Here is a 129,025-nt window from a genome sequence, read left to right on the forward strand (position 1 = left end):
CTGGGATGCTTACCCTAGCCGCAAAAGTAGCACTTCGGGCTTCCGGCGCTGGCGGCTGCTGCGTGGCATAGGCCTGCACCGCACTAAAGTCGGGTGATGGCGGCGCCCACGAGGTCCACAAGGGTGCCGCGCGGTCGTAGGTGTAGGCCTCACATGTTCTGGGAGGCCACCTCCAGTGAGTTTGAGAGCCGCACTGTCTCTGGGAGGACGAATGTAGCCCCTCCTAGCAATCGCTGGCGGATGTAGTTTCATTTCATGCCTGCGACATAAGCGTCCCTGATCAACAGCTCCGCGTTTGGGTAGCCGATATCGCCCGGCAGTCACAGTTCCTGCAGAGTACCTGCAAGGCATGCAGGAATTCTGCTAGTGATTCCCCGGGGCGTTGTCGCCTCATGGCAAGAAGGTGCCTAGCATACACTTTGTTTACAGACTTTACATAGTGTCCCTTCAGCAGCATTATCGCCTCCGTATACGAGGGGGTGTCCTTGATGAGAAGAAAGACTTGCGGGCTCGCCCGTGCGTTGAGTATCTGCTGCTTTTGGAGGTCGGTGAAGTCTCCGATGAAGGATCCGAGGTACGCTTCAAAGCAGCTAGCCAGTGCTCGAATGTTGCAGTGGCGTCGGAAGCCTATGGGTCCAGCTCCAGGTGATCAGGCTTGAGAGATGAATTCATCTTAGATGTTTAGTTTATTAAATTGATATACCATCAATGAACACACGGCGAGTGGTGAACGTAACTGAGGCTTTGGATCCCGAACTGAGGCAGCAGCAGAGACTAGCCACCTTTATACCGTGCCCGAGGGAGGCGGAGCCAGCAGGCAGTAGTTTACCACATTACATATAATATAGTGGCAGTTTACCACAATACACATATTATATACTACAGTGGTTCGGACCCAGCAGGGACAAGCCCAGGCATGTAACAGTACAACAATACAATACAATACAGTAGTTTACCACAGGATTGACAAATGGCAAGGGACATTCTTGCCACACAAGTACCAGACAATGACCATTTGCACCAAGAGAGAATCTAACCATCACTCTTGGACATTCAATAAAATTAGCACTGCTGAATCCCTCCCTGTCAACATCCTGGGAGTTACCATTGACCAGAAACTTAACTGGACTAGCCTTAGAAATACTGTGGCCAGAAAAGCAGGTCAAAGGTTAGGAATCCTGCAGCAAATAACTAACCTCCTGAAAACCTCTTCCCCATGTAGCATGTCCGCTATCAACAAGGCACAAGTCAGGAATGTGATGTGATACTTCCCACTTGCCTGGATGAGTGGAACTCCAACAACAAACAAGAAGATCAACACCATCGAGAAATAAGCAACCTTCACTCCCTCCACCAGCGACGCACAGTGGCAGCAGTGTACTATCTACAAGATGCACTGCAGGAACCCACCAAGACTCCTGAAACAGCACATTCCTGTGGTAGTCAGTATTAGAGGTATTATAGTACCCTGTAATGCTGTAAGACCATTGGTGTAGGAGGTACTGTTTTCATTGGTTAAGCCTGCCTGCTGGTTCTGCCCAGAAAGGCGGAGTATAAGAGCCCATGTCTCCCCAGCAGCTGCCATCTGTGCCTGCGCTGCTGGGGGAAACATCTAGTGTAATAAAGCCTTCAATTGTCTCCAATCTCACTTCTGGAGTTATTGATCGAGCGTCAATGTATTACACTAGATTTTAAAGAATGGAGCTCCGAATCAAGCCGGAGTGTCTGCAACTCAGCCCCCATGCGGCAAACTCAGCGGCAGCCTTCAAGCATTGGCTGGCGTGTTTCAATGGATATCTCAGGACTGCCACAATTACACCCACGGAGGACCAGAAAATGCAAGTTCTGCACTAGAGGGTGAGCCCAGAGATCTACACTCTCATCGAGGACGCGGACGATTTCGAGGCCGCAATGAATCTGCTGAAAGGACACTATATTCGCCCTGTAAACCAGGTCTATGCCCGACATCTACTAGCGACGAGGCGACAAATCCCTGGGGAATCGCTGGAGGAGTTCTACCGTGCGCTCCTGGTGTTGGGGAGGAACTGTAACTGCCCGCAAGTTTTGGCCAGCGACCACACAGAACCTTTGATCCGGGACGCATTTGTTGCAGATATGCTGTCCTCCCAAATCCGCCAGTGATTGCTGGAGAAAGAGACACTAGGCCTCAAGAAGGCATGGGCCCTTGCTAGCTCCCTGGATGTGACCTCCCAAAACGCCCGCGCTTACGTCCCCGACCACGCGGCAGCCCTTGGGCAGCGTGGAACCCCCCTCGACCGACTCCGATACATCCCCCATTCCCCCCACAAGCTTATGTTGCGAGACTGCCAGGCAACACCGGGGGGCCCCGCTGCTATTTTTGCAGACAAGCCAAGCACCCCCGTCAGTACTGTCCGGCCCTCTCATCCCTCTGCAAAAGATGCGGCAAAAAGGGTCACTTCGTGGCGGTATGCCAGGCCCGGGCGGTCGCTGCGGTCTCCGGAGGCGAATCAGGACCGCCACCACAACCCTCTCCACGTGCAGCCAGCGGGTGCCGCCATCTTCCTCCTTCAGGGCCACATGTGGCCTCAGGGTGCCGCCATCTTGTCCCTCGGACACCACGTGTGATGGATGGGCGCCGCCATCTTGTGCACCCCCAGCCATGTGCGACCAGTGGGCGCCGCCATCTTGGCTGGACTCTCAGGACCCCGACTCGGATGACCACACACCGCCCAAAGAGAATATCCAACCTCTGTCACGACTAGCCTCAGTGACCCTGGACCAGTCTCGGCCCCGAACACTCTCGACTGCAACGACGACCGTGCTCATCAATGGGCATGAAACATCCTGTCTGATTGACTCCGGGAGCACGGAGAGCTTCATACACCCCAACACGGTAAGGCGCCGTTCTCTCCCCGTTCACCCAGTTAACCAAAAAATCTCTGGGTCTCATTCAGTGGAGATCAAGGGGTTCTGCATAGCGAACCTCACGGTCCAGGGAAGGGAGTTTAAAAATTACCGGCTCTACGTCCTTCCCCACCTCTGTGCTGCCACACTCCTAGGGTTAGATTTTCAATGCAACCTCCAAAGCTTAACCTTTAAATTTGGCGGCCCTATACCCCCCTCACTGTCTGCAGCCTCGTGACCCTCAAGGGCGATCCGCCTTCCCTGTTAGCGAACCTCAACCCGTCATCACCAGAGCCGACGGTACAGTGCCCAGGACTGGACCTTTATTAGGTCGAAGGTCCAGCGATTACTGAGGGAAGGTGTCATTGAGGACAGCAACAGTCCCTGGAGAGCTCAAGTAGTGGTTGTAAAGATTGGGGAGAAGCATAGGATGGTCATCGATTATAGCCAGACCATCAACCGGTATACGCAGCTTGACGCCCTACCCTCTCCCCTGCATATCCGATCTGGTCAACAGTATCGCAAAATACAAGGCCTTTTCCACGGTGGATCTAAAGTCCGCCTACCACCAGCTCCCCATCCGCCCTAGCGACCGCAAATATACTGCTTTCGAAGCAGATGGGCGGCTCTACCACTTCCTAAGGGTTCCCTTCGGTGTCACTAATGGGGTCTCGGTCTTCCAACGAAATGGACCGAATGGTTGACCGGTACGGTTTGCAGGCCACGTTTCCGTACCTCGATAATGTCACTATCTGCAGCCGCAACCAGCAGGACCACAACACTAACCTCCGAAAATTCCTCCATACCGCAGAAACTCTTAATCTCACATATAACAAGGATAAACAAGGTTCAGCACCGACCGTCTAGCCATCCTCGGCTACGTAGTGCATGATGGAGTTATAGGCCCAGATCCCGAATGCATGCGCCCCCTCATGGAGTTCCCCCTCCCTCACTGCTCCAAGGCCCTGAAACACTGCCAGGGATTTTTCTCTTATTATGCCCAGTGGGTCCCCAGCTATGCGGACAAGGCCCGCCCACTAATCCAATCCACGTTTTTTTCCCTGTCGACAGAGGCCCGCCAGGCCTTCAGCCGCATCAAAGCGGACATCGCAAAGGCCACGATGCACGCCATTGACGAGTCCCTCCCGTTCCAAGTCGAGAGTGAAGCGTCCGACAGAGCTCTGACGGCCACCCTCAACCAAGCGGGCAGACCCGTGGACTTCTTCTCACGCACCCTCAACGCTTCAGAGATCCGCCGTTCCTCAGTTGAAAAGGAGGCCCAGGCCATAGTAGAAGCTGTGCGGCATTGGAGGCATTACCTGGCCGGCAGGAGATTAACTCTCCTCACTGACCAACAGTCGGTGGCCTTCATGTTCGATAATGCACAGCGGGGCAAGATAAAGAACAACAAAATCTTATGGTGGAGGATCAAACTCTCCACCTACAACTATGAGATCTTAATCGTCCCGGGAAGCTAAACAAGCCTCCTGATGCCCTATCCCGCGGCACATGTGCCAACGCACAAGTGGACCGCCTCCGAGCCCTCCATGAGGACCTCTGCCACCCGGGGGTCGCTTGATTCTTCTATTTCATTAAAACCCGCAACTTGCCCTACTCCATCGAGGAGGTCAGGACAGCCACCAGGAATTGCCGGATCTGCGCGGAGTGTAAGCCGCACTTCTACAGGCCAGATAAAGCGCACCTGATAAAGGCTTCCCGTCCCTTTGAACGCCTCAGTATGGACTTCAAAGGGCCCCTCCCCTCCATCGACTGCAACACGTACTTCCTGAACGTGATTGACGAGTACTCCCGGTTCCCAATCGCCATTCCCTGCCCTGACATGACCACAGCCACCGTCATAAAAGCCCTCCACAGTATCTTTACGCTATTCGGTTTCCCCGCCTACATACACAGCGATAGGGGGTCCTCCTTTATGAGCGACGAACTGCGTCAATTCCTGTTCAGCGAGGACATTGCCTCGAGCAGGGCGACCAGTTACAACTCCGGGGAAACGGACAGGTAGAGAGGGAGAACGGAACGGTCTGGAAGACTGTCCTACTGGCCCTACGGTCCAGGAATCTCCCAGTCTCCCGCTGAAAGGAGGTCCTCCCAGATGCCCTCCACTCCATCCGGTCACTGCTCTGTACCACACCAACCAAACATCTCACAAATGTCTCCTTGTCTTCCCTAGGAAGTCCTCCTCCGGGACCTCACTCCCAACCTGGCTGGCAGCTCCCGGACGCATCCTGCTCCCCAAACACGTGCGGGCGCACAAGTCAGACCCATTGGTTGAGAGGGTCCATCTCCTCCATGCTAACCCTCAGTACGCCTACGTGGCTTACCCCGACGGCCGACAGGATACGGTCTATCTACGGGACCTGGCGCCCACTAGATCCCCACACACACCCCCGCCACCAATCCCACCCTCCCTCCCACCGGCGCACCCCACAGCCGCCCCCTTCCCAGGTGGATCGGTCCTCCCACCGGTCCCGTCTAGAGGTGATGAAGCTGCCGAAGAAGCCGAAGCCATGTTCCCGGAGCCACAGATGCCCGAGCCGGCGCCTGCATCACCACCGAAGTAACATCGATCGCAGAGGACGACCAGGGCCCCCGATCGACTAATTGCTTAATTTGGAACTGTAAATACATTTTGTAAATAGTTGAGACGTAACGAGCCAAACCACTGTACTGATGTATACTGGATACCTCCATAACCTTAACCACTACCATTGTGTAATGCGAGGCCACCACCCCCGCCGGACTCTTTTTTAAATAGGGGAGGTGAATGTGGTAGTCGGTATTAGAGGTATTACGGTACCCTGTAATGCTGTAAGACCATTGGTGTAGGAGATACTGTTTTCATTGGTTAAGCCTGCCTGCTGGTTCTGCCCAGTAAGGCGGAGTATAAGAGTCCGTGTCTCCCCAGCAGCTGCCTTCTGTACCTGCGCTGCTGGGGGAAACATCTAGTGTAATAAAGCCTTCAATTGTCTCCAATCTCACTTCTGGAGTTATTGATCGAGCATCAATTCCAAACCCACAACCTTCTAACAAGGACAAGGGGAGCAGATACAGGGGAATACTGCCACCTGCAAGTTCCCTTCCCAGCCATATACCATTCTGACATGGAATATATCGCCATTTCTTCACTGTCACTGGGTCAAAATGCTGGAACTCCCTCCCTAACAGCACCTTGGATGTACCTACACCACTTGCACTGCAGAGGTTCAAGAAGGCAACTGACCACCACCTTCTTAAGGACAATTAGGGATGGGCAATAATTGTGGCCTAGCCAGTGATGCTCACATCTCATGACAAATATAAATAAGAGGGAAAGAATGTAGCATCTGGTTGAGCAGTTTCAATAGAGTTCTTTGTTGAAATTTCCCCAAGGGCTATTGTTATATCATTAAGAATGCTTGACTGAGCTTCAAAGGCCACAATTATCTCAATAATTATCTCAATAGAGGTTTGGAAAACTCCAAATTGAAGAGATGGGGAAAATACTCCATCGCTTATAAAGGGAGAAATCAGAATTACAAACACCTTTTTCTTCACACATGGCAAAGATAGGAGAAATCAGGGTATTTAAATTAATCTTCCTTCTGTGTGTAACAGAAGGGTTCTGAGTCCAGAGTTTTATCAACAGTTTAAAAGCTTAGCTGTCTTTGATGTGGGGTTTGACCAGAAGTTGGGTTATTTTTGTAAGAAATTAACCACTTCACGAGATTTAAAAGCTTTGAATAGGTTCTATGAATCAGTCTTTTTTCACTGTCAAGTGTGCAAGTGTTTAGGAGTGAGAGCTGTATTAGATTAGGTTTTTTTTTCATGTCCACATGGCTCCTGAGGTCTGTCTCTGGTGGATACTGGGTGAGTGGCAATGGATCTGGCATGGAGGGTATGAGGGGCCATGGGGGCTGGGTGTGAAGCATGAGCTAGCATTAAGTGTGAGGGTATGAGAAGCTATGGATGTTTTGGTGGCATGAATTTGCATTGAGTTGACATGGTGGTAAGAGGGGTTGATGGAGTGTGAGGGTTGAGGGCTATATGGCCTAACAACTTATAAAACAACTGGGAAGAAATCCCAGAGAACCAAGGCAGGCTTTCTAACCAGCCCGCTTTGCACTCACCTGCCCCTCTGGATGCCGATGCTCTGGAGTCAACAAGCCAGTGTCCAACACGCCCCATCCCCAGAACAGAAATAGTACATTTGGGACACTTTTTACCAAGACGGGAAACTTCCCAAGTCAAACTACCCATCTCGGTGACCAAAAGCCAGACCTTTAAATAATCCCATTTTCCGAACTACATATGTGCTATTCCCACCACAGATCACAATGGTGATAGACAAAGAACAGCTTGGTGAGAACATGTATGAGTGAATCATTAAACAGCCCGAGTGGCCTAATAAAGCAAAGACACAAACCTTTGCAATGTTGTACTTTATTTATGCTTTGCTCTTGATTTTAAGCCTTTTGAATATTTGCAAAGTCACTTTGTAAGCCTTAATTTAAAATTAAGTGTTGTTGTGCTTTGTTTAAATCAAATAATTAATCAATAGTAATCAGTTACAATATTATTTACTGTAGATGTATTTTCCCAAGACCTTCTTTCATACTGGCCATTCACAGCTGATATTTTGTCGACATCATTGTTTTCAATTTTTCAAGCTGGACTTACTGAAATAAAAGTTGTCTTTGTTTTGCAAAAGTCATTTTTCTTACTGTATTCAATGACACTTGAGCCACAAGTGAGGGGAATGAATAACCTGGAATGTGGGGTGGTGTGGAATCAGGAGATGGAGTTTATTTGATGGGTACATAATCTGATTGATGACAGGTGAGAGATATCATCAAAAAATGCTTAAACAACATGAGTATTGTCAAGTCTGCAAATCGTTGCAGTGCTTGTGAGGAGAATTTGATGAGATCTCAGGAGTGTTGTAAGATGTTTTGTGTGGTTCTATATGTCTCTTGAAGAGGTTCTGAGTTTTGTATAGTTTAATAGTAAATATTTATTAACTGGTAGTAACTGTGTACAGTAAAATGTCTAACCAAGGAGATGGCTCCATGCTTGCATCTACATATATCTCTGTCCAGACAAGACTGCCCTCTAAACTTGGGTCATGTGTTCCTTAACATCACACTGTGGGCGGTACTGTACCCAGTCCCACATTAACTCTTTCTATGCTGCATCCTTATATAGCACTTCCACCCAAATCCTTATCCAATGTGTTTACAATGCATTCCTGTTGACCCAACATATTTACATTACTTCTACTACCCTTCTCCCTTCCCCCTAGTCTCTGTGTTTGCAGGTTCAGGCAGTCTGGAGGCTTTAGAATTCTTCCAGATCTTGTCTTTGAAGCAGTTGGAAGAGTCGTAGACTCTGTTACACTTGGCAAACCTTGACGACAGGTGGTTGCTTTGAATGTGGCTATGCTGCTGCTTGCTTAGTTGGCCGTAACTCTCTTATTTCATTCTTTGGAGTTGAATTACTCCTTCTCAAGTCCTCATCGGTTGTTACCAATTTATTCCATTCCTTATGGGGAGAATGAACTCACTGCTTGCTTATAATGCTCATTCTGTTCTTCTTCCACATGCGGTTCGCCAAGATGTACATTGGGATGGAAGATGTCTCTTCCTATTGTGTGAATGTGACTTATCGATGGGCTCATCTTGCAATTTAACTTTCTGTGCAATGACATTTTCTGCCTCATGGAGGCTTCACTACCTGCAGGAGATGTACTGTGGTTTTTTGATGGCTGCTTCACTGTTCCAGCATCACCTGACTAATGGTCATGCTGGCCAGAAGTTGCAATGTCTGTGCATGGAAGTATCTTAGCAACAAATGTCAGAGTCAAAGGTTGAGGCTGTTCTTGCTGCTGGTTCATCTCTTCACTGGCTTCCACTAAAGGTGTCATGGTAACCATCTGAGTGGTTGGTTGCTCTGACCAACAAGGAGTTTCTGGCACCTGAAAAGAAAATGGACAAACTGGCTCTGCAAAGTGTGAAGACAATTCTGAGCTGAAGTCCCAGTCAAGAGTATCTTTTCTGTTGGAGCTCATGCGAACTGACAGCATCATTGTTTAGACATATTCGGCTGTTTTAAGAAAGTTCAGGTCAACACAGTAATCTCTGTTCAGAAAGGAAAAGACTAGTTATAGATGAATCATACCTATAACCCGAAGTTGGATTCCTCCGGGCTTGTAGAGTGTGGAGGGAGAGGGGGTGTCGCTCATAGCCAGAGGCCTCACAGTCCCGGTTCCTTATCCGAAAGGACCTAACACTTGCTCCCGTGTCCAATTTAAAGTTTGTGATTAACCGAGAAGTCCATGATTGAGAACAAAATTCCCTGAACTTTGACCTCACCGAGGAAGCATGGTTGTGTTTCCGCTTGGTGTGGTACCTCAACCTCATAAATTGCCTTGCAATCATCTGTGCATCAGGTTGTTTTACCTTTGCATAACTTTGTGAAATGTTCTACATGGTTGCAATTAATGTTGAGATTTGTGGACATTTATCACACCTATTGGGTCGCTTGGCTGCACAGAGCTGATGTGGTCGTCCACCCTCCAGTGATCAGTTAGGGTATTTCATCTCTTGGCCTGGAGCGTCGCTGCTCTTGTTGTTTTGTTAGCTGGACAGAAGGGATTGCTGTGTTCCATGGCTTGCTTTCACCACTTAAGATGGATCTGTACAGCATAGTTAGCCTCACATCACCGAGGACCCAGGCTCCGGGTCATTTGGAGTTTGCACATTCTCCTTGTGGCTCTCTACAGGGTAGGTGGATTGACCATGCTAAATTGCCCCTTAATTGGAAAAAAGGAATTGAGTACTCTAAATTTAAAAAATGATGGATCTGTTCTGCAAACAGATTTCAGATTGCCTGACAATATGAATGGTCTTTTCAAGGGTCAAATCTTCCTTTAGCTTGAAGCATTTCTGAGAGGGTATTGTCTGTCACTCTGATAATAATTCTGCCCCAGATTAGTTCTGATTTTAGGTCACTGTCGTCACAGCCTTCAGCCATTCTGTTCAGCTCATTAATGAAGAAGTCAACAGGTTGTCTCGACATTTGGACAAGTTTGTTAAACTTAGCTCCTCTGAGGATCTTGTTCCTGCTCAAATTATATTGATATTTAAATTTTGCAGAGGATTCATTGATTCTTGTTGAACAAGTATATTGTTGGCTATTCGACCGGTTTGGCTTCTGTCTTCTTGTCTAGACCTGAAGTAATTCTGAATCAGGAAAAGGAAGGGAAGAAGAAACTCAGGAAAATTCCATTCACCAAGAAAGTGGTACTGAATGAATTGTTGGAGCTGTGGGCTGACAAGTCCCCTGGTCCTAATAGACTTCATCCTATGGTCTTAAAGGAAATGCCTCGGGAGATGGTTGATGCATTGGTTTTAATTTTCCAAAATTCCCTAGAAGCAGGGAAGGCACCATAAGATAGGAAAATAGTGAATGTAACTTCATTATTCAAAAAGGGAAGGAGAGCGAATGTAGGAAACTACTGGCCAGTTAGCTTAACTCTGTCATGGGAAAAATGTTAGAAGCTATTATTAAAGATGTTATAGCAGGGGCACTTAAAAAACATCAAGGTACTCAGGCAGAGTCAATGTGGTTTTCTGAGAAGAAAACGTATTTAACCAACTTATTCCATACCAACCTCCCCGAACAGGCGCCGGGATGTGGCGACTAGGGGCTTTTCATAGTAACTTCATTGAAGCCTACTTGTGACAATAAGCGATTTTCATTTTTTATTGGAGTTCTTTGAAGAAATAATGGGTGATGCAGTTAAAGGGGAATCAGTTTATGTACTATATTTAGATTTCCAGAAGGCATTTGATAAGGTGCCACATCAAAGGTTATTTCAGGGGGAAAAAAGCTCATGAGGAATTTTATGGCCTCTCCTTGCAGCAGGATTTTCTAGTCTCACCAAAGTTAATGGTCGTTTGAATGGTTTACCACATTTTCTGGCCTTTGTCCACTATGGCTCGGACATCAAATTCCACCCTGGTGTAAGGGGGCTACATATTGGCGTGGATAGAAGATTGGCTAGCTAACAGGATACAGAGAGTAGGCATAAGTGGGTCTTTTCTGGATGGCAATATGTAATGAGTAGTGTGCCCCAGGATCCAGTGATAGGACCTCAACATTTCACAATTTATATACATGAATTGGATGAAAGGATTGAAGGTATTGTTGTTAAATTTGCTAATGACACAAATATAGGCAGGAAAATAAGTTGTGCAGAGGACATAAGGAGGCTACAAATGATATGGGCGGATTTTCCATACACCTCACAGCATGTTTCTTGGCGGAGGGTGGCGGTCCACTGTTGGCCAGTGGTGGGATCTTCTAGTCCCACTACTGTCAATGAGATTTCCCATTGACTCCATCCCCCACTGCCAGAAAACCCACTATCTTCACTCAAGAAGAGGATGCTGTCACTGTCAAGAAGATGTAGATGAGAAATTGCAAAGGACAAAAAGATACACCATAAAGGTTGGCAACGCACAAAGTCGAAAAGTCGCCCGGTCCAGGAGAATACCTTCTAGATTACTAATGGAAGGGATTGTAGATCCTCTGGCTACAATCTTCCAATCCTCCTTCGAGTTGTGCCAGAGGACTAGGGGATTGCATATCTTACACCTATTCGAAAAAGGGGAGAGGGATAAAACAGCAACAAATTGGTTAATCAGCCTGGCAGCTGTAGGGGAGCTTTGAGAGAAAATAATCCAAGCAAAATTAATTGGCACTTGGAAAAAATATTATTTATTAAATAAAAGCCAACATAGATCTATTGAAGGGAAATCACATTTAACCAATTTGACTAACTTGTTTCTTTCACCAAAGACCTTGAACTTTTTGTTGCCTTCTAAATCTGTTCATCTTTTCCAGAACTCCATGTTTAAATACGTCCAATCAGGCTTCTGTCCCTGCAACATTGCCATATGAGCTTTTGTCAAAGTCATGCATGTCATCCATGTGACTGTGACAAAGGTAAACTTTGACAAAGGGTCACCTGACCTCGAAACGTTAGCTCTTTTCTCTCCCTACAGATGCTGCCAGGCCTGCTGAGATTTTCCAGCATTTTCTCTTTGGTTTCAGATTCCAGCATCCGCAGTAATTTGCTTTTATTTTTTTACAAAGGTAAACTTTCCCTCCTCGTCCTCCTTGATCAGTTTGCAGCCTTTGACATGGTAAACCATACCATCCTCCTCCAACATCTCTTCACTGTTGTCCAGCTACCCGAGACTACTCTCAGTTGGTGCTATTCTTATCTATGCAATTCTAGCCAGAGTATCAATTGGAATGGCTTCTCTTCCAGCTCACTCCTCAATACCTTTGGTGTCCCACACAGATGGATCCTTGCCCCCCTTCTATTTTTCATCCACATGCTACCCCTTGGTAAAATCGCCTGCAAGTATAACTTTAGTTTTCATATGACAACACCCAGCAATACCTCACCACCTTCTTTCTCATCTCGTCCACTGTTGCTAAATAAGCAGACTGTTCATCCGACATCCAGTATTGGATGAGCGGAAATTTCCTCCAATTAAAGACTGAAACCATTATTCTCATTCCTCTCTCCAAACTCCGTTCCCTAGCTACCAACTTCATCCCTCTCCCTGGCAACCATCTACATCTAAACCAGTCTTTTTATAACCTTAGATTTGACTCCAAGATTAACTTCCAACCATATATTTGTGCCATCACCAAGATCACCTACTTCCACCTCCATAATGTGTATGGTTTTTCCGTGTTTCAGCTCATCTGCTGCCTTAACCCTCCTTCATACCTTTGTTACCTCTAGATTCAATTATTCCATGCAATCCTGGATGGTCTCCCACATTCTGCCTTCCGCAAACTTGATGCCATCTAAATATCTGTGGCCCGTGTCTTAACTCATACCAAAACTTGCCCATCCATCATCCCTGTGCTCATGACTTACATTGGCCCTGTTAAGCAACATATTTGTTTTAAAATTCTCATCCTTGTTTTCAAATCCTCCATGGCCACAACCCCTTCCACCCCTTTATATCTGTAATCTCCTCCAGCTCCACACCCTCTGAAATACCTGCACTCCAGCAATTCTGGCCTCTGGAGGATTCCCAATTATAATTACTCCAACACACCTTCAGTTGCCTAGGCCTTAAGCTCTGGAATTCCCTCCCTTCACCTCTCTGTCTTTGTACCTCACTTTCCTCCTTTAAGGCACTCCTCACAACATATCACTTTGCAAAGCTATCTGACCCAACATCTCCTTATTTGGTTCAGCATCATATTTTACTTTATAATTCTCCTGATAACAGTTTTGCGGCATATTACTGTTCTTTCCAACATATATTGATGAGCAGACATGGATTTACAGGGCACAATTTCCAAAGTTTGCAAATGATGTGAAACTCAGTAAGCAATGGAGGACAGGAATAAAGTTTCAGACGGACACAGAGAGACTGATAAAATGGGCGAGCGCATGACAGATAAAATTTAATGCAGAGAAGTGCGAAGTGATTCATTTTTGTAGGAAGATGAGGCAAGCAGTAGAAATTAGATTGTACAGTTTTAAAGGGGGTGCAGGGACAGAAAAACCTGGGAGGGTGTGTGCATAAAAAATCTTTGAAGGTGGCAAAGCAAGTTAAGATGGCCGATAAAAAGGCGCGTGGAGTTTTCCGAATAGAAGCACAGAGTGCAAAAGCAAGGAAGCTCTGCTAAGTACAGCAGTTAGACCCTAGCTGGACCATTTTGAACATCCACCCTTGAGGAAAGATGTCACACGGGAGATTTATTGGAATACTATCAGCCCAACATTGTGAGACGAGGGAAGCTGTAATTGTGCTTCTTAGTCTGGGGAAGGCAAGAAGTGACTTAATACAGTTGCTCAAAATCATGTTTTAAGAGAGTTAATGAGGAGAAGTTTCCAATGGCAGGACAAGTAGCCAGGTGGCACAAAAATAGGATAATAAGCAAAAGGAATCCTAGGTGACACGAGGAAAGAATATTCAGTGAGTGATGGAATGAGTGGTGGAAGCTGATTAGTAACTTAAAAAAAAAAGTTGGATAAATACTTTCGGGGAAAATATTGCAGAATTATATGAAAGGAACAGGGTAGTGGATAATTGAATAATTCTTTCAAAGAGATAACCCAGGTAACAATGGAATGAGTGACCTCCTTTTGTGCTGTCTCATTCCTCAATTGCATGATTCTACATTGATGAAAACTAAGTGTGATATATTCAGGGCTGGATTCTTCCACCCCGCCTGTCGCAAGAACGCTACGGGCGAGATGGCAACAATGGAAAAATCCATTGACTTCGGGCGGGATTCTCCGGTCGCCGGTCAAACATGGCCAGAGAATCCCACCCTCAGAGCCTTCACAATATTACTAGCTTTGAAATGTGGGCCATACTCATAACCACTGATTTGCTTGAGATCCAACTGCTGGAATACTGAAATGTAACCGCTCCAGTGAGTACTAAAACAGATTTGCCCATGTACAGGGTTTCTGATTTCAATCATGCCATCGTGAGTACTTCTCCAGTGAAAGCCAGATTATTTCCATGCAGAGACATTTTTCAAAACTAGATGAAGAAAAGTAGTTATATTTTAACAGAGCCCTCTCATTTGTCACATGGGAATTGTCTTTGCTTATTGTTTTGTCTTTCTCAGTCAGCAAGAGGGAGGACATAGATATTAAAGTGAATATCTTTGCAAAATCTTGGTAAAGTCACAGTAGTTGCAGTGGAGGCTGCACATTAGAGGAAAGTTTAGGCAAGAGTATTTGAATTTATGAAGGTTTGTTCCAGGGTATATGAAGCAGACTGTTTCCAGTCAGAGGGGTCTGGAATAAGGCAGTATAGATAAAAGATTAAATGAAAGAGATTTAAAACAGATGGTCAGATGAACTTTCGTTTTAAAAGAAAAGGGACATTGTAAGGGTATGGAACAAAGTAATATTTGAAGCACAGACCAAGTCAACATTCAAGAATAGGTTAGATAGATGGTTGAAGGGAAGAATGATAAAAGTGAATACACAGAATCACATAGATATTACAGCACAACAAACAAAGTAAGTACACAGGCTAAAAGAGGCTCATGTGGTGTAGTGGTTGTGATTCTGCCTCTGAGTCAGAAGCTCTGTGTTCAGGTCCCACTCCAGGACTTTGTGGTCAAGGAAGATGCATTCATAACTCAGTCAAACAGGCAACAACTTGTAAATCCTTCCACCGCATACCGATGGCAGGTGTCAAGAATGAGAGAGATTCTTGGTACACGATGGAAAGAAATTGAAGCAGCAACAGTGATTATCCATAGTTCCAGGTCACAATAGGCCACAGCAACTCGACTCCTTGTGGTGGCCAGTTGGCTGGTCTGGATCAAATAGGTGCCTACAGCATAGGGTTTGTTCCTACTTCCAACGGGGGTGGATGAGGAACAGCCTCCTTGCCTTACCAATGGTGGAGGTCGTGGCACTGTGAATCGGACCTGCATTTGGGCAGAGAATTCAAGAAGGAAAAACAAGAGATAGGCTACAAAGGAAAATCAGGGTCCCAATGCAGCAAAAATTCTCGTGCTAAGATATGATTAAGTTAGGCCAATGTAAAAGAGGGGGCAAATACGAAGACCGTAGTAAAATATCAGCTGTTTAAAAAGTAAGTCAAGCAACCAGGACTACAGATATAGCAACACAGACAAGTTTTTTGTTGTAAAATAGACTCCTCAGGAGAAATCTCTGGTGGTGAATATTGCAGTTCTGAGATTGCGTTACATTACAAATAAATAAGTAAACTCGCCATAGTCCCAGATGACCATAGGCTGCTTTCCCTTTGAGGGGGAAAGAGCTGACTGGTGGTGATTTAACCTGAAGATCACCACGCCTCAAGCGAGGGGCAAGGTTAAGAAGGTGGGGCCAGATGGGAGCGGTGGACCCCGGGAGGTTCACCCACCCAGGGGAGAAGGAGTTTTCCCTCTTCTCCCCAGTACACAACGTATACACTAGAATTGACTTCTTTGTGATGGGGAAAACGGTGCTTCCAGGGATAGACAAAGTGGAATACTCTGCAATTGTGATATCAGACCACGCTCCACACTACATGGATGTGAGGCTGGAGACGGGCAGGGCCCAACGGCCCACATGGAGTTTGGACGTTGCCCTACTAGCTGACAAGGCCTTCAACGAAAAGATATCGCGGGCCATAGCAGAGTACACGGAGAAGAACTAGAATGGGGAGGTCTCACCCTCCACATTCTGGGAAGCACTAAAGGCCGTTCTAAGAGGGGAAATCATCACTTTCAAAGCACGAAGAGATAGGGAGGAAAGGGCGGCTAGGCAGCAGCTGGTCGACTCCATACTGGTGGTAGACCGTAAATACTCCGAGGCCCCGACCGTAGAGCTCCTGGCAGAGAGGAAAGAGCTACAAAGGAACTTTGATCTGCTCTCCATCAGGAAAGCAGTGCACCAACTCCACCAGGCACGTAGGACCCTATACGAACCAGAGACAAAGCCAGCCGCCTGTTGGCACACCAGCTGAGAAAGCAGGCAGCCACCAGAGAAATTGCACAAATCAGGGATACTAGAGGCACATTAGAAACAGAAACAGAAAAGATCAACAAAATCTTCAGGGCCTTCTACCAATGGCTGTACACCTCAGAGCTCCCACTGGGGGAGTCCAGGATGAAACGGTTCCTTGATGGACTGAACATACCAGTCGTGGGGGAGGGCAGAAAACGGGGCCTGGAAGCACCATTAGCACTGGGAGAGATCATGGATAGCATTAGCTGCATGCAGGCGGGGAAGGCGTCGGGACCAGACTGGTTCCCGGCGGACTTCTACAAAAAATTTGAGACAGCACTGGCCCCGCACCTGCGGGAGATGTTCACAGACTCGCTGGCTGAGGACACACTGCCACCCACGCTTACACAGGCTTCAATCTCGCTGATACTCAAGAAAGATAAAGACACAACGGAATGTGGTCATTCAGACCCATCTCACTGCTGAACGCAGATGCCAAAATACTGGCCAACATTCTAGCCAAAAGGCTAGAAGACTGCGTGCCAGAGGTGGTCGCAGAGGACCAGACGGGCTTTGTCAAAGGTAGACAGCTTACTTCGAACATTAGGCGCCTGCTGAACGTGATAATGACCCCATCTGGGGAGAGAACACCAGAGGTGATCGTCTCCCTAGTCGCAGAAAAGGCCTTTGACAGGGTCGAATGGAAATACCTCATAGAGGTACTGGAGCGGTTCGGGCTTGGAACAGGATTCACCTCCTGGGTAAAACTCCTATACAACGCTCCCATGGAGAGCATATGGACCAACAACACTAACTCCCGATACTTCCAGCTGCACAGGGGCACCAGACAAGGATGCCCACTGTCCACGCTGCTGTTCGCTCTAGCGATCGAGCCACTAGCAATTGCGCTCAGAGCAGCAAGAAGCTGGAGGGGGATCCAAAGGGACGGCAGAGAGCACAGAGTTTCACTCTATGCAGATGACCAGCTCCTCTACATTTTGGATCCACAGAGCAGCATGGACGGAATCATCGCGCTCCTGAAAGAGTTTGGCGCCTTCTCGGGCTACAAACTCAACATGAGCAAAAGCGAGATCTTCTCGGTACACCCACAAGTAGGTGGGGCAGCACTAACGGGACTGCCGTTTAAACAAGCCCGACTCAAATTCCACTACCTGGGGATCCAAAAAGCCCACGACTGGAAAGGGATCCACAAATGGAACCTCACCAGTCTGACAGAGGAAGTAAAAAAGGACCTGCAAAGATGGAACACACTCCCACTCTCCCTCATGGGGAGAGTCCTGACGATCAAAATGAACGTGCTGCCCAGATACCTCTTCCTATTTAGATCCATCCCGATCTACATCCCCAAGGTCTTTTTCAAAGCACTAGACAATCTAATCATGGCGTTCGTATGGGGGGAGGGGGGTGGGGGGGGGGGGGGGGGCGGGGGGAATGCTAGGATCCCAAAGGAGGTCTTACAAAAAACAAAATCCAGGGGGGGCTTGCCCTCCCAAACCTTCAATTCTACCATTGGGTGGCGACAGTCGAGCGAATAAGGGGATGGATCAAGGAGCCAGAAGCCGAATGGGTGCGCATGGAGGAGGCTGTCGTGTTGGGTGTTCTGCTGCACAAATAATCCAACACGGCTGTAGATGGTACAACTGTGTTTTATTGTCTTAACAACGGTTACAACTAACTGCTGGCTTGGGTACGTGCTTCACCAACTAACCTGTGGACCCAGCCCTATCACTATCTTAGTAAGGCACTCAGCACATGGTCTATGTCTGAGTGGCACGCTGTGAGCTCTGTGCTATCTCCTGGTAGAATGAGCGGGAACTGTGGTGTTCCCTGTTTTATAGTGCGTGTGCTCTCACTGGTGGTTGGCTGCGATGTTGTGTGTGTGCTGGTTGGTCCAACTGCCTGTCCATCAGTGTGTGTGTGATTGCACCATGATATGCTGATGTGGATATCATGACAGAGGCCTCCTGCAGGGGGACCTCCCTCCGGGCCCTCGCCACGGCGGCGCTCCCATCCCCACCCAAAAAACACTCCAGCAGCCCGGTGGTGATAGCCACCCTCCAGTCCTGGAACCAGCTACGGGAGCAATTTGACCTGACCAAAATGTCAGACAAAGCTCCCATCTGTAACAACCATAAGTTCACACTAGTGCTGACTGAAATCACCTTCAAAGGGTGGGGAAAGGGTGGAGGGACACCGACAGTCAGGGACCTATACACGGACGGCAGGATTGCAACACTAGGTGAACAGACAGATAAATTCAGGCTAGCCAGGGGGAATGAGCTAAGGTACCTGTAACTCAAAAACTTCCTATGGAGACAAGGACATACCCACAACCGCCACGACATACATTACTGGAAGAGTTACTGGACGCAAGCATACTAGATAAAGGAAAATGTAGCAACATGTATGACCAACTGGTAGAAGGGGCCGACACCGTACTGGATGTAACAAGAATGAAATGGGAGGAGGACCTGGGGATCGAAATAGGGTGGGGACTCTGGAGCGAAGCACTGCATAGGGTCAACTCCACCTCCACATGCGCAAGGCTCAGCCTGACCCAACTAAAAGTGGTACATAGAGCCCACTTAACAAGAACCCGCATGAGAAGTTTCTTCCCGGAGGTGGAGGATAGATGTGAACGGTGCCAAGGAGGACCGGACAACCACGCCCACATGTTCTGGTCTTGCCCCAGACTTGTGGAGTACTGGACAGCCTTCTTCGAGGCAATGTCCAAAGTGGTGGGGATGAGGGTGTCCATGCCCGAAAGTGGTGGTCTTCGGGGTTTCAAACCAGCCAGATCTATTCCTGGGGAGGAGGGCAGACGCCCTTGCCTTTGCCTCCCTGATCACCTGCCGTAGAATCCTGTTCGGCTGGCGATCAGCAGCACCACCCAAAGCTGCAGACTGGCTGTCCGACCTCTCGGAATCTCTCCAAATGGAGAAAATCAAATTCACCATCCAACGGTCAGACAACGGCTTCCACAGAACGTGGGAGCCACTCACCCAATTGTTCCGGGACCTGTTTGTGGCCAACAAACAAGCAGAAGAATAGCCAGGTAGCCAAGAACCGGGGGAAAGTAGCCAAAGCATGAGAGGGAGAGATGGACCGGGAGGGGGGGGGGGGGACAGTTAAATCTAAGAGGAAGGAAAGGCGAACCGCAGAGGGGGGAGGGGGCAGAAGCGGGGGGAGGGAGGGAAAGAGAGAAGAGACAGGGAACAATAGAGGAGAGCCAGGGAGGTGGCGGTGGGGGAGGGTGGGGGGGGGGGGACGTTAACAAACTTGGCATCCCCAGGAACAGAGAAAAATGAGAATACAGGCGGAAGACGGGAGGGCCGCGGAAGCGGAAGTGAGCACGAGACGACAATGGCAGCGGAATCCGTCCGGGAGAAGCAAGGGACAACACCAGCACCAGACCCATTCGAGTATTGCCCTCCGTAATTGGCTCTCCGGCACAAAAATGTATATCTACCCCCAAGTCTCTGCCCCCGCACCCCCCCCCCCCCCCAAGTCTCTGCTCCCGCACCCCACCCCCCGCCCCCACAGACAGATGCCTACTTATGTGTGTAAATAATTTTGCCAAGTGTACAGAGTTGCTCCTGTTGAGCGGGTGCATAATACCCGACCAGTTACTTTATTTGCTTTTGTATTTCTCTCGTGTTGTTACTTTTTTTTTTCTTTCTTTTTTTCCCCCTTTGTGTTTTGTGATGTGTGCACGTCTCTTCTTCTGTATATATATATCATATCTTGTGTACATATCGGCAAATATACTTTGTTCAAAAATCCAATAAAACACATTTATTAAAAAAAAGGTGAGACCTTCATGAATAACCTCAGCCAGTAGGGAGATTGAACCCACGCTGTTGGCCTTGCTCCGCATCACAAACCAGCTGTCCAGCCACATGAGCTAAACCGGCCCCCATTACAAATGCAACCATGACTCCCTTCCCCACCCCAAAAACACAAGAATCATTTTCAAACTATTTACATTTCATATTTTATTTTTCTTCTTCATTTTCTTTTAAATTAGAAACAAGTTACATTGAATTAAATTACAGATATGCACTGCTCTCAGCGCACATCAGTTATAAAGAATTTACACAAACTACAGTACAATACTTCCATCACTACAATATCCCTAACACATACTTTAGACTCAGCTCCTTTTTGCCATCAAACTGTAGAGTTTAGACACTGACAAGTCTTGTTTGACTGTACAATTCAAAGTATCTGCTTGACACGTTTCCAAATGTGAATCCATTAGTACTGAACTGTGAAGATATACTTTATGTGCCTGCAAGTCTGGGAGATGCTAAAGATAATTATTTCAACTGTTCATCTAAATCCACTATTTAATATCTTAGTTTCTAGAATAGATGTCGGTGGATTTGTAAAAAAATCTTTTTGGAGATTTAACTGTTAAATTCTAAGAGAAACGTAATCTCTTAACTAAATAAAGCACCATTTTAAAGATTAAAGTGCTGAGCAAATCAAAACTTGGAAAGCGTTGCACAGAGTACAATTTGGTTCCCTTTCCCTGTGCCACATTCCAGTTTCGGTGATATTTCATTCCTCAGAGCAAATTGGGAGGCACATTCCACAGGCTTGACTTTAAAGATTGCTAGCAAAGCTAAAAGGTGAACCATCCTTCAGCCATCTCCTAGTAGATCACAATTCTAAGTGTAATGACCCGGTAATCATAATCTTTGTGTCACAAAATTGCAGAAAAAAATAAAACTGGTTGGTGTCGTCTTTCCAGATTCCAGTTAATTGGCCTAGCTAAAAGTTTTATTTTCTTCACAAACTCAATATATGAGGCATTTGCAGCAGTTCCATCATTCATGCAATTCGTCATGGTAATTTTCTGCAGTTTCTGATTCACTCCGTTTGCCAAAAATTTACAATGCAACTGGATCAGGTCTTTACAAACTCAATAGCCGAGGCTTAAACTCAAAGCTTGAAAAGTATCCAGGTTTGGAAATCCTAATGAAGATCCCATCAGAAAAGACCACCGCAAATGTTTTCACTGTTTGCTCCCTCCCTCCCTCCCAGAAAACCATTTTTATGTTTAGCTAACAGTTACCCATTTACAAATATTGCCACTAAATGGATACTGATATCTGTCTTTTCAAAGGAGTGGTAGATTTCAAGCATCACAGTTCTTAGAGCAGCATGATCTAAAACACAAACCAATGGCTATAATGGACCCATTGGATGGTGTGATTCAACAATGCTGTGCAGGGTAAACAGATTGAAGAATCACATTGTCGCATAACCTCTGACTTGCATTTTCTTCAACATGTTTTCCAAATAGAGCACAGGATTGCGGGTATAGCCCTTTTATTTCATGCACCCCGAACTTTAACAATCTAGTTGGCAAGGTGCTCTCACCAGTTTAATATCTTGAATGTCACTGTGTATTTATGAACTTGGCAGCTTTTCACAAGGATACTTTTCCAGGTGGCAATGCTCATCTTAAAATTAGCTTAAAGTCACTGAAAGGGTTACAGATTTATTATAAAAGAACCGTGATTAAAGTGAGCTTTTTGGACTTGGGAATCCCAAAAGGTCACTGATTTTTCTCAAATGTCATATACTGTAAAGAACAAGCCGTTTTAGCAAACTGGTGCAGGCACAGTCTAAAGCTTTAGCCTCACTCAGCTCCTTGGTCTAAGCCACTCAACATGGACATGTATTCTTAGCATTGGACTGTACGTGAACTTTCCCATCTCTTTTCTCCATCTCTCGGAATGTCAACGTTTTTTGCGCCTTCAGCTTGCAGGCCAGAGACATGAAAATAGATTCCACGTGATCACTTTCTTTTGGATCCTTTGCTGACGTCTCAAACAAAAGCATGTTGTTGGCATCTGCAAATCGGAGTGCTATATTGGAAGATACTTGTATCTCGTGGGTGAGATCACATTTGTTACCCACCAGGACCCTCGGCACACTGGGCGAAACTGAGTGGCTGTTACATTCTTCAATCCACGCTTTGAGGTTTTCAAAGGAGGCCAGTTTTGTTACATCATACACAAACACCACAGCATGTACATTCCTGTAGTAATGTTGGACCATACTTTTTCTGAATCGTTCTTGGCCAGCCGTATCCCAGACCTGAATCTAAGAAAACAGAAAAAAAAGAAGAAATAATAGGATGAATGAAATGTTTTTTTTACATCACCCCTCCACCTCCGCCATATGCAACACTTTGTAATTTCCCCTTCTTCTTTTGAAAGAAGTGACTCATGATGGAATGCAGCGCTAGAGATACTAGCAACCCTCCAAATGGTCAATCCTGAACCAAGTGACTGTTTTTTTACGTATGATATAACAAAAAACATCTCTTGGCTCAGAAGTTGGGAGTACAGAAGTGGATCAACTATTGGGCAATCTACTATCCTGATTTTCCAATTACAGTCCAAGGTGAAGTTGTTTCACTAGATAGGGAAAGGAAAAGAAAGACAAGTCATGTACATAACATTTTTAGCATATCTCCAAAGTAGCTCAAAGAACTCCACAAAGTCAATGACTTTTAACTGCAGTCCGGTTACATGGACAAACATGGCAGATATTTCACTCTTAACAAAGATCTCATTCAAGAAAAGCAATGGGCAGCACGGCAGCACAGTGGTTAGCACAGTTGCTTCACAGCTCCAGGGTCCCAGGTTCGATTCCCGGCTTGGGCCACTGTCTGTGCGGAGTCTGCACGTTCTCCCAGTGTCTGCGTGAGTTTCCTCCGGGTGCTCCGGTTTCCTCCCACAGTCCAAAGATGTGCAGGTTAGGTGGATTGGCCATGCTAAATTGCCCTTAGTGTCCAGAATTGTGAGGTGGGGTTACTGGGATAGGATGGAAGTGTGGGCTTAAGTAGGGTGCTCTTTCCAAGGGCTGGTGCAGATTCGATGGGCCGACTGGCCTCCTTCCACACTGTAAATTCTATGATGCTATGATTAAGTGAACATCTGAAAAAGCTGGAAAGTCTCAACATGTCTGGCAGTGAAAGACAAGAGTTAACATTTCAGCTCAATGACCCGTCATTGGAACTGGAAAAAGTTAGAGATAAACAGCTTTGAAAGGTGCTGAGAATTAAGTTTCATCTAAGTTTCTTTAAGGTGGTTTAAAGACAACAGGATATCTCTCTACTCTTAAATGGTGCCAAGGGATTGTTAACGTTTACCTGAACAGCTAACTCAGCATGAAGTAAGAATCAAACCTGTCAAAGTATAAACATTAACACACACAACTACCAAACCAGCATTTTGAAAAGCCTTTTTTGATGCTGCAAGAGAAATAATCCTCCTTTCAGTAGGTCTTCCCAAATTATGTGACATCCCCAGCTAAAGATTTACATAATCTTTTCCCAAACTGCAACCGTTAAACTTTCCAAAATCAAGGTTTGGTACAATGCAACCATGGCCAGAATTCCTTCACCGCGAGAATAATCATCTTCTCACGAACAAGAAACTTTCTCCACAATGTTGCATATACACAAGAAAAAGTAAATGGTTTCAGCTGTTCAGTTTCAGTAAACATTGACTCAAATTCCTGACATTGAACTGAATAGCCTGTAAGGTCTCAGTGCAGATTCAAAAACGAAGAGTTGTCACTTAGATGAGATTCCAGCTGGCATCAGGAACAGAATACTGAATGGGCACAGATGTCAACATCTGTCTCACCATTTTCTATGGCAATCATGACATATTTTAAGTACATTCAGAACATCACACTCGCAAGGATGCAGGCTATTGAAAGATGTCCAAGAGGAAACAAGAGGACAGTTTTCAGTCCTCTTCGCTATGCATGTTATGGTATGGGATGGAGAGTAGCCAATGCAAAATCTTTGTTGAAAAAGAGATGGAGAAGACTAAATTACATAAATGTAAGCCCATTGGTTCATAGTCAACCTTTGGAATAATTTTTGGATGTAATGGTTCTAGATCAAATTAGTAAGCACTTGATAATACATGGGTTAATTATAACTTAATTTTAAGTGATTATACATTTTCACAACCCATTTGATTAAACGCCTCATGAAAGGTTCACATCCAAAGCAAATATAACAGCTTGGATAGAAAGTTGGTTGATGGATAGAAAGTGTGTTAAGGTAAATGGGTGTTGCTCACTTTGGAAATGGCATACCCCAAAGGTATGTGCCCAGTCCATCTTTGTTCTAGATATATCTCGATAATTTGGGCTTGACAAAAAACACAACCTTTAATTTGTTAACTACATAAAAATGGGAGATTTTGCAAACAGCGAGAATTATAATTGACTTCAAGAAGGCATAGACTGAAAGCATTTGCCAGACATTTGCCCAATTTAATGTGGATAAGTATAAAGTAATACATCTTACGAGAGATAACAAGGAATAGAAGTGCATATTTTACTCCTCATTAAAGAAAGGACATCAAAACCATTGAGTGCAAGTCAGAGCTTCACCAGAATGATGCAAGGGGAGGGAAGTGAGATATTAGGTTCCTTTTCAAAGAAGAGAACATTGAATAAAGATGTTTGAAAACATTTCTATAGCTAATGTAGGATGACTATTATATATGAAGTACATATAGAATTGGCAATATCACATTTTTTTTAAACTCAACCTCCGTTAGAACAAACTCAGGAGTGGGGCAGAGGTCAGCTGACCCCTCCTAAACAGGTCCAAACAATATATTTATAAATTATTACTAAAAGTAGTAAAGAGGTTAGGAGAATGATTTTAAGCAAATTAATGAAGAATAAAATATTTTGCCAAGGGTTTGATTGGAGGCAGAGACCACTTTAGTCTTGTGATGCTTATTTTTCAGATCACTCTTTTAAAAAAAATTATTTAAGGGATTTTAATTTCATTAAATAGGCCAGCATTCAATGCCCATCCTTAACAGCCCTCGAGAAGGTGACAGTTAAGGATGGGCAATGAATGCTGGCCTAATTACCTTCTTTTAAAGTTTTTTTTAAGTTAAATTTTTTTTTTTTTTTAAAGAGTACCCAATTCATTTTTTCCAATTAAGGGGCAATTTACCGTGGCCAATTCACCTAGACTGCACATCTTTTGGGTTGTGGGGGCGAAACCCACGCAAACACAGGGAGAATGTGCAAACTCCACACGGACAGTGACCCAGAGCCGGGATCGAACCTGGGACCTCAGCGCCGTGAGGCAACAGGGCTAACCCACTGCGCCACTGTGCTGCCGCCTAGCTACCTTCTTGAACCGCTGCATTCCATGAGGTGTAGGTACATCCACAGTGCTATTAGGGGGGGAATTACAGGATTTTGACCCAGCGACAGTGAAGGAATAGCGATATATCTCCTAGTCAGGATGGTGAGCGATTTTGAGGGGAACTTCCAGGTTGTGGTGTTCCTATGCATCTGGTACTCTGGTCCTTCTGGATGGTAGTAGTTGTGGGTTTGAAAGGTGTGTCTAAGGAGCCTTGGTGAGTTTCTGCAGTGGCATCTTGTAGATGGTACACATGGCTGCCAACGTGCGTCAGTGTTGGTGGGAGTGAATGTCTGTGAAAGGGGTGCCAATCAAGCGGGATGCTTTGTTCTGGATGGTGTTGGAGCTGCACTCATCTAGGAAAGTGGATAATATTCCATTACACTCCTGACCTGTGGATGATTTTAAGCAAATTAAAAGAGAATAAAATACCTTGCAGGCTTTGGGGAGTCAGGGGGTGAGTTACTCGTCACAGGATTCCTAGTCTCTGACCTTCTCTTGTAGCCACAGTATATAAATGGCTAGTCCAGTTCAGTTTCCGATCAACGGTAACCACCGTTGATAATGCTATTGAATGTCAAAGGGCAATGGGTAGATTCTCTCTTGTTGGTGATAGTCATTGTCTAGCACATGTGTGGTGTGAATGTTACTTGCCACTTGTCAGCCCAAGCCTAAGTATTGTCCAGGTCTTGCTGCATTTGGACATGGAATGCTTCAGTGTCTGAGGAGTCACAAATGGTCCAGTCGTCAGCAAACATTCCACTTCTGAGAAGGAAGGGCATTGACGAAGCAGCTGAAGATAGTTGGGCCAAGGACACTTCCCTGAAGAACTCCTACAGTGATGCCCTGGAACTGAGACAATTAACCTCCTGCAACTACAACCATCTTCCTTTGTGCTAAGAGTCAGATCACTGGCTCAATAATGACATTAACAGAGTTGAGTTCACAGCACATCTACTGGCCAGCTTTAAATTTAATGTAGTCACTTTACTTATGTACTGATTAGGAGCAATTAACCTTTAAGGCAGATGGACCATAATGGTGTCAAAAAGGATAACCAACAACTCCCTTGTGTTTAGTTTACAAACCTTGCTAGAACTACACAAGAACACCATAATGCGTCTTTTGCACAACCCACAGATGATCTAATGACCCGCTCAAATATATTAAATTAAATAATCACACAGGCAGCCATTATTCTAACCTAGTAATTAGCCTTTTGTATGTTGATTGGCTCACCTGGGTGTCTGCCACTACCTGCTTTTACTTCATGATGTGCATGGCTGCATATTATGACAGGATATGGGTGGGCTACCAAGTAAATGGTACCAACAGTAGGAGACTGTTGGAGAACACCGTCTTGTTATGTGGAAGTGTTACCCATTTACAGCACTACTGCCAATAACAGTTCTGCCAGTAGTGGACAGTAAATAAGATAACACACACACACATCTGAAGGCAACATTCCTCTCTTTAAATTCAGTCTAAATACTATCACCTTATTTGGCCACTGACAGGTTGAGATGCTGATTAGAGCTATTACTGGATATGCGCCTTTGTTTTCTGCTGCAAAATTTAAAAATAGCCAATTCTACAGCTCCAAAAGCCTGGTTTATTACAGAAAGATTTCTTGAAACAATTTTCAAATATGAATTGGAAATTAGTCAATTGTCTCAACGGAATTAAAATGCAAATTGGTCCAACTTTTAAAAAAGATTTAGAGTATCCAATTCATTTTTCTCCAATTAAGGGGCAATTCAGTGTGATCAATCCATCTACCCTGCACATCTTTGGGTTGTGGGGCGAAACCCACGCAAACACGGGGGAGAATGTGCAAACTCCACACGGACAGCGACCCAGAGCCGGGATCGAACCTGGGACCTCGGCGCCGTGAGGCAGCAATGCTAACCACTGCGCCGCCGTGCTGCCTAAATTGGTCCAACTTGAATGGATTTGTAAAATTCGAGCTTATCTCCCCTCCAATGACCATTTATTTCTTTAACACTCATATACACAGGATACAAAATCTGGGGGACATTGCTGAAATGTGTCACCATTACTGCAGAATGGAGAGCAGACATGACCGAATATCAAAAGATATCTATCCATACACAACACGCAAGGGTGAGCAAGTGATGAATAAACAGAAACATTTGCAGAACTACTCACACTAACAACTACCAGCAGAACATATGACACACACACACACATACACTCCCGTCCCGTCCTCCCCCGTCCCGTCCCCGTCCCGTCAGTTTGGCTCCAAAATTAGCCAAGTATAACCTCAGGTTCCACAGTATAATTCAGCCAAGTTGATGCTGAGTAACTGGAAATGGTTACTTCAGACAACAGTATAAAGTACATAGCAGACCATGGACTAGTGAGAAATTATGGGCCCTGGTGCCTCTACTGTTTCCGGGCCCCATATTCGCACCCCCACCCACCTTTTACACACACCTTCAAATCCTTTGGGTGACAAGAATTGGGTAGTCATAGTGGTGTTGCACTGTTTTTTATAGGCTGAGCAAACCTTCTTGGCTTTTGTACTCTTATGCTCTATTTATAAAGCCCATTGAAAGCCCAGGCTTCATAGAAACAAGGAACAGGAGTAGGCCATTTGGCCCTTCAAGCCTGCTCAACCATTTCAATATGATCATGGCTGATACTGTTTCAATATGATACACTTCACAACCATGTCTTTGTCAGACAATTACAAAAGCTTGGTCATGCACATTGTGCAATCAGCTCCGCTTCTTTGAAGCTGGCCCTATCTAGGTAGCAGCATTCAAAAAACCTGAATTTCCCAAGCTCCGCAAACAACAGTCTTATGTACAAATGAGAATATCTTAAATTAATTGTGACATATTCACTTGGCGCATGGTTTCACTTCGGAGTTTAAAAATGGCAAAACTTTCTGTAAATTTGCACCAACCAATTCACCTGCAATAATGTCCTATTTCTATCCACACAAGTGGGCTTTGTTAACAGAAAAATGACACTTTGCATTAAGTGATGAATATTTTATCATATTCAATTGAAACTAACCACACTTACAAATGCCCAGCATGGAGCATTAAGTGATGAATATTTTATCATATTCAATTGAAATTAACCCACACTTACAAATGCCCAGCATGGAGCATGGAAAAGTGACACTTCAGATCCTGAAAATCTGAAATATAAACAGAAAATGCTTGAAATACTCAGCAGGCCCGACAGCATCTGTGCAGAGAGAAACAGAGTCAACACTTCAGGTCAATGATCTGCACTACTTCTGATGAGAGGTCACTGGCCTCTGGGAGGGTCACTGGGGCTGGTTTATCACAGGGCTAAATCGCTGGCTTTGAAAGCAGACCAAGGCAGGTCAGCAGCATGGTTCAATTCCCGTACCAGCCTCCCCGAACAGGCGCCGGAATGTGGCGACTAGGGGCTTTTCACATAACTTCATTTGAAGCCTACTTGTGAGAATGAGCGATTTCCATTCTGCCTCTCTCTGCACAGATGCCGTCTGCACTGCTGTCAGACATACTGTGCATTTCAATGTTTCCTATTTCTATTGGAGCAACATTAACCCCTTTGCCAGCCCTCCAAAAAAGCAGTCAGACCCCTCGTGAGCCTCTCATTCTCCTTCATGACGAAACCTAGCAGCAACAGCCGAGGTCTGGTTTGGCATAACATTCAACATGAAACAACTTGCTCAGCAAAGAAAAAAAATAAACATCAAAGCATTATATTGATACTGCGTAAATAACAAAAATGACCATTAAAAAATGCTAAACAAAAGAGCTAACTAAAATCTTTCTTGTTTTTGTGCAAGAGAACAGGTAGTGTGAGAGAGGCTGAGTAGGCCCCCAAGTCATGGTCACCAGGAAAGGGGATGAAACTGGGGCCGAGTTAGCATTTATGGCTTAACTAACACTGAACTTGCATTCACCTCTGGTGGTGCGCACGCTGAGCTGACCTCACACGCTGAGCTGGCCTCAGCAGAATTCATACGAAGGTGGATGCCAGGAGCAGGTTGCCTTTCCTATTATCCTGGGTCAGTGTGTCTTTGGCTAGGAAGAAGGAGCAGGAGGAAGGGGAGATTGTGTGTCCTCGCACTGCGCAGGGCTGTGTGGGTGTGGGTGTGGGTGGGGTAGTGAGTATTTCTTTAATGGTGAGAACCGAAGGACGGATTCTCCTTTGCCGACAGCGAAAATCGTGATTGGATGACCCGGGGGGGCGGGGGGGGGGGGGGGGGGGGGGGGGGTAGGATGCCTGGGGCACAAGGTGGAAGTGGGGAATGACTTGGTGCCAAGTCATACACTCTGGGTGTCCCGCCTCGGGATTGGAGGGTTGCCTGGCTCAGACCGCCACTGTCACGGTTATGGGATTTAAACGCACCCCTTTGGTGCTACTTACAGTCCCCTGGCTGTTCATATTGCTGATTGCTCACTGTGTCGTCTTATATGCTCCAACCAGCCTCTGGGCATGTGGGAACCCCACCCAGCTAGCCCCTCTGGAAACCTTCAGACCCCAGCAGTAACATCAAGGGGATGGGTACGGCTATGTTCAATCGCCAACACCACCAACTGCTGGCACTCCTCGAAAGTATAGCCGCACAGCAGAGAAGCAGGGGAATAGCAGAGCTTACCAAACAATGGACACATGCATTGTGGCCTTTGGCACCCTCCCTGACACACAGCCCCTCCAGAGTAGGAACTTCACCAATGACACAATCAACTAGCCCACCCTTCATGATCAGGAGACATCTCTAAGCGCTGCCTGTCCACCGCACCCCTGCTCCTGTCCATCCTGTTCCAGGCCAGGAAACCTGACCAGCTCTCATGTGTTACACCCAGACCCCACATCACACTGCTGCTATTCTCCCAGCAGACACACACTTCTCACGCTCACCCCTATCTGCCTGCACACCCCATTCTGGGTGTGCATGAAGGTGACTAGCAGCACACATTGATCGTCTCCACCACACAACAAGCACATGGCCCACTAGTGAGGAGACCACAATAGAAGCTCTTCTGAACAAGGAACAGCCTCTTTAAAATAAAACAAACTAAACTTTCCTTTGATGTAGCCAGGGCCTGTCAATCAAGAGTCTTGTAAAAGGAAATGGACTATGAAATTGAATGTTAACAATGCAGTTCAAAGCTTTTAGGCTTCCCAGCATGCCCAGAGGCTTGGAAAATTTAAATCGGAATGAAATTGACTGTGAAAAAAGCACTTCAAAGATTTCCAACCAGAGGGAAGACTTCCATCTTCATCTGACAGATCTTTGAACTTAACATGCTGGGAGAGACAACAAAGGAGTTCAACATACCGGAGGGAAGACTTTTAACTACAAATTGACATGTGGAAAGATAGTTTAATGATGTTCAAACCTACAGAGGGTAGACCTGCCACACAACCCCCTTCCCGGGAAAAATCCCTCCAGACCTGCCTGAGCCCCCTTCCTCCCCTGAAGTCTAGAGCGGGGCACTCGCCTTGGTGTCCACAGTGCCTGGGACCGTGCTTGTCAGGACCAGAAGATATTGGCGCCTACGGGACCTCTAACTGTGTATGTTGGGGTGGGGGTTGAGAATCATCAGGCCTCAAACCTGGTAATTATATTTCTTGTAATGTTCTCTGTATGCATGGATGGCGAGGTAGACATAGACATAGAACATACAGTGCAGAAGGAGGCCCAACAAGTCTGCACCAACCCGCTTAAGCCCTCACTTCCACCTTATTCCCATAACCCAATAACCCCTCCTAACCTTTTTTGGGACATTAAGGGCAATATATCATGGCCAATCCACCTAACCTGCACGTCTTTGGACTGTGGGAGGAAACCGGAGCACCCGGAGGAAACTCATGCTGACACGGGGAGAATGTGCAGACTCCGCACAGGCAGTGACCCAGCGGGGAATCGAACCTGGGACCCTGGCGCTGTGAAGCCACAGTGCTAACCACTGTGCTACCGTGCTGCCCCACGATCAGCTGTAATCAGGTCTTCGTCCGCTCTGAGAGAGAACCTGATTGGACCAGGAGCAGTGCGCTGGGAGACTCGCAATGGATTTGATGCCCGGTGAGAATCCTGATTTGGACCTCTCATCTGATTTGACAGACCATCGCAGATCCCAGTTGGGACTACCAGCCCAAGAGAATCGCCCCTGTTATTGGCATAGAGGGAATGCAATGTCGGTTCACCAGACTTGTTCCTGGGATGGCAGGAACGTCCTTTGAAGAGACACTGGGGCAACTGGACCTGTATTCTCTCAAGTTCCGAAGAATGAGAGGTGATCTCACTGAAACCTATAAAATACTTAGAGGTAGACAGGGAAGATGCAGCATGATGTTTCCCTTGGGTTGGGGAATCTAGAACCAGGGGATATAATTTCAACATCAGGGAGAAACCACTTGGGACCGAGTTGAGGAGAATTTTCTTTACTCAAAGCATTGTGGGTATCTTTGGAACTCTCTACCCCAGAGAGCCATGAAAGTTCAATTACTGAGTATGCATAAAGCAGAAATTGACAGATTTCCAAATACCACTGACTGACAAAGGGATACGGAGATAGTGTGGAGAAAGGGGCACTGAAGTAAATGATTAGCCATAATGGTATTGAATGGTGCATTGAATAGGTTCAATGGGCTGAAAGGCCTACTCCTGCTGATATGTTCACTCCCAGTCTCAAGGTTCTCTTCCACTCTCTCACACACAGGGCAGCCAGGTCCAGGGCCGCACCATTGTTTAGAAGCAAAGGAGTGGGGGGGTGGGGGAATCTGACACGTCATATTCAGCCAATGGTTGTTCACAACAACAGCAATCATTGGCCAAGTAGCCTTCCAATGGGAACGGTCTACATGCCTAATTGGTTGGACACTGACCATCCAGATTGACACACTACTTGGACAATGAGTCTACAACCCCCGAGAGCACAGGCCTGTAATTAGCACCATGTGCAAACCCGTCTTCCAAGCCCTACAGGAAATTAAAGACACTGAAACATCTTGTTGCGCCTAGTGCAGAGGCGGACTGGCACCGTGTTCTCACTCTTTGCAGAGCCCCAGCACCACACCCCCCTCTGTCCCACCATCTGGTGATGTGGCAGCCCACCCCAAATGATGTAAAACTTTGCCCAATGACGTCAATGCTCTCCTGACAGTGACAATGTAGAAGTGTCCATACTCTGCATCGCACCCATGCTATATCATCCAAGTGTTAGAATGGACAATATAGAGTAAGCATTAAATTGCCTCTATTCCTATCCTGGGGCTGTTGGATGATGGAAGCTTGTGTGAGATTTATTGTCTCTAACCCATGGTGTTTGAGTCCCGGGACTGTTTGATGGGGCAGGCGTTAGAGGGACTTTTCCTCTGTATCAAACCCATGCTTTACTTGCTCGTTGAATGGTGGAACACTGCAGAGGGAAAACTATTCAGTATATTTCCCTCTCTCTCGCACAAACAAAACTTGTCTGATGTCCCCCTCTCTTATACACACAATCCCTGTCATGTATTCCCCCCTCTTTCACAAAGATCCATGTCTGTTAATTCCCCTCTCTCTCATACAAACATACAAGGAATATTTTACTTCCTTACATCCAAATCTTAACAGTTAATTCCCCTCTCTCTCACACACAAACACCATCTGAAATTTAGCTCTCTCACACACCTTGCCTGATGTGCCCCGCCTCATACACAAACCCTGTCTGACTTTACGCTCTCAGACAGAAACCCAAGGACATAATTTGCTTTTACAGCTCTTTCCAGTATACTTCCACTTGTAAATTCTTAAAAAGACAAAATAGGATTTATTTAATGGTATTGGAATATTCGATTTCTTTGCTAAATCATGTCAAATCGGAATAAGAGGTCACTATAATATGCAAGGCTTTGAGAAGGGAGCCGAATGAACTTCATTCGATCCCTCTGCAGACATCATTATGCAAAGTGGCTCCCTCCCAATCCTCGGGAGGAAGGGGGGATAGTTGCAGGATGCTGTGAACACCATTTTCTGTACGTTCATCGCAATCAATGTGTTTCAGTGTGGGATGCCAGATCTCACTGGCGAGTTGCCAGAATTTCCAGTGGGAATTGGAGAGGAACAGGGGTTCAGAGAGTTCCAAAGAATGGGGCCAAGGATTTGATAGGGTCGACATGGAGAAGGTAGTTCCTGTTCTGGGGGGTGGGGCACAGATGCATTTAATAGGAAGTGAGATAAGTGAATGAGAGCGCCGCTGTTGAACAAAATAAGATTGGAAGGAGGCTGGGGTGGGGCTTCACCAGAGGCAGAGAGTTCAATTGGGCTGAAGTTTCTGCAGCTCATTCTATGGCTATAGATTCTGCGTTAATGGTGGGGTGGAGCAGGCACATTGCAAGGACCAAGGGGAGAGGGGGATTTTGAGCTTGGAGGTTTCTGAGAGATAATTAACAAGGCTGGGGAGGAATAACATAAGAATAAGAAATTGACATTGAGGTACTGGATACCAGTGAGAGCATTGTGGGCAAGTTGCAAATATGGAGGATGGGTTCCAGAAAAGAACTAATTGAGTTTGATAGTTTCAAATGTACAATAAAGGTTTGAGCTGGAGACGGGCTGAGGCGAGGTGGACACAGACAGTGATTGAAAATGCTGCGGATCCTGAGACTGGCAATGTTGTCTGGGTCAGAAACTAGCAGCCTGGTGATGGACCTGAGGTTGGGTGTGGTGCTAACTTGGACATTTACACTGCCCATGGATAAAAGGTTGGAATGACATCTGTTCCCCACCCATCAACATTACTTTTCCCTCCATTTTTCTCATTCTGTGACTGGTTCTCGGTTTCAATTTGTGCCTCAATTTCTCTCTCAGTTTCAATACAGTCTGATCAACACTTTTATTTTCTAATCAGTTCAAAAGAATCCTTTTTTTGTGGGTGCTGTGAAAAACAAAACAGAAATAAAGGAGCAATTTGCTTAAGTTGGAACAAATCCCCAGGGCATCCTGTTTATCATCTTAAACATGATCCAATTCCTGGCAGCAGTCTTCAGCCAGGGCAGTGATTTGTTATGTTCTAGGTGTAACATAAGCAGCTTCCTTGTGGTGCACTTGACAAAGGAAGGTTCAGACGTGGAGATAACTTCAACACGTTTAATAAACTATTTACACTTCTATTACTCGGGTTCGACACTACTGCTAATCCTACTATAGTTACCCAGACTGACTAACCAGTTGCTGCAATCCACGTGGTGGGTGTAATATTGAATCAACCCGGTGTCTCTACTCACTGACTGTCTTCACTGGAAAGAGGCAGATCATGTGTGTGGTGTCCTTTATATATGGGTTGGTGTAATGCCGTCTTGTGGTCGTGTCACCTCTGTATCGTGAATGTCCATTGGTCGTGTCCTATCTAACTGATCTATTGGTTGAGTGTGTGTGTGTGATGTCACTGGTGCTCCCTCTAGTGTCTAGCTAGCCTACATGCATTTACATTGATGCACATCACCACAGACAGCACCTCGCCGCAAGGAAAATTGCCTCATTTAAGTTCACACAGCCCCAATTCGGTGCTCACACAGAGCGACAGGTCGCCAGTTCTGGGTGCACAATCCCTGTAGGAGCCTCTCTGAAAAATTGATTTGGTACGCCAGGAAAAGCTCCTGAAATGGGAAATCGAAGCATGTTTTTGGGAGCAGGTTGGAAGGGGAGGGGGGGGGGGGGAAAGAGGGATGATTTGGGCACATGACCAGTCTTTGAAAGAACGCAAGACCAAACACAACCTCAAGAGGACTCTCCTGGAGTTTGTTTAAGTCACTCATGTTTAACGTGGCTTGCAAGGCGGACTTACACTTTTGGGAGTATACCACCCATTGGCTGGCGCCCTACGCTGCAGCGCTGTGTGTTTTAATTGTAAATCCACCTCTGGCGTGGTGCTTCCATATTCCATACAAATAACCTGGTATTTACCTGGTATGTATCCTATACATTAGAGTAGAGCACAGCTCTCATAACTGCAACATTGAGCCTCATTAGGGATAAGCCTAGTAAATACAGTTTTGGATCAGTTGACTGAAACAGCTACATCAATTCAACTGTAGAAGAGATAGTGCAGCAGGGAGCCAGGACATCAGCTTGTTAATATATAACTTTCCTCTTCTCATTTGAACTTGCAATAATGCAAATTATCATCCAGAAGTGCAACAATGTGTCTCCATCGTGCAGGTGAAAAACCCGTTTCAAGAGTGGATAGATATCCATGTCAAATACCCGTAGTGCTCTGGCCAGAATGCAAGAGTTGTGTTTAACACTCAAGTTATCCTGCTCACTTGCATTTACTGCTCCTTTTCTTGATTCTCACCACACTACAAGCAAGCTGTCTGTCATCAACAAAAGAAATGAGCAAGTTGATTTCATTCACGGGCTTGGTGATGGTATGGCCTCACCTGATCCAGCAGTGGCACATCCACATCGGAAAGGTAACTGTTTAGTTCTTGATCAGAACAGAGTAAACTGATCGCAACTGGGGTGGAGAGTTGCTAAAACTCCCTTCAGTGTATATTAAACTGTTGAAAGACTTTCTAGTCCAGATGGTGATTTTAGCCACTCAGTCAAAAGTGGAATCCCTTCTTGACAGTATTTTGATTACTGAACGCAAGTCATTTTGTGGTGAGAACATAAATAGAAATAAGTAATGTGCCACAAGGACATTGCAGTGGCGGAGCAGAGTGCTATGACACAGAATGATAGAAGGCAATTTCAGAACTGTGGTTCCCTGCAGAGTTTTTAAGCTCAGTACATTGTTGTCAGTTTAAACTGTGGCCTCTGGTCTTAGTCTTACAATTTAATTTGAAGTATTTTTCCATCATTAGAAAGGTGGATTTTGTCGTGTTCAGTTGCTTCCATGATCATGAAGGTACACAAAGAACATGAAGATAAGGGGCGGGATTCTCCACTCCCGAGCCGAAGTGCCCACGCCGTCGTGAATGCCGTCGAGGTTCACGACGGCGTGAAACGGCCCCTATCCCCACCGATTCAGGGCCCGATAATGGGCTAGGAGCGGGGCCACGTCATTTACACGTGCCAGGCCTTGTCGCCATGTAAAGGCGGCGCCGCATACATGACGCGGCGGGCGCCGCATAACTGGCGTCACCCGCACATGCGTGGTTGCCGTCCTCTCCGAGTCCGCCCCGCAAGAAGATGTCAGACGGATCTTGCGGGGCTGCGGAAGAAAGGAGGTCCTCCTTCAGAGAGGAAGGCCCGACGATCGGTGGGCACCAATCGCGGGCCAGACCCCATTTGAGGCCCCCCCCCCGGTACGGGATCCCCCCGCAGGCCGCCCCCCCCAGCGTTCCCATGCTGTTCCCGCTGGCAGCGACCAGGTGTGGACGGCGCCGGGGGCAACCCGCCGTTTTGGCCTGGCCCCTCGGCCCATCCGGGCCTGAGAATAGCAGGGGTGCCGGAGAATCGCCATTTTGGGTGTCTCGGGCGATTCTCCGGCCTGCGCCGCGCGGAACTCGACGGGGCCGTTCTCGCCGCTTGGGAGAATCGCGGGAGGGCGTCGGACCGGCGTCTTGGGAAAATTCGGCGACCCAGGCGATTCTCCCAACCGGTGCGGGAGTGGAGAATCCCGCCCATGATTGCTACAAGTATTTATTCCTGATGGTAACCATGCATTTCAATGTACAAACAATTCTGTCTCCGTTACCATGGAAGGAGATGTCTGTCCTCTTGTCCACCCTACTGCCAAGTGCCTGCCTCCCGCCCGTCCTCCGATATATGGATAGATGTCTGTGTTGGTGTCTGGTCCCACCAGCTGGCGGGAGGTCATAACTGTCCCTACAGGTATTGGTCAGAGTCCATGTACAGTGGTGCTATTATATACAAATATATACATTGGTACAATTATGTACAATTATACATAGATATGCCTGTACGTATATCACCACAGATTTAACTCCCAAAAACAGAGAAATGACAGCTTCCTCGTGCAACTACTTTTAAACAGATGGGCTTCACTTTTTTGTTTATTCGTTCTTAGGATGGGAATGTCTTAGGATGTTCTTAGGATGTTCTTAATTTCCCTTCTACTGACTGGCTTGCTAGGCCATTTTAGTGGGGAGGGCGGCAGTTTAAGAGTCAACCGGCTTGCTGTGTGGGTCTGGAGTCACATGTAGGCCAGACCGGATTAGGATGGCAGATTTCCTTCCCTGTCGGACATTGGTGAACCAGGTGGGTTTTTACATCAATCAGAAATGGTTTCATGGTCATCTTTTAATTCCAGATTTTTATCGAATTCAAATTTCACTATCTGCCCTGGTGGGATTCGAACTCGAGACTGCAGAGCATTACCCTGGCTCTCTGGATTTCTAGTCCAATGAGAATACCACTATGCCACCACCTCCCCCTATTCCACTTGCCAGCTATTTTCCCAAACTGGTGACAAAATATAGCTGGTCAGCTTCAGGTGGGTCACAATGAGGAGAACCTGCCCAGGACTCCCACTGGCACCAAAGGGAATGAAGCTGTGGTGGTGTGGGGTGGAAAGGATAAGGGGAGAGAGGGAAGGCTCAGACTTTCTTTAAGGAGCCCAGGAAAGCACTCCTACTCCTCCTGGACTGACTATGGAAAATTTTAAACTTGACTTAGAAGGCCTCCATTTCTTGACAATTTTTACTGACCGGGTGCAAGCTGTATGCCGTTAAAATACCAAAGGCCCTATGGATTTTCATTGGTAAATATTGATGCTGGTCCCAATGGAGGCAAGTGTTTAATAAAACAATGGATCTTAATTACTCAGAAATCCTGTTGCTGGTACATTACGTTTCAGCTTAATCTTGAGAACAAAGAGCTTTCACTATATTTAGAAGAAAGAGTTTTGTATCTGATTGGTGTTTGACATGAAAATGAAAATCGCTTACTGTCACAAGTAGGCTTCAAATGAAGTTATTGTGAAAAATCTCTAGTCGCCACACTCCGGCGCCTGTTCGGGGAGGCTGGTACGGGAATTGAACCGTGCTGCTGGCCTGCATTGGTCTGCTTTAAAAGCCAGCGATTTAGCCCTGTGCTAAACCAGCCCCTATTAAATGACATATTAAATGTTGGGTGGTTTCCCACATAAGTAGATAACATTTCTGCTCCGTATGTGGCACAAATTATGGGTTGAGTTCCAAATTTTCCCTATTTCTATTCAGAAATTATCACAATTTCCCTCATTTCCTAACATTGACTGTTCCACTGCACAGCCCCATAATACATATGGACAGCACTATGACCAATCGATTATCTGCTTTTTAAACAAATATCCAGTGAGGGCTGCCAGCCCTCACAGATGATCTCAGAACTAATAATTGATCTCCAAGGTGCTGCCGCTGACCACATGGAATATCTTATATGTACTTTGAATATCGTATATGGACCATGTGCCTCAGTACCCGGCCCTCTCAATTGCTGTCCGACACCAATCCACCCAGTAGTGTTTCTCTAGGGGGCTGGTTTAGCTCAGTGGGTTAGTCAGCTGGTTTGTAATGCAGAACAAGGTGTTTAGGGTTTAGTGAACCCCAAAGTGTATCATGGAGTTCACCAGACCCACAACTTTTAATAGATTGTGGTATGGGGAGCACACGGCCCACCCTACAGGTGTGGTAGAGCAGAAATGGAAAAGTATTTTTTTTAAACAAAACAATGTTTATTCTATGAACTCAAGTTAACCTTTTTAAAACATACAGTGCACATCTTAGCAACCATCAATTCAAATACAACCGCCAAAGAATACAACACTAAGTAATCCTTAATAACTTCCCAAACAACATCCAGAAGACAAAAGAAACACCTTTTAACAAAAGCACATTAGGTTTACATTCACTACTGAGAACATTTATAATTCTGAATTCACCAAATGATCAAGAGATAGTCTTTTCATGGTAGAGATCAACAGTACACCTGCTCTGTCTGGCTTCAGCTCCAACACTGAAAACGAAACTAAAACACACCCTGCAGCAACCAGCCCAAAAACTAAAGTAAAAAGCTGACAGACAGCCCAGCTCCACCCACTCTCTGACATCACTGCAGTAGTAAACACCCATTTCTTAAAGGTAGTCTCACTACAGATATTTATATAAACACCCATTTCGAAACACCCATTTCTTAAAGGTACTCTCTCATGACAAAGGCCAGCAGTGCGGGTTCAATTCCCGTACCAGCAAAGAATTCTGAATTCTTCCTCAGTGTACCCAAACATGCGCCGGAATGTGGCGACTAGGGCTTTTCACAGTAACTTCATTGTAGTGTTAATGTAAGCCTACTTGTGACACTAAAGATTTTTTTATTTTTATTACCAGTGTTGGTGTTGTCTCAACAAGTGCCACGGGAACCAATTATTTTGGTGAGTCTTGGTTTCCTGGAGTCCAGCTTGTTTTCGTTTTCATGTGTTTAGCATCACGTTTAGTCCAGAAATCGTCCTGTGCAAGACCTTTTTCTAGCTAACGGCACTATACAAATTCATCTATGTTGGTGCCACAATGCACGATACACAGCACCAGAAATGTCAAGTTGCAAAGTTCATTTAATTTGGATTTCTAAAGTTCATTTAAAAAAAAATTTAGAGTACCCAAATCATTTTTTCCCCAATACGAGGGTAATTTAGCGTGGCCGATCCACCTACCCTGCACATCTTTAGGTTGCGGGGGCGAAGCCCACGCAAACACGGGGAGAATGTGCAAACTCCACACAGACAGTGACCCAGAGCCGGATCGAACCTGGGACCTCGGCCCCGTGAGGCAGCAGGGCTAACCCACTGCACTGGTTTTCTAAAGTTAATTTAACCTCCTTCACCAATGAAACACTCGTGTTTTTATTTTTAAAAAATAATGTTTTTGTTATTTTTCCGAAGATCTTGCAATGAAATTGTTGAATCGTACACGCTATTGCTTGTAGCACAGTATAGAAAATGGAAATTTATGTCAAAAGGTTATGCCTTCAAAACAAATATAATGCAATGCTAATGGATATTTTGCTGCAGTGCTATCATCTGTAATTTACGAGACTCAGCCAAAAACAGTAACAACAGGGCGTCAGATACCTTTAGCTTCTTTGAGAGTTCAGTTAGCCAGCCCACATACTATTGATGGAAAAACGCCCGCAGACTAAAACAGTGAAATGCATTTGAATTGAAGGGCGTTCTCGGTTTGAAATTAAAAACAACAGCTGGATAATGTGTTGACCCTTCGAGGTTGGTTGGGGGAGGGGATGGTGGTCCAGCACCGCTCTGTCAAGACCATCATTTTAAGCATTGCTGCCATGAGTGGCTTCTCGGTCACTATGGATGCTGGGGAAAAGCCACTGCACAAAACATGCTGCCACGTTGTGCTGACCTGCATGAACGGAACCACGGAAAGTACTGTGGTCATGCAGCAAGCGCAGCTTAACTTTCCTGACACAGTGCCAGCAGGAGTCTCAAGGGAAATAATAACACATGAAAATTTAGCTTTTTGTAATGAAATCGTATCAGACCATTTTCTTTCAACAGATTGTAATACCTCCTTCTCTCTTGGGCAGTCAATCAGCATTAGGGCAGCACGGTAGCATAGTGGTTAGCACAATTGCTTCACAGCTCCAGGGTCCCAGGTTCGATTCCCGGCTTGGGTCACTGTCTGTGCGGAGTCTTCACGTTCTCCCCGTGTGTGCGTGGGTTTCCTCCGGGTGCTTCGGTTTCCTCCCACAGTCCAAAGATGTGCAGGTTAGGTGGATTGGCCATGATAAATTGCCCTTCGTGTCCAAAATTGCCCTTAGTGTTGGGTGGGGTTACTGGGTTATGGGGATAGGGTGGGGGTGTGGGCTTGGGTAGGGTGGTCTTTCCAAGACCTGTTGCAGACTCGATGGGCCGAATGGCCTCCTTCTGCACTGTAAATTCTATGAAATTGTGGATGACTTGCTTCTACTCCAGGGAGGTGTGGTGGCGGAATAGTCTGATCCTGGATCCGCAGACTCTGCCACAGGTCTGGCAGGTGGTGCTTGATGAGGTGGGTGGGACCCACTGGATTCTGCTCTCTCCTTTGCCTTTTAGATTTGGCCTTGTGTGCTCCACCCTACGACACTTGAGGTGATTGGCGCCTTCGCGGGTGCTTTTTCTCCAGTTTGTGGGTTCGAAGGCAAGCGATTCCTATGTGTTGGTGGGGATGTTGCATTTATTTAGGGAGGCTTTCAGAGTGTCCTTGTAGCATTTCCTCTGCCCTCCAAGTGATCGCTCGCCATTACGGAGCTCACAGTAGAGTATTTGTTTTGGGAGTCTTGTGTCGGGCATATCGGCAATGTGGCCCGCCCATCACAGCTGGTCGAGTGTGACTAGTGCCTTGGTACTGGGGATATTGGCCTGGGATAGGACGTTCACGGTGGTACACCTATCCTGCCAATCGATTTGCAGGATTTAGCAGAGGCAGCGTTGACGATATCTCTCCAAGAATTTGAGGTGTCTGCTGTACATTGTCCATGTTTCTGATGCATGCAGGAAGGCAGGAAACATAGTTGCTCTGAAGACCATGAGCTTGATGCTGGATTTGAGGTCTTGGTCTTTTAGTACTCTGTTCCGCAGGCCTCCGAAGATTGCACTAGTGCATTGGAGTCGATGTTGGATTTCATCGTCAATGTTTGCTCGGACCGGGAGGAGGCTTCAAGGTATGGGAAATGGTCCACGATGTTCAGGAGCTCGCCATGGATCTTGATGGTTGGGAGGGCAGTTTTGTGTGGCAGGAGTGGGAGGGTAGAGAACCTTTGTTTTCTGGATGTTTAGTCTGAAGCCCATTCTCTCATTTGCCTCGGTGAATGCGTCAATGATGATTTGTAGCTCGGCCTCTGAATGTGCACACAGACAAGCGTTGTCTGCATACTGCAGCTCGATTACAGAGGTTGGGGTGATCTTGGTTCTGGCCTGGAGGCGTCGGAGGTTGGGCAGTTTCCCGCTTGTCTGGCAGTTTAGCTCCACTCCAGCAGGGAAGCTTCAGGGTGACAGGGTGGAGTGTTGCTGCGAGGAAGATGGCGAAGAAGGATGGCATGGTGACAGTGGTTAGCACTGCTGGCTCATAGCTCCAGAGACCCCAGGTTCAATTCCAGCCTCGGGTGACTGTCTGTGTGGAGTTTGCACTTTGTCCCTGTGTGTGCGTGGGTTTCCTCCGGGTGCTCCCATTTCCTCCCACAGTCCAAAGTTGTACAGGTTAGGTGGACTGGTCATGCTAAACTGCCCTTTAGTGTCCAAAAGGGTAGGTAGGTTTTCTTTATTAAAAATAATTTTTTATTCTCCTCCTTTTCACATTTTCTCCCAAGTTTACACCCAACAATAAAAAATTATCAGGAACTAATGGAATGTCAATCCCCATATCAATAACAACAATCCCATCCTCCCACCAAACCCCCAAACATTAGCCCACATGTTAACATGAACGAATGACAAAGAGGAATCAAGAATCACCCATAGTCACCATTAACACATACAGTCCCCCTCCCCCAGACCCTCCAAGTAACCCCCCCCCCAAATGTTCGATGTGATCCAATTCTTGAAAGTGCATAATGAATAACGCCCATGAATTGTAGAATCCCTCCATCCTTCCCCTCAGTTTACATTTGACCTTTTCAAGTGTCAACAATTCTATCAGGTCCCCCCGCCACGCCAGGGCACAAGGTGGAGAGGTTGACCGCCACCCTAACAGGATCCGCCTTTGGGCGATCAACGAGGCAAAGGCTACAACATCTGCCTCCGTGCCTGTTTCCAACCCTGGCTGGTCTGACACCCCGAATATGGCCACCCGAGGGCCCGGGTCCAGTTTCACGTGCATCACTTTAGAGATTACCCTAAAAACCTCCTTCCAGTAATCCTCCAGCTTTGGACAGGATCAAAACATATGAATGTGGTTTTCAGGGCCCCCCTCCGCAATGTTCACACACATCTTCTACCCCCTCAAAGAGCCAGCTCATCCTTACCCTTGTAAGGTGCGCTCTATACACCACCTTCAGCTGTATCAGCTCCAACCTCACATACAGGGTGGAGGCGTTCACCCTCCGGAGCACCTCACATCAGAACCCCTCCTCTATACCCTCTCCCAACTCTTCCTCCCACTTTGCCTTGATTCCTTTCAAGCGGCGCCTTCTCCTCCTCCAAAATAGCCCCGTAAACCGCCGATACTACCCCCTTCTCCAGTCCCCCTGTCATCAGCACCTCCTCCAGCAATGTGGAAGCCGGCTCTACTGGGAAGCTCTGTATCTCCTTTCTGGCAAAGTATCGAACCTGCATGTATCTGAATATTTCCACCTGCTCTAGCCCATACTTCGCTCCCAGCTCTTTCAATCCCGCAAAACGCCCCCCAAGAAACAAATCTTTTAGTGTCCTAATTCCTTTCTCCTCAAATCTCTGGTTCCCCTGAATCGGCATTTCCCTTGACCCTGCCCCCAACCCGAAGTGTTGGCGAAACTGCCTCCAAACTCTCAAAGCTATTACAACCAGACTCCGAGTATCTCCCCGTTGGCGCCTTCAATCCCGACCCCTACCCAAACTCTCCTCCATTCTGACCCATTGGGAGTCAACCCCTATGACCCAGCTCCGCACCTTCTCCACATTCTCCGCCCAGCAATAATACATCAGGCTCGAAAGACCCAAACCCCCCTGCCTGCCTTCCTCTCTTTAGTAGCACCTTTTTATTTTGGCCACCTTCCCTCCCCATATGAACAAGGTAATCATCCTCAATCTCTCTAAAAAATGCCGTTGGCAGGAAAATCGGCAGGCATTGGAAAATAAACAGGTATCGCGGCAGCACATTCATTTTAACCGCCTGTACCCGACCTGCCAATGACAGAGGGAGACCATCCCACCTTGCCAGATCAGCTTTCACCCTCCCCACCAATCTAGAAATGCTGTACCTACGGAGCTCCCCCCAATCCTGAGCAAACTGCACCCCCAGTTCTGTCCCTGCCTTACGGAATGGCAACGCCCCCCCATCCCTGCCCCACCCCTGGCCGAGACACCACAAAATATTCACTCTTGTCTAGATTTAATTTGTACCCTGAGAAAGACCCAAACACCTGAAGCAGCTCCAGTATTCCCCCTATTGACACACTCGGTTCTGACACGTATAATAACAAGTCATCAGCATTTAAAGACACCCTGTGCTCTATCCCCCCTCCCGCACTATCCTTTCCATACCCTCGAACTTCTTAATGCGATGGCCAACGGCTCAATCGCGAGTGCAAACAGCAAGGGGTACATAGGACATCCCTGGCTAATCCCAAGGTGGAGAAGAAAGTATTCTGAGCTGATGTTATTTGTGCGGATGCTGGCCCTCAGCTCCTTATATAATAGCTTTACCCAGTCCACAAATCTGGGTCCAATTCCAAACCATTCTAGAACTGCCATCAAGTACCCCCATTCTACCCGGTCAAACGCTTTCTCGGCGTCCAATGCCACAACCACCTCTGTTTCCTTCCCCTCCTCCGGTACCATAACCACGTTCAATACCCTCCTAATGTTCGAAAAGGGCTGCCTCCTTCTCACAAACCCCGTCTGATCTTCACGTATCACCTTCGGGAGGCACTCCTCTAGCCTACCTGCCAGTACTTTCGCCCATATCTTTGCATCCACATTTAAAAGTGATGTGGGCCTATATCACCCACACTCCATTAGATCCTTATCTTTCTTAAGTAACAGGGAAATCGATGCCTGCACCAAAGTTTGTGGTAACACCCCCTTCCCTATTGCCTCCCCAAACATCCCCACCATCAGCGGTACCAGCTTATTTTTGAATCTTTAATAATATTCCACCGAAACCCATCCAGCCCTGCCACCTTCCCCGACTGCATCCTCCCAATCGCATCTTTTATCTCCTGCTCTACTATCGCCCCCTCTAATGTAACCCTGTCCCCCTCCCCTAACCTCGGGTACTCCAGCCCATCTAGAAATTCCTGCATCTCACGGACTCCCCCAGATGGCTCTGACCTGTACAACCTCTCAAGGGTAGGTAGGGTTACTGAGTTACAGGGATAGGGTGGAGGCGTGGACTTAAGTAGGGTGCTCTTTCAAAAAGGACGATGCAGACTCAATGGGCTGAATGGCCTCCTTCTGCACTGTAGGGATTCTATGAAGAGCGTTTGTGCAGAATAATGATGAAGGTGGAGAATGATGATGAATTTCTGCGGCCAGCCGAATTTAAGGAGAATGCTCCACAATCCCTCACGGTTTACAGAGTCAAAGGGCTCTGGGAGATCGAAGAAGGCCATGTAGGGAGGTTGATGCTGCGCCCGATACTTTTCCTGGATTTGTCGTGCACTGAAAATCATTTTCATTGAGCCTCTTGATGGGCGGAAGCCGCACTGACACTCAGGGAGGGGCTCTTCAGCCACAGGGACACTGCTGTTGATGTATTCTCACAATGATCTTTCCTGTGGCGGAGAGTAGGAAAATCCCTCTGTAATTTCCACAGTTGGACCCATCTCCTTTCTTGAAGATGGTCACAATTAAGGCATCGCCAAAATCATCTGGCATACTCTCTTCCTTACAGACAAGGGCGTTGAGGTTGTGGATTCTTGCCAAGAGTGCATCTCTGCCGCATTTCCTTTCAACAGATTGTAATACCACAGTTTGGTCAAATGCATACAAATGAATTTATTTGAGTTTAATCCGGACAAGTGTGAGTTAATGCATTTTGGAAGGTCTAATACAAATGGAAATCATACAGTAAATGGCAGAACCCTTAGGAGTATTGACAGGCAAAGAAATCTGAGCGTGCAGGTCCACTGGTCACTGAAAGTGGCAGTGCAGGTGGATAAGGTAGTAAAGCAGGCATACGGCATGCTTGCCTTCATCGGTTGGGGCATTGAGTATATAAATTGGCAAGTCATGCTGCAGCTGTACAGAACCTTAGTTAGGCTACACTTGCAATACTGCATACAATTCTGGTCGCCACACTACCAGAGTGATATGGAGGCTTTGGAGAGGGTACAGAAGAGGTTTACCAGGATGTTGCCTGGTCTATAGTGTATTAGCTATGAGGAGAGGTTGGATAAACTCGGGAATGTTTTCACTGGAATGACCGAGGTTGAGGGGTGACCTGATAGAAGTTTACAAAATTATGAGAGGCATGGACAGAGTGGGAAGTCAGAAGCTTTTTCCCAGGATGGAAAACTCAATTACTAGGCGATGCACGATCAATTGTACAAAGACTCAGGTTGGATACAGCTGTGGCTTTATTGCAGTAAGATGTGTGGCTTCCCACAGCAGCTGACAAAATGGCTGCTGAATAGAGGACACGCATATTTATACTCCTCCTACTGGGCGGAGCCAGCAGGCAGGGGCTACCGGCGAACCTGTAGTACAAGTCCTACCTTACATCACCTAATACAGGTGTAACAGTGGTTTACCACATTCGCCCCCTGTTAAAAATAAGTCCGGCGGGGGTGGTGGAGAACTATATACAGTAGTGAATTTCTGGACAGTGTTTTATTAGGAAAGGAAAAAAAATGTCTTTTGAAAGTCCGGTGCCAGTTAGAGATTCAACTGGCCTGGTGCCTTGACGTTCAGCTGGGAGCGACGTAAAGGTGGCAGCAATGTCGATGCTGGCGACGTCAGTGCTGGCCTGATGTCGGGTGACCCCGGGAGCGTGCCAAAATCCTCTTCATCCGCTTGCGTGGGCAGGGGAAGGAGGGACGGTCCTGGTGGGGCTAATGTTGGGAGAGCGCTGGGGGAGGGGAGGGTGGCACCGGGCCGGGGATGTGTGTATGAGTGGAACCTGCTGGTGCCAGGTCCCTGAGGGAGACAGTTTCTTGGCGGCCGTTGGGGTACACCACATAGGCATACTTGGGGTTGGCATGGAGCAAGTGCACCCTATCCACCAACGGGTCCGACTTGTGGAGTCGGACGTGCCTACGGAGTAGGACTGGTCCTGGAGCTGCGAGCCAAGTCGGGAGCGACACCCCAGAAGTGGACTTCCTAGGGAAGGCAAAAAGACGTTCATGGGGTGTGTTATTCATTAGCAGATGGTCGCATTCCAAGCATTGTTTGGCATCTTTGAATTTGTCTATATATGTGTTTCTGGAACATACCTCTTCATTCACCTGAGGAAGGAGCAGCACTCCAAAAGCTAGTGACATCGAAACAAACCTGTTGGACTTTAACCTGGTGTTGTAAGACTTTGTACTGTACCCAATAATCAGTCACTAAGTTTGTAAATGTAAACACGATTACTCTTTATTTTGACAAGAACTATAATGAAATATACTGTAAATACATCTAGTTAACTATAAGCACACATACAGAAGACAGAGGGGTGGAAAGGGATTTAAAAAATCATAAATGAAAGGAAGAAAGAGTCTTTGTTTCAGATGATTGTTCTGAGCACACTTTTCTTCGCAGCAAGCTTGCAGAGCCTGTAATGACCTTCTTTGTAGATTAATCCATTCAGGTTCTCGATAGTTTAGAAATGCAGTATTCACAAGCCAATTGGAGCGATATAGCAGATTCTGGACTTTGCTTTCACAGCCTACAATGGTTTTCCTGTAAATAGATTCATTCAGGCTCTCTACCAGTTCAGAAATACAGCCTTCCTGGCGAAAAACAGAGAGGTCCTTGTTTTTCTGCTGCCAGGAGTCAAACTGAAACCTTGGGACTCTGAAAGGTATTCCAGTGGGATCAGATCCAATCACCATCTGTTAACGGGCAGAGCACAGCCTTTTGGGCCAAATCATCCATGGATCAAAATAAGAGCAAACATAAAAGAAATTGGAAATTAGGGAATAAACAAAGGATGCTTACACTGTCCACTACAGTCATGGCATTGTTCATTGGCAGACAAAGGAACCTGGCAAGTTGCAACTCCTTAGCAATACCATTACAGTCGGAAGCTCAGATGTCCACAACAATGACGTTGATTTTGTCCTCCCTCCAGGAGCACTTCACATCTGTTCAGAGCTTGTGGGTTGCACTACAAGATACAGCATGGAATCACACCAAAGAGTTATGTCACTGTCTCATTTGACTATATTGTTATAGACCACTTGGCACAGCAAACAAAACAGTATTCTGCCCAAAAGGTAATGAATCCCAAGGAAACAAATCATAATATTTGTAACTGCAAATTCCATTAATGTATCACAGAGTGTTTGGAAGCTTGTGGTAGAATTCCCATAAATTCTCTCCTCCATCTTCACCCCATTTTTATTTCTAACAATTTATTTTCATTTCTTCCATCAATCCATTTCCCCCTCACTATTGTTCCCCCTACCCCTCCCCACCCCACTAGGGCCATCTGCTCCCTGTTCCTAGTTGTCCTTTGACACACTGCTTACCTTTGTTACACTGCTTACCCTTGTTCTGCAATTAACACATGCTGATCTCTTAATGTGCCACTATCAGCACCCTTCTTAACCTTGATAACCACCATTTACATTCCCTTTGTCTTTCTGTCCATGGTATCTTTGTCAATCTCCACCTAACGCTTGCCCCCTATCCAGCCCCACATCTCTCGTCGTCCCGCCACAACATTATCAATCCGATCATATTTCCAGTTCTCTCTAGTTTTCACAAAGACTCGAAATGTTAGCTCGCTTCTCTCTCCACAGATGCTGTCAGACATGCGGAGATTGACCAGTATTTTCTGTTTTTGTACCAATTTAATGCATGGCGGTATGAGGAAGAACACTTGCACAGTGAGTGGCCATGATCTGGAACTCGCTGCCTACAAGGGTAATGGAAGTGGAGACAATCAATGATTTCAAAAGGAAATTAATGAGCACCTGTACAAAATTATTTGCAGGGAAATGGGACTGACCAAGTGCCCTACAGCAGTGTTTCTCAAACACTTTTCCCGGCGACCCATTTTTCCAGAATGGCCGACTTTCACGAACCATGCCACATTCACAATAGATTCTCCATGGTTACTTTTTAAAACGTCACACTCATTGTTGCCACTTCTGTATTATTAAATGTAAGAATTGTAAGTTGCGCTGCTGCTTCACCTGAAAAGGACAGTTCTACCCTGACACCTTGCTGAAGGGTGGAACCCAGGATTATTTTATATCTTCACACCCATTGTTATAATTTGAAGAATTGTGAGCAAGCGCTGGAAATATTAACACACTCAATATTACACAGTTTTAACAACATCATGTTCACTCGTTCAAAATCTAACATGACCTTAGATAGGAAAATAAACTTAAAACTTCCACTTCAGAAACAGGAGGCCTAACAGCTGAACTAAAAACTCGGTCAGACAGAATGTCACTGGATACCTGTCAGTAACATTTCCTAGGTAAATATGTAACAGACTGAAAACATACTAAAAAAAAGCCAATGCTGGGCACATCTCAGCTGACCAATATGCAAAACGTGCAGACACATTCCATACACCTGTACATTTTACCAGCTCATGTATACATGAGTGTAATTTAGTCGCCATCCAATGCCATCCTTGGTGAACAATTGAAGTCCTGATAAAGCTTGAAGCAAAAGGCCTTGCAGTACAGGAACCAATTAATAATAATATTTATTATTGTCACAAGTAGGCTCACATTAACACTGCAATGCAGTTACTGTGAAAAGCCCCTCGCCGCCACACTCCAGCGCCTGTACATGGAAGGAGAATTGAGAATGCCCAATTCATCTAACAAACACGTCTTTCGGGACTTGTGGGAGGAAACCGGAGCACCCGGAGGAAACCCACGCAGACACGGGGAGAACGTGCCGACTCCACACAGACAATGACCCAAGCCGGGAATCAAACCCAGTATCTGGTGCTGTGAAGCAACAGTGCTAACCACTGTGCTACCGTGTTGCCCAATATCTATGTAACCACACGGCAGAGACGGATGCCTGGGAAGAGGGGGTGGATAGCAGTGGGGAAGGTGATGAAAGAAAACAGAAGCGTTGGTGGAGGACAAGAGCCCAGTATGGAGAGACAAATCAAAAGTGGAAGGTGTGGACATAGGGGCTTGTAGGGGTGGAGGAAACCGGATGTCCGGGTTAACTGAATGATAAAGGATGCACAGAGTTTGTTAGAGACACACTAAAATAATAAAATAATACAGATCCTGACGCTGAACACAGTAGCAGGAAATGCCACCCAAAGAGAATTTTACAGGTCACTGGCTGCAAACTACCCCAACTACACTGTGGCCCAGAGAGGCAAGGAAGGCCATGACACCAGCTTCTAAATCAGCCTCATGTGGTCATACACTGCACTGCAGGGAGAATTTACCTTGAGAGAAAACGGAAAAAAATGGTCAGCCGATCTTTGTGGATAATTTTTGTGACCTTTTGCCGACCCATTCTACACCATCCCACAACCCGCGGGTCGCCCCCACTTTGAAAATGACTGCTCTACAGACAGTCAGCGTGAACTTGATGGGATCAGTAGCCTCCTGTGCCATACATGCACAGTGAGAAGAATTACCTGTGAAAAGACTACAATTCACATTGTTATGCCAATATGGAGATCAGTTTATCTTTGTATCAGGTGGTCTATTTTCAGTACAGAGCATGGAGAACATTCATTTTTTTTCTACAGTATTAAGAATTCCATATCTATGCTGTGCAAGTTGTTTTTGAAGCTGTTTAGCACAGGGCTAAATTGCTGGCTTTGAAAGCAGACCAAGGCAGGCTAGCAGCACGGTTCAATTCCCGTAACAGCCTCCCTGAACAGGCGCCGGAATGTGGCGACTAGGGGCTTTTCACAGTAACTTCATTTGAAGCCGACTTGTGACAATAAGCGATTTTCATTTTTCATTATAGCAAGTTGAAAAAATATTACCATTTCTTTCACAAGTCTTGATCGTCGACCCACAGAAGGTTCTCTTTTAATCCCATTCAAGAACGAAATCGACAATAAGTGAACATGGAGTAGATTCCAGTAGCAGAAATATTTACATAATGGAACCTCAGTAGTCCTGGCCATAGAAGGAAAGGAAAGGAAACGCATTCTCTACACAATCTTCAGCTGCACCATTGACAACAGATAAATTTGTTGGGCGGATTCTCCGCCCCCCTGCACTCGTTTTCTGGTGCAGCGCGCCCCCCACTGACAGCGGGATTCTCCGTCCCGGCAGCTGGCCAATGGGGTTTCCCATTGTGGGCACCCTCACACCGTCGGGAAATCCGCGAGCTTGAGTGCGCTGCCGCCGAAATGGAGAATCCCGCCAATGAAGAATCCAGCCCATTGATTTTTTTTTAAATCACTGAAATATGAAGGAACTTGAAGAGTACATAGATTGTTACTCCCAAAACAGCCCACAAAACATCCCAATGTATAATCAATGCCTTCCCTCCAAACTGCACATTATGGTTTTATTCTGAGTTTTAAAAAAATATATTTTTATTCAGATTTTTCATTTTCTATAATACAAAACAGAATAAAATACAAGTACAAACCTCAAAAATCAGCCTACCCTGCCCACAACCTAACCCCTCCCCCTTCCCTTCTCCCACCCCCCCACCCGCTTAGTTAACGGTGATAACTCCTTAAACTAAACAATGAACAGCTGCCATCCTCGGTAAAACTTCTCAATTGCCCCCCTCACGGTGTAACCGACTTTCACGAGGTATAGGGACACCATGAGATCTCCCAGCCACACTGAGTCACAGGATGGAGAAGCTGACCTCCACCAGAAGCAGACCTCCAACCCATCAGTACTCGCCTCCGATCCCGATGAGTGAGGCAAAGGTCAGGACATCAGCCCCCGTGCCCGTCTGCAGCTTCAGCAAGTCTGACACCCCAAATATGACCGCTAAGGGTCAGGGCTCCAGCTCAAATTTCAGAATCGCCAACATGGTGCTAAAGATGGAGATCCAGAAACTCACAAGCTTGAGGCAAGACCAGAACATGTACATGAAGGCACTGTTGCACAGTTTGCAGATGATACAAAGATCTGTATAGGGACAGGTCGTATTGAGGAAGCGGGGCGGGGGGGAGGGGGGGGGGGCAGCAGAAGGATTTGGACAGTATGGGGGAGTGGGCAATGAAGTGGCAGATGAAATACAATGTGGAAAAGTTTCAGGTTATGCACTTTGGAAGGAGGAATTTAGGCATAGACTATTTTCTAAATGGGGAAATTATTAGGAAATCAGAAGCACATAGGGACTTGGGAGTCCTTGTTCATGATTCTCTTAAGGTTAATGTGCAGGTTCAGTCGGCAGTTAAGAAGGCAAATGCAATGTTAGCATTCATGTCAAGAGGGTGAGAATACAAGACCAGGGATGTACTTCTAAGGTTCTGGTCAGACCTTATTTGGAGTATTGTGAGCAGTTTTGGGCCCTATATCTAAGGAAAGATGTGCTGGCCTTGGAAAGGGTCCAGAGGAGGTTCACAAGAATGATCCCTGGAATGAAGAGCTTGTCGTATGAGGAAATGAAATGAAATGAAAATGAAAATTGAAAATCGCTTATTGTCACAAGTAGGCTTCAATGAAGTTACTGTGAAAAGCCCCTAGTCACCACATTCTGGCGCCTGTTTGGGGAGGCTGTTATGGGAATTGAGCCGTGCTGCTGGCCTGCCTTGGTCTGCATGCAAAGCCAGCGATTTAGTCCTGTGCTAAACAGGAACGGTCTGTACTCATTGGAGTTTCGAAGGTTGAGGGGGATTTTATTGAAACTTACAGGATACTGCGAGGCCTGGATAGAGTGGACGTGGAGAGGATGTTGCCACAAAAGCAGAGAACACAATCTCAGACTCAAGGGATGATCCTTTAAAACAGTGATGAGGAGGCATTTCTTCAGCCAGAGGGTAGTGAATCTGTGGAACTCTTTGCTGCAGAAGGCTGAGGAGACCAAATAACTGAATGTCTTTAAGATAGAGATAGATAGGTTCTTGATTAATACGGGGATCAGGGGTTATGGGGAAAATGGGGATGAGAAAAATATCAGCCATGAGTGAATGAGGGAGCAGACTCGATGGGCTGAGTAGCTTAATTCTGCTTCTCTGTCTTATGATCTTATATACGTGTTCGCACTTGTCTTTTACTCATTCTAAATATATTTAATACAAAATAATTATAAATAATTTAAAACACTATTAACATTTATGACAGAAATACAAACAGTAGATGACGTGTCATAACGAAAAAGGGGAGCCGTTGAAAAGGCAATCACAATGCTACTTACCTATCCAAACCCGTGTATGAAGAATTGATAGAAATCATTGGAAAACATGTGCAAGATGAAATTGTGAATCAAATCAACAACCTAGACACCAAATACTACTCTATTGTTGTTGACTCTACGCCTGACCTGACACATGTTGACCAGCTGGTAATTGTGGTTCGATACTGCTATAATGGAAAACCCTATGAGAGATTTTGAACATTTTTACCGATAGAAAACCATTCACCCACGACCTTGTTCAACAAAATACAACAAGTCCTGGGTGAACATAAGCTTTCACTTGAAAATATCCGTGGTCAGTCCTACGATAATGCATCTAACATGAAGGGCTCAGAGAAAGGGCTGCAAGCACTCTTTAAAAACATTAACAGGTACGCAGACTATGTACCATGTGCAGCCCATTCACTTAACCTTGTTGGAGAAAAGGCAGTGTCTACTGTACGTCAAGTTGTTGACCATTTTGGCATTTTGTAGGAGCTGTATGTTTTCTTTTCTGGATCTCCACAAAGATGGGGGATTTTAAACACGCAGGGCAATCTACATTTTTCTCTAAAGAGCTTAAGTGTAACTAGATGGTCAGCACACTTTGAAGCAGTCTGGGCAATTAAAAATGGATATATGGGTATTTTACAAACTCTCCAACATATTTCTGAAGACTCAGAAGAGAAGCCTGAATGTAAACGAGATGCAAAGAATTTACACCACAAGTTGGTAAAGCTGGATTATGCTATTTTAACAGTCGTTTGGGAAGACGTGCTGGAGCGTTTCAACAAAACAAGTAAGAAACTCCAAACCCCTGGTTTTGATGTATTTGAAGATTATCTTCTGCTATCATCTTTACTTTCGTTTGTTAAAGAACTCAGAGAAAATTCAGCCGATAGGATTACACACTATGAATCTGAAGCAAAAGGTTTGTGTGAAGTGTTGCTAATTTTCTCCTTGGTTCAATTGCTCGGTTTTATTACCTTTGCTCTCGAGTCGCCAGGTATCTTTATGATACCGCCACGAGGTTCAAGTCCGAGTAATGATCAATACTCCAATACACCGATTAGTAAGATTTAAATCAAAGCACATTTATTATACACAGTAATCGTTACTCATGCACAAATTCTACGTCTAAGCTACTTCTACAACTAACAGGCCTTTACTTAACTTTGAACTGGCCTACCAGGTCAGGGGAACAAATGGCCTTTCGTTCGGGTTCTGAGCCTGCGGGATTCGAAGTTGGTACGGATTGGTAGCTAGGAGCACCCATCTCGTAGCGAGCGTTGATTTAAGACTTACGATTTCGATGATCACTGGAGTCACTGCACCGGTCACGGTCAATGTTGGTTCGTTGTTGCTGGGTGACCCGGGCAGGAAGAAGAGAGCGGTGAAGAGTGAAGAGAGCGATTTGAACTTGGGGCTCAACTCTTATAGTCCCCAGGGGCTTCCCGCCTTTCGGGGCGGACCCTGTACCTGGTCCCAAGTGATTGGACTTTGTCCCAATCGCTTGGTTCGATTTTCTCCAATACTGGAGCGGTTCCCTGATCGATGGGCGGTCTTGAGGTGCTCGTTCACCTCCTTTGTGTTGGCTCCTGCTGGCGCCGAGGAGTCTGGCTTTGCTTTGTGTGTCAAAAATGTTACTTATTGTTCCTGGGGATTGCTCATCAGTATGCAGATGGCTGTTACTTTGTTATGCTGATGGCCGCTGGTATCATTGTTGTCTGGTTTTTGCAGAGGTAAATACACAGCAAACCTGCAGCTGCTGGTTTTTATCTTGTTGGCTGACTTTTCCATCAGCCTTTGCCGTTCGCCATTTTGAATCGGGAGATGGCCAATTTAGGTGGCTACAGAAGATATCACCTCAAGTTATTCTAATGCTTCCAAATGCATTGTTACAAGGACATTTTCAGATGGAACAAGTGGTATTGCTTCTTTGAGAGGAGCTGACAAATTTAGGATAGAAGTTCTATATCAACTCCATGACTGCTTGATAATCCAGTTACGCAAGAGGATTGGCCCATATGAGCAGATTGTGAAATGGTTCAAGTTCCTCTCAGAATTGGTGAGCAATTCTGAAATTGATGAGGACAATATTGAACTTATAATATTGTGTTACAAAGATGATATTGACCATAAATTAGTAAACGAGTGTTATCAGTTCAAAGAATATTTGCACCTTAGGAAATCCCAGTACACAGAAGAAAACACGCCATCTAAAATGCAATGCGCAGAAGTTCTTCAGCTTATTTGTGAGCAACGCCTAATTGAAGTGTTCCCCAATATTACTGCTGCACTTAAGCTGTACTTGGCAATGCCTATCACGAGCTGTGAAGCAGAAAGGAATTTTTCAAAGCTATCCTTTATAAAGAACACATTTTGGTCTACCATGACTGAAGAGCGCTTAAATTATTAATGCATATTGTCTCTAGAAAATGACATTGCAAGGAAGCTCTCATGACAAAACTGTACATGAATATGTTGCTAGAAAAAAAAGAGTATTTTGTAAAATGTGCTTCATGTAGCATGTATTCTCATAGGTGTCTAAAATAAAAGATTATATTGACGGTGGTCTTTTCTATGTTTTATTTCATCATTCTATGATGCATCATGCATGCAAATAACATTTCCCTAATTTTCATCCCCCTATAACTCGAAAACTATAAGGCATAGGAAATTTTAATCACACCAGTGACTTTGACATGTGAGATAATCCAGTACAGCAATTTTAATCAAAATCTGAGATGTAATGGTTACATTTTTTAAAAATTTGTGCTGATCTATCGTGGAACAACCCCATTGAAGAAGATAACAGTGGTTACCCAGGCCTCGTTGCTGGTAGCGAAGGGGCCCCCATAACAGTTCAAGCTTCAGGGCCCCAAAAATGTAGGTCCGCCACTGCCCCTGACTGTCTATCCCTTTGAAGGATTGCCCTACGAATCCTCGTCGTCTTGCCCGCTCATGTAAAGAACGTAATCAACTTTTCAACTCCCCCAAAAAAGGATTTAGGGAGAAAGACCGGAAAGCACTGGAACAAAAATAAAAATCTTGGCAAAATTTTAATTTTGATTGACTGAACCCCACCCACCAAATACAGGAAAAGATTTCAGATCGGCCTCGACTCTACCTACCAAACTTCGGATATGTCAGTTTACAGAGACGGGCCCAATCCTGAGCTACTTGGACCTGGAACCAGCCATATGAAAAGCTAGCCCCCCCTAGTTTAACTCCCCTCCCCAAGGGATTTACTGGAAAGTACTAATTTTTTCCCCCAAGTTTAACTTGTACCCTGAAAAATAGCCAAAACACCTCAGCAGTTCCATTATGGCGCTTTTGCTGGGGACTGGGTCCGTCACATAAAGTAAGAGATCATCAGGCACCCTATGCTCCACCCCTCCCCTCACTATCCCCCTCCACTAATCTGAAACCCTCAAGGCAATGGCAACCCTCTATTGCCAATGCAAACAAGAGGGGGAACATAGGGCACCCCTGCCTCGCTCACCTATTTAATTGGAAGTACCCCACGTTTATGGTATTGGTGCAGACACTGGTTGTTGGGGCCTTGTACAAACACGACACAAACTTGGGACCCAACCCAACCTTCTCCAAGATCGCGAAAAGATACCCCCATTCTACCCTATCAAATGCCTTGTCATCAAATGTGACAATTACCTCTGCAACAGGCCCCGTAGATGGGGAAAGCACCACGCTTAGCAATTGCCGCACATTTATTCCAAAGATGTGCAGGTTAGGTGGATTGGCCATTCTAAATTGCCCTTAGTGTCCAAAAAGGTTAGGTGGGGTTACTAGGTTACGGGGATAGAGTGGAGGTGTGGCCTTAAGTAGGGTGCTCTTTCCAAGGGCCGGTGCAGACTCGATATGCCGAATGGCCTCTTCTGCATTGTAAATTCTATGATTCTATGAATTTCCTGCCTTTGGAAACTCACAGTTGATCTTCCCCTTTAACTTGAGGAAGACGGTTCCAGCATCAGTGCTAACACCTTGGCCAATATCTTGGCGTCCACATTAATAATAATAAGTAGAGAATAGGGCAGTACAACCCACATTCCACAGGGAGCTTATCCTTTTTTTAATAGCAGTGAAATTAATGCTTGCATCAACGTCTCAGGCAGGGAGCCTCGTGTTACTGAGTCCTCGAATATCCACTCTAATAACAGCACCAGCTGACCTGCAAACCTCTTGCAAAAGTTTGCTGGGAATCGGTCTGGTCCCGGGGCCTTACCTGTCTGCATCCGCCGACTTGCTGTCAAGACCTCCTGTGTATCTAACGGCCGCTCCAACCCTTCACACTCTTCCTCCCACACCTCGGGAAACTCTAAGGCCTCAAAAACTCTTCCTTCCCCCCCCCCCCGCCGGCGGCTTCAACCTGTAAAGATGCTTATCGAGCATTTCAAACGTTCCATTAACTTTGTTTGTAGCGGACACCAGCCTGCCACTCTTTCCATACACGCTTTGTGCAAAATTACCTCCCCCCTAATCACTGACGTCAGGGCCTCCCACAGAACTGAGAGTAAGACTGACCCATTCCCATACACTCATCTATTGGCCTCGATATCAGTCCACTGAATCCCAAATCCGCCAATAACTCCACATCCAACCTCCATGCTGGACGCTGAATCAAACCTATTTCTTACACCAAATCTACTTGATGTGAACTATGATCTGAGATGACTATCGCCGTGTATTCAGCTTTCCTCACCCCAGGCAGAGGAGAAAATCTATTCTCGAATATGTACTGGGGAGAAAAAAGAAAATTCCTTACCCCCAGGGTGCATAACCCACCACGGATCTGCCCGCGCCCCCCCCCCCAACCCAACCCAACCCAACCAACCAACCATCTCCTCCATAAACGGCAATAGTATCTTTTCAACCCCCGAAGGGGCCAATGACCTCGGCTTAGACCAGTCCAATTTTGGGTTCAAGACAAATTCAAGTAGCTGGGAGCTGGTTGGGGGGGGCGGGTTTAGCTCAGTTAGCTGGACAGCTGGTTTGTGATGCAGAGTGAGGCCAACAACGTGGGTTCAATCCCTGTACTAGCTGAGGTTATTCATGAAGGCCCCGCCTTCTCAACGTTGCCCCTTGCCTGAGGTACTGTGATCCTCAGGTTAAATCACCACCAGTCAGCTCTTCCCCTCAAAAGGGGAGAGCGGCCTATGGTCATTTGGGACTATAGCAAATATTTTGGACTCTGATTAGGAGTGGATGTAGGAACATAAGAAAATTGGTACAGGGGTGCAGGCCATTTAGTCCCCCCAATCTGTACCACCTTTCAATGAGATTGTGGCTGGTCTCCCACTTTACTTGGACACCCATCCCTTCCGATAACAAAAATCATCAACTTGAGATTAAAAATTAATTTGATCTATTGCTATTTGCGAAAGAGAGTTGCAAATTTACCCCACCCTTTGTATGTAGATACATTTCCTAATTTAATTTCTAAATGGTCTAGCTCTGATTTTTAGACAATGTTCCCCAGTCTGGGGTTACCTACCAATGGGAACAGTTTCCCTTTATCTACCCTATCTGTTCCCCTTGATGTTTTTGGTCAAATTATCCTTCTAAACTCCAGAAAATATAACACTTGTTTGTGTAATCTCCTCCTAATTTAGCCCTTGGAGTACAGGTGCCATTATAACCAACCAAAACTTCACTCCCTCCAAGTTCAATATATCATTCCTAAGCTGTAGTGCACAGAACTGCTCACAGGGGTCTAATATGACCTTGGATACCTGAACCATGATGCCCCCCTAGTCTTCCAGGTATAAAAGCCAGCATCATGTTTATTTGTTTTTTGATTATTTTTCTGTGCACTGCATTTTAATTATCTATTTACCTGCATCCCCAAGTCACTTTGGATCACCACCAATTTTAGCTTTACAACATATGGAAAGAACCCAAATCTCTATTCCTTTTAAGTCCAAAGTGGTGATCTCACATTTGCCTACACACTGAAATCTATTCATGTAATCTAGCAATATCGCTTTATAATTTTGTGCTTCTATTTCTACTTATCTTATGGGTGGCACGATGGCACAGTGGTTAGTACTGCTGCCTCACAGCGCCAGAGACCCGGGTTCAATTCCGGCCTTGGATGCTGGTCTGTGTGGAGTTTGCACATTCTTCCCATGTCTCCTGGGTTTCCTCCCACAGTCCAAAGATGAGCAGGTTAGGTGGATTGACCATGATAAAATTGCCCAATAGCTTCCAAGGATGTGGAGGGTAGGTGGGGTTATTGGCTCAGGTGAGGTGGTCTTTCAGAGGGTGGGTGCAGACACGATGGGCCGAATGGCCTCCTTCGGTCCTGTATAGATTCTATCATCTTTCTGTCGTCGGCAAGTTTGAATAGGAGGCTCTCTACCCCGCAGAGGTTTGAAATGAAGACATCACTAGAACATTGGTCTGTCTCATATTGTGATCCACACCTAGCAAATCAATTAGGCTAGTCAACATTTCGCCAATGGGGGAATAGAATTATCATGCCCACAGACTCAAGGAAACACATTAGCTGATCAGATCAAAGATTAACCTTGGTCTATACGTCTGTAATAATGCCGGTTACCTTGATCGTTTCTCCTTCTATATTCACGGGCTTCTCTCGAAAATCTACTCCTATGGTGGCTTCGGTCTTGTCGGGGAAGGTCCCTCCACAGAATCTGAAGGTCAGACATGTCTTACCAACATTGGAGTCGCCGATTACAATAATTTTAAATATCCGCGCTTGCACGGAGAGTTCCAAAGACGATTCATAATCTGTGGACATCTTTTTAGATGTGAATCCCCGGGTCTCACCATTCGCCGCCACTCGGTTTGCCATATTGGAAATTAACCTCTTAGCGCTATTAACGAAAGTCAAACAAATCTTCGCAAAATGACCTTAAAGGAGCCCTTGTCTCCACCGACGGAACCACAACCGGCTGGTTAAACTATTTGACATAAAAAATCAAATAGGCGGCATGCGAGTCGGGGCTGAGATTGTCTGAAACAGCATCGTTGCCAGGTCGAAGCTTGCTGGGGATTTTTTTTTCTTTCCAGTTTGATTGGATTGACGATGAAACTGGAAATGTTAGAAGGCTGCTCCTTTTTTTTTGTTGCCCTCGCTCTCCTCGCGTTGTGTGTGTTTGTGCTGATTAATGGGGCCACGCAGTAATTGATCAGGTGAAATTGACGCAGTGATGGAGGCTGAACATCAGGACAAAGCACTGCTCATAACACAGCCGAGAGAACCCGTCACTGACGGGGACTTCAAAGCTGCAATCACCACTTCATTTAGTTTAATGTGAAATCTCTCTGTATCCGCAAAGCGGTTCAAATTGGTTGGGGTTTTTTTGGTCACCTTTCGTGCAAATAATATTTTTATTTGTTTAAATGTTATAACTGGTACTGATTTGTTCCCTTGTAATGCTTTCCTCCTGAAAGCAGTGACTGGTGCGGTTCCACAGGAAGGGAATTGGTTGTCCAGCTAGATTTTTTTAAAAAAACTGTGAATGTTACAGTACCTCATTCAACTGCAATGAGTATCACCGGCGACTGTCCTTCGTGAGTCAGACACGTCCAGCAAAAGTGTCAGGATACTAATCAATTAGTGCAAACTTTGGTTGATTTCCTAGCCTCTTTATTACTCGGGTCCACTAGATTATTTGTTGAATTCCTAATGGTGCCCCTGCAAAGATTTAAAAAAACAACCCAGAGTAGGAATGAAATCTGGCATTATGGTTTTGTATTCAACAATAGGATCATAGAATTTACAGTGCAAAAGGAGGCCATTCAGCCCATCGAGTCTGCACCGGCCTCGGAAAGAGCACCCTACTCAAGCCCGCACCTCCTCCCCATCCCTGTAACCCCGCCCTGTAGGAAACTCGGCAAGGCATCAGAGATATAAGGACAATGTACACACACCAAGTCAAAGGCAGAGATTAAAAGGAGGTACCAAAGCATGATCAAGGAGTTGAGTTTCAGGTGGATCTTAAAAGCTGGTCAATTGTTGCTTTAACGTGATATTTCTCTTTTAAAAAATAGAATTATCATTCCTGTAATGAGAATCCAGTCCGGGAGCATCTGTGGAGAGGGGAAGTTAATGACAGCATTTCAAATCTCTGGCACGGATTACACCAATTTGTGTGGCAGAGCCATCATTTTCTTTGTGAGATATCATTCCATTGACTGTAGCCAACATCAAAAAATTGCCATGCAGTTCTTTGCTCCCTCTTCAAAATGGTGCTGCGGCTCACAGATCTTCAATGTGACTTGCAAGACAGAAACATAGAAACTAGGTGGAGGTCATTCGGTCCTTTGAGCCTGCTGTGCCATTCAATATAATCATGCCTGATCCTCTCTCCCCATACCCCTTGCCACCTTTCATGTCTAGAAATCTATCTCTTTTCTTCCTCAATATATTCAGTGACTTGGCCTTCTGTGGGAGAGAATTCCAGAGGTTCAACACCCTCTGGGTGAAGAAATTTCTCATCTCAGTGCTAAATTGCCTACTCCATGTCCTGAGACTGTGACCCTTTGTTCTAGACCCCTCCAGTCAGGGAAAATATACAACATCCAGTCTGTCCAACTGTATCAGCCCGATCCCCTCTCAGTGAATACAGGCCGAGTCAACCCAATCTCTTCTCCTACGACAATCCTGCCATCTCAGGAATCAGTCTGGTGAACCTTCGCTGGGTGAGAGATAACATTTAGCAAAGTGGCCTACCATCACCCAGCACGTGGTCACTCTGTGAATCTAATGCCTGGAGAGGCAAACCTGACAATATAAATTGTCAAGATCCCTCTTGTCATGAAATAGCCAGAAATCCCAAAACTGAACCTAAGGGTGGAATTGTTATATAAATACTGTGCAGTGCATTATTATGCTGCTTGGCTGGAGCTTTGTTCAGCTTGTCCTATGACTTTAAGAAAACAAAGCACATGCTGAATTAGACTGATAGACAAAGTTAAGATAAAAATCAATCATCATCTTATTGAATGGCAGGTCAGGCTTGATTGGTATTCTGCTATTCAGATATTTCTTAGCTAAGAGGCTAATTATTGTTCCTGAGAGGGCAAGGTTGCATCGGGGAAGAGAAGCAGAGGACACGGGAGAGAATAAAATAGAACAGTTAAAAAGAATGAAAACGTTCTTAAATACAAGATGGTCACCAATAAATCCAACAGGAAAATGTTCTTTATGCAGAGAATGGTTAGAATGTGGAACTCATCACCACATGGAGCAATTAAAGTGAATAGTATTGATACTTTCAAGGACAAAATAATGAATAGTGAGATGTGCTGATATGGTAAGAGTTTAAAAAATATATATTTTTATTGGTATTTTCTAACACTTTACTTTTAATATTCACAGTATGTGTGGTACTTATATCCACATGGATATCATCTGTCTTGGTGTGCCTTCCTCCCCACTGCCTGCCTTGCGGGTTTGGGGGGCATTCCACCCCCTCCTCCTCCGTCCGTGCTTCTCTCTTTGGTTCCCCGATTTCTCTCTTCTCTTCCTCCCCCGAGTTCTCTCCTCTCTTCCTCTTCCCCCCGCCCTCCATCCGTGCTTCTCTCTTTGGTTCCCCGAGTTCTCTCCTCTCTTCCACCCCCCCCCCCCCCCCCCCCCCCCAAGTTGTGTATTCTTGTCGGTCTTCTCCCATCTCTGTTTCCTCTAGTCACTGTTGGCTTCGAACAGGCCAATGAATTGTCTCCATGCTTTGTAGAAGCCTTCCTCCGACCCTAGGATGGTGTATTTGATCTTTTCCAAGTGGAGAAATTCTGCGAGGTCTGCCAGCCAGTCGGCATCTGTGAATGATGCTGCTGATTGCCAGCCGAGCAGGATTCTCTGGCGTGCAATTAGGGAAGCGAAAGCTAGGGTGTCGGCCCTCTTCACCATGTGTAGCTCTGGCTGTTCCATTACCCCGAAGATTGCCACTCTTGGGCACAGCTCCACCCTCACCCCACAACCTTGGGCATTGCCTCGGAGGCTGTAGAGAACCCTACAAGTTTGGGACAGGCCCAAAACATGTGGGTGTGTTTGACCGGGCCTCTCTGGCACCGTTCACATTTATTTGTGGGAAGTTTTTGTGAAATTTGAACACCTGCCAGACCAGGTGAGCTGAATGGCCTATTTCTGTTATAAATTCTACGTTTGAAAGAAAGGAAGATTGAAACATGAACCATATCTTTCCTGCAACCAGTATTTGTATAGATCAAAGCATGGTGGTTAACACTGCTGCCTCACTGCGTCGAGGACCCGGGTCACTGTTCATATGGAGTTTGCACATTTTCCCCGTGTCTGCGCGGGTCTCACCCCCACAATCCAAAAATGCACAGGGTAGGTGGATTGGCCATGCTAAATTGGAAAAAGAAAATTGGGTACTCTAAATTTATTTTTAAAAACCAATGTGATTTCACATTGAATCCACCCCACAGCTTGGGAAACCCATGGCAGGGGTGTGCCGTCCGCAGGACCAGAACATACAGCCGGAAGATCTCACCCGTAATGTTTTTGAGTGCAGGGAGGGAAAGAAATTGAAAAAAATGACAAGAAAAGGGAAAGATCTGTGATAATGTAACAGATCAATGTACTGAAAGTTTTGTCCAAAATAAAAGGTTTTCCTTTGAAAATATCTAATAATTTCCCCAGACTTCCTGTAAATTTGGAAGTTTAACTGTGCTAATGCTTATTACAACAGTGGCTGGTGAGGTAACATATAGCCCAACAGCAGTTAGGATCTAATACTCTATCACCGGCAGCAAATGCCAATATGTTCCTCTGTTGCACTTTATAATCCAATTAGTTTTTAAACCAGATATTGATTCAAGCCACATGAAGCTGCAGGATATACGATTGTCCTCCTTTATTACCGCAAACTTGCTTTTGCCATTTTAATCTTACAACAATTTGTGCCAGTCCATTTAGCATGATCATGGGTACGAAAAATCTGTGCACGACACAAATAAAATTACTTTTCAGACACAGCTGATCTCTATTTCATTTGTTGTGAAACCAAAATAGATTGAAGTCAAATCAAAATTTACACTACATTCAGGGAATAGCATCTTCAGAATTCCAGCCATTGATTTATGAACTACTGCCATCTATTGAAGAAACAGCATCTAAAATAATGGGGGTTGATTCCTGAAAGGCAAAAGCTAGAGGAACATGGGCCTGGAAGGTGCAAGATGATAATAGCCTAAACAAAGTGAAACGGGGCTCAAATGACAGCATAAACCAAGTGGGGTTTTCCCCTCCAATCTTTTTGAAGAATAAATCAATCAATTAATTACAAATGATCACCACAACAACAAAACACAGGCACCTTCAAGGTACAAGATATAAAAGTATACTGTGTGAGGGCTGATTTTCTTGCTCTTGCCAAATTGCAGTGGTAATGTTCAGGTGTTACATTAAAATTACAAATAAGGGTCCTTTTCTGTAGAAAAGAGGTGGACTGACCCAAGTCCATATACCAGAATAATGAATACAGTAACTTGACTAGACAAAACTTAATCTAAAAATTAAAACCCAGGTTCATTAAATAAAATTGACTTTATATTAACTTATGAAATTACATTATATTGACCATAGGTAGAAGTAATGTAGAGTCTCACAATTAAAGATACCTACCTGGTTAAAAAAGGATTATACCATACTGACATTAAAACAGCTCCGAAAATTGTAAAGATGAATCAATGCAGGTCAATTACGCGAACCTCACAAAGATATGTTGGCAAAGGTTTAGAATCAGTTAATTCCCTGGAAAAAAGTGATGACAGCACAAGAAAAGCAGCTAGTTGGAGAGTAGCTGGTTAGTCTTTATTTATTCAAATATTCTGTTAAAACAATTAACAGTCTAATAAGTAGAGGCATAGCAAGGCATTTACATCCCCTGGATGTATATCCTGTTCCATGTGAGAACTCCCAGATACTTCTCTTGTCCTGAATACTTACTTACGTAGGAAATGTCAGCTTGAGCAGATCAAGCTCCAGGTTTCAGAGCCTGAGCAGCAGGTGATGTGTTCAATTATGTGGGTGAGATCCGTTGGCCGTTCACGCTGCCGGGATCTTACTGTCCCAATGACAACACACCCCACCTAGCAACGAAGGCTGTAATCAACGGGAAACCCCATTGACAATGGCGAGACCAGAAGGTCCAGCCACTGGCGACCCACCCTCCACCACTGCAGAACACACCGGAGAGGTGAGGAAACCCACGCCCAATGTGTCCATCAACTGCTCACTGCAGGCTGAGGTTCTAAACAAATGATAATAATCTTTATTAGTGTCACAAGTAGGCTTACATTAATACTGCAATGAAGTTACTGTGAAAATCCCCTAGTCGCCACACTACGGTGCCTGTTTGGGTACATGGAGGTAGAATTCAGAATGTCCAATTCACTAACAATCACATCTTTTGGGACTTGTGGGAGGAAACCCACTGCAGACATGGGGAGAACGCGAGACTTCGCACAGACAGTGACCCAAGCCGGGAATCAAATCCAGGTCCCTGGCCTGTGAAGCAAATGTTAACCACTGTACTACTGTGCACCCCATGATCTGTACATGCAAGGATGATGTTGCTGCCAAAGTCAAAGGAGGTAGTTGAGATACTGGATGGGATAAAAATTAATAGAAGAGGTCAGAAAGGCTAAAAAATTGATAAGTCACAAGACCGGATTAGATATGTCCAAGGATACGTAATTGCAGCGGAACTAGCCATAATCGTCTAACCCGCCTTAGATGCAGAGGTGGCACCAGAGGATGAGAGAATTGCAAATACTTCACTCTTGTACACTAATGGTTGTAAAGGTGAGACCAGCAACTGTAGACCAGTCAGCTTAATCTTGCCAGTGGGAGAGCTTTTAGAAACAATAGTCCTGGACAAAATGAATAGTCACTTGAACAAATTGGGATTAATTAAAGAAAGTCAGTAATTTGTTAAAAACAAATTGTCTTCAACTAACTTGATTGAGTTATGAGGTACAAAGAAGATGGAGGAGGCTACTGCACTTCATGTAGAATGTCATATGTTTGTCTGCAAAGCAATACCCATGAAATAAAAGGGAGTGGCATCATGGATACAATGTTGGTTTAATGGCAGAAAATAGAAAGTAGCTGGAATGGTTATATTTTTGATGGGTAGAAAGTATAAAAGTTCCCCATGAGCTGGTACTAGCATCACTGCTTTTCTTGATACATATTAATGACTTAAAATTGGGCGTGCAGGGTATAATTTCAAAATTTGCAAACGATAAAACTTGGCAGTATTGTAAATTGTGAAAAGGCCAGAAGTAGACTTCAGCAGGTTCACAAAACCTGGAAGAATGAGCAGACGTGGCAGAGAAGTTTGAAGTGATAGATTTTGGGAGCAAGAACAAGGAGTTTTTAAAGGATACAATTCTAAAATGGCTACAGAAGCAGAGGACCCGGGGGGTATATGTTCTCAAATCATTGAAGGTGGCAGGGCAGGTTGAGAAAGCAATTAATAAGGCATGTAGGTTCCTGGGCTTTATGAACAGAGGTATAAAGTACAAAAGCAAGGAGGATATGGTTAACTTTATAAAACACTAGTTTGAACTGAACCAGAGTAGTGTGCCCAATTCTGGGCATCACACTCTAGGAAGTATGAAATGGCATTCGAGGGCGCAGAAAAGATTTGTGAGAATTATTCCAGGGATGCAAAATTTCAGTACTGTAGATGGAACAGAGAAGCTGAGTTTGTTCTCCTGAGAGTATTCAAAATCATGAGTCTGGACAGAGTAGAGGGGGGAAAAACGTCCCATTGGCAAAGGGTCAAGAACCAGTCAAATGGCAAAACTACCAACGGTAACATGAAGAAAACCTTTTTACGCAGTAATTACAATCTGGGATACATTGCCTGAAAATGTAGTGGAGACAGATTCAAGCATGGCTTTCAAATGGGCATTAGATAATTGTCTGAAGAGAAAAAAAAACTTACAGGTCTACAAGATGAGCAGAGTTGCTGCTGGTGAGCTGGCATGGACACAATGGTCTGAATGACCTTCTGGGCTGGTAAAATTCTATTCTGTAATAATAATCTTTATTACTGTCACAAGTAGGCTTACATTAACACTGCAATGAAGTTACTGTGAAAATCCCCTAGTCTCCACACTCTGGCACCTGATCGGGTACACTGAGGGAGAAGTCTGAATGTCCAATTCGCCTAACCAGCACGTTTCGGGACTTGTGGGAGGAAACCGGAGCACTCAGAGGAAACCCACGCAGACACGGAGAGAATGTACAGACTCCGCACAGTGACCCAAGCCAAGAATCGAATCTGGGACCTAGACGCTGTGAAGCAACAATGCTAACCACTGTGCAACCATGCCTTCCTCATGCTACAATACCGCCCGAAAGCTGAGGATATAATACAATTATAAAAAGGAGAAAGAAAAATACATTGTGCAAAAGTATTTATATTAACATTTTGCAATATGTTCAGAACAAATTATTTGCATGTGGCCGAGCTAAAATAGGTCAAATTCATTTTAGAATATGTTGCATTTTCATCATCTTCCTTGAGCTTTGCTCTGTCTTTTATCTGTCCTTTCCAATCTGTTAAACAAGAGTCCGCTATCAGGCCCCAACTTTCTTCCTTCAAAAAGGCAAATATTATTATGGTATTTGGCCAAGAAGTTCAAATGTCTCCAGCCTCGTTCCTGTGGCCCAACAGCCAATCGTGAAAGCAATTTGCTAGCAAGTGCTGGGACGACTGGCTGCAAAAGGATCCCATAAACCCGCAAGCATTCCAAAGTGACATGAAGCACAGTATCCAGCCAGCAGCAATCTTCAGCATTTTTTCGGTCTAGTTTCCAGGGAGCATGCCGTTGGAAAAATCCATTTGTTAACCGAATGCAAAAATTGATAGCTTCTAAAGCTTTATAAATTTGAAACTTTTCAAAGCAGTGTTCAACATCCAAAGGTAGCTGCTCAACTAATTGTATCATTTTGTAATCATCAATTGTTGCTCTGCTTGATTGGCCCATGTAGTGCCTCTTAGGAAAACAGTGATTTGAAAAAGGTGAGTAGACTTGGTCAGGATTCATACGTGTGCCTGTACAACGGTTAAGGAGACCTCCCAACGCATCTGCAAGCTCTGCATTTAGAACTTTAAGCACTTTATCATCATAATAGTCACAGTCTGTTTCTGGCACACCTTGCCGCAGCAAAAAATATCTGAAGCCATCAGCAGTGTACACAGAAAATCGTTCCATGGGATCAATAACATTGCCAAGGCTCTTGGACATTTTCTGGCCATTGACTGTCCAATGTGAATGTACATAAATTTGCTTTGGTAACTGCAGGCCAGCTGCCATTAGGAAAGCAGGCCAATATATAGCATGGAACTTAAGAATATCCTTCCCAACAACGTGATGTACTCCGGAATACCAATGATTATGATCCTCTGGATAACCTGCTACAGTGAGATAATTAACTAAGGCATCTAACCATACATAAATTGTCTGTGTTGAATCTTCCGGAACTGGGATACCCCACTTCAAACGATTTCTCTGTCGCGACACTGATAAGTCTGGAATTTCTTCCTGTAGCCAGTGGACAACAAGGTGATGGAATTTTTCAGGGTATATTGCATATGGATTTTTCTTCAACCAATCTAACAACATTGGTCTAAATTCAGACAGCCTGAACATGTAATTTTCTTCTTTAGTCCATTCCACCTGTAATTAGAAGTATGTTTTAGAATACATACATTTCAAAATACAAATACTACCTCAGTTTATCTCAGATACTGGATTTTGATGTCTTTGATTAAATACAAACACACACTGTGAATTACCTAGACTATGTGCATAGCTGAGAAATACCAAAGAACCCAAAACTCAAAGTTATCTCTATCAAGCTTCCAGCAGGCACGCAGCAATGGCACAAAACTAGATTTTACACTTGTAGAGCTCACAAGGATTGCGAGTGGAGTAATGACAATATACTAATGCAAAAGTGTTATCTTTTAAGGTCAGTTTGTGGTACATTGTTAGGGCAGTGCAGATTTTTGCAGCAGGCTGATGAGAGAAGTACTAAAAAGTTAAAGAAAATTTTCCATTTTCTTTCATGCTTTAACGGGCATTAAAAAAAGCCGTAACATTCTATAGACTATAAAATGAAGATTATGCACACAGCAGCATGCTTAATAGCCAAATGTATTGTTCCTTTCCATCAACATCTCCCCCAGTATGCTGATCCGCGTATGCTGTTCCTCATACAAAGTACTGATCACATCTGAACATTGATTCAACACTTTCCAAGTATCTTGCATAGGTTTACCTTGTGTCCACTCTCCATTGATACTTTAATGAGGTTCCCAAATGCATCCTTTCTTTCCACAACCTGTGAATCAGACAGGAAAGTCTCATCTGGAACAGAATACCATCCCTCGTATGTTCCTTCATAGAGGTACCCCTTGTCACGCAAGACACACCAAAAATGTTGGACAGCATTTTTGTGACGTTCCTCAGTGGTTCGAATGTAATCTGTGTATGAAACTAGGGACTGTTGGAATAAAGTCCTGAACTCTTTAGACACTCTGGAACAGAATTCTAATGGGTCTTCAGCTGCAGCTTCTGCAGCTTGTTGAATCTTCAGGCCATGCTCATCGGTCCCTGCAATAGGTTATATAGTTGTGTTATGCAAGAATACCGAACATATAAATAAAAACAGAAAATGCAGGAAATGCGCAGCGACTCTGGCAGAATCAGTGGAAAGCGAAAGAGATTTTCAGAGACCTTTCATCAGATTAAAGCATGTTTCTTTATCACAAAACATCAGTTATTCAGCCATTACAAATATTCTTGTAGTGCACTGTTTAAATATTTAATGGACCAAGCCTTTTTTCAGGTAAACATAAAGCAAAATATTGTAGATGTTGGAAATTTGGAAATCAACATTTTTGTTTCCTATTTTTTTGATATTCACATTGCATTGTCACAGTAATATTTTCTCCAGATGACAATATATTTATGAGTCTCACCAGGTAGCTCATAGTCAGACTCACTTGATGGACAAATATATAGGATGGGTATGCTCCATTTTTATATTTATTCTGGCACAATTTATCTATCAGGACACAAAATGGCCCAGAGATAGCCCTCAGTGATGATAGAATGGGTTTTGCTGGACACCACCGGTACAACATCGCACAGATTTTCCGCAGGCTTGGCAGCAGAATCTCCCCTAATCCAGACTCTGTTGCAGTGCTGTGCCCTCCAGAGGATCTGTAATGGGGCAAGCAACAGTGATGCTCTTCAACCAGATCAAAGTATCCTCACTGTTAAGAGTCCAAACCAACATGAGCAGAAACTATAAATTATATTTGAATCATGTATGGGAAGCAAAATAAGGGCCCATAACTTCCAAACTCCGGGAGGGGATCGTAACTGAGAAGTGCTCCACAGATGCACTAGGGAAACCCTCTGAAGCTCCAAATAAAGATTGCATGCCAATTGCCCAGGAAGTACAAATTCTGTTGGCTAATTACCCTGCACTGGGTCCATTCAAATCAGTTTTCAGATGCTTCCGACTGTCTTGCACGAATAGTTACCCAGGAGAGTTAGAAGAGTTAAAACTACTTGTAACTCCTGGGTAATTATAGTACTGTAAACATTGAACACAACAAGTGCGCAGCTTTCCCCAAATTAATTTGACCAACTCCACTATTCAACAATCTGGAAGGAGGCCAGGAGAAGTCTCCCGGTTCTCTTCACGGGGTGACCGGCTGCTGCTTCCCGGTACCTGTTGCAAACTTGGCTTCATGTCCCAGTAAAATCTTGGCGCGGTACAGGGCGTCCGCCAGCACCGCTGAGTACAGGTGGCCGATGTGAGGAGTCGCATTCACGTAGAAGATGGGGGTGGTGATGAGGGAAGGGCTGCCGGGGCCGGGCGCAGAGCCCGAGGAGGGAGCGCGGCCTGCGGACAGGAGGCGGCCAAATTCCTGCTGCCTACCGCCAGGGAACGTGCAGACAGACGGCAGCTGAGAAGCCAGGCGGAAAGCCCGCCTGGACACGGAGCCTGTCATACCGAACAGCACGGTGCACCCACAAATATCTTCCCGACTGGACCCTTCGCGCATGTGCACTGACCAACCCACCAGCAGCCAATCCGCCCCTCGATTCGACTCGCGCATGCTCATTAATAGCCAATCAGCATTTGGGCCGTATTTGCGCACGCTCGTTGCGAACCAATCATCACTTGGATCTCGAGTGCACATGCTCATCGGTAGCCAATCAGAACTCAAATCTAATTTACCCATTCGGATGATCTTTGAGCCCAAGGAGTTGCTTTTGCACCAAGAAGGTTCCAGCACAGGAAGAACCGGGCTGGTCCCACCGCACCGCCGCTCAACCCAGCTGGTCCCACTGGACGGCCGCTCAACCCGGCTGGTCCCACCGCACCGCCGCTCAACCCGGCTGGTCCCACCGCACCGCCGCTCAACCCGGCTGGTCCCACCGCACCGCTCAACCCGGCTGGTCCCACCGCACCGCCGCTCAACCCGGCTGGTCCCACCGCACCGCCGCTCAACCCGGCTGGTCCCACCGCACCGCCGCTCAACCCGGCTGGTCCCACCGCACCGCCGCTCAACCCGGCTGGTCCCACAGGACCGCCGCTCAACCCAGCTGGTCCCACTGGACGGCCGCTCAACCCGGCTGGTCCCACCGCACCGCCGCTCAACCCGGCTGGTCCCACCGCACCGCCGCTCAACCCGGCTGGTCCCACCGCACCGCCGCTCAACCCGGCTGGTCCCACCGCACCGCCGCTCAACCGGGCTGGTCCCACCGGACCGCCGCTCAACCCGGCTGGTCCCACCGCACCGCCGCTCAACCTGGCTGGTCCCACCGCACCGCCGCTCAACCCGGCTGGTCCCACCGCACCGTCGCTCAACCCGGCTGGTCCCACCGCACCGCCGCTCAACCCGGCTGGTCCCACCGCACCGCCGCTCAACCCGGCTGGTCCCACCGCACCGCCGCTCAACCCGACTTCTTCGATCATAGAACTTACAGTGCAGAAGGAGGCCATTCGGCCCATCGAGTCTGCACTGGGCCTTGGAAAGAGCACCCTACTTAAACCCACACTTTCACCCTATTCCCGTAACCCCACCTAACCTTTTGGACTCTAAGGGGCAATTTAGCAAGGTCAATCCACCTGACCTGCACATCTTTGGACTATGGGAGGAGACTGGAGCACCCGGAGGAAACCCACACAGACACGAAGAGGAAGTGCAAGCTCCATCCAGAGTCACCCGAGGAGATCTATCCAGATAACTAAAATCCATCACCCCTGCTGGAACCATTCTCGTAAATCTTTTGTGCACCTTCTCTTAAAGCATCACATGCTTCCTAAAGTGCAGAAAGTGGAATGGGACACAATACTCCAGGCTGAGTCAGTGTTTTGCAAAGGTTCACCATAACCTTGCTTTTGTGCTCTCGGACCGTAACTTCCAAGCTCACTAATGTTGGATTTGTTGGGCGGGGGGGGGGGGGGGGGGGGGTAGAATCCTGCTCAGAACTTCCCAGGCAACGGTTTGCACAGAAGTGCAAACTTCCTCTGTGCAATTACCCTCTGCTAGCAATCATTTGAAAATGTCATTTAAATTGCAAACTTCTGACGTTTCGAACTATGTTACACAAATAGTTACCAAGAAAAATGTTAGGAGAATTAAAACGTCATTTAACTCCGGAGTGGTGGCTTTTTCGGGATAGTAATTGAATTTGGAGAAGAGATAGGACTTTTTGGTTTCCTCCCCGTGGGTGGGAGTTGGCTTGGAGGGATTGTCATTTTGTGTGACAACTATTCACTTCAGGTATCTGGGGGTGCAGGTGGTTTGGGACTGGGCCGAGCTCTGTAAATTCAATTTTACGAGCTTGGTGGACAGAGTTATGGCAAATATGTTGAGGTGAGACAGCCTCCTATCATTGGCAGGCAGGGTACAGGCAGTAAAGATCAATATCCTGTCGAGGTTTTTATTTTTATTCCAGTGCTTACTGGTCTTTTTGCCGAAGGCATTTTTTATGGGTTAGAACGGTTGATTTTGTCGTTTGTATGGGCGGATAAGGTGGCGAGGATTCGGAAGTCAATGCTTCAGGTAGGTCGACAGTTGGGGGGAGGGGGATGGGGGGGGGGGGGGGGGGGGAGGGTTGTTTCTTCCAAATCTAATGTATTATTATTGGCCTGTGAACGCCGAGAAGGTGCAGGGCAGGAGTAGGGGGTTGGAGTAGGGAGCTGGAGGCAATGTGGGTGAGGGTGGAGGAAGGTTCTTGGGGGTGCTGGCAATAGTGCCGCTCCCATTTGCCCCAGGGAAATACTCGGTTGTAGCCATCTAAGATGGCCACCTGCAAAGGACCATGGGAATTGTGGTCAACTTGGACACAGACAAGTACACAGCCTCTGTGTATTGTGCAAAGAAGCCAGACCTGACCGAAACTTGCACCCATAGAAAGTCAATCACCATTTCCCCCAGGCCAAGAGTTTGAATCAAGGAACTACAACAGTAGCAGACTAATGGCGCCACTTCCCCTTATTTGGAAAGGCCTACGTGCCTGGAACAATGATAGCTAGGACCCACCCAGCCACCGAGGTATCCGCCCCTTAATTGGCCAGGATCAATGAGGGTGATCAAAACCCTATCGATCCATTGGATCTGGAGGTAGGACCGCCCAAACAGGCGCGAAAGAGAAGGATAAGAAACTCTGCGCACTAGGGATCGGCCTCTTTTTGACCGGCCTGTGTGCGATCAATTGCAGCATGTCAACCAGCCAAGTTCAAGGACCCGCGATCGCTACCTGAAGGACAAGCCCAGCCGAGATGAACCTGAAGGCTTCGAAACCGACCCACGGGGACACAGATAAAGCCCTTATCTCCTGCGCAGAGCCAGTCACCCCGAAGTTAAGTAAAGGTCATCTTAGTTATTAGGTTTAGTTTAGTGCGTAGCCGCGTGAATCATTGCATATAAAACAAGTGTGTTAATAAACTGCCTTTTGGACTAATATACTGGTTGTGAGGTCATTCAGTCACTATACGAAACAGCTTGTGGTTTGCATTGAAATAAAGAAGTCAACATGGTGGAAGCGACGGTGAAGTTATGGCAGCATGTTAAATTAGGGGTTGGGTCGAAGCTGATGCCAGTGTGAGAAAATCATGTGTTTCAGCCGGCGAGACTGGATGCTAGGTTTTGAGTGTGGAAGGAGCGCTATTTTTGAAAGGACGGTTTGCGAGTTTGAAGGAGTTGACAGAAGTTTGGGATTCTGCAGGGGAGGCCTTTAGGTATATGCAGGTGTGGGATTTTGTATCGAAGGTTTTCCCAACTTTTCTGGTGATGCCTCCCTCCTCTTTGTTGGAGGGGGTGTTGTCAGCGATGGGATTGGAGGGGGGGGGGGGTCATCTCGGCAATTTATGGGAAGATTGTGGAGGAGGATATGGCTTTGCTGGAAGCGGTTAAGGCCAAGTGGGAGGATGAGCTGGGAGTGGCATTGGAGGAGGGGTTGTGGTGTGAGGTGTTGCGGAGGGTGAATGCCTCAACTTTGTCTGCATGGCTGGGGTAAATACAGTTAAAGGTAGTGCACCTGACAAGATAGAGGATGAGCTGGTTGTTTGAGGGGATAGAGGACACTTGCGAGCGGTGTGGGAAAGGTCCAGCCAAACATTTGCATGTTCTGGTCCTGTCTGAAGTTGGACAAAGTTTGGTGTTGTTTTTCAGTACCAATCTTGCACTTGGAGCCCAGTCCCCTGGGGGCCATATTTGGGATGTCAGACTAGCCGGAGCTGCAGATGGAAGCCGGGGCAGGTGTTTTAGCCTTTGCCTCACTGATTGCTCGCAGACCGGTCCTGTTGGGGTGGAGATCAGCTTCTCCACCTAGTGCCTCACTATGGCTGGGGGACCTGATGGGTTTTTGTATTTGGATAAGTTTACCTTGTGGCAGGCAATTGAGGGCTTCCATAAGTGATGGGGTCTGTTTATTCTTCATTTTAGAGGGTTGGTTACCGTCAGCTGCTGGGGGTGGGGGTATTCTTTGTGTGTTTGGGGTGTTGGTTGGTAGAGTAGAGAGGGGATTCTTATTGTTTTGTTTAATGTACAAAATGTTAAAAACCAAATAAAAATATTTTTAAAAAAAATATGGAGTGGTACTGAAGACCCAGATCGACCCCCCCCCCCCCTCCCCCAGACTGCACATTCACAGGACTCACCCCACTGTATTCCACCCCCCACCCTGACAGTCTTTTTAATAATTCCAATGGATGGAATTTCTTGTGTCATTGATACAGTATAGCTGTCACAGCAGTATGGGATGTAGTAATGATAACTGTTCTGTGCACTAGAACCTATGTTGACTTGTGGAGGAATTGTCAAACACTCACTGCCGCATTATGTAGAAGGCTGAGCTGATCCAATGTTGGATCTCCTCACTAATGGTGGCCTGTTGAGAGAGGTGCCTGTCAAGCTTCGGGAATTGTTCAAAATATTCCAGAGTCCAGGATAAACCCGGATGGGATTTATCCTAGGATTCCCTGGGAAGCTAGGGAAGAGATTGCTGAGCCTTTGATCTTTAAGTCATCTTTGTCTACAGGAATAATGCCAGAAGACTGGAGGATAGCAAATGTTGTCCACTTGTTCAAGAAGGGGAGTAGAGACAACCCCGGTAACTATAGACCAGTGAGCCTTACTTCTGTTGTGGGCAAAATCTTGGAAAGGTTTATAAGAGATAGGATGTATAATCATCTAGAAAGGAATAATTTGATTAGAGATAGTCAACACTGTTTTGTGAAGGACAGGTTATGCCTCACAAACTTATTGAGTTCTTTGAGAAGGTGACTAAACAGGTGGATCAGAAATTGGCTAGCTGGAAGACGACAAAGAGTGGTGGTTGATGGGAAATGTTCAAACTGGAGTCCAGTTACTAGTGGTGTACCACAAGGATCTGTTTTGATGCCACTGCTGTTTGTCATTTTTATAAATGACCTGGAGGAGGGCGTAGAAGAATGGGTGAGTAAATTTGCAGATGACACTAAAGCCGGTGGAGTTGTGGACAGTGCGGAAGGATGTTACAAGTTACAGAGGGACATAGATAAGCTGCAGCGCTGGGCTGAGAGGTGGCAAATGGAGTTTAATGCAGAAAAGTGTGAGGTGATTCATTTTGGAAGGAATAACAGGAAGACAGAGTACTGGGCTAATGGTAAGATTCTTGGCAGTGTGGATGAGCAGAGAGATCTCGGTGTCCATGTACATAGATCCCTTAAAGTTGCCACCCAGGTTGAGAGGGTTGTTCAGAAGGCGTACGGTGTGTTAGCTTTTATTGGTAGAGGGATTGAATTTCGGAGCCATGAGGTCATGTTGCAGCTGTACAAAACTCTGGTGCGGCCGCATTTGGAGTATTGCGTGCAATTCTGGTCGCCGCATCATAGGAAGGATGTGGAAGCATTGGAAAGGGTGCAGAGGAGATTTACCAGAATGTTGCCTGGTATGGAGGGAAGATCTTATGAGGAAAGACTGAAGGACTTGAGAATAAGGTTAAGAGGTGACTTAATTGAGGCATACAAGATGATCAGAGGATTGGATTGGGTGGACATTGAGAGCCTTTTTCCTCGGATGGTGATGTCTAGCATGAGGGGACATAGCTTTAAATTGAGGGGAGATAGGTATAGGACAGATGTCAGAGGTAGGTTCTTTACTCAGAGTAGTAAGGGCGTGGAATGCCCTGCCTGCAACAGTAGGGGACTCGCCAACACTAAGGGCATTCAAATGGTCATTGGATAGACATATGGACGATAAGGGAATAGTGTAGATGGGCTTTAGAGTGGTTTCACAGGTTGGCGCAACATCGAGGGACGAAGGGCCTGTACTGCGCTGTAATGTTCTATGTCTCTACTTCAGCAGAGATGGGAGTTGGAATGTTTGACTGACCAGGTCAAGGTTGATGCAGAATTTTTTTTGGCAACAATCAAGGACATACTCTTGTATGTAGAATTGAACAGCTGGAGAGTTGCAAACTAGATCATGTGTCTTCAGTGATCAGTTTAGTTTTGGCACAGTGGAGGCTGGGGCTAAAAGTTCTTTATCTAGGTGGTATTCAATACACCCATCAGGGGACATTTCATCTTTGATGGGGTGAATAGGTACATTCAGGTAGATTCTAAATAGCATGGCGGCTATCACGCAGTCTCTCTTGACACCGATCTTCTTAAATGTGGCCCACAATGCACCCAAGAGATGTACTGCTTCCTCAATCACTCTCTTTTGAGCATTGCTGCAGAAAAGTCACACATTGAACTTTCATTTAAATGCCGCACAAGGAACAATTGTAAAATGAAGGCAGCCAACTGCTAGACCTTCCTATCAGGAGAACGGAGTGATTTGCTGTCAACTATTTGGGTTTCCATTCCAAAAATTTATCAGACATCATTTTAGTAACAGAACATTTGTCCTGGAAGTAAAAATAGATGTTATTTTAAACTACCAGATGATCTTAACTGAGCCCATTAATACAAATAACCTTTCCATTAATGCACCGACAAACGTGTAACTGACCACACACACAACACTCCCAAGGTCTAATCCCTTCTGCCCAGCTCTCAGAAGTATCTCATAGGAACCACTGATTGTTGTCAGCCAGAACACTGTCCCTGGGCAACCCACAGATTGCCAGCCAGCCAATCAAACCGACTTCCTCTAAAGCTGGATCTTAAGATTCTCTCAATGAGTCGGTTTTCTCTTCTCCCCAAAAAAACATCCTGGAACAAACTTCCTGACTAGCAGGCTGCCTCAGCTTAAGTCCACTGCTTAATGGCACATTCCAATTAGGATTCCATGGACCAAAAATAATAATATAAAACAAAAGAAATGAGAACAAAGGGAAATCAAAAGAAAGGACTCAAACAATCTTGAAAATAAATCAATACATTAAAACTACATTGGCCCTGATATTCCACCATTAACTTTCTCTGCTTAAAGTTCCAACTTCCATTGGTCCTTAAAACATGGCCTATAGACCAGCCACTGATGTTTACATACATTTTACAAAGCGAGTTTGGGTCAGTCTGAACTCAGAATTTAGTAGATAATATTTGGTGCACATTATATTTACGGAGTGAAAATGCGAGACGTTTGATGGGACAAAACAGTGAGATTTACCCAAAATGGCTGTTCCTGGTCTGAGAGTTCTAAATGGCAACACCTGGTGTCAAAACTTGTATCCCTCACAAAATACAGACCTACAAGAGCTTTGATATGAACAAAAGTCAAACTCACTGGGCAAAGTCTAAAAGTGCTACAGGGTCATGCCAGATATTTTGTGAATAAGCAGCATGATGTGCAACTATTAAACAGTGAAAAAAACTGAAAGACTTTTAAAAATTACATAGACCACATATTTGTAAATAATACATTTAATCTATTTTACAAAATAATAACAGTTTTGGCATACTTACAGGTATGGAAATAGGGTTCTTATTAAACAAGAAATGCTGAAAGCATGGATCAGAGATATCCAAACATATATATTTATATGCAAACTATTTTTACATATTAAGAGCCATTTGCTTAAAAACACACCACGTACAAAAATGACAGCTTCCGAAGCATCTTAAATAGTTTCAAATAGACAAATTAACTCAAATAGACATATTAACAAGCAAAACATCAAAAAAGTTAAAACACTGAAATATTTTACATTTGGAAATGTTCATCTACAATAGTGGTCGCTGAAATACCAATCTTTTGTTTGTACTTAAGTGAACAGAATTTTAAAAATTTACCAAGAACAGTATGGGGTACAAGATTAATAAACTTTGCCTCATATGAGCAAACTTATTACATTCTTCCCTCACCTAAATATTGGGCACGATGTTTAAATAGTTTGGTTGTGTGCACAGGATCATAAATTGGCAGGACACACATTTTCTCCTGTATCCATTGCCACACCGGGGTGGAATGGATCATGTAGCAATAAAGCCACTTTCTCAACTCAGGAAAGAGAAGAGGAATTAAAAGCTAGGCCAGGTTAGCTTATGCCACTCTCCAGTACATGGCTGCAGCTCGACAGTACCCAGGAGAAGATTGGCTAGCAACTCTTGCCTCTTTTCCTTTCTTGTCCCAGCCTGCAAGAAATTTTATTTTTGAAAATTAAATAAGGAATGGAGAGGGAAGTTAGGGCGGGCCATGAAATCAAAATAAAGGACAACTTCATTACCGTGGTAGAGAAACAACCGAATATCATGCAAGATTAAGAAAAGGAAGCCCATAATTTTTTCAACAAGATAAATAATATTTTAACACTTTGCCCCACTTTAATCTACAAAGTTGAATTTCTACAATTTTCTTTTTGGAATGCAAGTTTTTTTTAGGAAATCAAAGTGCTGTATGATATTCAGTGGTTATTTATTGCCATTTCCAATATTGACGGGGAAAAACAAACAGTGCCATATCTTTAACCAGCCAAGTTTTCTGTTCTGCATTCAAAGCTTTAGTCATGGGGATAAAAACACTTGGGTGAAATAGGGCCCGGGGTGGGGGGTTAAAGAGATGACAGCATACCCCTGCCACGGGTTTCCCGGGAGCGGGGGGGTGGATTCAATGAGAATTCCCATTGATAGCAGTGGGACCAGAAGATTATGGGCAGCGTTGGGCTGCCTCCCGCCGCTGAGAAGGGCATTTGTGTGTAATGGCCTCTTCCAATCTCTTTTTAGTTTTATATTTTGGTATTCAGATACTTTCAGTATGTTTGCTGCATTTCAAGTGACCATTATGATTAATGACACAATCATTTCTGCTTAGCAGAGATACAGGAAAGAAATATAAAGCAACTGCTGCAAGTATTTACACACTATATACAAGATCAGCTTCATGAATGCAGGTGATTCAACACTACTTCCTCCGACAGTCAGGACTTCTTTAGATTAAGTGTCCAACTTCAGCTGTTCTTCTAGCTTCAGAACATCCATGGGTGGAATTTTTGCTACTTCAAAGAACACGCTTTAAAAAAAAATTTTAAAAATTGAGACAAATGAAACCCTCAAGGACAAATAGACGTGTAAAAGGAAAATGAAGAACTGAATCAGAAGCATCTTCAATCGTGATTTTGTTAATTAAGACCCCCACCTGCTCCTTCAACTCAGGTCTCAAGCCAGGGTCTCACACTCTAAACAGGTTCTCTCTTTTGTGAACCAGACATCAGCACTTTTATTCTGTGCCAGATCAGGATGAATACAAAGACATCCGGGGTGAGATTTACTGGCCTTGCCACGACGTGTTTCTCGACGGCAGGAGGGGGCCCACCATTGGCCAGTGGCGAGATCTTCTGGTCCCTCCGCTGTCAATGGGATTTCCAATCAAATCCATTCCACGCTGCCTGGGCACTGTCAGCAGGAGCAGAAGATCTCGCCTCCGATGTCTCAACCAAGTTGTCAATCTTTAAAATCAGTGGTAAATAATGAAAGGATACATTTTTTCAAAAAGTTTTTTTCTAAATGATGAGAAACTATGAACCATTGAGGAGGAAAAAGATTTAGATACCCATGTACAGAAACCACAAAGTTAGTGGACACGAGCAAAAAGCAATCAAAAGGGCTCATGGCATTTGGACCTGTACTACAATTCAAAAGTGAGGACGTTGTGCTTCAGTTGTACCGAGCTTTGGGCATACCCAGTTTGGAGTACTGTATTCAGTCCACACACTGCAACAGCTCAGTGTTGACCTTGTAGGATCATCTCATGTGAAATTAAGGATGAGCAACAAATACCGGCCTTGCCAGAAACATTGCACATCCCCTGAAAGAATAAAGAGGTGCAGCACAGATTAACCAGAATGATGCTGGGAGTTAAGTGGAGGTACAGATTCATAAACTTGGCTTGCCCACCCTCAAATAGGGGATTATTTCATTTTAAAACCCAAGAAACTCTTTGCTCTGGTAGGAGGAGTTTAGACAAAGGGATACAATGTTAAAATTAGTACAAGGTCATTAAGGAGTGAAAAGAGGAAGCAAAAGGCGATGGAAATAAAACTCCCTGCAAAAGGGATGCTAAGTTAACTGAAAAGTGAAGTCAATAGATTCTGGTTACGTTCATGCAAATCAATGGGAGAAAAGTGGCATTGGGCAGCAGACCAGCCGTGATCCAATTGAATGGTGGAATAGGATTGAGGGGCTAGCTCACACAAGTTTCTATGAAATTACAAATCAATTCCCACAACCCTTTTTCTTAGGGTTTTCCTGCCACGCTCCCACACCACGAATGACCAGGCTAGATGTACAATTTCCTTGGTTTGCCTTAAACATAGTGTAATGAAATGTTGCGAGCCACACAGTTAAATTCTTACTTGTGAGCGTATTTGTATCGCACGGCCTTCATCTTTTCATCAGGCTTACTGCAAAGTAAAAGGTTCAGTCTCCTCATCAGCGAGTGTAGATCAGTGACTGGGTATCCAGTGTAATGTTCCAGAGTTGGAGTCTGAAACACAAGAGGGCGCAATCAGCTGAGTTGCCCAATTTTACTGCTGTTCAAAACTGCTGTAGATCTGGTGAACAAATTAATTAATGAGCTTATCTGATTGTCAATTAACATTTCCTGATTACTTAAATTGTAAGGAGAGCAGGGTGGCACAGCACATTAGAGCACTACTACATAGCATCACGAGAAGCACGGATTCTATTCCTCTCCCTCTTGCCCCACCACTGTGAGCCACCCTCAGCAGCACCATTTTTGGAAAAGTACAGAACCGATACAAATATCTCTTCCCATTTGGGAAAGTAGAACCTACTGGGCTACTATCCCACGTGCCCCAAGAGTTGGCTCAGAGCCAACAAACATCAAGAAGCAGGAAATGTATGAGAACCATGTAGTCAAATCCAGCGCGGCCAATTATTACCCCATTTGTCTACTCTCGATCATTAGCAGACTGATGGAAGATATTGTCTATTGTGCTATCAAACTGCACTTATTCAGCATTAACCTACTCCCTGGCCCTCAGTTTGGGTTCCTCCCGGGCCACTCAGCTCCTGATCATTGCAAAGTTGGTCCAAACATGGACAAAAGAGCTGAACTGCAGAGTTGAATGAGAGTCACTGCCCTGGACATCAAGGCACATTTACAAGTGTTTCATCAAGAAGCCCCAGCAAAACTAAAGTCAATGGGAATCAGGAGTAAAACCTCTCCCCTCTGCTGGTTGGAGTCGCATGTCGCAGAAAAGAAGATGGCGTGCAATGATCTTAGCCCAGAACATCGCTGCAGGAGCCCCTCAGGGTAGTGTCCTAGGCCCAAACATCTTCAGCTTCTTCAATGGCCTTCATCACAAGGTTAGAAGTGTGAATGTTTGGGGGCGGCATGGTGGTTAGTACTGCTGCCTCATAGCACCAGAGACCCAGGTTCAATTGCAATCTTGGGTCACTGTGTGTGGAGTTTGCATATTCTTCCAGTATCTACAAAGGTTTACTCTGGCTTCCTCCCATAGTCCAAAGATGTACAGGTTAGGTGGATTAGCTATGCAAAATTGCCCTAGGTGGGGTTATGCGGTGTGTGATACATACAGTAAGGCCCAGACAACATCCAGGCTTGGGCTGATAAGTGCAAGTTATATTCACACCCTTCTGGAAAATGGCCATCTCCAATGAGAATCTAGTCATTTCCCAGTCATTCAATGGCATTGCTATCACCAAAACCTCCATCTAGCAACATCCCAGGGGCTACCAGTGACCAGTAACTAAAATGGACCAGCCATATAAATCTTGTATCAGCTAGTGAATGTCAGAGTTTTGAATTTCTGATGCGAGTAACTCACCTCCCGACTTCCCAAAGCCTGTCCAGGACAAATCAAGTCAAGAGTGTGATGGAATACTCTCCACTTACGTGGATGAGTACAGCTCTAACAATACTCAGAGCACGGCACCATCCAAGACAAACCAATCCGCTTGATTAGCACCCCATCCACCACTGATGGACAGTACATCAGGACATCTGCAAGGTGCACTGCAACAACTCACCAAGGCTCCTTTGACAGCACCTTCCAAATGCATGATCTCGACCAACAAGGGCAGTAAATGTATGGGAACACCACCACAACCACCTGGAAGTTCCCCTCCAAGTCACACACCATCCCGACTACGAAATACATCACCATTCTTTCACTGTCATTGGAGCAAAATCCTGAAACTCCCTCCCTAATAGCACGGTGAGTGTTCAAGAAGGCGGTTCCCCACCACGTTCAAGGAAAATTAGGGATGGGAAATAATACCAGCCAGCCAGCGAAAGAATTTTTTTTAAAAAAGGAAGAAAAAAAGGTTCACCCTTTCAATTTGGCAATTAACACTCACCCATCCTCCAAGTTCCTTCATCTTGAGGGCCAGAAGCAGGCAGGATGCTGCTAGTTTGGAAGCACTCTCCCAGATAAACTCATATTCCTGCAAGGTCAACTCACAGATGTATCGGGCAAGTGTCAATGTCTCGAGGTTGGCTCTAGCACACTGTAAACATTATTCAGATTGAAAAAAACACAGGTATTAGTCTAGCAAGAGTGCTCTGAAAAATAAACTGACGTTTCCAACTACTGCAGAAAACAGCTTATGGCCCAATACACCATGGAGTTAACTGTGCCTTCTGACACTCAACGCTTCAACCCATTTTTCCCCATACGTGTGACATATAATAGTAGTCTCCAAATAATCCTTTACAGTCTTAGGTGTATCAACTGGAGACAAAGTCAACCTAGAGATGGTTCTCAAAAGTCAGAGTTTAAGTTTGACAGTTGAGAATATGTTTCCATTTTTATACAATTTGTTCAAAAATAATAATTTAATTCTCAGTCTTTTCTTTTGAAAGGGTGGTGATGAAAGGGGGCGAGTGAGGGAACATGAGGCTTTGAGCTGAACACTGATGAAGGTTATGCTGCTTTCAATATTCCATGGGAAAAAACAGCCCAGCGTCGACCAGTAAATACAGGATTTTCACAGTAACTTCATTGCAGTGTTAATGTAAGCCTACTTGTGACAATAAAGATTATTAAAAACAATACATTTTTCAGCCCAACATCTGTACCATATGACTGATATTCATATAGTCTCAGTAGTCTCAGAATGATTATAGTCTCAATGAGCAACTAGAAAAAAAAGACTACCCATTTGGACAAGGTACCAAAAGAACTATACCCAGAAATAGAAGTGCAGTGCCTTCAGGAAAAAAAAAGGGGAGAAAAACAAATTATATGCTTGGGGTCTTTTGAGTATATTTACCAATTAGTACACAAGAGTATAATGATACCAGATGTTTAGTTCCAATTATAATATATATTTTCAAAAATGACCAACCTTTGCATATCTTCTCAAGAAGCGATAAGCCACAGGAATATTGATGTCAAACTTCAGGGTTCGGAGAATGTTCATCTCCATTGAAAGCAGTTCCTCTCTTTGGTATGCATCATCACAGATGTACAAGAAATCATCCACGCAAGGAGGGCACCGCTCCTAGAAATGGCAAACATGTATCAGCCCAATCCACACTGAAGGCACTAAGCCCACTTCCCCATAATAGTCTCTGGCCCAGATTGCACAAACAAGGGTTTAGATTGATTACCTTTTATTGGTTATGTATCTTTCCCCACTCATGAAGACGTGCCTTCTTAACCTTGTCCCTCACCAGAGGGGTGATGATGCTTAGGTTAAATCACCAGCAGTCAGCTCTCCCTCAAAAGAGGAAAGCAGCCGATGGTCGTCTGGGACTATTGTGACGTTACAGCATCCAAAACTACTCACAAAATGGGTACATTATAGTGGCCTGAAGCGAATGTGGATACTGCAGCCAAGATCAGAACTAATGGGTAGGTTGGAGCATTGGAATCCGACAGTTTAATGCCTGGCACTCTGCTGCCATCTTAACAGATTGAATGACAGTTGTTGTCCTTAAGTATAATAAAGTTGCTCTTTTATAAAGTTAACTTTTTCGCAAGGTTGCTTTTCATTCTGATGCTATACCAGAGATTAATGTGGAGATGCCAGCATTGGACAGGGGTAAGCACAGTAAGAAGTCTTACAACACCAGGTTAAAGTCCAACAGGTTTGTTTGGAATCACTGGCTTTTGGGGAACAACTCCTTCATCAGGTGACTCCATACAGTAAGACTTCCTACTGTACTAGAGGTTAGCAAACTACATAATAAAAATAAGTGTCCTTGCTCATTGTGCCAGGTACCCCTCAGGTGAAAGCACATGCCAATCCTATAATGAATCTCTCCTTCATTCCCAAGGACTGTTCTATAGCAAGACTATTTGTAGGAGCATAATTGAGAAATATTGGCACTTAGCCTAATAAAGAAACATTAGGTTTTAAGAAGCACCTTAAAAAGGAGGCGAGAGAGATTACAGGGAGGGTATTACAATGCTTAAAGTCTATACAGCTGAAGATAGAGGTGCCAATGGTGGGGGTAAATAAAGCAAAGAATGTCCAAGAGCCAGCGTTGGAGGAATGCAGCATTTCCAGAATGCTGTAGGGCTGGAGAAAGTTATGGAGCCAAAGGGATGTACGGCCATGAAGTAGTGATGGGTGAACTGGACTTAGTACAAGTTAGGATACAAGCAGCAGAATTCTAGATAAGTTCAGGTTTAGAGGATGGAAGAGAGGAGGCCAAAAAATTCAATTCATATAAAAATTGGTAAAATTGCTTACATCAAATTTAGCAGCAATGAGGAATGCGGTAGAGCCCAGAAGTTGCAGTGTTTCTCTCATACACACAGTCATTGCCAGGTAATGATCCACTAGTTTCACTGCCAGGTACAGAGTCTCATGATTCAGCTCAAAATTTTCCTTTTGAAAATAAAATAATACATTTAGACCAATGAATTTAGGTATGTGAACGTTACATGTTATTCATCACAACAAGGCCACGCCCAGCATGGTATGAAAAGCTGGGAACAGTGAGGGTCCGAAGCGATTTAGGGGTCCATTTACACTAAAAGCAGAGTCCATAATGTAGGTTTTAAGGAAGAAGGTTTGAGAGAGGGAATCCCAGAGCTTAGGATCTGTGAAATAATTGACGTCATTCCCAGATGCACAAGCGGAACACCTAAATCTCAGAGGGTTTTAGAGCTTGGAGGTTACAGAGGGCTGTGAAAGGCGTCAAGGTAGAGCATATGGTACAACAGGTGCGAAAGGCTGGATTATCTGCAAAGGCTTCTCCTTTTAATGCCACAAATGAAAATTCTGAATAGACAGATCTGGAGGTCAATTGCAACTGTTGTGGGAAATCTATAGCGATGATGGGCAGACTAGTCTCCGTTCAAAGTAAAAACCTAGAAATTACCCGTTTTAGTACATGACCAATATATTTGCCCATTAGTAGGTTCTTGGAATGTTGGTATTACAGTAAAGTCATTTGATATTTGGTTTCTAACCTGAGCTAAAGTCATCTGAAACCCTAAAATATTGGCATCTTGAATATACCCCCAGGCACCCCATACAATAAAAACATTGAGTTTGTCATATTTCATGCAAAAAAGCCAATAGTACAATTTCTACCATCAGTTCAATCCTCCAGTTTTATTCTCATGAAATATACAAATTAGATCTGAAGGAAAAGGTGCGAGAGTGCCCAAACGTCATCCTCGATCCTTCTACAAGAAAAGCTCTAAAGGGAGGAAAAACAATTCACACCTCCAAGTTAATCAAATTGGGGGTAGGAAAATGATAAGAACTGGGAGTCGTTCAGACTTCTCCACTGCAGTCTTGTGGCAGCTCTCTTGAACATGAATCTCACATAGTGCAGTATCCACTTTGTGTGAGAGATAGAACCGAAACAAACCATTACTTGAAAGCAACCAACTGAAGCTCGAGGTGAATATTGTATTTACCTGTACCTCGACCATCCAGTCTACCAAGATTGCCCTCATCTCGATGTTCAGGTCAGGCTGCTTTTGCATATAACCTTTCAGGACAAATTTCTCCTGCCAGATCCAAGAATCACATTGTTATGGAGTAGATTGTAATGTATCTAAACGTTAATATATTTTGCTTATTCAACAGTTGAAGTCCAGACAAAACCTACAGAAGCACATCTGCAAAGAATTGAAAACTGATTTTTTTTTTCTGGTTTACACCTTTCCACTTCGATAAAAAGAATGGATTTTGCACTCAAAGATGCCCGTGCAGCTGATAACACAAACTTCAATCTGACATCTCAAGCCCTCCCCTTAAACCAGACTTTTAACATTTAATTCCATCACAGACGCTTATGCAATTCATCTGAAGGCCTACAAAAAGTGCTGCAAAATAATCAAAGTAACAGAATATTGATTAATTCTTACATTTTCGATTTTCAGGATGACAACATTTTCTATCATCACTGAAGCAGTCACTGCCAGTCTCAACAAACAATAGCTCTAGAATTTCATTTTAAGCCAGATATTTATTCAACTGTTTTTAAATATATAAAAAAATACAACTGTTTATCCTGTATTGAAAATGAATTTGCATGACAACAAACCAGTGAATGGCTTTATTGCTTTTGTGCAGCTGCTACTGAACACTTTAACCATTTAAAATTCTTCAATATTAGATTACAAATGCAGAGCACTAGGTAGAAAGACGTGAGGGGGCGATATGTAACAACAGTGTGGAGAATTAAACACAGACTGCCTGCAACATCCAACAATTCCGTGTCAAAACGTACAAGATCCTGCCATTGCTGGAGTAAGCAGGAAGCTTCCAAAAGTAATAGATTGCTTACCTCCCTCTCCTTCATGTAGCTGAATATATCATTCGCATAGATTGCATTCAGAAATGGGTCGCTCAGATTTTCTTCATCGACGTCATCATAGGCAGACAGCTACAAGCCAGAGAATTTCTCTTTTTATAAATTGCAGTGATATTTATTACAATTCTCTGATATTTTGATAAATTTCAGTTCAACTCCTTCAGAATATTATACAGAAGCCAGTACTCATTACCTAGCCAGGAGTATCCTACAATAGTTGCCAAAGAATGCAGGGATTTTGAAAATAATATTATAATAATAGCTTGTCATTGTAGGCTTCAATAAAGTTACTGTGAAAAGCCCCTAGTCGCCACATTCCGGCGCCTGTTTGGGGAGGCCTGTACGAGAATTGAACCCGCGCTGCTGCATTGTTCTGCATTACAAGCCGGCTGTTTAGCCCACTGTGCTAGAACCAAAGGCTGTTTTTTTTTTTTTTTTTTAAACCTCATGGAAGTATTTTCTATCTGTGAATTTGACAGATAGTGAACTGACTTAATTAATTTCCCCAAATCAGCAGGTCATCTTGCTGGAATTTAAATAAAATAATTACTCCACTGCTGTTGTATTCTCCTCAGGATTTGGCCAAAACTTGTAAAACAAAAGTTGTTGGCCAATGTACCCAATTGCTCATGTCTATTTTTGATCTCCACATTCATAACACATTGAGATGCCACATCAGACAATCCTGTCAAACATCTTTTATCTTTCAAAAATGCATTCATTTTGTTTTAGAATTATATTCAAGGGTAGAAGAAAGGAGTTCCATGTTTTTGACCCAGCGGCTTGATAAATTTCTGCTGTATTTTTATGGCACACATTGCTGCCATCATGCATCAGTGGTGGAGGGCATTCATGTTTAAAGGTGGTGGATGGGGTGGCAAGTGGGCTGCTTTGGCCTGGACAGTTTCCAGCTTCTTGGGTGTTGTTGGAGGCACAATAATCTAAGAAAATCCCAAAAGTGTTTAAGTCTCAACAAGAATGATTGTTGGCATTGTAGGCATGCCTCTGGCAGTGCACTTCCTTCCATTACATTATCAGAATTGGCACATTCATTTTCAGCACAAGAAACTGGAACTATGCTGCAATTCAATGGTACAAAAGTAAAATATTGAATTCAAACAGTTCCCTTATGAGTGACAGTATGCAAAAGGAATTAAGAGTTAGCGGAAAATTATTAATAATTTTATTCGAAAAAGGTTCAGATCAACCAGAACGCCAAGCCGAACAACACGCATTTATAAACTTATTTTCAGGATGTATATATAATATACAATATCGAAAGAACAATGCACAATGCCAGCTTGGTCATATTTAAAATTCCAATATGCACAGATGTTCTCATCAATTACAACTGTTGCCTTATTAATTCTTCACCTCGTGCCTATTTGTCAAAAGTTGCTGGTACTGAATAATTGTTGTGTTGGCCATGGAGTCACAACAAAGTGAATTTTTAAGTACAAAATACTTAAGAGATGCAACACTGGACTCTGCCGATAATATTCTCTAGCCTTCCTTACCTTTATGCCTACTGATTTATCTACATCAGCTACTTTTTCTTCAGGTGACGCTGGCTCCTTGGGCTTCTTTTGTTCTACACCATTATCCTGTTGCTCCAGCTTCTTTTCATCTACAGCATTATCCTGCTGCTCCTGGGAATCTTTGGGTCCTGTACTGAAGAGAGAAATGGGAAAGAAGGAAGGGATTTTTAAATACCCTTTGATGTGGTTAATAAATAAAAGCCAGTTAGGTATTGCTTTCAGGAAGCAATCCTGAAGATGACTTCAATACCTTACGAAAAGCATCCAAGAACAATTTCTTACAAAACCTCAATCCCAGCAGATTTTGGATAAATCACCCCCCCCCCCCCCGCCATTAATCAGTGAGTCACAATAATTTTTTTAAAGCAAATAAAACTAGAACATATTTTACACAACTGGGAGAGTTTGGCAGTTACCCAATTGAATAATCAATGTACAGAATAATTTTGTACTCTATACTTGGATATGAAATTTCATACAGTGCAAATGAATAAGAATTGATTTACAATGGAATGGTGTACACATTGGAGAAAAATAGTCACAGGTCAAATGTGCTAATGTGTGCATATCAAATGGACAATAGCTACATAGAAGATAGGAGCAGCATCTTACCTGCATCTATCTTGTCTAGTCCTGTTAGAATTAAGTCTCTATGAGATCCCCCCCTCATTCTTCTGAACACCAGCGAGAACAATCCCAACCTAATCAATCTCTCCTCATATGACAGTCCCGCCATCCCTGGAATCAGTCTGGTAAACCTTTGCTGCACTTCCTCGAGAGCAAGAACATCCTTCCTCAGAGAAGGAGACCAAAACTGCACACAATACTCCAGGTGTGGCCTCACCAAGGCCCTGTATAATTGCTGCAACACATCCCTGCTTCTATACTCAAAACCTCTCGCAATGAAGGCCAACATACCATTAGCCTTCTTTACCGCCTGCTGCACCTGCATGCTTACGTTAAGTGACTGGTGCACAAGGAAACCCAGATCCCGCTGCACATTCCCCTCTCTCAATCTATAGCCATTCAGGTAGTAATCTGCCTTCCTGCTTTTGCTTCCAAAGTGAATAACCTCACACTTATCAATAAATGAAATTTAAAGGACAGGGATTGGACCGGTGTAGGGTGGTCTTTCAAATGGCCGGTACAGACCCAATGGGCTGAATGGCCTCCTGCGCTGTAGGGATTCTATATTTTGGTCATGTGAACCAATATGGTTTTGTGTCATAATTTGTTCCATAATGCTCCTTTGAAACACTTAGAGACATTTTATATCATTAAAAGGTGCTATATAATTGAAGTTGCTGTAAACAATAGATGGTGCAGGTGTCAATCTATTTGACAGAATGCCTCAGACTCCTTTGTAAATCATGGTGTGGGTGAGTGAAGAACATATTACATTTTTCATACTTACAGAAGTGAATGAGTGCAGCTGTATTATATTATTACACCCAACAATCCACAGGTTGATAGTCAGGGGACATATTGGAGGCTATCCAACATTAATCTTTATTAGTGTCAGAAGTTGGTTTACATGAACAGTTACTGTGAAAATTCCCTAGTTGCCACACTACAGCGCCTGTTCGGGTACACGGAGGGAGAATTCAGAATGTCCAATTCACCCAACAAGCATGTCTTTCGGGACTTGTGGAAGGAAATGGGTGCGCCCGGAGGAAACCCACACCGAGACCGTGCAGACTTCGCACAGACAGTAACCCAAGCCGGGAATCGAACCCGGGTCGCTGTGTAGCAACAGTGCTAACCACTTGGTGTTCACTGAGCAGATGCAAAGCACTTCCCCAGGACATGGAATAGCTGACATGTGAATATTCAATTTTAGAACACTATTAGGTAAAGCTAGAAGATAGCCACCACTCAGCCAAAACATATTGTTAAGAGGTATGGAAGGCCAAAAGGATGAAAAGAAAGTTGCTTAAGGGCTTGGTTAGGTAACACTCATCTCCAGATCATAAAACAAAATAATTAGTTGCACATCTCGTTTTTGTTTGAGGGATGCTCCAGCCTCAGTCACTGGATTTACAAAACAACGAACTGTGCAAAATATTTAAGAATTTTCAACATGGCAGTTCTGTACAAATGCAAACATGAAAAAAAAAAAATCAGAAAAAGTAGGATGTTCACCTTTTGAGATTATTCTCATCGTTTTTGGATGTTTCTTTTCCAGCTGTACTTTTCAGAGTTTTCTTGCCCACTGACTTCCCACCTTTTTTCTTTGAAACCAGATCTTGACCTTGCTTAGCCTATTAGCATTGATGAAGGGGCAAGGAAAAAGGTATGAATAAAATAGAGATATTCGTACTCCAAAAGTAAAAATTAAAAAAAGGTACAGAACCGGTTTGTTTTTGACAGTCAGGAAAAAAGAAACTAGTCACAGAACTTACATTTGTGAGGTCTTCAAAAGCCGATCTCTTCTTGGGACCACCTTGGGGTGACGAAGGAGAACGTTTGATATAAAGACCGTCATCCTGATTGGATATAAAAGGTGGATTATTATAAGCATTGGTCATTAAAACCTTTGAAATCCCAGCACTGTGCTGGGTAAATGAAATTAAGTACAGATGCATTTTCCTCATATCATGACATCCAAATTATTTTAATTCCCTCCCAACAAGCCCGTCACCTCTTGAGATAGAGAGGATGAGTAGACAACATGGACCCAGACTTCAACTCATACTATTCAGGAGGAACCCAATAAATAACAATTTTGGGAGGGAATCTATAAATCAATGAATATGTTAAAATCAAAGAATTATTTAATAGCTGCTGCAAACAATTGGTGAAGACAAAGTTAGGCTGTGAAATAAATTGTGTAACCTACAGGGTTCAAGGGCAGGATTCTCCGATCCTGGGGATAAGTGTTGACGCCATCATAAACACCGGAGCGTTTTACGACGGCGTCATCTGGCCCCTAGGATCAGCGATCCTGTGCCACACAGGGGGCCAGCACGGCACTGGAGAGCCTCACGCTGCTCCAGCTGCTGATACGGGCGGCGCAGGTCCGCTCATGCGCGCCACAGCCGGCGCGAGTTCGCGCATGCGCGGGGTCGGAGAATCCCGCCCAGGGTACATTAGACTCATGATCACAGGATTGCAAGGCTGATCCTTCCCAAAACCAAATTGAAATGGCCTTTAGAGGACCATAACAAAATGCTAAGCTCCAGTTGAACTAGCTTTTCCCTTCAGATAAAGGCATTCTAAAACCAGGAGATACTTCAAAATGACAAATGGGTTTTTTGTAAAATAGTTAAAAGAAACTTCCTTGCACCTAAAATGAAGAGCCCAACAATGGTTCCAAATGCCTTTTGTCCAGCAGGACATGGACAACGTTGAAAATGCTGGAGCAGCCACATGTAGAAGGAGATCCCACGCAAGGTAGCTTCCGCTAGAGTCCTTGGGTTTTGGTTCTTTTCACCCGGTTCCCGGGGGTAATTGGCGGACAAATTTGTCCCATTTGAGAGCCGTTTGGGTAGGATGTCAAAAAAAAAGGATGAGTATTGGAAAAAAAGGCGTGAGCAGTAAACTGCCTGAGTATTTGAGCAAGGTGCGGAGTCCTGCTGCATTGAAGATGGCAGAGGCAAGCTCTTTGGGTGGGGAAACACCTACTACACTGGACAAGCCGACAGAGGTAATGGCTGTTGAATTTGAAAGACAATTCAGCAAGCACGGAGAGGCAAGAGGGAGAAATGGAGAGGACCCTAAAAAAAAAAAACGGCAGATGATGCATTGGTCTCAAAGGCTTTGGAGGGGACTTTGGAGACAGTTCGGGAACACGGTGAGATGCTGAAGGGGGTGGAGGAGACACTATCACAACACAGAAATCAGTTGGCCTCGCTGGATGCCAAGCCGCAGAGGGTAGAGGACAGGAACAAGAGCCGACCGCCACTCCAGCAAACATCCGCCGCCGTGCAATCAGCGAGGCCAAGAACCGGCCTTCCTCAAGCTCTGGCTTCTCCGATACCCAAATATCGCCACCAAAGGGTCCGGAATTACCTCCTCCTCCGCTATCCTGGCTAAGACTGCGAACACTCCCGCCCAGAATCTTCACAATTTTTCACAACCCCAAAACATGTGCGTGTGATTCGCTGGCCCCACCCACACCTCTTACACTCATCTGTTACCCCCTGAGAATCCACTCAATCTTGCCCGAGTCATATGCACCCTGTGCACCACGTTAAACTGTATCAGGCTCATCCTTGCACAAGAGGAGGTCCCGTTTACCCTACGCAGTGCCTCACTCCATGCTCCCCAATTGATCTCCCCTCCCAACTCCACTTCCCATTTCCCTTGGATCTTCACCACCCGCTCACTACCCTGCCCCCCCCAGCCACTTGTATATATCCCCAATTCTTCCCTCCCCTTCCACATCTGGGAGCAGCATGCATTCCAGCAGGGTGTATCCCGGCAACCTAGGGAACCCCCTCCAGACCTTTCGCACAAAGTCCCTAACCTGTAGATACCTGAACTCACTAACCCTCGGCAGCTCTATCCTCTCCCTTAGCTCCTCCAGACTGGCGAACCCTTCCTCCAAATACAGATCCCTTACCTTGACTAGTCCTTACCACCCATCTACAGTATCCATCCACCCCCCCCCCCCCCGGCTCAAACGCATGATTCTCACACAGCAGCGTTAGCACCGACATCCCTTCCACCCCAAAACGCCTCCTCAACAGATTCCATATCTTCACTGTGGACTGCATCACCGGGCTCGCTGAATACCTACTCGTGGCCATGGTCAACACTGCCGTCATCATAGCCCTGAAACTAGACCCCTTACAAGATTCCTCCTCCATCCTAACCCACTCTACCCCTTCTCCTTCCCACCACCGCACCTTGTCCACATTCGCCACCCAATAATAATAAAGCAAGTTCGGCAACACCAACCCCCCCCCCCCCCCCGCTGCCTTCTCTTCCTCTGTAGCAGGGTCCTCCCCACCTTCAGCACTTTCTCCGCCCATAGAAAGTTAGAAATGATCGTGTCCACTTTCCGAAAAAGGGCCTTTGGTATAAAGATCAGGAGAGCTTGAAAGATAAACAAGAACCTCAGCAGAATATTCATTTTCACCACTTGGACCCTCCCTGGCCAGTTACCTCATGACCGATCAGTTGAGGTGGCAAGCAGCCTCCAGAGATTGTCCACATTCGGGATTCAGGTGAGGGACTTGTGTTGGCACTGGATAAAGTCAACAGGGCTTTTGAGGTGTTTTATAAGAACCTCTACAGGTCAGAGCCTCCAGGGAAGGGGGTCAGATATGTGGGAATTTCTGGAGGGGTTTTAAATGTTCTAAGGAACAGGAGGAGGACAGTGAAGGGCTTGAGGAGCCATTGGGGGTGGGAGGAGGTCCGGTCAGCAATTGGGTGCATGCAGAGAGGTACGGCACCGGGGCTGGATGGGTTCCCGGTGGAATTTTATAAAACATTTGCTGATTGACTGGTGCCATTGTTTATGAAGGTGTTTGACGATTCGGTAGCGCTGGGATCTCTTCCAGGGACAATGATGCAAGTGTCCACTTTGCTTCTGTTTAAAGAAGAACAAGGACCCGGTGGAGTGTGGGTCACACCGCAGATTTCTTCACTAAATGTGGATGCCAAGATTTTGGTCAAGGTTTTAGCATTGAGGCTGGAAGAGTGTCTCCCTCAGGTGAATGGGAAAGATCAGACAGGGCGGTGGTTGCTGAATGTGAGGCGGCTTTAAAACCTAACTTTGCTCCATGCAGAAGGGAGAGGTTATTACGCCATTGAATGCGGAGAAGGCTTTTGATAGGGTAGAATGGGTTATTGGAATGATTTGGGATAGCGCCCGAATTCATAGCGTGGGTCCAGTTGCTATACAAGGCACCCAAGGCTAGTGGCCATACAAACAATGTTAGTGTGGGTTATTAGTTACACGGGAGAATGAGAGAGGAGTGCCCTATGTTGCCCCTCTTGTAAGTGATAAGTCCCCTGGGCCAGATGGGATTTATCCTAGGGTTCTCTGGGAAGCTAGGGAGGAGATTGCTGAGCCTTTGGCTTTGATCTTTAAGTCATCTTAGTCTACAGGAATAGTGCCAGAAGCCTGGAGGATAGCAAATGTTGTTGCCTTGCTCAAAAAGGGGAGTAGAGACAACCCCGGGAGCTATAGACCAGTGAGCCTTACTTCTGTTGTGGGCAAAGTCTTGGAAAGGTTTATAAGAGATAGGATGTATAATCATCTGGAAAGGAATAATTTGATTAGAGATAGTCAACACTGTTTTGTGAAGGGTAGGTCATGCCTCACAAACCTTATGGAGTTCTTTGAGAAGGTGACCAAACAGGTGGATGAGGGTAAAGTAGTTGATGTGGTGTATATGGATTTCAGTAAAGCGTTTGATAAGGTTCCCCACGGTAGGCTATTGCAGAAAATACGGAGGCATGGGATTCAGGGTGATTTGGCAGTTTGGATCAGAAATTGGCTAGCTGGAAGAAGACAAAAGGGTGGTGGTTGATGGGAAATGTTCAGACTGGAGTCCAGTTACTCGTGGTGTACCACAAGGATCTGTTTTGGGGCCACTGCTGTTTGTCATTTTTATAAATGACCTGGAGGAGGGGTGAGTAAATTTGCAGATGACACTAAAGTCGGTGGAGTTGTGGACAGTGCAGAAGGATGTTACAATTTACAGAGGGACATAGATAAGCTGTAGAGCTGGGCTGAGAGGTGGCAAATGGAGTTTAATGCAGAAAAGTGTGAGGTGATTCATTTTGGAAGGAATAACAGGAAGACAGAGTACTGGGCTAATGGTAAGATTCTTGGCAGTGTGGATGAGCAGAGAGATCTCGGTGTCCATGTACATAGATCGCCGAAAGGTTGAGAGGGTTGTTAAGAAGGCGTACGGTGTGTTAGCTTTTATTGGTAGAGGAATTGAGTTTTGGAGCCATGAAGTCATGTTGCAGTTGTACAAGACTCTGGTGCATTTGGAGTATTGCGTGCAATTCTGGTTGCCGCCTTATAGGAAGGATGTGGAAGCATTGGAAATATTTTATTGTAATCACAATTCAACAGTTACAACAAAGACAATTGCAAGGCACAAGGCCTCAGTACACTTCAAATTAACAATCTCACAATCACATAACACAAACAGCCGCAAGGCACAAGGTCTCGATACAAAACGACCGTTTCAGAGCAAAGCAAAACCACAGGCACAGGGCCTAAATACATTGCGAAGTAACAAGCCCCCAAACACATAACCCAAACAGCCGCGAGGCACAAGGCCTCGATACATTACAACCGTTTCAGAGCAAATAAGAACCACAAGGCACAAGTGTGATATGGTACAAATTAAGTAATGGTATGATGGGAAAACTGGTCAAAAGGTTTGATACAATATAAGAAAGGCTGAAACTACTCATTCCAGCTCACCAGGCCCATGTAAAGAATGCTGCCGAACCATTTTCAGACTAGTATGGCCGTAGGCCAACTCTGCATAACTTGAAGTCTGAAAAGATCAGCGAAGGTCAGGCCATTCTAAAACACCAGACCTCGGCAACTCCTGATAAAACTAACTAGTCATAACCCAGGGCCGTAGGAAATTAATACAAGTTCAGGAAGAAACAAGTCTATTCCGACCTTTCAATGTTCCGTCCGAGGACTAAATAATGGTATGAGTGATATGACCAAACATGGTCTGGTCAATACATCAATTTGTATTTCCGATCAAACTCCTGACCATACTGTTGTCACATAATCTTGATAATGATAATATAGAAATATTGAGCTGAATCTCCGCGAAAGCGCAGAACTTTTGAAAGACTCAGCAGTTTTGTTGACTGCTCTCCGACTTCAAGTTTCAGCCATTACTGCATGCAGTTTTTTTCGAAAATAAAGCTTATTCTGTCTTAACGAGTGTGTTGTATCTTTCTACTACAGAAGCGGGAAAATATTGACTTTCACATTTTGGCGCAAGCGAGCAGTTACCAATATCCTGAGTGAATTCCGTGGGGAACTGAAGAAGAAGTGATCGAGCCAGACCCAGAGGAAAGAGACAGACTCCGGCACAAGGCAAGATTAACCTTGGTCTCTCTATCTCTCTCGGATTGGTGGTTCGACCCCTCATCCCTGATGGAAGTAACTAAACAGGTGACGGTGCTCGAATCTAAACTGTACTGTTAGTAGAGTACTTAGGGTCAGAGACCCCAATTGTGGTTAGCCTTAGGTCAGGGACGGAAGTAACTAAACAGGTGACGGTGCTCGAATCTAAATTGTACTGTTAGTAGAGTACTTAGGGTCAGGGACCCCAATTGTGGTTAGCCTTAGGTCAGGGACCTCTTGTTTGTTTTACAGGTTTAAGTTTGGGTCAGGGATTTTTTATCATTTTTTGGTTGCCAGGGGCACATTTTATTGACATTATGGGAGAGAGTTTAGACAAAACCAGGGGCAATTCCCCGTTATTTTTCATGTGTTCCGAAAACCCTTCTCAAGAACGTAATTTACGGAGATTATCTGCAGCGCTGAACAATAAATTCGGTAACGATATTTGGCCACTAGGGGGCACTTGGAACTACGATAATTGCATTTCTGCTGAGAAAGTTATTTGGCAGAGAAGCGCCACAAACAATCACTATTAATGAGTTGGAGAGATAACGCCCGTAGAAAAGGGATTGATGATTGTGTGGATGGTAAGGCAAAAAATTGGGAGACTTTAAAATTGGAATGTGAACTTTGGGATAGAAAGCATAAACAACAAGGCAAAAATTAAAAAAATCTCCAACCAATAGGCAAAGAGGGCTAGCCAATCAAAGTAAACGAAAGGAGCTCCCAGTTGCTCTGGCATGCCGATGTTTCCCTATTCAGGCGATACGGAAGAGGAGGATGATTTAACCCCTGACCCCACCCTCATCCTGCACTCCCCGATCCTACCAATTCCACCATCCCAATTCCAGACTCCCCCTTATGGTCCCACTGCCAATGAAACTCCTGCTAACGCATCCCCCGTAGCAACACGCACACAGTCACATACGCAAGCCGTGAATATGGAACAACCCGTCACCTCTGTTAATCAGGCTTTTCTTGATTTATCACTCCAACCTCAGGAGGAGGACACTTTTCCGCCACCACCTCTCCCTGCAAATTATCCCATTAGGAGTGTTAATGGTGATAATGATGACCCATTCATTGCGGTGTGGCAGGCTATTAAACCCCATGAGCTATGTTTGATCATGGCCCAATGTCCCTCCTGCAAAGAGGACCCTGAGGGGTTCACTGAGTTTTTGAGGAGAACTGCGACCATGTACGGTGCTACCGCACGTGATCAATATTCACTGATTTATTCATCCCTTCTCCCAGAATTAGGGGAAAGATGGAAAAATGAATTAGGACTTCATGGGGACACGTGGACGGCCTTCAGCGCCGCACACCAAACTGAGGACGATCAGCGTACTTTAATGTTTCCCGCACTAAAACGGGCTCTCCATAAACCCATTGACATCGCCAAACTGCTTGAATGTACACCCACTTCTAAGGAAGATGGTCCAGAATTTGTTGACCGCTTTTGTGGCGTTTACACTCTTTACTCCGGGGACATTGCTTTCACTGCAGGCACACAGTCTCCCCAATTTACTGCACTATTAATGCAGGTTTTGCCTGACCGCATCCAGTATTAAAACTAATAACATGGACTGGTCTGACAATTCTAAACCTCAAATGAAACGTGCTGTGTCTTATTATTGGAGCAATGGCCGCAACCGTGAGACCTGTTACAAAGACACTTCGCCCAAAATTAAATCCGAATTCGTCCAACGTCCCTCTCAACGAAGAGCTCCTAAAGGTCAGAACTTTCAGACAGATTCACGTTACTATCGCCCAGATTGCACGGACCCTCCTGAATTTGGTTACCGCTCACAGGCTCCTCACCCCTTCACTCCACACATGGAGGATTTCGACAGCGCTCCTCCGCGTCGTCCTCCTGCCAAATATAATGTCACTTGCTTCAACTGTCAACGTACAGGCCACTACGCTAGGGATTGTCCAGCACCCCGACGACAAGGTAGATTTCAACCCCGTCGGCAGGCACCTTTACTACCTCTTAACCCCTACTGACTAGCCAGATCGAACTTTCCGGCCCTCTCAACAGACCACTCGGACGAGCCCACTGCTACAATTTACATAGAGGGCGTGCCTATCCCCTTCCTGATTGACACCGGCGCGACTAATTCTAAGCTAGACTGGACATTAATTCAGAAACATTGCTTTCCCCTTTCTGATAAGCATGTGGAACTTGCTGGTTTCATAGGGAAAGGTGCTGTTTATCCACTTACGAAGCCGCTCGCTGTTCAATCAGAGTGCCGGGAATGTTGCATCCCTTTCACAGTTACCCGCGTCCTCGGAGTTAACCTGGCCGGACGTGACTTGCTGTGTCCCTTGCAGGTGGAAATTGTTTGCCTGGATAACGGCATTACTATATCAGCTATCCCTCAGGCCCAGCTTCGAAATTTTTCCCCTTTTCACTACTCCACAGTGGTGGTCGGTTGATTTTGATCCCTCACACGTTTCATCTCCCTTAGATATTCCCGATCCACATGTCACTCTTTGCTACGATAATACAGGATGCTCGCCTGATTTGGAGAGCATTTACCAAGACGCCCTCGGTTCTCTACAATCAGTTTCCTTTGTTGGCCTCACTAAGGGAAAAGAAAGGTCTGCCTTTCTTGTCAATTTAACCCATGGCCTCTGGCGTCAGTCGGGACTGGTGTCACCCCACGTGACCCTTTCGGTGAACGAAGGCTACAGTACCAAGTCCTTGGGATTTCTGGCTGCTGCACTACGAGGACAGACTGATCCTTTCTTTAATGGAAGTCAAATCCTACCCGCAGGCACCTTAGAATATTTTCAACGCCCATTTGTCCTCATTGGCACACTGCACCACCATCGTTCAGTCCAATCAACGACTTCTGGACTACCCGCGGATTTATGGGCGGCCTCCAAACACGAAGTTGATCTCACTAATGTCCCTCCCGTTGTTATTAAAGTTAAACCTGACATGCCCTTGCCTTCGATTTCACAGTACCCTTTGCGCCCCGAGGCTGAAGGAGGAGTCTTGGTCATGATTCAATCGTCCATTCAACAGGGAATTGTGGTACCATGCCAAACGCCCTGCAACACCCCGATTCTTCCAGTTCCTAAGATAGGAAGACCATCTGAATGGAGTTTGGTCCAAGACCTCCGACGTATTAATCAGATAGTGGAACCCTTACATCCTATTGTCCCAAACCCGGCGACAATCCTTAGTAATGTCCCACCGGAAGCGACTGTTTTTAACCATTGTTGATTTACAACATGCCTTTTTTGCGATACCCCTCGCCCCTGAATCACAGTATTTGTTTGCCTTTACATTTAAGGGCACACAATACACTTGGACTAGGCTCCCACAGGGTGTCATTCATTCTCCAACCCTTTTCTCACAAGCATTGCACTCCCAGTTAGAGACATTATCAACTCCTGGTGGCTCCACCATCATCCAATATGTTGATGACTTACTCCTTGCCAGCCCTGACTTCAACGCTAACCAGCGTGACACAGTTTACCTGCTCATCCGTCTCCATTCATGGGGATATGTGATCCCGCCCGTTAAAGTTCATAAAGGCCAACGGCAGGTCAAATTTTTGGGAGTCCTAATAAGTGCTACGGATCGCTCCCTTACTCAGGAACGCATTACTCCTATACTGCAGACCCCATTTCCTACATCGCCCAAGCAGGCGCGAGCCTTTTTAGGATTGGTGAACTTTTGCAGACAATGGATTCCGAATGTTACTGTCCATACTAAAGATTTAACTCCGTACTCCTCTCAAAATGCTCCTCTTAAGTTTGAACTTCTTGACTCAGCAAAACAATATTTTGTTACTCTCAAAAACGCCCTGGCTACCGCCCCAGCGCTAGGACGACCTATGTATGACAGACCCTTTCAGTTGTACGTTAATGTTCTTGATGAATGTGCCACTGGTGTTCTAACACAAGAACACGGTGACTGGCGTCGCCCGGTCGCCTACTATTCTACGAAATTGGATCCTGTAGCTTGCAGTCTACCTCCCTGCACCCAAATTCTTACGGCTGTCCATTTGTTAGCGCAGGCAGCCTCTAATCTGACCCTTCACCAGCCAGTACAAGTGCATACCTCGCACTCTACTGTGGCTCTCCTAACGTCTCAGCAAACCCAGCATCTGACTCAAGCCCGCTTGAGCCGCTATGAGGTTTCACTATTGCAAAACCCCTACCTCTCTTTTCATTACTGTTCTACCTTAAATCCTGCTGTGTTCCTCGAACAGCCCCGCGATAACCTTGCGGACCCCCCACACTATTGTTTGCTTCGGAATCACTTCCTTACCGCCCCTCGCCCGGATTTAACGGACCAGCCTATTGATAATCCAGATCTAATTTTTTATGTTGATGGCAGTTCCTCCATTTCTCTCACTGGCATCCCACAGTCGGGATATGCCGTGGTAACCGACACTGACGTGCAGGAAGCAGCAGCCTTCGAGACCCCGGTCTCCGCACAAAAAGCCGAGCTATTTGCCCTTACTCGGGCATGTATTTTGGCCACAGATAAAAGTACTAATGTTTACACTGATTCTAGGTATGCCTTTGGCGTGACCCACGATTTCAGTCGCCTCTGGCAACAGCGAGGCTTTCTCACCTCTGCGGGAGCTCCCATTCAAAATGTTCTTTGGGTTAAAAATCTCCGATGCTATTCAGCTTCCCCATCAATTGGCAATTATTAAATGTGCTGCCACACAAAGGGGGACACTCTTGTTCAATTAGGAAATGCCCGTGCTGATTCAGCTGCTAAGGCTATATCAGCCTCTCTGATTGTTCCCAGTGGGGCTAATCAGGCTCTGAACCAGGTACCTGCATTAGGAACGAAGGGCATGCCAGACATAACTGAAGTTCAAAATTTACAGAGGGACGCCTCTGATTCCGAGCGCACAGTATGGAAGTCATTGGGGTGTTCACACTCCTTGACATGAGACCTCTGGCTTACTCCTGTTGGTCAGGTTTGTATTCCGAATTCTTTATTGCTGGTACTTATTGATTATTTGCATTCTTGTACCCATCTTGGCAAGGAGGGAATGGTCAGCTACTCCTGAAAACTTGGTGGCACCCAGATTGTGAATACAGCAGCGCAAACGCGGCTGGATCGATGCGTTATTTGCATGAAACATAATAAGGGGAAAGGCATTAAATGCCCTCCAGGAACCACTTCCTTGCCAGATGGCCCTTTTGCCGGTATACAGCTTGATTTTATCGAATTGCCAAAAGCACAGTGCTATAAATATTGTTTAGTAATAATCAATGTGTTTAGTAAATGGATTGAAGCCTTCCCCACCACTAATTATACGGCACATATAGTGGTGAAGTTGTTGTTAACGGATGTCATTCGTCGTTTTGGGGTACCCAAAATGATGAGCTCAGACAATGGACCACATTTCGTAGCTCGGATCAATACTGAATTGTGCGAAGCACTTGCAATTAAACAGCAACTGCACTGCTCGTATCACCCGCTGGCAGCAGGAATTGTGGAAGGAGCCAACGGGACTTTAAAAGAAAAATTATCTAAATTAACTAAAGAAACTGGGTTAAATTGACTAAAAGTATTACCCTTGGCACCGTTTCACATGTGAGTGACTCCCCATTCGAGGACCAGACTGTCAGCTGCAGAGATAGTCTATGGTCGGCCAATGAGGACTCCCTGGGATGCCCATGAAAAAACCCTAGAGGGAGTAGACCTCCATGTGATGGGGGAGCAAATGCAGAACTATTGGAAGCAATTAACATTTTCTCTGAAGTTTCTCCACTCACAGGTAAAACAGGCACATCTCCCAGTAACGGCAGGGACAGCTGTCCCTCGATATCCAGTGATCAAACCCGGAGGCCACATGTTGGTGAAAAACTTGGACAGAAAGAAACTAGGACAACGCTGGAGCGGTCCCGTCCTCATACTGCTGACTACACCAACTTCCGTCAAGCTTGAAGGACGTTCAAGTTGGATACATCTATCCGATTGCAAGAAGATAGTCTCCAACCCAGACGAGAACACAGGATGAAGATCTTCATTATAATTTTTGGACTCTCTGGACTATTTAGCCTTAATGGCCACTCGGTAGTAAAAAAAACGACCTAAACGAGACCCGCCTTCCAATACCTATTTATATATGTCATATCTTTTATGCCGAAAAATTGAACGTAAGCAAGTGTTGGGTTTGCACCCACATCCCCGTCCATTCGAGGGAAGGAATACCTCTCCAATCCCTCCCCTTTCATATCGCAGAGACGGTTGAATGGATTTTACGACAAAATCAAACAGGGAGCAGAGGCGATAGGGGGTACATGGAAATATAGAGATCTGCTGGCTATGACATGACTAAATTTTCAGCTTCGTATCAACCTACCTATAATCCACCCTCCCTCACTGTCCACTCGTATAATGTTCAAGGTTCCATGGGTTTTAATAAATCAGGGAAAGGAAAGTTAATGGGGCAAAGTAGGTGCAACCTTACAGTTGACTGGCAAGGACCGGTACCAGGCATATCCAACAAGGGCATGTTGAACTGTGATTGGTCCAGGGTATGGAATATAATCTCTTAACATTTCATGGGGACAGACATCCCCAATCCCCTGGATGATATCAGCTGATGATTTTATGGCCTATAATGGAACCTATTTCATATGCGGCACTAAAGCATATCAATGGCTCCCCATTGATTGGACAGGATCCTGCTTTTTGGGATATGTTGTACCTCACCTACCCATCCTTAAGCACTCCCCCTTGCGAGCAAAAAGGACTATTTCTAAAACGGAACAGTTCTTTATGATGGCCTTTCCCTTGTACGGAACGGGCAAGGCATCCGATGAACTGATCCACATGGCCACAGCATTGGAACAACTGGCGAACGTAACGGCAGCAGAAGCCAGGGAAACCGGACAGGCACAGGCCGAGGACTCAGCTGAGCTAGTAGCTGTCCGGACCGTGGCATTACAAAATCGACTGGATTATCTGTTAGCCTCGTAGGGCGCGAGGCTATCATAGGTCAGGAGTGCTATACTTATATTCCAGACGGCTCTGAAAATATCACTAACCTGGCCGACCATATTAAAGAGACAGGCTGCTCAAATTCAAGAGATTGGCAGTGAATTTCAGGACTATAATCCGCCGGATTGGCTAGGATGGTTGGGTCACGGATTATTTGATTGGATCTTTAAGGCCTTCATTCTACTACTCCTAATTCTATCAGGGATAGGGTTGCTTGTGTAAATGCATTTTCAAACGAGTCATGGATATACCTATTTAACTAGTTGTCATGATATGACAAAAGGAGGGAATGTGATATGGTACGAATTAAGTAATGGCATGATGGGAAAACTGGGAGGACTGGTCAAAAGGTTTGATACAATATAAGAAAGACTGAAACTACTCATTCCAGCTCACCAGGCCCATGTAAAGAATGCGGCCCGAACCATTTTCAGACTAGTATGGCCGTAGGCCAATTCTGCATAACTTGAAGTCTGAAAAGATCAGCGAAGGTTGAGCCATTCCAAAACACCAGACCTCGGCAACTCTGAAAAAACTAACTTGTCATAACCCAGGGTCATAGGAATTTAAAACAAGATAAGTTCAGGAAGAAACAAGTCTATTCCGATCTTTCAATGTTCCCTCCGATGGACTAAATAATGGTATGAGTGATATGACCAAACATGGTCTGGTCTATACTTCAGTTTGTATTTCCGATCAAACTCCTGACCATACTGTTGTCACATAATCTTGATAATGATAATGTAGAAATATTGAGCTAATTCTCCACGAAAGCGTGGAACTTGTGAAAGACTCAGCAGTTTTGTTGACTGCTCTCTGGCTTCAAGTTTCAGCCATTACTGCATGCAGTTGTTTTCGAAAATAAAGCTTGTTATTACCTTTCTACTACAGAAGTGGGAAAATATTGACTTTGACACAAGGCCTACATACATGTTTTAACAGTGACGTATCAAAAACAATCACAAGGCACAAGGCCTCAATACACCTTTAAAAGATTTACAGAATAATGTTAATCACAGGGCACAAAGCCATGACACACTTTAACTATGATATAACAAAAACCATTACAGGATACGATAACAACGGCAGAAATCCATCAACATACAGAGGCAGTATAAACAGAAACAACAGAAAAGAAACAGCATATCAAAAAGAAACATTTACTAAATACGGTGAACTGCCCATGTCCGTACTCAATCACCCAGTTTGTCACCCCCCCGAAAGTGGTGGAAGCATTGGAAAGGGTGCAGAGGAGATTTACCAGAATGTTGCCTGGTATGGAGGGAAGGTCTTATGAGGGAAGGCTGAGGGACTTGAGGCTGTTTTCCTTAGAGAGAAGAAGGTTAAGAGGTGACTTAATTGAGGCATACAAGATGATCAGAGGATTAGATAGGGTGGACAGTGAGAGCCTTTTTCCTCGGATGGGGATGTCTAGCACGAGGGACATAGCTTTAAATTGAGGGGAGATAGCTATAGGACAGATGTCAGGGGTAGGTTCTTTACTCAGAGAGTAGCAAGGGTGTGGAATGCCCTGCCTGCAACAGTAGTAGACTCGCCAACATTATGGGCATTCAAATGGTCATTGGATAGACATATGTACGATAAGGGAATAGTGTAGATGGGTTTTAGAGTGGGTTCACAGGTCGGCGCAACATCGAGGGCCGAAGGGCCTGTACTGCGCTGTAATGTTCTATGTTTGCATTGGCAATTGAACCGTTGGCAATTTCCCTGAGGCCCTCGGATAAGTGGGAAGGGATAATGGGAGGGGGGAGGTGGTTTGGAAGATAGGGTGTCCTTGCACACCGGTGATCTTTTGTAGGTGACAGATCAAATACCCACAATGAGTGATATCATGACACTGCTGAAGCGTTTTGGGGCTTTTCCAGGGTATAGATTGAATTGGGAGAAAAGTGTGTTGTCGTCCAGTCACTCCACCGGGGAGGCGAGTCAATCTGGGGTGTTACCATTCCACTTAAAGCTTTCCCAATTTAGCTATCAGAGGGTACAGGTAGCTTGGGATTGGGCTCAGCTTCTGATGTTGAACTATAGGTTTGGTGAGCAGGGTCAAGGTGGACTAGCCTCCCTTGGTCCTTGGCGAGCAGAATACAGTCGGTGAAAATGAATGTATTGCCACGGTCCCTTTTTCATTTCCAGTGTGTGCTGTTTTTTCTGCCCAAGTCCTTTGGGGCAGGGGATATTGATTTAATCTTTTATTTGGGCATGCTAGAGCATATCACAGAAAAATAGTGCAGAAAAGGCCATTCCACCCATCAGGTCTGCACCGCCGCATGAAAGGTCAGCCAATCCTAATCCCATTTGCCAGCACTTGGCCCATAGCCTTGAATGTTAAGGTGTGCCAAGTGCTCATCCAGGTACTTTTTAAAGGATGTGAGGCAACCCACCTCTATCACCCTCCCAGGCACTGCATTCCAGACTCTGGGTAAAAAGGTGCAAATTCCCTCGGAACCTCCTGCCCCTCACCTTGAACTTGTGAGCTCTGACAAGTAATTTCTCCAAAGTGCTGGAAAATGGAGGAAAGATTAATGCTGATGCTGGGAAGAGGGAAAAACACCTTGCTATCAATATCATTAAGCTTCTTAAAAGCAGAACAAGCCTGCAACTGTCTTTTGCTTCACCAGCCTAGTGGTCAGATATATTCCATTAATTTGGAGGAAGGAAAATATAAACATTGAGAATTTGAAAAAGAATGTGACAGCTCAGCAAAGTGACTAAAACCTGCAATTTTAAAAAATAATAATCACTTATTGTCACAAGTAGGCTTCAATGAAGTTACTGTGAAAAGCTACTAGTAGCCACATTCGGACACCTGTTCGGGGATGCTGGTATGGGAATTGAACCCACGCTGCTGGCATTGTTCTGCATTGCAAGCCAGCTATTTAGCCCACTGTGCTAAACCAGCCCCCAAAAGGGTAGATTGCAAATAGACATCCTCACTGGAAAACAATAATGCATGGGGACAGGTATTTGAGCTGTGCAACAGGTGCTATTGTGCTACAATTGAAGGCTTAGCTACTGACAAGGCAATTATTGCAGATTTTATAATGATCGGCAGTTAATAATCAAAGACTTTCATAACTATCTCTAACTCCATGTCAACTTTAGACTGTCCTCTTGAAGTCTGGTAGCCGACATGTAACTGATATCTAATACATTCAAGTCTGACTTTTATATTCAGGAATCAATCTAGATTAAGTGTTTAAAAACAGTCCTACTTTAAATATACGACACTGCATTGACATTCACTCAGTCCACAGCAGTCTGCTTCCTTGGGTTCATATTGAGGTTCCCAAGATTCAAAATAAATAGAAAACGCTGGAAATACTCAAACGTCTCAGCATCTGCTGAGAGAGAAACAAAGTTAACATTTCAGGCAGATGACCGTTCATGAGAACATCAATCTGAAATGTTAACTTTTCTCTATACAGTTACTATCTGGCCCCCCTGAAAATTTTCAACGTTTTCTGTTTTTAATTCCATATCTCCAGTATTTTTGCTTTGCTGCCCAAGATTCAGTTAGGTCATCAAATCAAAATGCAGACTTTCAAATGTAAACATACTCCACATGACTGACTTCCTTCCGTTTAAACCCTACAGTCCCCATTATAGAAGACCAATTCACGTGCATTTTGTATCACATTGCTGAGCCGATTGCAACAATATTACACCGAATTTTCCCAGTTTAGATTCCCTTGTCTAATGCCACAAACATCTATTCAATTCACCGCGTCTCATTAGAATTTGCACCAACATTAAACCACTGCATCAATGTGGATGATCTTTCTGAAGGTTTTTGAATTCCTGTTGTACAATTCTATAATAATCTAACACACAAACACAAAGGGGTTCACTTGGATCTTCACAGCAATTTAATCACAGTCCTTACCTTCTCTAACACAGAGGGCTCCTTTCTGAATGATCCACGTTGAGAGATTTTTGTTTCTGTGGGTTGCGGCATTGCTTAGACGGGCCTCTGGAGAGGAGGGGAGGGGGAAATAACCGGATCAGAGGAACTAATGGGAAACAGAAAAGGTAAACACGTTGGTTAATTGGAGCAGAAGATCGTAAGCGCTATTTGCCGAAGCACAAAAAGAAAAGCGACATTCATTTGGCGATGTCTGGGTCTCCCTCCCCGAGTGGCCACGGTGGAAAAGGGGGGGGACGGGACACAGAGCGCGTCCTCGTGCAGCAAGAGGTTTGCAACAAATGCATCCTTACTAATGCAACCAAACCGCAGGAAAGGGGTTAAAACAATTCACAAACCTCTGCTGAAGCTCCTGAACTTTGTGGAAGTGCTGCTGATTGAAGACACAAAGCTCCTGAACGCAGAGGCTGCTGCAGCACGCAGCCTGGCTGTGATTATAGCTGTGCTGAGGGTGAAGGCAGCTTGTCCAGTGCCAGGAGCCCGGTGCCAGGCTGCCAGCTGCCACTCTCACTGCCTCAATCCCACTAACCTGATTTTTGAAAAGTGCGGCATGGGCACCAGCTCTCCGCTATTGGTTCCAGACTCTCGGGCGCTGGCCAATCAGCGCGCCGCCAGGATGCGTTGCTAATTCGCAGTTGCTATGGGAGGGGCCTTTTTCAAAATGGAACGCGGCGGGCCAATGGGGAGAGAGGGGTGGGACTATTTGTCACGGGCGGCCTGCGAATTGGTGGGATGAGATGTTACACTTTTAAAGGGACAGCAACGCAGCAATGGTGAAAGCACACAGGAGAAGAGGGTGGAGCAGAGATAAGGAGGAGGGAGCAGAGATAGGGAGGAGGGAGCAGAGATAGAGAGGGAAGGGACGTGATGAGTTTTGACAGATGAGTGGAGGGAGAGAGGGAAGGGTGGAGGAGTGGGATAATAATAATTATCTTTATTGTCACAAGTAGGCTTACATTAACACTGCAATGAAGTTACTGTGAAAAGCCCCTAGTCGCCACATTCCGGCGCCTGTTTGGGTACACAGAGGAAAAATTCAGAATGTCCAAATCACCTAATAGCATATTTTTCAGGACTTGTGGGAGGAAACCGGAGCACCCGGAGGAAACCCAAACAGACAAGGGGAGAACGTGCAGACACCACACAGACAGTGTCGGGAATCGACCCTGGAGCTGTGAACCAACAGTGCTAACCACTGTGCTACGGTGCCGCCCACAGTGTGAAAGAGCAAGAGAGAAAAGAGTGCAAAGAGGGACAAATGCAAGGGGGTAGGGAGAAGAGCAAGGGAGCAGGGGTTGGAGAATCATAGAATTTACAGTGCAGAAGGGGGAGGGGGAGGGGAGGAGAGGGGGAGGGGAGGGGGAGGGGAGGAGAGGGGGAGGGGAGGAGAGGGGGAGGAGAGGGGGAGGGGAGGAGAGGGGGAGGGGAGGGGGAGGGGAGGAGAGGGGGAGGGGAGGGGGAGGGGAGGAGAGGGGGAGGGGAGGAGAGGGGGAGGGGAGGAGAGGGGGAGGGGAGGGGAGGAGAGGGGAAGGGTGGTGGGGGGAGGGGGAGAGCCGGGGGGGTAGGGGAGGAGTGTAGGGGCGGGGAGCGGGGGGGTAGGGGAGGGGTGTAGGGGAGGGGGGCGGAGAGAGGGGGGTAGGGTAGGGGAGGGGGGGTAGGGTAGGGGAGGGGGGTAGGGGAGGGGGGAGCGGGGGTAGGGGAGGGGAGCGGGGGTAGGGTAGGGGAGGGGAGCGGGGGGAGGGGAGGGGAGCGGGGGTAGGGGAGGGGACGGGGGTAGACTGGGGGAGGGGAGTGGGGTAGGCGGGGAGGGGACGGGGTTAGGCTGGGGGAGGGGAGTGGGGTAGGCGGGGAGGGGAGTTGGGAAGGGGAGGGGGAGGAGTGGGTGGGTAGGGTGGTGGGGGGAGGAGGGGTGGGAGGGGGGTGGGAGGGGGGTGGGGAGGGGAGGAGGGGTGGGAGGGGGGTGGGGAGGGGGAGGGGTGGGGGAGGGAGGTGGGATGGGTGGAGGGCAAATAAGGGGGGTGGGGGAGGGAGGTGGGATGGGGTGGAGGGCAAATGGGGGGAAGGGGGGTGGGGGGAGGGGAGGGTGGAGGTGGTAGGGGAGGGCAGGGATCGGGGCGGGGAGGAGGGAGGGGAGCAGGGGGGTATGGAAGGGGGGGAGAGCGGGGTGGCAGGGGAGGGGAGGGTGGAGAGCGGTGGGGATAGGGGAGGGGAAGGTGGAGAGCGGTGGGGGGAGGGGAGGGGAGAGGAGAGCGGGGGAAGGTGTGAGTGGTGTGGGGGCGGTGGGGCGAGTAGTGGGGAGGGGTGAGGGTGGAGGGGAGGTGGTGCGGGAGAGGGGTGGGGGAGGTGGTGCGGGAGAGGGGTGGGGGAGGTGGTGCGGGAGAGGGGTGGGGGAGGTGGCGGGAGAGGGGTGGGGGAGGTGAGGGGTGGGGGCGGTGGAGGGAGAGGGGTGGGGGCGGTGGAGGGAGAGGGGTTGGGAGGGTTTGGGGGGGTGGGGTGGTGGCAGTGGGGGAGGAGGAGAGAGGGAGGGGAGGGGAAGAGGGAGGGGAGGGGGAGAAGTAGGGGGAAAGGGAGAGGGGAGGAGGGAAGGGGGTGGGGGAGGCGAGGGGTGTGGGGGGGGGAGGGGCGCAGGAGGGGTTTGTGGGAAGCCGGGGAGGAAGGAGGGGGGAGAAAGGGGGGGAGGGAGAAAGGAGGGGAGGGAAGGAAAAGGGGGAGAGAGGAGGAGGGAGGGGCGAGGAACAGAGGGGGAGAATGAAAAAGGGGGGAAATGGTGAGGGAGGGGAGGAAAAGGGGCTGGAGAGGGGCGGGGAACAGGCGAGGAAGGAGTGGTGAGGAAAGGCGGGGGGGGGGAATAAAATCCATAAAATGTCAGCTGAGACCTGAGCACCAATACCGGTTCGTAATTGCTACCGATATTCAAAGACTAGGCACGCAGCAGCAGAATACTGGTGCAAAATGCAGTAATTGTGGTTAAAAAAAAACAGTCCATCGAATGTGCGTATTGGGAAACGTTCCATGCCCATAAAAAGCAAGAACCAAATGCATCAAATGGAAAACCAAATAAAAGGGAAAGGATCCATGTGAAAGAAAAAGGCCCGGAAAAGGACCAGAGTCACAGTCAGATGATGAACTGTTGTTGAACGTACTAGCCATTGTGGACTCAACAAATCGTTACTCAGTCACCCCTTTACTGCAAGGCAACTGGTGAAAATGGTGTTTTCCAATGTTTTCAAAATGTTTACCAAGAGAAGCGACCTCCTTAAATCTCTCAAAGGTAACACTAAAAACTTATACTGCGGAAGTGGCTCCATTGAGGGGGCCATATTGATGTAAATGTGCAGCTGAACAAACAGACCGCAGACTTGTCCCCGCTCGTTGTGAAAAGTAACTATCCAGCCCTCAGTCAAGCTTATCTCCAGATACATGTGGATCCAGATTGACAACAATAAGACCATAAGACATAGGTTCAGAATTAAGCCACTCAGCCCATCGAGACAGCTCAATCATGGCTGATATTTTTCTTATGCCCAATCTCCTGCCTTCTCCCCATAACCCCTGATCCCCTTTTTAATCAAGAACCTATCTATCTCTGTCTTAAAGACACTCAGTGATTTGGGGCGAAATTCTCCGGAAACGGCGCGATGTCCGCCGACAGGCGCCCAAAACGGCGCAAATCAGACGGGCATCGCGCCGCCCCAAAGGTGCGGAATGCTCCGCATCTTTGGGGGCCGAGCCCCAACATTGAGGGGCTAGGCTGGCGCCGGACGAATTTCCGCCCCGCCAGCTGGCGGAAAAGGCCTTTGGTGCCCCGCCAGCTGGCGTGGAAATGACATCTCCGGGCGGCGCATGCGTGGAAATGACATCTCCGGGCGGCGCATGCGCGGGAGCGTCAGCGGCCGCTGACAGCATTCCCGCGCATGCACAGTGGAGGGAGTCTCTTCCGCCTCTGCCATGGTGGAGACCGTGGCGGAGGCGGAAGGGAAAGAGTGCCCCCACGGCACAGGCCCGTCCGCGGATCGGTGGGCCCCGATCGCGGGCCAGGCCACCGTGGGGGCACCCCCCGGGGCCAGATCGCCCCGCGCCCCCCGCAGGATCCCGGAGCCCGCCCGCGCCGCCTTGTCCCGCCGGTAAGGTAGGTGGTTTAATTTACGCCGGCGGGACAGGCATTTTAGCTGCGGGACTTTGGCCCATCCGGGCCGGAGAATCGAGCGGGGGGGCCTGCCAACTGGCGCGCAGCGATTCCCGCCCCCGCCGAATATCCGGTGCCGGAGACTTCGGCAACCAGCGGGGGCGGGATTCACGCCAGCCCCCAGCGATTTTCCGACCCGGCAGGGGGTCGGAGAATGTCGCCCTGGTCTCCATAGCTTTCTGCGGCAAAGAGTGCTACAGATTCACCACCCTCTGGCTGAAGAAATTCCTCATCTGTTTAAAAGGATCATCCCTTTAGTCTGAGATTGTGTCCTCTGGTTCTAGTTTTTCCTAAAAGTGGAAACATTCTTTCCATGTCCACTCTATCCAGGCCTGGCAGTATCCAGAAAGTTTCAATAAGATCCACCCTCATCCTTCTAAATCTAAACTCCCAACAAGTACAAACTCAGAGTCCTCAACCGTTCCTCATACAACAAACTCTTCATTTCAGGGATCATTCTTGTGAACCTCCTCTGGGCCCTTTACAATATTGGACAAATGTAACACACAAAGGTTTTTTCACATATAAAAAGCATCCATTTGCCGTTGTTTTAATGCGCCACATCTCAAATTCTAAGTGGACCAGAAGGAGTCCACGCTACTTAGTCGATGGGGTGATTTACCGGCCTCGTCATGCTCAACCTGTCGCCGATTTGTGCCTCTTGAGACTTCTTGCGAGATTCATCCGAAGCTCGCTGGACATTGCGATCTGGATCTCGCCCCAGCGAGGCCTGGACTAGGCGACGGTTAGTACTAGTCCATACAAACATAGACCAGGTGTGATGGCACCTGGTGGATTTTCCAGGCCACTGGAGACCAGTGGGTGGTCTGTAACAGGGCAGGGTAGCCGCCCGGCTCTCCCTCTGGCACTCGGGACCTTTGGCACTGCCAGCCTGGCACCTTGGCACTGCCACCCTGGAACTGCTTGGGCGGCACTGTCACACTGTCAAGGTGCCAGGGCGGCAGTGCTAGGGTGGCACGGTCAAGTGTCGGAGCCTGAGGGGGCCATGCCCATGAAAGGAGGGATAGGGGGGGTTTTGAAGGGTGGGTATGTATGAAGGGGCCAAATAAAGGTTGGGGGGGGTAAGGGGGGGTACTGAACAGGGAGGGGCCTGAAAGGGGGTGGGGAGCTATCAGCAACCCCATAATGATGTGTCTTCACTTGGGTGGAGGTGGGGGTAATTCCCATGTGTGTGGGGGGCGGGGGGATGAACTCATTGGGTAGAATTTACCAGCTGTTCACACCAGAGGGATATTCTGGTCCCAGCAATGGTATACCCCCGCCTCGCGTTTCCTGGCACTGAGGTGTGCCTTCAATGGGAAATCCTGTTAACAAATGCAGGACCAGAAGATCCTGCTGCCGAAAAACACGCGGTGGGTTGCCCATTGTGTCAAAACAGGAAATAGAAATGGGTGGCGAAGTGTGAGAAGGCCTTTGTACAAGCTAAAGAGGCACTACTAAAGTCAGAAGTCCTGACACACTTTGCTCTGAAGTTAGCCTTGCAATTGGCTTGCGACACATCACTTTATGGGATGAGAGCAATGGTTTCTCACAAAATGCCCAATGATGAAGAGAAGTCAATTGTATTGGCATCACGACTCTTGAACAAAGCAGAAATGAACCACGCACAGATAGGGAAGGAAGTTTTAGGCATTGTTTTCAGAATCAAATGTTTTTACCAATACCTTAAAAGGACATTTACATTATTGATGGATCATCGACCACTGACAATTATACTTGGACCGCACACCGGTTTTCCATCTCTAACAGTGAGCTGGATGCAGAGATGGGCTTTGCTGTTGTCAGCACATGCATGCACTACAAAATATCATCAATCAAATCTCCATGGAAATGCTGATGGTCTCTCTAGATTACCTCTACCTAATGAGTCATCAATTAATTGATCAAGTGGTACTATTTTCTATTTTGAAGAAGTTGATAACATTCCTGTAATTGCAGGGCAAGTTAAGAAGTATACGCAAAATAATCCACTACTGTCAGAAGTTATGGACATGGTACTTCTTGGCAAGATCGCAGGAGCACACACAGAATTGAAACCATATGTTACCAGAAGACATGAACTGTCCCTATAGGCTAGTTGTCTCCTCTGGGGATGGGGGGTCATCATGCTGACATTTTTAAAGAAACATGCCCTAAACCAACTTAATGAAGGTTATTGTGGAGAGTAAGGATGAAGTAGATAGCCAGGAGCTATTTTTGGTGGCCAGGGCTTGATAACAAAATAGAGCAGAGGTTTGACATGTGTTCGGCTTGTGCAAAGGTTCGAAACCTGCCACGCCATTACACCCATAGGAATGGCCAGAAGGGCCATGGCAAAGTGTTCATATAGATTATGCCGGATCATTCAAAGGACAAATGTTTTTCACAGTGGTAGACGGCACTCAAAATGGCCTGATGTCACCATTATGAGGACTATGTCCTCGGGAGAGAACAATAGAAAGACTGGATGGGATTATTGCGAGATACGGTTACCCAGAAAAACGTGTTTGTGACAATGGACCATCGTTCATTTCACAAGAATTCACAAATTATCTAAAGGGGAACAGAGTCCAGCACATCTGATCTGCTCCTTATCGTCCTGCCACAAATAAGCTGGCTGAAAGATTTGTTAAAATAATTAAGCATTCATTGAAGGTAATTCGTGAGCAAAGATCATTGTCTAAATAATTAAGTAAATTCCTGATGACATACAGGAAAACAACACATTTGACAACCCAAAGTTCTCCGGTATTACTCGTGGTAAAGCATCAGTTACGCACAGCGTTTGATTTGCTGAAGTCGCCTTAGGCAAGAGAAATTGTTCAGAGGGAACAGCAAAGTCAGGTTTTCCGACATGAGATGAAGGCTAAACGCTGTACTTTTCAGGAATGTCAGGAAGTATTGGCAAGGAACTACACCACCAGTCGGAAGTGGATCCCTGTCACTGTCTTAGCACAGACAGGACCGGTCTCCTACATCATTCAAACTCGAGACAATGTTGGTTGGAGCAGACACACGATCAACTTTTAGTAACTTGAACCAGTTTCCAGAGACAGAGTCCACCGAGATTCCGCATAAAACTGCCCTAGTGAAAATGAAGACCTAGACATTCCTGAGAACCGAACAATACCAGGAATGACTGTGGAAGACAATACCGTAGTTGAGGACACTTCAACATCGAGTCAACTGGTTTTGACAACTAGGGACTACGTCCAAAGTAAATTATAAACACCAGAAGTTGCAGTCAACATGAAAAAGCAGTTGCCTGATGTTCCCCGAAAGCCATACAAAAATCAACGTCCTCTGAAAAATCTACCTTATCGACTGTTGTGTTTATTAATTGTTCATATTGTAAATTTTGATTGTTTTAAAAAAATATATATTTTATTAAAATTTTTCAAACAAAATTTTTTCCGTTTTTACAACTCAACATTAACTGGTCAATAACATTATTTAAATAATATAGTGAACTAATAACGACAACTAAAAGAGAAAAAAACAAATAACAAAAACGCAAAATAGTGCTCCCCCCCCCCTGGGTTGCTGCTGCTGCCATTTCTATCTTTTCATTATCGTTCCGCGAGATAGTCAAGGAATGGTTGCCACCGTCTGGAGAACCCCTGAGCCGATCCTCTCAATGCAAATTTTATCCGTTCCAATCTTATGAACCCTGCCATGTCGTTTATCCGGGCCTCCACGCCTGGGGGGTTTCGCTTCCTTCCACATGAGTAGAATCCTGCGCCGGGCTACTAGGGACGCAAAGGCCAAAATATTGACCTCTTTCGCCTCCTGCACTCCCGGCTCTTCCGCAACCCCAAATACCGCTAACCCCCAGCCAGGCTTGACCCGGACCTTCACCACCTTTGAAATTACCCTTGCCACGCCCCCCCAGAACTCATGCAGTGCCGGACACGACCAGAACATGTGTGTGTGGTTCGCTGAGCTTCCCGAGCACCTCCCACACCTGTCCTCCACCCCGAAAAACCTGCTCAGTCTTGCTCCCGTCATATGTGCTCCATGTAGAACCTTAAATTGAATCAGGCTAAACCTGGCACACGAGGACGAGGAATTTACCCTACTTAGGGCATCAGCCCATAGCCCCTCCTCAATCTCTTCCCCCAGCTCTTCTTCCCATTTCCCCTTCAGTTCCTCTATCATCGCCTCCCCCTTGTCCCTCATCTCCCGGTATATTTCGGACACTTTGCCCTCTCCGACCCATACCCCAGAAATCACTCTGTCTTGGATCCCCTGCGTCGGGAGCTGCGGAAATTCCCTCACCTGTTGCCTTGCAAATGCCCTCACTTGCATATACCGGAAGGCGTTCCCCGGGGGCAACTTATATTTTTCTTCTAGCACTCCCAGACTTGCAAACGTCCCGTCTATAAACAGGTCCCTCAACTTCCTAATTCCTGCTCGTTGCCAACACTGGAACCCCCCATCCATCTTCCCTGGGACAAACCTGTGGTTATTCCTTATCGGGGACCACACCGAGGCACCCGTCACTCCCCTGTGTCGCCTCCACTGCCTCCACCTCCTCAAGGTTGCCACCACCACTGGATTTGTGGTGTACCTTTTCGGGGAGAACGGTAGCGGCGCCGTCACCAGCGCTTTTAGGCTCGTTCCCTTACAGGACGCCATCTCCAGCATCTTCCACGCCGCTCCCTCTTCCTCCCTCATCCACTTACAGACCATCGACACATTGGCGGCCCAGTAGTAGTCGCTCAAACTCGGCAGCGCCAGCCCTCCTCTGTCCCTACTACGCTGCAGGAACCCCCTCTTTACTCTCGGGGTCTTTCCTGCCCACACAAAGCTCGTAATGCTCCTGTCTATTTTTTTAAAAAAGGCCTTTGTGATCAGAATGGGGAGGCACTGAAACACGAAAAGAAACCTCGGGAGGACCACCATTTTAACTGCCTGTACTCTGCCCGCCAACGATAGCGGTACCATATCCCACCTCTTAAAGTCCTCCTCCATCTGCTCCACCAGTCGCGCCAGGTTAAGTCTATGCAGCGTTCCCCAGTTCCTGGCCACCTGGATCCCCAGGTATCGGAAGTTCCTTTCCACTCTCCTCAGCGGAAGAGCATCTATCCCCCTTCCCTGTTCCCCAGGGTGCATTACAAAAAGCTCGCTCTTCCCCATATTTAGTTTGTACCCCGAGAACTCTCCAAACTCCCTAAGTATCTGCATTACTTCTGGCATCCCCTCTACTGGGTCCGCAACGTATAGCAGTAGATCATCTGCGTAGAGTGGCACTCGGTGCTCCTCTCCCCCTCTAAGCACCCCCCTCCACTTCTTAGAATCCCTCAGCGCTATGGCCAGTGGTTCAATTGCCAACGCGAACAGTAACGGGGACGGGGACACCCTTGTCTTGTACCCCTTTGTAGCCGCAAATACCCCGATCTTTGCCGGTTTGTGACTACGCTTGCCACCGGGGCCCTATATAAGAGTCTGACCCATCCAATAAACCCCTCACCGAACCTGAACCTCTTCAGCACCTCCCACAGATAGTCCCACTCCACCCTATCGAATGCCTTCTCTGCATCCATCGCCGCCACTATCTCTGCCTCCCCCTCCGGTGGGGGCATCATCATCACCCCCGGCAACCTTCGTACATTAACATTCAGTTGTCTCCCCTTTACAAACCCTGTCTGGTCATCATGCACCACCCCTGGGACGCAGTCCTCTCTCCTTGTCGCCATCACTTTGGCCAGCAGTTTGGCGTCTATGTTTAGGAGGGTGATGGGCCTGTATGACCCGCATTGCAGCGGGTCCTTATCTCGTTTCAGGATTAGCGATATCATCGCCTCCGACATTGTCGGGGGTAGCATCCCCCTTTCCTTAGCCTCATTAAAGGTTCTCGCCAAGAGCGGGGCCAACAGATCCATATACTTCCTGTAGAATTCCACCGGAAACCCGTCTGGTCCCGGGGCCTTCCCTGCCTGCATGTTCCCCAGTCCTTTAATCACCTCATCCACCTCGATTGGCGCCCCCAGACCTGCCACCTCCTGCCCCTTCACCTTCGGGAACCTTAGCTGGTCCAGAAAGTGTAACATTCCTTCTTTTCCCCCCGGGGGTTGGGACTTATATAGCCTCTCATAAAAGGTCTTGAACACCTCGATAACTTTCCCTGCTCTCTGCTCCATATTTCCCGTTTCATCCCTAACTCCCCAATCTCTCTCGCCGCTATCCTCTTCCGAAGGTGGTGGGCCAACTGCTGGCTCGCCTTTTCCCCATACTCATATTGCATCCCCTGTGCCTTCCTCCACTGTGCCTCTGCCTTTCCCGTGGTCAGCAGGTCAAACTCCGTCTGTAGTCTTCGTCTTTCTCTGTATAGCCCTTCGTCTGGGAACTCCGCATATTTTTTATCCACCCTCAAAATTTCCCCCACTAATCTCTCTCTTTCTTTGCCCTCTTGTTTCCCCTTGTGGGCTCTGATGGAGATCAGCTCTCCTCTAACCACCGCCTTCAACGCTTCCCATACTATCCCCACCTGAACCTCCCCATCGTCGTTGACCTCCAAGTATCGCTCAATACACCCACTCACCCTTCCGCAGACCCCCTCGTCCGCCAGTAGTCCCACATCTAGTCGACAGAGTGGGCGCTGCTCCCCTTCCTCTCCTAGTTCCAATTCCACCCAATGCGGGGCGTGGTCTGAAACGGCTATGGCCGATACTCCGTTCCTGCCACTTTCGGGATCAGTGCCCTTCCCAAAACGAAAAAGTCTATCCGGGTGTATACCTTATGGACGTGGGAGAAGAAAGAGAACTCTTTAGCCATCGGCCTGGTGAATCTCCACGGATCCACTCCCCCCATTTGTTCCATAAATCCCTTAGCACCTTGGCCGCTGCCGGCCTTCTCCCGGTCCTGGATATGGACCGGTCTAGCCCTGGATCCAGCACTGTATTAAAATCCCCCCCCCATTACCAAGCTTCCCACCTCCAGGTCCGGGATACGTCCCAGCATTCGCTTCATGAATCCCGCGTCATCCCAGTTCGGGACTTATACGTTCACCAGCACAACCGCCTCTCCCTGCAGTCTGCCACTCGCCATCACATATCTGCCCCCACTGTCCACCACTACATTCTTAGCCTCGAATGATACACATTTCCCCACCAGTATTGCCACCCCTCTGTTTTTCGCGTCCAACCCTGAGTGGAATACCTGCCCCACCCATTCTTTTCTTAATCTAACCTGATCCGCCAACTTCAGGTGTGTCTCCTGGAGCATGACTACGTCAGCCTTCAGTCTCTTTAAGTGCGCAAACACTCGTGCCCTCTTAATCGGCCCATTTAAGCCTCTCACATTCCACGTGATCAGCCGGATTGGGGGGCCATTCACCCCCCCCCCCCCCTCGTCGACTAGCCATCCCCTTTTTTAGGCCATCTCCCCAGCCAGGTCCCGCGCACCCGTCCGTCCCCCAGGCAGCGCCTTCCCGCCCCGGTCACCTCATCTCTTACCAGCTCCCCCTTGCACTCAGCAGCAGCAACCCAGTTAATCGCCCCCCCCCTCCCCCTCCCCCGCTAGATCCCTCTCTAGCTTGGTTACTCCCCCCATATTGCTTCCGGTAGTCAGCTAACTCTGGCTGACCTCGGCTTCCCCCGTTCACTCTTTGACCTCCCTACGTGTGGGGCTCCCTTCCTTCCTGCGCCCGTTTTCCCGCTATAATTTCCATAGCGCGGGAAAATACCCGCGCTGTCCTCTCGGCCCCGCCCCCTATGGCGCAGTTCCCTCATTCCCCTTCCCTGTCCCTTTTTTCCACCGGCGCCCACATTTCTTCGTGTCCCCCCCATCGGGGGGAGAGAAATTCCCCATCCAACATTACTGTACACTAGCCCTCCCCTTTCCCCATTTTACATTCCTGTATCACCACCTCGCTGCTTCTCTCCAAACACCAAACTCTCAAATCTAGTCCAGTTTCTCTTCTTGGATGAATGTCCATGCCTCATCCGCCGTCTCGAAGTAGTGGTGCTTGCCCTGATGCGTGACCCACAATCGCGCCGGCTGCAGCATCCCAAATTTTATCTTATTCCTATGGAGCACCGCCTTGGCCCGGTTAAAGCTCGCCCTCCTTCTCGCCACCTCCGCACTCCAGTCCTGATACACCCGTATCACCGCATTTTCCCATTTGCTACTCCGTGCCTTCTTGGCCCAGCTCAGGACCATCTCTCTGTCCAAATAGCGATGGAACTTCCCCACTATTGCTCTTGTTGTTTCACCTGCCTTTGGTCTTCTCACGAGGACCCGGTACGCTCCCTCCACTTCCAGGGGGCCCGTTGGGGCCTCAGCTCCCATTAGCGTGTGGAGTATTGTGCTCACATAAGCCCCAACATCAGCTCCCTCTGCTCCCTCGGGGAGACCTAGAATCCGTAGGCTTTTCCTCCTCGAGCTGTTCTCCAGGGCTTCCAGCCTTTCTATGCACCTCTTGTGTAGTGCCTCGTGTGTCTCCGTTTTTACCACCAGACCCTGTATCTCATCTTCATTCTCGGCTGCCTTTGCCTTCACTCCACGGAACTCCATCTCCTGGACCTTTTGTGTTTCCTTCAGTCCCTCGATTGCCAGTAGCATCGGCACCAGCACCTCTTTCTTAAGCTCCTCCACACATCGTCGGAGAAACTCCTGCTGGTCCAGGCCCCATACCATCTGGGCTCCATCCGCCGCCATCTTGCTTCTCCCTTCTCTTCTCTGCCGCTGCTCCAAAGGATCCTTCGCAATCTGGCCACTACCGCCGCTCCTTTCATTACACACCCGGGGGGACTCCTTCCTTCGTCACCCCACACTGGGTTAGGTCGAAAAAAAATTCCGTTGGGGCTCCCGATAAGAGCCCAAAAGTCCGTTAGAACGGGAGCTGCCAAAACGTGCAGCTTAGCAGTGCATCGCCGCAACCGGCGTAAATTTTGATTGTTAATGTTAGATTGTGTTTCATTGCAAAAGCCTCTAATGTAAAGAATCACAGGTTCCTTACATTCAGCCAATCGACTCCTCACCAAGCTCCTGAAAGAACACTCCACCCCCACAACCTCACCCAACCTTTGGACACTGAGGGGCAATTTAGCATGACCAATCCACCTAACCTGCACATCTTTAGACTGTGGAAGGAAACCAGAGCACTCAGAGGAAAACCACGCAGAAATGTACAAACTCCACACAGACAGTCACCCAGGTTCAGCACTGTAGCGCAAGTGATTAGCACTGTGGCTTCACAGCGTCAGGGTCCCAGGTTCGATTCCCTGCTGGGACACTGTCTGTGCAGAGTCCGCACGTTCTCCCCGTGTCTGCATGGCTTTCCTCCGAGTGCTGCAGTTTCTTCCCACAGTCCAAAGAAGTGCAGGTTAGATGGATTGTCCATGATAAATTGCCCTTAGTGACCAAAAAAGGGTAGGAGGGGTTATTGGGTTACAGAGATAGAGTGGAAGTGAGGGCTTAAGTTGGGTCGGTGCAGACTCGATGGGCCAAATGGCCTCCTTCTTGGGGGGAGTGGACCCATGGCGGTTTGCAAGGCCGCAGGCCAGGGAATTTTCTTTCTTCTCCCATGTACACAAAGCCTACTCTGGGTAGGGTGCTCATCCCGAGGGTGGAGGGGACGGAGTATTCGGCTATAGCCGTTTCGGACCATACCCCGCACTGGGTGGAACTGGAGCTGGGAGAGGAGAGGGCCCAACGCCCGTTGTGGCGGCTGGATGTGGGACTGCTGGCGGACGAGGTGGTGTGTGGGAAGGTGAGGGGGTGTATCGAAAGGTACTTGGAGGCCAACGACAACGGGGAGGTGCGGGTGGGGGTGGTATGGGAGGCGTTGAAGGCGGCGATCAGGGGAGAGCTAATTTCCATTAGGGCTCATAGGGAGAAGACAGAGGGTATGGAAAGGGAGAGGTTAGTGGGGGAGATTTTGAGAGTGGACAGGAGATACGCAGAGGCCCCGGAGGAAAGATTACTTGGGGAAAGACGACGGCTCCAGACGGAGTTTGACCTGTTTACCACAGGGAAGGAGGCACAGTGGAGGAAAGCGCAGGGGGCGACCTACGAGTATGGGGAAAAGGCTAGTCGGATGCTGGCACACCAGCTCCATAAGAGGATGGCAGCGAGGGAAATAGGGGGAGTCAAAGATGGAAGGGGAGCCACGGTTCGGAGTGCAACGAAAATAAACGAGGTATTCAAGGCCTTTTATGAAGAGCTGTACAGATCCCAGCCCCCAGCGGGGGAAGAGGGGATGAGACGATTCCTAGATCAGCTGAGATTCCCGAGGGTGGAGGAGCAAGAGGTGGCTGGTTTGGGGCACCAATTGGGTTGGAGGAGCTGAGCATGGGTTTGGGGAGCATGCAGGCGGGGAAGGCCCCGGGACCGGACGGATTCCCGGTGGAGTTCTACAGGAAGTACGCAGACCTGTTGGCCCCGCTACTGGTGAGGACCTTTAATGAGGCAAGAGAGGAGGGGACCCTGCCCCCGACAATGTCGGAAGCGACAATTTCTTTGATCCTAAAGCGGGACAAGGACCCACTGCAATGTGGATCGTACAGGCCGATCTCGCTCCTCAATGTGGATGCAAAGTTGCTGGCAAAAGTGCTGGCCACGAGGATCGAGGACTGTGTCCCGGGGGTAATCCACGAGGACCAGACGGGATTTGTAAAGGGCAGGCAACTAAACACCAATGTGCGGCGGCTCTTAAACGTGATAATGATGCCATCGGAGGAGGGAGAGGCGGAGATAGTGGCAGCTATGGATGCGGAGAAGGCCTTTGACCGAGTAGAGTGGGAGTACCTCTGGGAGGTGCTGCGTAAGTTTGGGTTCGGGGTAGGGTTTATCAATTGGGTTAAACTCCTTTACAGAGCCCCGATGGCGAGTGTAGTGACGAACCGGCGGAGGTCGGAGTACTTTCGACTGTATCGAGGGACGAGGCAGGGGTGCCCTCTGTCTCCCCTGTTGTTCGCATTGGCGATCGAACCATTGGCCATGTCATTGAGGGAGTCTAATAAATGGAGGGGGGTGGTCTGAGGGGGAGAAGAGCATCGGGTGTCGCTATATGCGGATGACCTGTTGCTGTACGTGGCGGATACAATGGAGGGGATGGTGGAGGTCATGCAGACTCTAAGGGAGTTTGGGGAGTTTTCGGGCTATAAGCTCAATGTAGGGAAGAGTGAGCTCTTTGTATTACAGGCGGGAGACCAAGAAAGAGGGATAGGGGACCTATCGCTCAGGAGGGCGGAGGGGAGCTTTTGGTATCTGGGGATCCAGATAGCCAGGAGTTGGGGGACCCTACATAAACTGAATCTGACGAGGTTGGTGGAGCAAATGAAGGAGGATTTCAAAAGATGGGACATGTTACCGCTCTCGCTGGCGGGTAGAGTGCAGTCGGTCAAAATGGTGGTCCTTCCGAGGTTTCTGTTTGTGTTTCAGTGCCTTCCCATCGTGATCACTAAGGCCTTTTTTAAGAGAGTAGGCAGGAGGATTATGGGGTTTGTGTGGGCGAATAAGACCCCGAGAGTAAGGAGAGGGTTCCTGGAACGCAGTAGGGACCGAGGAGGGTTGGCGCTGCCAAACCTGGGGAGCTACTACTGGGCAGCAAATGTGGCGATGATCGGCAAGTGGGTAATGGAGGGAGAGGGTGCGGCATGGAAGAGGATGGAGATGGCGTCCTGTAAAGGAATGAGCCTGGGGGCATTGGTGACGGCACCGCTGCCGCTCTCGCCGACAAAGTATACCACGAGCCCGGTGGTGGCGGCAACGCTAAGGATCTGGGGCCAGTGGAGACGGCACCGGGGTGCAATGGGAGCATCGGTGTGGTCCCCGATCAGGGGTAACCACCGGTTTGTCCCGGGGAAGATGGACGGGGGGTTCCAGAGCTGGCATCGGGCGGGGATTGGAAGAATGGGGGACCTGTTCATCGACGGGACGTTTGCGAGCCTAGGGGCACTGGAGGAGAAGTTCGAGTTACCCCCGGGAAATGCCTTTAGATATATGCAGGTGAGGGCTTTTGTGAGGCGACAGGTGAGGGAATTCCCGTTGCTCCCGGCACAAGAAGTTCAAGGTAGGGTGATCTCGGGTATATGGGTCGGGGAGGGCAAGGTGTCGGAAATACACCAGGAGTTGAAAGAAGAGGGGGAAGCGCTGGTAGAAGAGTTGAAGGGTAAATGGGAGGAGGAGCTGGGGGAGGAGATCGAGGAAGGTCTGTGGGCTGATGCCCTAGGTAGGGTTAATTCCTCCTCCTCGTGTGCCAGGCTCAGCCTGATACAATTTAAAGTGGTCCACAGAGCGCACTTGACGGGGGCGAGGTTGAGTAGGTTCTTTGGGGTAGAGGACAGATGTGGAAGGTGCTCAGGGAGCCCGGCGAACCATGTCCATATGTTTTGGTCATGCCCGGCACTGGAGGGGTTCTGGAGAGGAGTGGCGGGAGCAATATCTCAGGTGGTGAAAGTCCGGGTCAAGCCAAGCTGGGGGCTAGCAATATTTGGAGTAGTGGATGAACCGGGAGTGCAGGAGGCGAAAGAGGCTGGCATTCTGGCCTTTGCGTCCCTAGTAGCCCGGCGAAGGATCTTGCTAATGTGGAAGGAGGCGAAGCCCCCCAGCCTGGAGGCCTGGATAAATGATATGGCTGGGTTCATAAAGTTGGAGAGGATTAAGTTCGCCTTGAGAGGGTCTGCGCAGGGGTTCTACAGGCAGTGGCAACCGTTCCTAGACTATCTCGCGGAGCGTTAGAGGAAGGTTGGTCAGCAGCAGTAGCAACCTTGGGGGGGGTGGGTGGAGGGGACGTCCTGGGAGGGGGGGGGAGGGGGGGGGGAAAGGGGGGACTGCCTGGGAGGGTGGATGAGCAAGAGATAACATGAAGGGTTGGGGAAACTGGCAAGTACGGGTGAGGGCCAGTGTACAAAGCTGTGTAAATATATCATTTTGCCATGTTTATATCTTGCTCTGCGCTATTTCTCGTTTTTTTGTTACGGGGGGGGGGGGGGGGGGTTATTGTTTGTAAGGGAGAAAAATTGTGTTAAAAAACTTTAATAAATATATTTTTAAAAAAACAAAGGGCATCCTTCTGCACTGTACATTCTATGTTCTATATAAACCCTGGTTCCGGCAGCAGTGCTAATCACTGCCACCATGAGGAAAGTGTTGTGTATTCATGTTTGTTCCTAGTTGGAAAAAGGTCACTTTAAGAGTCTGATCATGTGACATATTCATGACATCATCAGCCATTTGTACAGGCAAACGAGCAGTCTATCCTAACAGCCTGTAGAGTAAACACCTTTCCAATAAAGCTCTTGTTTGTTCGTACATTCGTGGTCTGCAAGCCTAGCCTTTAAAAATATCACAGAATTAAGGGGTTTTAAATTTGGTATTAATCCATTGGCCCTCTAATGAAGCTTTTCCAGAACTTCTGTATCATCATGTAAATCATGTTTTTATTTAGCATTGGATTAACCAAGCAATTCAACATCCTGATACCCTAATTCTCTGCCCTTTGGTTACCACCCCTTCTGCCACATGCAACAGTTTCTCCTTATTTATTCTGTCAAAACCATGTATGTCTTTGAACAACTCCATAAAGTCTACTGCTATAACCATCACGGTTCAAAGGGGATGCTCTATCTGCGATTTAACAAATATGTTATCAGGGTTTACCATGTTTTCCTTGCTTTCTTATTCTGTTTCTCTATTAGTAAAGGCAAGAATCTCATATGCCTTTTTTAGAGCATTCTCAACTTGTTTTGTCGACTTCAAACATTTGTGTACATACACCCTGATCCTTCACCCCATTTAAAATTGAACTATTTGACTAATATTGCCTCTTGTCATTCTTCCTACAAAGATGAATCGTTTAACAATTCTCTGTGTTAAATTGCATTTGCCGCGTGTCTGCCCATTTAACCAGCCTATCTTTGTCCTCCTGAAGACAGCTGTATCCTCATTGGTTAGCACATTCCTGAACTTTATGTTTCCTGAAAACATTGAAAATCTGGACTGTATACACAAATCCAGACCATTAATGTGTATCAAAAAGAGGAGTCATCTTAATGCATACCCTTGGGGATAATTATTCCACACCCTTGGGGAACATCATTCTACACCTCATTCAAGTCTGAAAAAGAAGCATTCCATGACTCTCTGCTTTTCGTCCATGAGCCAATTTTGGATCCTTGCTACCATTGATCCATTAATACCCAGGATTTAATTCTGCTAATAAGTCAATTTTGTAGTACTTTGTGAAAACACTTTATGAAAGTGCACACATGTAGGGTGGGATTTACCGACTATTCATACCGATGGGAAATTCTGGTCCCACGTCGGCACCCGGGTTTCCTGGCAGTGAGGGGTGGTGTCAATGGAAAATCCCATTGACAACAGTGGGACCAGTAGATCCCGCTCGCGGGCCGCCTCCCCCCCCAAAAAAAACACGCGGCGGGGTGGTCATTGCATCCCGCCCTAAATATCAACCAATGTTATTTGTATAAATTAATATTAAGTATATGCAAGTTTTGGGCATTGATTCCATGAATACTTGAGCAGATAAAGGGAGATACGTTTTGTATGATGCTATTTTTAAGCGGCATCTCTTGATAACAAAACCACTCTTGAGTTTGTAGGGGGTAAATCCCACCCTAAATCTGTGCACTTTCATAAAGTGTTTTCACAAAGTACTACATAATTGACTTATTTGTTTAATTTAGTTTAATTGTTTCAACCTAAAATAGTATAGCGATACTGTTCTGTCCTTCTGCCAGTGGTGGTGAGGATTTCGCTTGGAGAGTGTTTTTTAAAAAAATATATATTTTATTGAAATTTTTTTACCTGAGCAACATTTTTCCCGCTTACAAAACAAGCGAAACGATAACAGTAACAAAACAGAAATTTTTAAACTTTTTAACAATAGTAATAATAGTAGTAATAATATACAAGTAACAAACCCTCGTACTCTATTGCCCTATACTCAACTGCCTCCCACCCCCCCCCCCCCCCCCCCCCCTTCCCCCTGGGTTGCTGCTGCTGGTCATCCGTCTTCCCTCTAACGTTCCCCTAGGTAGTCGGGAAATGGCTGCCACCGCCTGGTGAACCCTTGAGCCGATCCTCTCAGGGCAAACTTTATCTGCTCCAGTTTAATAAACCCCGCCATATCGTTTACCCAGGCCTCCAGTCCGGGGGGTTTCGCCTCCTTCCACATGAGTAGTATCCTGCGCCGGGCTACGAGGGACGCAAAGGCCATGACATCGGCCTCTTTCGCCTCCTGCACTCCCGGCTCTTCCGCAACTCCAAATAGAGCTAACCCCCAGCCTGGTTTGACCCGGGCCTTCACCACCTGCGAAATCACTCCCGTCACTCCCTTCCAATACCCTTCCAGTGCCGGGCACACCCAAAACATATGTGCATGGTTTGCCGGGCTCCCGCCACACCTCCCACATTTGTCCTCCACTCCAAAGAACCTGCTCAATCGTGCCCCCGTTATGTGTGCTCTATGTAGCACCTTAAATTGAATCAGGCTAAGCCTGGCGCATGAGGAAGAGGAATTTACCCTGCTTAGGGCATCAGCCCACATACCCTCCTCTATCTCCTCCCCTAATTCTTCTTCCCACTTTCTTTTTAGTTCGCCCACCGACTCCTCCCCCTCTTCCCTCATCTCTCTATAAATCTCTGACACCTTGCCCTCTCCGACCCACACCCCTGAAAGCACCCTGTCCTGTATCCCCTGTGTCGGGAGCCGCAGAAATTCCCTCACCTGTTGTCTAGTAAACGCCTTCACCTGCATATATCTCAAGAAATTCCCCTGGGGTAACTTATACTTTTCCTCCAGTGCTCCCAAGCTCGCAAAAGTCCCATCTATGAATAAATCTCCCACCTTCCTAATACCCAACTGGTACCAGCTCTGAAA

At 46.3% G+C, this 129,025-nt stretch overlaps 3 protein-coding genes across 3 annotated transcripts; all 3 read right to left on the minus strand.

The window, feature by feature from the left end:
- Nucleotides 1–20,403: 20,403 nt before the first annotated feature.
- Nucleotides 20,404–60,971, minus strand: rab33a (RAB33A, member RAS oncogene family). The gene is made up of 2 exons (XM_072505393.1): nucleotides 60,279–60,971; nucleotides 20,404–22,543 (listed from the first exon to the last, which is right to left on the minus strand). Exons 1-2 carry the CDS (start codon nucleotides 60,531–60,533, stop codon nucleotides 22,103–22,105), a joined length of 696 nt encoding a protein of 231 aa, XP_072361494.1. The 5' UTR covers nucleotides 60,534–60,971; the 3' UTR covers nucleotides 20,404–22,102.
- A 3,574-nt stretch (nucleotides 60,972–64,545) lies between these two features.
- On the minus strand, nucleotides 64,546–71,798 carry mars2 (methionyl-tRNA synthetase 2, mitochondrial). The gene is given in 4 exon segments (XM_072505394.1): nucleotides 64,546–68,242; nucleotides 68,245–69,403; nucleotides 70,008–70,342; nucleotides 71,472–71,798. Coding segments are annotated over 4 exon segments (1,812 nt in total). The 5' UTR covers nucleotides 71,755–71,798; the 3' UTR covers nucleotides 64,546–68,207.
- Nucleotides 71,799–79,096: 7,298 nt separating this feature from the next.
- ccnb3 (cyclin B3) lies at nucleotides 79,097–109,522 on the minus strand. Its single transcript, XM_072505395.1, has 12 exons — nucleotides 109,328–109,522; nucleotides 108,951–109,077; nucleotides 92,396–92,479; nucleotides 92,136–92,254; nucleotides 89,973–90,126; nucleotides 88,429–88,527; nucleotides 87,554–87,646; nucleotides 86,373–86,510; nucleotides 85,020–85,175; nucleotides 84,030–84,179; nucleotides 82,040–82,170; nucleotides 79,097–80,697 (listed from the first exon to the last, which is right to left on the minus strand). The coding sequence occupies exons 2-12, from the start codon at nucleotides 109,020–109,022 to the stop codon at nucleotides 80,622–80,624; spliced, it is 1,272 nt and encodes a 423-aa protein (XP_072361496.1). The 5' UTR covers nucleotides 109,023–109,077; nucleotides 109,328–109,522; the 3' UTR covers nucleotides 79,097–80,621.
- Between the last annotated feature and the right edge of the window lie 19,503 nt (nucleotides 109,523–129,025).

Source organism: Scyliorhinus torazame, chromosome 5, assembly GCF_047496885.1.
Source record: "Scyliorhinus torazame isolate Kashiwa2021f chromosome 5, sScyTor2.1, whole genome shotgun sequence".
Classification (NCBI taxonomy): Eukaryota; Metazoa; Chordata; class Chondrichthyes; order Carcharhiniformes; family Scyliorhinidae; genus Scyliorhinus; species Scyliorhinus torazame.

Coding starts and splice junctions, on each gene's coding strand:
- ccnb3 (XM_072505395.1), bottom strand. CDS start 109,022: ATGCCGCAACCCACAGAAACAAAAATCTCTCAACGTGGATCATTCAGA. Junction 85,176..86,372: donor TCATTGCTGCTAAATTTGAT/GTAAGCAATTTT, acceptor TGCCATTTCTAG/GAGCGGTGCCCTCCTTGCGT. Junction 84,180..85,019: donor TCTTGAGAAGATATGCAAAG/GTTGGTCATTTT, acceptor TAATGTTTACAG/TGTGCTAGAGCCAACCTCGA.
- rab33a (XM_072505393.1), bottom strand. CDS start 60,533: ATGGCAAACCGAGTGGCGGCGAATGGTGAGACCCGGGGATTCACATCT. Junction 22,544..60,278: donor TAGAAGGAGAAACGATCAAG/GTAACCGGCATT, acceptor CTGTTTTCTTAG/ATTCAGGTCTGGGATACGGC.